Raw genomic sequence first — 122,561 nt, forward strand, 5'->3', positions numbered from 1 at the left:
GGCCGCACACCTTTTAATGAAAATCCTACATAATTTAGATCAAGAACTTCTCTTGAATCTTTTTTTTTTTTTTTTAAAGTGTATATACACTACTAGATTAGTTTTCATTAATTTTCAAAGGTAATTACTGGCCTTCGGACGATATATATTCATTAAGTTATTTTAATTTTCGCGCTCATCGAACTATCTTTGAAAATATTACATAATATTGGGGCCGGCCGGATTCTATCCTCAGGCCGGCCGCCAAGGCCCTCTGCACTTAAAAAATTAACATGATATATGAATATTAACAGTGGTCTCAATAAATTTTAATTAAAATTTAGTTAAAAAATTTATTTTTATAAATTTTGACTAGTCACATTTTACAATATCAAATAATAAATTCAACAAATATTTTACTATTTTATTAAAATATTGATTTTTACCTTCTTATTATTTTAATTCTAATTTTAAAGGGAAGTCATGTGAAACAAGAGGAGCCCAGAATAAATCACATATGACTATCTCTTCCAGCATCACCCTTGCATTTCCAATAAAAATCCATTCTCTTTTCTTCCTTCTCCATCCAAATTTTTACATTACAACACCCAAACATCACAAACCAACAATGCCCATGAACCAACAAAACAGATTTCCACATTCCAAAAAATAAAAATAAAAAATTTAAGACATCCACATTCCATTTTCTGGAAAAAAGAAGAAGAAGAAAAAAAACAGAGATGAAGATGAAATCAGCTTGGACGTGGGTTTACTTGTATTCGGTGATGAAGATGAAAATAAAGAAAATCGTGGATCACCTGTAAATGGGTTTATAAATAAATGAAATTGTGGGTCACCTATAAATAGGCTTATAAATAGATGAAATCGTGGGTCACCTGGTTTACAAGTGAATGGAAAATAATGCTACGGCTGCTAATATGGAAAATAATTTTTGAATACAAGCATCGTATGCGATGTTTTGAGAATATGATGAAAAATCGTATGAAGTAATCCCAGGAGTGAGGGAGAAGACCAGATTTACCTGCCGTATGCCTCAAGTGTCTTTGTAAAAATTGGTTGTGTAGCTCAAGTGTGAGGGAGAAGACCAAAGCGAATGAACAGCGCGAAATGAAATTGTGCTTCAAGTGAAATGCATGAAAGGAATAGCACGCGGGAGAAGAATTTTTTATGCCAAAATATTGTTTTGACATAGCTCAATAAATTTAACCAATAAAAATATTGAAAGCTAAAATTACTGTTCATTTATTGAGTCTACTGTAACTTTTATTTTTGTATAGTTTAGCTGAATTTTATCCAAATTTTAACTTTGTTGAGCTCACTACTACTTCTCTAACCAAGCTAGCGAAAAACTACACCATAGCAACTAATGATCAATCAGAGTATGATCAGTTTGAACAGACTTTGAATATATACATGTGCACATGATTCAAGTAAGGAATATCTCAAATCTTTTTATTTTTTCTAGGAAAAATTCTCTCTTTTATAATTCCTACTTTATATTTTTTGCTTTCTGCTTGAAATTAAAGGCTTTGTAGATTTATATTGGTGCAAGCTTGTTTGGCAATATTGCATGAGATTTTTTCAGAACTTTCTCACATCTAATTCATTCCAAATTACTGCAAACATGCAAATGTAATGACTTGTTTGGGATCATGGATAACGTGAATATTCAGTACTACTTCAACTTCAAGATTATACTAATTAATAGACAATTATAAGCTGGAAGACTCTTATTATATTATCTTAATTTAGGAAATACATTGATTACATATGCATACATGATCAAGCTAGCCCACGCCTGTGTCTCATGACTTACTTCATCATTCATGATCAAAGCATATCATTTCAGACATGATCCTCACTTATTTAAACTTCATAATTATTTAAAATCCCGTATATTAACTAAATTCAAACGCATTACTTTGAGTAAGATGCATGCCTGACACATTTACTCGGACTTATTTTAGATTTCAAGACAATGCAAACGACATGGTACGTTCGACGCAGGATGCAATACAAAAGCGCTACGTGAACTCCGACTTTATAATTATATATAATTTAAAGAGAAATATGTTGAATCAACCCAAGTATGAAGGGCTGCACATGCACCGTTTTCTTTCTTGGTTGTATTAGGCACCAACTGCAGCTACCAACCATCTACCCATCCACCGTATTCTGCAGCAAATATTGACAAAAGTTCATCTGCACCGAAAGAAGACTTGAAGTTGCATGCTTCTTGTCCCCCATGGTTCTCCTATAAAAGGAGATGAATTTTGAAGAGAAAACCATCCTCACTGAGGTGAGTGATCAGGCAGAGGGCAGAGGGCGAAATTTGGGTTCTGGGGAAACCCAGAACGGAGGCCATTTGAGAGAGATAGAGAGATGGTGTGAGTGTTTGTAAAATTGTACAAACATAGTGAAAAATTGAATTTCCGCTTCAGTGGACGTAGGCAGTTGCCGAACCACTTAAATATTGTCTCTATCTATTGTGGGTGTGATTTCTGGGTGGCCGGAGGCGCAACAAATGGTATCAGAGCTTCGGTTCGTACTACCCAAAAAATTACAGTTGATCAAAATCAACTTTTGATCACACCAAAATGTTCCTCTCATCAAGACGGATCCGTAGCCGCAAACGGCGTCGAAAACGGATGTCGGAGGAGCCCGTACGCGCCCCTGGAAGTCGGAGAGTGCGATGCACGCGCCTCAGTCGCACTGGAGGAAGAAGACGAAGTGGGATACACGCGCCACACGCCCCCACGCGCGGCTGGAGGAAGAAGACGCGTGGAACACATGGCCTCACGTGCCCCACGCGCGGCAGATGAAGAAGACGCGTGAGGGACACGCGTCCACGCGCCCTCACGCGTGGATGGGGTTGAAGACGCGTGCAGGGCACGCGCTCATGCGCCCCCACGCGCACTCGGAGTACTCTGGCGCGTGTTGGACACGCGCCAGACGCGCCTCAGACGCCCTACTGCGGCGCGTGTGATACACGCGCCAGAGAGATTTGGACCGTCCGATTTTCAGATCTTTGTTGGGCTAGATCTAAGCCATCCGGAGTCCGATTTCAATGATCAAATAGTGCTTTCCAACTATTTGGATCATTCCGGACTCATCCGTACGGTGGGAATGTCGAGATTCGCCATCGGTACTGTTGATCTGAACTGTCGATGTGTTGCAGATCATTTTGGGCTAGATCTATGCCAGTTGGAGTTCCATCGCGATGATCAAATAGTGATGTCAAACTATTTGGATTATTCCGGACTCATCCATACGGTGGGAATGTCGAGATTCGCCATCGGTATAGTCGATCTGAACTGTCGAGGTGTTGCAGATCATTTTGGGCTTGATCATAGCCAGTTGGAGTTCTATCGCGATGATCAAATAGTGGTGGCAAACTATTTGGATCATTCTAGACTCATCGGTACGGTGGGAATGTTGAGATTCGCCATCAGTACATTTGATCTGAACCGTCCACGTGTTGCAGATCAGTTGTGGGCTTGATCGTAGCCAATTGGAGTTATGATGGACTCATTGGTTTTGGGCTTAATTTAAGCCAGTTGGGATCGTGAAATTTGATGGAGCAAATTTCAGATCATTGGACGATGCTGATTAACTTGTTATATCAGCAGGTTTTGGCAGTCATACAACTCATGGAGCATATTGTTATTAAGAGGAGAACCGCATCGGATCTCGTTGTGGCTTTCTTTGAAAAGCCAGTTGCAAATAACAAAGTGCAGATGAAGCTTTGGTGTGGTAGTGTGGATACGTACAGTCTAAGGAGGTTCTGTCTAGGAGATTGGAAATTTTAAGTGTGTCCATTGTGACCCTCCAATCTTTCCTGGGAACTGACTTAGTGAGGTACTATTCATTTCTACGGTAAATTCATTAAAGCAATGTCATGAAGAAATTGTTCAACTTCAGAAAGGGCAGAAGGTACTATTGTTGCCCAATAGCATTTGACGTTGTGGTCAAAAGGTTGGGAGATCATGAGAATGGCTATGAGTAATTCTGCAAAGAGGTCGAAGTTGAAGTTTCTCAATGTAAGAGATCTTATCCTGGATGAGGAGGTGCGCAGAAGAGATTCTGGCAAGATTTCGAGTTGTTGGTCCTGAATGTTGATTGTAAGGACAGAGGCAAGTCAAGATCTGGACAACAGATGACTCGCTAGAAATTGTGGCAAGACAGGCCACAAGAGACTGCTAAAATCAGGAGAAAATTGAGAATGATGCTGTGAATATGGTGACTGAAGAAATACATGGCGTTGCATTTCTTGCAGTGCACAATGCTGTTAAAGACAGCTTGAAGATAGCAGTCATTCAGTAGTATTTTCTCAAAGGCGTTGAAGGGCAAATCAATTCCTGAAGTCAACAGTGATACTAGAGACTGGTGAAACGGCTAGTACAAGGAGCAGTTTCGGCAAGTGGCTCCAAGTCAGTAAATGGAGATACTGGTATTGATGCTAATGTTCTCTCTCCATGAAAAAAGAGACATGTATATCCTCATGGCATGAGTTGTCATGATAGAGGATGTGTTAATGTTAGCAGGTCCACAAGTTTACACACAGGCATTGGTTTGGCATTAATGCAGGGTGTGTGGTGGAAATTCATGTCGATAGCTGATGAACTTCCAGGAGAGCCAAACGTGGAAGTTACACCATAGTTTTCAGCAAGGTTATTTTCGACATGGGCCGAAGTGAAATGCTTGGAATTAGTTTATTCTGAGTGGATATGCTTTTATGGTGAAGCATGATAGCGGGAGCTATGAAGATCTTCATTGAGGTGGAGCTTGGCTATGGGACCAGTCAAAGTCACAAGGTGGAGATTGTTGCTATTGTTGCCAATAGCATTTGGTGTTGGAAGGTCACGAAGGATTAATTGGTCTTGGCTCGGGTTAATTGTCGTGTGAATTAGAGAAAGTAAAAGGAACCCAGTTTTACTTTTCTAAAGAAATCTCCCTAGACCACGACATGAAGTATAGGTGTGAGAGATGGGAACAAAACGTCAGATGTTCCAGGGATATCTACACCTAAAGAACTGCCAAGACGATCAGACCTCTATGGTGGTTACTACCTTAAAATGTATCCTGCTGAATGAAGGTAGTGAACTACGGTATGAAGAAAAATCTTGCAAGAAGGGAGATTATGCAAGTCGGAGACTGCACACAAGATGGACACATGCAACTGAAGATAGCAGCAGGATGAAGGGTCAATCACCCAGATCAGAGATGAGACCTCAGCAACAGGCTCTCTGATATGTATCAAGGTCTGTGCGAGACCATTGATTCCCAGTGCAATGGGAGATGTGTTGCCCTATTTAGATGTGTTGATTAAGGGCATTGTACATGATAAACTAAAGTTATGCATCACTTTAGTTAGTCTTCTAAGTTGAAGACATGAGCTGTAAAATTGTATAAGGGATCATGCTGGAGATAGAGCTCGGCATGTTGAGAACCAGTCTCCAAGTTGGAGATTGGTGTGATTGTAGGATTATGGAGCATGGTTTGAAAGCTGTAAAGGCACCAAGCAGATTGTTCGCTTGGATGAGCCTAGAGCGAAGCTCAGTTTACTCAGATTGTTTGCTCGGATGTGGCTAGAGCGAAGCAGATTGTTCGCTCGGATGAGCCTAGAGCGAGGCTCAGTTTGCTCAAGGTGTACATGAGTGCGGACTCATGGACTCGAGCAAAAGAAGAATCCTAGAGAGTTGAGATTGTGCAATTGAGCACTGGTAAATCTCCTCTGAAGAAAATCCCTTGCAAGCTCCGTGGATGTAGACGATGCTGATGCATTTGAAGATGCATTTGGAGAGGCATCTGGATATCCATTTGAAGACGTACCTAAAGATGCATGTGATAGCGGATCTCTCATGGCTGACAAGCATTCCAAGAAAGAGGTGAATTCATTTGAAGAATGAATCAGTTTGCAAGCAGCCTGGTATGGCACACTTGGGTGGAGGGGGTGATTGTTGACTCAACCCAAGTATGAAGGGCTACACATGCACCGTTTTCTTTCTTGGTTGTATTAGGCACCAACTGCAGCTACCAACCATCTACCCATCCACCGTATTCTGCAGCAAATATTGACAAAAGTTCATCTGCACCGAAAGAAGACTTGAAGTTGCATGCTTCTTGTCCCCCATAGTTCTCCTATAAAAGGAGATGAATTTTGAAGAGAAAACCATCCTCACTGAGGTGAGTGATCAGGCAGAGGGCAGAGGGCGAAATTTGGATTCTGGGGAAACCCAGAACGGAGGCCATTTGAGAGAGATAGAGAGATGGTGTGAGTGTTTGTAAAATTGTACAAACATAGTGAAAAATCGAATTTCCGCTTCAGTGGACGTAGGCAGTTGCCGAACCACTTAAATATTGTTTCTATCTATTGTGGGTGTGATTTCTGGGTGGCCGGAGGCGCAACAAAATAAATATAATTCGTAGATCTTGCATGTAGATTTAAATGATAAGATCTATCTATTATATTTATATCTCTCCAAATCATAAAAGTTGTATTATTCATGATGATGATGCATGCTGGGGAACTCGCGACTAGCGCCGAACTGGCCGGGGTCGGGAATTACCTCTGTCTTCTTTGAATGCGAACCAAGTCTGTATGAAAGTTAGGCCGAGTGCTATTATGGCAGCCGAAAAAGCCAGAACCGTCCAGGGGCTTCTGAAATGATCGTGGATGCCTTGAGCAATCCAAGTCTTCCACGGAGTATCATAGTGACTCTGAATGTCAGCGTCGACTGTGGCATATGCGTCGGCGTCAGGAACCAAGTCGGTGCCAATCTCATTGAAGAGTCGAGCCACTTCTTTGTCGCTGCCGAGGTGGTTCTGGAGAATGCCCGCAATCCTCAACTCCATTACGTCGTTGGTGTTATCAATGAGGGAATCCAGGAATGATATGTAAGAGGTGATCTCGAAGTCATTGTAGAAATCCGGACACATCTCGTAGGCTATCAAGTTCAAGAACTTGGGCCCCATTGAGTCATCAACCATTATTGGAGAAAGCCATAGGTGTCCCGCGTAGAGAAATTTATTAAAACGTATTTCTATCAAGGAATCAGCACCTTCCCAGCTCTTCACTTGGATTCCTGCTGCTCTAAGCTCCTCCACGTTGCGACACGACCGCAATGTTCCTTTCTTGTCGCCAGAAGTACTTCTTTTGGGTTTGGCGCCTATGATTCTCGTCCGGAGGAGATCGAGAAGGTGGTTCGGATCCCTTTCCGTAGTCCCTTCCTCGTCGACCAGCACCGCCTTACTCTTGATTTTGTCGTCCATTTTGTTTTGCTCGCCAGCGTCGGGGCCATGACTTTTGCGTTTGCCTAGGAATCCCGGCCACCGGAGAGGCATCCTCGTTTCCTTAGTCCCAGCTTTCGGTGTCGACGCCTGCATATTGATGAACTCGTTGATGCATTTCTCCAATTCATCTTTCTTTGTGCTAGAATTCATCAAATCCTCAAGGAGTTTATAAGGAAGTTGATTCTCCAACAAGAACAAATCCTGTGTCCCAAAGGCCATCAGATCGTATTTCATTTTCCAATCTTTGCATGTATTGCTAACAGCACAATGTATGGACTGTAATATTGCACAACCGTCCACAAACAGCATCCAGGCGAGGTCCTGATCACTATATTTCTCGGTCACCTTCTCGTCGAAACACTGCCTTAGTTGCTTGATGTTGTTCTCAACTACGTTGTACAAGGACACAGCATCTTTACCACTTTCCTTGACGAAGCAGTTTGTCATTCTAAGCTTGTACTCCTCTGCTGGCTGGTATTTTGGCGTATCATGATGGATAGGACCGAGTGCTACAATCCTTGGCTTAAAATACTTGTCGAAATGATTGTGATCTTGCAGCAACAGCGGAACCTTTTGTATTTTTGGTGTAGCCTTTTGACCTCCATTGGGATGATCTCCTGCTTGGCTCAGTTTCTCAAACCTCTTTTTTTTCAGCTCGCAGGCTTCCTCTCCGTGTTCAATAACTTCAACGACCCGCCTCTGCAGGCAGGAAATGTCACGGTCCCTGCTTGTTTCACCAGAAAGGCTAGCCTTTCTCGACAGCAACTCCTCCACGGATATCACATGCTCCCTGGTTCCTGCCATGGCTTACTTATGAGCGTAGGTGCACCCAAGCGTGATATTTGCTAGATATTTGGTACCATTAATGTTCGACTAATGAAGTACTCAAAGAGATCTATCATATAGTCACTTTAATATATTTATTATTATGCACTTCATTGATTTGATTGGTCATATAAATTATTTTATATTAAAAAAATAACACAACTAATTATATTAATAGAGTGTGTAAAAGTAACTGCATATAAAATTTTTGAATACTTTATATTAGGCTTATGGCAAAAAGTAAAATTGCACTTAATCCGTTTTTCAAAACTATCAATTTTAGAGGGATACAAATATTTTCAATTGTCTCAAATATTTTTAAACATTTACTTCCTAAACATTACTTAGTATATACATGCATGGCATCTAATTAGTTTGAGATATCGATTGCAATCCAGACTATCTACCTTTACAGCTAATTAAAGCTTAAAGCCTTAAATCCACCTTGATTTGTTTATTTATTGCTTGCTAGCCAGCATCCCTATCAATATGGACTAGTCTCCTTGATTAGAAAATAAATAGTAACACATCGTTTTGATCTCCGAAAGGAGTAGCATTGATTTGATCGAGGGATATAAAGTACTAAAATTTCCACCAAATCAGAGAAACATTTCCTAATTAATTTGGTGAATCATGTGTATATATATATATATATATGTATATATATATGTTTGAACTTTAATTATATATTAATGTGCCAAGTTAGGATTCAAGCGTTAGTAATTAACTTGTTTTATGGCAGCTCCAATTTGACGAGGTTACGATGATGCGTACGAGGAGTAGTATTAGTACTGATAGAGTTTTTATGTAATTTATCTATGAGGTTTATTACATATAAATAAAGTCGCGTACTAATCTATATATCAATACTGATTCTTTCATATTTAAAATTTAAATTAATATTATTTTTAATAAAATTTATTTTTTAATCAATTGCATTAAATTGATACACATATTAGTACGTAATTGTATTATATTTTTCCTTTACCTATCCGTGGATGTTACTAATTAATTAAGAATTAGCATGTTCCATGCATGCACCACCCGTATGTGATCGTGCATCCTTTCCTTAGGAAATTAGGAGAAAAACGTGTTACACGAGGTATCTAGGTATCGTGCTCTAAACGATATATAAGGCACTCTTGGAATTTTGCTTTTTTCTTTCATTGACAAGGATACCCAAAGCCATGCATTTGCCCCGGCAAGGACGAAAGCAGTCTTTATTACCACAGCAAGTTTAGTATTGAGCGCTAGCTTTATCATTAATTCATCAAGAAGTACCAGGCATACACCTCCTAGTACTTTTAAAGTGGCCCATCTCCTAGTACTTAAAGTGGCAGGGTGATATATTGAAGTTACATCGTAATAATATTGATCTTAGTCTGGGGTTTTCTTTACGCTGAAAAAAGTTGAGAGACATTAATTAATGATATATAGCAAAGTATTATTTATATATAACAGTGGGAATGTTTGTCTTTGGATGTTAGGTAATTATCTCAAATAATTTGTAAATAATAATAAAAATATAGTGAATAGCAATAAAAATATAGTAAATAATAATGATAAATTATTTTTAAATAATAATAGAGTAATCTCAAATTATTTTACTAATCAAACACAGCTTAAATTTGGTTTTGCTCGTTTTTAAAAATGATATAAGATGATATGAGATTAGTTAAAATAAAAGTTAAAAATTAAATAAAATATTAATAGAATATTTTCTTTTAATAATATTTTTATTTTAAAATTAAAAAAATTAAATTATTTTTTTATTTTATATAAAAATTTATAATAATAAAATAAATTTTTTTTATAAAAGTGGTAAGTAAGCCGACACTCACACGGGATTATAGCCTATATGGTCACGAAAAAGGAGTAAAATCCGAAACGGCGGACGTACGTCACATGTACCTTATAGATTCCTTAATATAAGTAGGGCTCAGGGCTATACAAAATATTGAAAAATTAAACCGATTCAGACCGATTGTTGGAGATCGAAATCGGCCAGAACTAGAGTAGAACCGGTTGATGCATAGTAAAATTTATTCAAAACCGATGTCCAGCAGTTCAGTTCAGGTTTAAACCTGGATTAGACCGCTGAACAGACTGATGGTTTAAATATTTTTTTTTTAAATTATACATATATGAAACGACGCCGTTTTCACTTAAACTGAAGTGAAACGGCGTCGTTTTAGAACATAATATTTGAAAAAAATATAAAAAGAATGGTGTTGTTTTAACTCTAGGGTTTACATGGCTTGTTCCTCTTCTTCCTCGTTTCTTCGTTTTCGCTTTCAGCTTTCAGGGTTTTGCCGCCTCCTCTCTCTCTCTCTCTCTCTCTCTCAAGGCGCATGCAGCCACGTAGGGCCACCTTCGTCGCCAGCTCCCTCTCTCTCTAATCTCACAGTACAGTTCGTCATCTCTCTCTCTCTCTCTCTCTCTCTCTCTCTCTCTCTCTCTCTCTCTCTCTCTCTCTCTCTCTCTCTCTCTCTCTCTCTGCGCACTCAGCCATCGAAAACGCCGACGAACCAATTGGAGTTACGCTGAAGCCGAGGACGACGGTTTCCTCTCCATCCACCAGCCAATTTCGATCGAGATGTGCATCGTTTAAGGATATCGGTGCAGTGTTAGTTTTGGAAAAAAAACTGCACCGATACATTAGTTTTCACCCCTAGTAGGGCTCACTATCATTAATGCTCTCAATTAATTAAGACAAAGGGCATTATTAATATAATAAAACCACTTTGTCTCACTAAATATACCACTCTTATTCATCGCACACTATTTTTTTATTTAATAATTAAAAAAATAATTTTAAGTGTATTGGACCATTGGTATATATATTTTTTTAAAATATTTAAAATTATTAAAAAAATATGAAAATAAGATTTAAAAATAAAAAGTCTAAGTGACACACCTGGCGATAATAACTAGGCGGGATGGTAGCCTGGCTCTTATTAATATTACAAAATGCAATTGGGAATTTATTTATTTATTTTATACATTTTGGGAGGGAGTTTGGAATCTAAAAATTTTCTAAAAATTTGATAGTTATGCCAACCAGCCACAAGCCTTTGGCACAATTGGGGATAGTTAAGACAAAGGGCATTATTAATACTACAACTGCTGTTGTGGATTTAAAATCTCGTTTGATTTTATAGATGAATTGAGATAAAAATTAAGATTAAATAAAATATTATTAAAATATATTTTTTAATATTATTTTTATTTTAATATAAAAAAATAATTTATTTATTTTATGTTACATGAAAATTTTAAAAAATTATAATATTTAATTTAGATGAAATAAGATTAGTTAAATTTTTTTTGTCCTAGATGTTTTTGATCGTCTGAATTTAAAATTGAAAAACTCCTCTTGCAAGCGCTCAGTGTACGGTGCGTACCCAATCATGGACTAATACTAACGTGAAAAAATGAAGGAAAACTCTACTTGCAGGCGCAGGGGGAACGAATCGCGCACCAATTCTGACGTCATCATTTAAATTAAACGGTGCGTTTTGTATTAAGTGAAAAGAGAAATGTCTCGTGCCTTATTATTTCGTTTTCCTCTTCCGTCCCATTCACTATTTCGTTTTCCTCTTTCAACAACCCTCCCCCCGTTAAGCTTTCCCCTCCCCCGGTGACTTTGGATTTAGGGTTTCTCCTCTATCAATCTCTCCTCTATCAATCTCTATTATTCTTCATTTTCGAAGTTGAAGAACGTGGAAGCCGCGGTGTAGATTTATAGAGTTTGAGAAAAAACCCTAAATCGAGATTGTAAGGCCTCTCTCTCTCTCTCTCTCTCTCTCTGGAACTGTTTTTGGGTATTTGATCTATTATGTATGATATATTGGGGGTTTTTGTTTTCATTATTATGGATATTGTTCCTGAACTCCACGGCGTAGATCCGAGGAGTTTGGAAACCCTAAATCGAGCCAAACAGGTTTGTCTCTCTCTCAGTCGTGCTTTTGGTTATTGGATCTATTTTTTTAGATGATGAATAAACTAGAAGCCCCTAATCTGTAAGAAGATTTTTTTTAGGGTTTTTGTTCGGAAATTAATAGTCTTGGGTTCTGTAGGGACAGTTTTTTTTTAGGGTTTTTGTGAGAAATTTAATGGTCTTGGTTTCTGTACGAAGATTGAGTTTTGTATAGTTATTTTAATGTTGACACCCAGAAAGCATTGGGTTTTGATGTCCTGTTTGGCTGCCGAGAAAGTGGAAGAGAATAGCTTCGAAAATTAGAATTTTTTTTATTTGTAAAAATAGAGTTTATCTTCAAGCATGTTACGTTGTTTAATTTTTGTTGAGAATATCTTTTGTTAAACCAGTTTGTGTGTTTAGATGGGGAAATTGTTCAAGACCTAAGTAACGAAGGTCTCCTAATATGAAACCATCAAAATCTAACAAGCCTAACCCTAACAAGCCCATCTGAAGTTTGTACAAAACTAACCCTAATAATGAACCCCCCCATCTGAAGTTTGTAAATCACTAACCCTAACCACCCCCCCCCCCCCAATCTGAAGTTTGTAAATCACTAACCCTAACCCTAACCCCCCCCCCCCCCTCAACATCTGAAGTTTATAAATCACTAACCCTAACCCCTCCCCCCATCTGAAGAGTGAAATCATTAACCTAACCCGTGGAATTTGTGGAATTAATTGGTCCTAGAATAATTATTTGTCCACTCATATTATAATATAAATTGATCAGCTAGAAAAGTCATAGAATTTGATCTTTTGAGCTAGAAAACTCATAGTTGTAGATCATGTAAGTGATTACTCTTTAACTTTTTTTTTTAAAAAGTAGCTAGGTAACTGCTAGCTAGCCCCTTTCTAGAACAGTTAGCTAATGTGGCCTAATTTTTATTATTATAACGTATTTTGTGCTGCTTTTATAATTTAATTTACACTGCATAAACATATATGTCTAACAAAATTGAAGATCTTACCAATAAATAAGCATGCTTTCATATTACAGTTAGATGATGTGGCCCATTATAAATTCTAAAATATTTTGTTCTGCTTTGATATCTAATTTTTAACTACATAAACATTTAGCTAGATTGTCTTGTGCAGTTTTATCTTGTGCACTTTTCATTCTGCAATTAATGTTATCACCATTGTGTCAACTTGGTTTAAGTTCATAATTTCTCTGTTTTCCACATAACACTCCCCTAACAGTAACTAAGTTGGTCCACCTCTCTTCTCTTAAAAAATACCTCTAAACCCGAGATTGAAGTACAAATTTTAAACACTTTTTTTTCCCAGCAACAGTAAACTCCATTACCTTACTCGGAAGACAATTGAAAATGTTGTCTAGAGAAAAGGTATCGAGTGAAGATTCTTCTTCTTCACTTGTTACTCATACTTTGTCAAACAATCCAATGTGCACTTGTGGGTCACCTGCTTCACTTAGAACATCGAATACGCCAAGAAATCCAGGTCGATCATTCTTTGGGTGTTCCAAGTACAATTCTCAAGTAAATTGTATTATTCATCTTTTGACTTACAATATCCGGGCTGCAGCCATAATTTTGAAAAATTTACAAAATTTCATTTATTTGTTTATACAGGGGTTACCACACTGCAACTTTTTCAAATGGGCAGATAGCGATAGCTGCCATGAAAGGGAAAAAGAACTTGTTAAATTAAAAATTGAGATATTAAGAAAGGAGGAAGAGCTTCACCTTGCACAAGCAGAGGCTCAACAAATAGTCAAAGAGGTTCGAAGAAGAGAGGAAGAGGTTCAAAGAAGAGAGGAAGATGTTCGAAGAAGAGAGGAAGATGTTCGAAGAAGAGAGGAAGAGGTTCGAAGTTGGATGGTCGAGGTTCGAAAAGTCTTGGAAGAGGTTCGAAAAATAGATGGGGAAATTGTCAAGAGTGACTTGGGAGTCCAGCGTCAATGCACAAATATAAAATTGTGGTGTATAATTTGTATATTACTTTATTTGTACTTCTCACTTTCGCAGTGAATACCCACTGATCGTTGTAACCTGTGTATAAAATTGAACACTTGTGTTTTTCTGCTTTAGACTAGTAGTTATGGAAATGTGTATAATATTTTAGCAACAAATCCATAGTCTGAATTGTGGAACACGTTGGTCAGTTCTGGAAACTGCATCTAACTTGTGGTTTTCAGTTTTAGGAAGAAGGCCTATTTGGAATGTATTTGGCATGTACCATGTAAAGTGCTGATTGTGTATTTGGAATGTATGAAGATGATGCTATTTGGAATGTATTTGGCATGTTTTGGGAAAGGGCTGATTGTGTAGTTGGAATGTATGTCTTGTATTTGGATTGTCTTTGGAATGATTGTGTATTTGGAATGATTGTGTATTTGGAATGTTTGAATTGAAGTGTATTTGGAATGTATGAAGGCATGTTTTGGGAAAGGGCTGTATGTCTTGTATTTGGAATGTATGAAGATAGTTTGTCTTCAGAATGTATGATAGTGTTGTGAACTTGGAAACTGCTCTTTATTACCAACTTGTTCAGGTGCTCAAATCTGTGTAATTCATTCATACAGCCTATGATGCCGACATTTTTTTACACATTCTTTCCCGATAGTCTATTTTCCACTAAGAATCTGATATATGCTCATTATTCAACATCCATACAGCCTATCTTGTTAAGTGCCACCACATAGTAGGAATTGGTCAAAGCTAAAAAGTAGCTTCATAAATTGTGTACGTGAACTCTCAGCATCCACGTGTTATCACTTGTATGAACAACTTATCACCACATTGCACCAATTACCTCCTATGTTGCCCAGAACATTATAACGTGGCAAGTAAAATCTGTGTACATTCCTCACAAGTTAACATATATTATTCAAAAATAAATAAATAAATATCAAGTCAAGCCATATACAAAGTTTTCCCAATCACGTGTATTGCATCAAAAAATAATATTTACACCATCTCATCTACTATCCAACCAACATACAAATATCCACATCATCTCCTATCAGGAGCACATCAAACCTTTACATTACACCTTGTTCCACCCATCAAAAAATAATATTCACATTGCAACTGTCCACCCATCAAAAAACCAGAGCAATCTGTTGCAACTGTCCACCCATCAAAAAAGCACCAAAACACCAACTGTCCAACATCTTGCCATCACCTTACTCGGCTACTTTTGTACAAATCTTGCCATCACCTTACTCGGCCACTTTTGTTAAAAACTGCAGGTAATCTATTGCAATTTGCTACTTGAACTGGAATCAGACCATCCCTGCAGTGGAGTGACAAGTATGTGCATACAAAACCCAGATTTTCTCAATGAGTGCAATAATAGACAAACATATTATGAAAAAACCAGAATTTTCAGATTTATGCACAATGCATGGAAACAATATTCCCCTGAAAAATATTTCAGGGGCATTCGAGATACAAACCCCATCAACTGACTTATTCCCACGGTTGTGTCTCAGGCAAGCTCGACGGCTGGGTTCCATCCGTCCCAAATTGCATCTGTGAGTTATAATATATTAGTTATAAATTTAAATAAGCAACATATCATTACAATATCCCTCATCTACACAATATTCACAAGTTAAAGAAGAATATTTACACTTTCTTGAGTCTCCTGAACGGCAACACCGAACTCGGTGGCTCTAAAGTCCAACACTTCTATCGTGTTTTGAGGCGGCTAACAAGAAATCTAAATTTGTTAGATATTATTTTTTTAAAAATAATATATATAACACCAAACTGAAAATTAACAATTGAATTAGTCCATCTGATTTATTCAAAAAGATACCAATATTTTTATACATTACCTGAACTGGGACATTTTGTTCAATGGGAACCTCTATTTGGCCAAATAAATTTCGACACGTTCTCACAACTTCGTCTTCTAGTCCATGCGGCTACGAGGTACAAAAAAAAAAAAAAAACCGTAATAAGCTGAGTGTATGATAAGAAATATGTATTTTAGGAAAACCTCATTTTGAAGTAATAGAAGCTGAAAGTCATTATGCATGGACTACTCAATGAACCTGTTTACGTTTAGCTTTATGACTAGCCTTCTTCGTCGCGGGTTTCACTCTCTCAATCATTGATTTTTTCCTAAGAGAAGGCGGTCTGCCTTTTCCTCGCACTACATGGGGACTAAGCACTTTGGTTGAACTCGCAGCTGTCAACTCATCGGGTGTATGAATTACAACCTTAGACGGTGGCTTATTCGTGCGGTAGCTATTGTTCAATGCATCTAAATTAGCTAGAATATCCTCAGTGTGCTCATCACATGATGCTGCATTTGTGGCTACTTCGTAGCATTTCTTGATGATACGTGAATATCTCCTCACTTCAGGCCTCTGATCAACAATGTCATAACTACTTCTAATAAGAGTGTATGTTCTTTTTATGTCTTTCCTCCATCGATCTAGTATGTACTTATCTGGAACTGTACGGACTTTGTTAACTATCATAATGCCCAAGACATGTCTACACAAAATCCCTCTCATCTCAAACAAGGCACATGAACACTGCACTTCACATTCGGCCTCATTAAAGTAGACTGTGTGGGTAACCTCTTTGATGAAATCGTCAACATTCACTTCATCTTCGACATGGTAAGTGGCAATTACCCCATCCTTGCGGTCAAGAGTTGGAAGAGTTGCAAGCATCCCTATTACCTCTTTCTGAACTTCTCTAAATTTATTGCAAGTGTATATGTCTTGGAAAATCTTCTCAAGTGGCGAGGGAGATACAACGGGAATTGTGACATTGAATGAGTGGAAGTCTGCAGCACTTTCATTCTCAATCTTCTTCCTCAAGGCATTATCGAACTGATCGACAAACTCTTTTAAGTTTGTCCTCGCATGAACATACCCATCAAAAAAAGCATTCATGCTCTCGCTTCGTTGGGTTGTACTCATTCCAGCCCAGAAAACGTCTTTCATGAACACTGGTGCCCAATATGTACGTTCATCGTATAAACTCTTCAACCATGCATTATCCTGCAAGTTGTACTTCGTAATTAACTCCTCCCAAGATCTCTCAAACTCCTGTATTGTGTGAGAGTCATATACACAATTTAGCAACTGAGTTTTCAACCCGGTTTTGTATGCACCATGTGAACCTAGTTTCTCGGGCAATTTTTTTAATATGTGCCATAGGCAAAATCTGTGCCGGGTATTTGGAAATACGAGACTTATTGCATTTTTCATGGCTCTATCTTGATCTGTGATAATCGCCTTGGGAGCTTCACCATCCATACAGTTCAACCAAGTATGAAACAACCATGTAAACGTTTCTGTATCCTCGCTAGAAATTAATGCTGCCCCCAACAAAATTGACTGGCCATGATGGTTTACACCAACAAACGGTGCAAACGGCATCCCATATCTATTTGTCAAGTATGTCGTGTCGAATGTGACGACATCACCAAAATATTTGTACGATGCCCTACTTCGTGCATCCGCCCAAAATACATTCCTCAACCGCCCATCATCATCCATATCCATTAGTGAAAAAAACCCGTCATTCTTGTATTGCATCCGGGCAAAGTACTCACGGAGGGCTCCAGCTCCACCTTTCCCAAGTCGAAGGTGACGTGCCTTGTCGATATAGTTACGACAGTCTTTTTCATTGAAAGGCAGGTTTTCAAACCCACCCGCTTCTTGCACAAGAGAGGCGAAACTCTTGTTCATTCTAATCCCAGCCTGATCATTTATATCTAACACCCTCTTCACAGACTCGCTGACTTCTCTGTTGCAACGAAAGAACCTCGACTTCTGTGGACTTAGACCGTGATTATGAGAATTGTTAACACTCGACAACTTCAACACCCCTTTCTTGAATAAGGCATTTATCCTTGCCTTACAGTCTGTCTTACACGTCGGACGTGGTCTAGCGACATTTGACGTACGGTTCCGTGCCTTGCCACCCCGAGCACAGCCCAATGTCACATATCTAACACTCCCATCCTCAAACCTATGACTCCTTTGTGTCATTATGGGAAAGCCGCTTTGTTGCCCATATCTTTTATAGTAACAAAGTAACTCCTCTTCAGATTCAAACACCATACCCAACTTCGGCTCCTCAACGATTTCGGCACCCTCAGTATGGACAATATTTTCTGCCCCAGTCCCAAATTGATCGGCTTGTTTCAATTCAACATGATCATGATACGAGGACGTAGGCATACTATTTCCCGTAGAGTCTAGATTATGTTTTTCAAGTTCAACGGCATGGCTTGAACTTGAACTTGTAGAGTCTTCTCCAATCGGAGGGTTATCTGATGACTGAAATGGAGGTAGCGGATTTGCCTGCAGTTTACACCCACAAAATGGAATAAATTTTATACACTCTGTCTATAAAAATATGCTGGCTATCTAACAAATGATTTTTTTACCTGACTTGTCCAAGTTATTGGGTTCGCATCTGGAAGCGCTACAAATGGCGGTAACCATGCATGTGGAATTGGTGGATTACAACCATGCATATAGTTTGACAAATCGGGAAACAATTGGCTCTCTATCGCCTAAACATTGAAAACTAAAATGATTATGAAACAAAGATCAAGTGAACATATTGCATAATAGTATTTCCTCCAGGAGGCATTCATCGAAGTGAATAGAATGGTCTTGTGCCAACTACGGAACAAGACCACTCATGATAAGCCCAAGAACTGAATTTTAACGTTCCAAAATTATTACCTGGGTTAATGGATTTGTTGGATGCTCTGCGGTAGGAGGTGTACTAGAAGATGCATGCTCCTTCCCTTTCTCCATCTAAAGAATATTGATGAACATTAAAATTAGTCTTATACAAAATTTATAAAATGCTCCTGCCCTTTCAAATGCTACTATCTTATTAATAATAATAATCATATATATTCAAAAATTATAAAAAAGAAAAGGTTTAAAAATGCGAAATCATTATATTTCGCATAAATATAATGTGCAACTTTTGTGTAAACAAAAAAAGAAACTGGCAATTGAAAACTCACATGGGTAAAAAACTCATGAAGTTGATGTATAATTAGACTGAGAAAATCTAGCCAATGATCAAGCAACTTGCAGCATTTACATTCTTCAGCTATTTTGCAGTAGTTAGAATAGAATGTATTTTGGCTATAGCCTTGAGAATAGTATGAGATGCATTGACTTAACCCTAATTTGGTATGTATCTAACCTGAAACATTTAAAGAAGTACTCTTCAATATCATAACGTTAATGAGAAAAATTGGATTTCATGAAACGACAAAAGTCATCAGCCGTATGCATTATGAGATGTATAAAATGTGTGAACCATTCCATAGACATACAAATAGTATTATATTCCATGGCTAAAAGAGGTCCATGCACTTTTCATAGCTAGTCTCTCAGTCTCACATTGCACGGTTGTTAGATAATTATTCGTACCCACATTAAAATCACCAGAAAATATAACTACATATAATTACACACGGTTGTTAGATAATTAATGAAACAAACTAACCATATGGCCAGACCTCAGACTATTTTTCCTACATCATAGCAACACTACTCTGTTTAAGCTACCATTTCACTAATAGTTTTTAAATGATTGCATGGGTAACTAAGGCAGCTGCTTTTCACCATGTTCTCTGAACTGCAATTATTTCCAGGCTTTAACTACAATTTCTAATATTAGAAATGCATATGCATGTACCTTCTACCTAAACCTATTTGTTCTTCATTTTTTTCGGTGCCCAACACTCACATATCATATATTTCAACTATTTTGCAGAAAAATTTATGGGAAATTTTTGTTTCTCTTTCGAAAATAAATAACACTTTCTCATGTAAAATAAAACACCATCTCGTTATGCAACAGAAAAAAAATACATCAAGGTTACCTGCTTGTTCTAAATAATATCACGAAAACTAAAAATGGAAAAAGCTTGTACTTTTCGAGAAGACGATGGTTTACATTTGAAATCGGAATGCTGGCTGGGATTCAGTTGCTGAGACCAAAATGTACTGTAATGATAGAAAATATAGCAAAACAGAGACTAATGAGATGAAAATACAGAAACTGGGAGATAAAAATACAGAATGAAAAGCTGAGTTGGTCGTCGGAGTGAAAATGATGGAGGAGATCAGTGGAACTCACCGAGGAGGAGGCTGTCGGAGAGGAACCGGTCGCAGAGGAGGCCGGTCGCAATCCTCGTCGACACTGTATGGAGCTGAAGCAATCTTCCGAAGCACGTTTCGTGCTTTCTAAACATTTCCCTCCTTTTGCCTGTTTTTGTTTTTTTTTTTTTTTTTTTTTTTCACTGCCACGTCACCATTGGTGCGCTATCCGCTCCGCTGCGCGCTTGCATGTAGAAGAACGCAAAAATGAAACTGCACGTTTCAGGTTATTTTGTTTTGTCTGGACCGGGAAGAGATTTTTTTTTTCCTGACTGGGTTGCTTAAAGACTCCTCCGCCATCGAAATCTCCTCCCACACTCACTCTCGCTAAAGACTGTGACGCTCAAAGACTCCTCCCCCTACCAGATATACAAGATTCGCATGCTTTGTCTATAAGGGAAAATAATCTCTGAGGAGGGACCAAAAAGTTTGAGTGAAGGGATGAAGTAGTCAAACGGGAAAAAGCTGCGATCCAAACTTGAAAATTATGTAACTTTTACTAGCCATTGGCAATCACCATTGGAGAGACTTTTGTTTCTTCATTTCCCTGAGTCACTGTTGTTGAATTTCTTATCGGACTGGGTAGTGTTACCCACAAAATAATGAGGCAAGGGATTTGCACAGCAACTTGTAGAGGAAAAAAGAAGGTGGCAGTAGCCCACCCATTTGAAGATGAACGCACAGAGAAAGAGGAACACTGTGCGATTGAGCTGGGCTGGTTGGAGTACAATGGCGATGGAACAAAGGGTGGTGCGGCGATAGCAAATTAGTGTGGCAGAAGACAGAGAGATAGAGAGTGAGATTTTAGAGCGAGAGACTGAGAGAGTTAACGAGAGAGCAGACCGAGAGAAGAGAAAAAAGACTGTTGAAGTGCTAACTTCAGGATGATAATGTGCGACGGCGAAAGGTGCTTCGAGGCTGGCTACGCTCGGAGTGAGGGAGATGTTGCAGAAAAAAAGTGGGTGGTGGATGCTTTGTTTCGGGAAGCTAAAAACAAAGGCTTAGGGTGCTATACAATGAGTAGGTAGTGATGAAACAAACCGTATTGCTTGAGGGTATAAGAGCTGCGAGATGAAAGCTGAGCATTTGTTAAGGTTGATTCCTTCGTGGCTGATCTGGGTTCTCAGTAACAATGGAAGAAAGGCTCATGTGAAGGGGGATTTGTGGTGGCAGATGTTAAGACCCACGGAATGTTTGGCTTGGCTTTGGAAATTTAGAGCACGTTCATGCTTGGTGATGGAGGTTTTACATCCAATTGCTGCGGCGTTGTCACTTGGTTGCGGAACTGAGAGTGAGGGATGCTTCAAGGTGAGACCATTGAGACGTGCGCTGAACATTTCTAAAAGAAAAAAAATAGACGAAAGAATAATATCTGATAAAATATTAAAAGGAAAAATATAGTTACAAATATAATTGTGTATTAATTTATACACTAATATGATGTAATTGGTTAAAAAGTAGATTTTATTAAAAACAGTGTTAATTTAAATTTTAAGTATGAATAAATCAGTATTGGTACACAGATTAGTGTGCGACTATATTTGTATATAGTCAAATTCATACTAAAATGACAATTGGTACGTGGGTTGGTGCGCAACCTGCTTGTCCCTAGTAGAACTGTTTAAAATTTTCATCTCACTCATTTCCCATAATTTGAACAAAAGAGAAGTACAAAAAATTATTTTCTTGTCGAGTTATAGAAAAGGATTACACCTCATTAATTCACCATAGCTAGCGTTGGCATATACTTTGTCTATACTTCTTGTTGTGCTAAGAGTTTTGAACCTCGTATGATGGTCACTGGTACTTATAGTACTACTTTGGCTAAATTATTATTTTTTCCTTTAAGCAAGTATATTATAGGTAATATAACGGTTACAGGATATGATAGTTAGTGGGTTGGGAGGCCTCAACATTCATCCCAAAATAACAAATACAATACAGCAAAAAGAAAAAGAAAAAGAAAAAAATAGAGATCTAAGACTAATGACTTGACCCCTACCCATGTCCTGCAAGGGGACGCCGCTTGAAACAATTTTAAAACATATTGAAAATGATTTGATTAGGTTGCAACTAAATGTCACAGCAAAGGGGCCTGTGCTGCATTATGCTGATCTAAACTGGTTGTTTGAGCCTTCTACTACCTCTTTCCAACAATCCTTAGTTAGGAAAAGTAAGAACATAGGAGAGTAGCAAACTTGAGAAGTACCAAATCGTTGGAAGAAGATCGCTTGCGACAATAGTGGCGGTGGGAGACACGCACCACACTAGATGAGAAGGAAAATGTCAGATCTAAGAGATCTGAGGTCGTTGGCCTTGGGGAAGTCGCATGTGGCGGCTGGAGACACCCCTCGGTACAGAGGCGTGTGGATCTCATGCGCTAGCTAGGCTATGCGTGTAGCTCACGTGCCACTCCGATTGACTTTTCTGCTACTGTAGCTTAGAAAATCGACGGCAAGAGAGGCCTTTGGTGGGGCGTGAGGCAGTCTTTGAGTTCCGGAAAGTAGAAGATTGACACTCCTCTTTATTATAGACTGAAAACTACGAAAAAAAAATAGAAATTAAAATGGACAGCTACTAGACAAACCAGAGAGTAGAAGGAGGGAGGAAGGTGTAGAGGCTCCAACCCCCCTTTGGAGTTAAGCGACTGGATGCTTGGGTTTTGGTGGGAGAGAGGGAAGGCTCTAGAGAGTACTTTGGCAAACTGAATTCAAATCATGATATATCTGTTGATATTGTTTTTTATGCATCCAATATTTAATACCAATTCCGAATGGCCAGTCAAATAAATTTCTATTATATAGATATATGACCTTTTGTTTTTAAAGTATTTCCGTTGACGCTAATATTCTATTTAATTTTTAATAAAAATATCTCATCTCATATAAACTGTGTAACTAATCAAAGTCTTAAATTTCAATTTAATCCCATTGTATTTTCTTCCGAAAGGAGAAAACCAGAATAGTTCACTATCATTTTGGATGTAGACATGAACCAACGGCTGCAACAACTCCCATTTTTGGAGTAGAATGATTTTCTGTATAGACTTGAGGCATAAACATGCGCAGAAAAAAAAAAAAAAATCTTTTCATTTTTCTTCAATTTATTATGCCTAGCCTTTTAACTAGAACAATGTCATATACTTCACAAGTATCCCACTCTGCTATTGTGACACGTTTCGGCAACTTGAATAATCTCTCATTTTTTCTGAAAAATAATCACGAATTGACCAGCATTGACACCTCATAACAGTATCTATAACAGTGAGATACGTAGAATTTTCCTTCTATGGCTGTGTATGGGATTCTTGTATGCAACATTTTTCCCCTTGAAAGGCTGAATCAACGATCATAGTCAACCGATCATAGTCAACCAAAGTTTTCATAAAGGACACATCACTACAAAAGTCCACGATCATATATGGTACCCCAAAGTGTCAACAAAAGCACTCATCAAATGATGCATCAAAAACGTTCAACTTCCACAGGATGACTAAAAAGTAGGCATCACCAACCGCAATGATAAATAAAATGCAACTAGGCGTTGTTTAGATTGGGAGGTAGTTTCACCTCATCTCAACTCATCTCATTTCATCACATTATTACAACTTTCTAAACAACATATAATAAATAATTCAACTTTTTTAAATCTTAAAATAATAATAACAATATTTTATTTAACTTTTATCTAAAATTATCTGATCTCATCCCATATCCCAATCCCTCAGTGATTTCACCACCACCATAGGTCACTTTCACCACCTGCCCCTTCTCAAGTCCGTAGTATCTCGCAATCGCATCCTTTCGTAAAATTCGAGGAAGCTGATGAAAGAAAAGCAAAACTGAAGTGAAAGACAGATTTAGATGAACAAAACATTATCAACAAAGCATCACCTTAATCACTAGGCAGCCTTGGCTACAAGGACTGTCATTATTTAGCAAAGCATTTACTGCAACGATTCAGAAGAAAATTAGCACCTATATTAACTGAATTGGCTCACCAACAACATTCAAAACCTGAAGACATAAGGTGAACCCCTTATCTTACACTTCATCATTACCATTGGAAGAAGCACAAGCAGAATTAGGGGACTGTAGCATCAGTATTTTGTCAGACTTGGAAGAAAGCTCAATGTTATCGCTTTTATCTCAAAACTGAGAAAAACCTTTTGGTAGAGTTAACAGGAACTAATTAATTACAGGCAAATTTTACATGAAAAAGAAGAGAACTAATATTAAAAGTAGCATTTTATATATTTTCCCTGTGGGGTGTCAGGCCAGTAGCATTTTTAACCTACTTCATCTCATTTGTTGTGACTTGCCATATAGCAACACTATCTGTCCTATCATCTATGCTTACCAAAAAGTGAAAACAAGTGAAAACATCTACGTACCAATCACTATGTACTTCTGCACCACGAGCCATAATACCACATTGCACGTGAAATATGCACTGCAGTTCAGTTTCATTATATGCTAAATTGTTGTTCTTGCTTGATCAAATTTCATTATAATAAACAATCTCATAATATTCAATTTGAAAAGAATAATGCCATCATTGTCTTGAGCTCCAAAAAAATTAATACAGTCATGATGACCACACTTCTTAATGTACACTTCTTGCTCTTATTTTCTCCTCGCTTACCCACTCAAGAACCAGAAAAATTTATAGACACACTGAACCCTATTATCCATTTATGGGAAGAGGCGCGTGTTATATTTTTATAGGTAGAAAGAGACATGAGTTATATTACATTATGAATCACGGCTTAGTTGAGTGGTATCCTCAAGAAGAAGCATTAAATGACATATTAGCACTTTCATTATTAAGAAGATATTTTTCACATTATAAACACAAGAAAAAATCATAATCTGACACTAATTTGAACCATTACCAAATCAGACAAGATCTGTATCCTGACATATCTCCTTCATAGCTTTTCTCTATTTTTATCAATATATACGTATATATGAAAACAAATATATAACTGACCTGCTTCTCTTCTATATTGTACTTTTTCAAGAGCCTCCGTTTCTCTTGGTCAGTCAGTATTCGATGCTTTGGCTTTAACACATGCTTCGTAATGTTCACAAGCAAGTCAGTAATCTGACAACAAAACAGAAATGGTGAGATTATTGGGGCATGACATGGGAACAAATGACACATTCACTGATTCCCATCTACGTACAGTTTCTGGAAAATGATAATTCTTCATGTTCAAAGACCAGTGAAGAGGTTTCATACAAGTTATAAGATTCAAAGTGTGCACCCACATGCACCCATCAGCTCTTCCAACTTTAAAGGTACTTTCATTGTGGAAGAAGGATGAAAATGAATACAGACAATTAACATTATTATCCAGCATGCATGCAAAGCCTAATAATGCAGGTTCTTTACGTTAAACATAAAAAAAGATATATAATAGGTTCTTATGCATAAAAGAGGCACATCCATAAGAGGACAATCTGATTTTCTGACTTGAGGTGCCCCAAAGTAAGTTAGGAAATCTAAGTTGCTTCGAAGAATAGAAAAACCCATTCACGACAAATTATCCATCTCCGTAGTTAAAAGCACCAAAGTCATATGAGTCTTTAGAGCAGACTAGTCTGCATGGATAAAAGCGTTCTTCCACATTAAGTGTTTATAACCTAAAGTTTCTGCAACCAAACAATGGTAAAAGCACAAGTGGAATGAGACACTGGGTAGAATATGACCTGGAAAATATTAAACTTAACTTTTACTAACCTGAAATATGTCAGCTTTAAATGGGAAAAGATCCACTGCTTTCATCGCTTGGGATGTTACATGGTTTTGCACTATTAATAGAAATCCACTTAAAGTGTCTTTGTTTACAATTTGGGATGCAATGCTGCGGATCACATTTACTTTTACGACACCAGGTCCACAAAAAATTACTAAAATCTGCAAATAAAAAAGAAATATAAAAATAAGAACAAAAAATATTTGTGTTCTGCATAACATCAAATATCGAAATCAGGTTAATATAAAAATTAAGCAATGCTTGCTTACTGCAAGGAAATAAATAACACAACCCCTCCTATCTCCACCTTTGTTTTCTGACACTAGAGCACGTCAATATCACATTACAGTTCAATTAAAGTTTTCATGTCAAGTCAAACTAACATCACATATTTTCATCAAACACCAATATTCATGCCAAAATAAAAAGGAGAAAAATGAAAAGAAAATAAACCACGGCACACTATAAAAGGCTTAAACAGTTTATTGTTTTGGGATTTGAAAATTTTGAACTGTTTATTGTATTTTATTTGAAAGTTTGGAAAAGTTGTAATGATTAGATGAGATGAGTTGAGATGATTTCTGAAAACAAATGAGGCCTTAATGTTTCTGGCAATATTTAAAGTAGCTGTATAACCATCATGCCATCATACCATCAATGAGAAACAAAATGAACGAATGCTAACTAAGAATTTGTGTTGAGGGGAAAAAAAAAAAACCAAAAAACAAAAACAACCAATAGCAACAGAGGGCATATGATGCAGGTTGGCAAGAACGGTGATATTTTTTTTTCCTTTTGGTCCAGCGACCGATTTGTCAACCATTAAAGCCTAGAATGGAGAGGGCTACCATACCCCACCCCCAAAAAATCGTAAAGAGGTGATACTGTTGAAATTAGTTTTCAGAAAGATACAAGGTAGCACACATTACTCTCAAAATGAGAGGAAAAGATTGGTATGATCAGAGAAAGTACAGGCCTATATGATAGTGGATCAGAATAACCATAACACCTGACCTCAACCCTCGAGAAGTACAAGAACTAGTAGTTGAGACTTGCTCAGTGTGTGTTTTCAATACCTTTTGTAGCTTAATTTCACCCACAAACTCTCACAATTAAGACCTAATGTACATTCAGTTTTAAGTTCACCTAATGAAGATTAAATACCTATAAAGAAACTAAACAATCAGAAACGCAAATACGTAAAGCTAAATTTTCTGTATTTCGCACCCAAGAAAACAAGAGTACCTTAATTGAACGAAATCAACCACCACTAGAACTGTATCAACAGTCCAAGCACGTTTCCAAATCAAGACACAAGAAACAAAGGATTTAAACTTTTCTTTTTTTTGCCTTTCCTTCAATAATTTCTCCGGAACAAACTGAAGAGGAAGCTTCCAAGGAAAAATAAAAACAAGACAAAACCATAAATCCGTACCCTTTTCAAAGGGTCAGAGCGAAACGTCATGGAGATTCGGAGGCGCTCAAGGTCTGGGTTTTGGCCCTGAATGGCCCGGAAGCCTTGTAGAGAGAGCTCGATTTCAGAGTTGGGCATGGCATAGCCTCTGTCCCTGAGCATCTCCAGCACAGTTCTGCCTGCCAGATAGTATCTCCAGCACAGTTCATCAAAAACAACTTAACTGTATAACCAACCAACCAGGATGAAAAAAAGGTTGCTACAAGTAAAGTCAGGGTCAATATTATAGAAAACTAGAAGTGGGAGTACTTCACTCGCTTTCAAGAATGTCCCAAAAAGACAAATAAATCAAAAGAAGTGACATTCACTAATGGGTCATATTTTGTAGGAAAACTCTTCTTGCAAGCCATTTGCGAACCGGAAGGCGCACCAATGCTGACATGTCAAATGAAACGACGCGTTTCAAGACATTGAGAAAGTGATTTTGTGCGACAGAAGCGGGAAGACGATTTCATCTTCATCAAACAGCTGCGTCTGGAGCGGGAAGAGAAAAACTCAAAATCTCCTCTCCATTGAAATCTCCACTCCCTCTCGGTGAGCCACGATGCCATTGTGAACAACCTCCGTAACCAACAGCGTCCGCAGCCCACGCAACATCAGTGGCCACGTCAAGCACAACCAAAGGGAAGCAAGACCCCAACCCACGGTAAAGCCACCCAACGCCGCCCAGCATCGTCGTGCCCAATCCCATATTTTTCTCTGTTTTTGCTCCTTGAAAACAGAGTAACCCATTTGTTTTTCCCCCGTAGCTCCCCATGTCGAGCACTGCAAAACAAGATGACGTCGCCAGCTGCAAGACACGGCCACCAAGTTTGCCAACGTTAAGGAGCTAAGACTTGACGTTGGAGAGCTCAGACTCGACCTTGTGCCTGTACTCCTTGGTGCGCTTCACGTTCCAATCATTCCCTTTGGCTTCCTCCTTCAGCTCTATTGAGGGATAGGATCCTCCAAGAGGCTCTGCAAGCTCCTACCACGTTCTTGTACCTGACGGAGAGTAGGTTCCGCTGATCTTCCACGCTAAGTTCCACATCAAGATTTGCCACTTTCTTCATTGCATCCACCATTTCTGCCAAATTTGAAAGGTGTACTAGATTGAAAAATACGGCAAAAAATGCATGGGAAAAAAAAGAAGAAGAAAAAAACCAAACCCAAGAAGCCACACATTGACACAGATTGTTCAGTAAATCAAACAAATTTCTGTTGAAGTATCATACTAGCTCGAGCCAAGGACTTTTTCATTTCCAAGCAACCACGGATAAAATACATTATGTCCAAAAGAGAATACTTGGTATGAAAGACTTTAACTTTTTATTTTTTATACCGTACTGATTTTCTCAGTGTCCAAACAGAGAACTATGGTTTACCGGGTAAAAAAATAGAAGAAGAAGAGAGAGGGAGCTATTAGAGAGATAGAGAGAGGGTGCTTGGCTTGTTTAGCAAGCTTAACGATGTATACAAAGTTCTCTTTTTCTTTGGCGAAAGCCATGGCCGATCTCTCTCTGTGGATGTGTATGTCCGAAAGTCTCAAGAGTAGAGATGGGTGCCAAGATGTGCAGTGTTGTTTTAGTTTTTTAATGAAAAAAGCTGCTGCCATGTCATTTTCGTGCCCAGATTGGTCCGCAAAATGCCTGTACCTAGACGGACTCTATTTTGTAATAAAAAAAAAAATGGAAAAGTCTGAATGCATGAGGGACGAATTGCGCACCAAACTGCTGACGTGGATTAATAAATAAAACGGGGCGTTTTATGTTAAGCGGGAAAAGCAAAAGCAAATATCTTCTTGGGATTCCTTCTGACAGATTTCGTAATTAAAGTGAAATTCTTTCATTATCTTTTGCCCTCCCCCGTTCATCCTTCCCCTTCGTTCAGCTTTTCCCTCCCCCTATATGAAACTCTTCTCATCTATCAATCTCTCTCCTGTATGATGCTGTAACTTCGCAGCTTAATCTTGACTGAAAATGGTTATATTTCTTCTACTGGTTGGCGTAGATTTGTAGAGATGGCACTTGAGAAACCTGTCAAAAAAATATGAAAAATGCTGTGTGTAACCGCCCTGGGGAACTCTTGGGGAATCGGCACTCAAGTGGATAAAAAACTCATCTTTTCATTTGACTATTTCCTCTCAACCTCTTCCTTCTTTTCCTTCTCGTGTAACTTTATTCCCATTCCCATGAAAGCCACTTCTCACGAAGCCAACCCCTGCTAGAAATTTCCAAATGAGTTTTGTAACCTTGGAGCAAAGTAAACTGATCCACTAAAGTAAAAGCCCCACAAGGCCAAGCAGTAGGAATAATCTAATGGAAGTAATTCTTCTAGAAAGCAGGCTTTTCACTCCCTCGAATTCATGGAATTGCATAAAAGAAAGACAAAATTGCTTTCAATGCTGGAAGAGGTACTTATATGTGTATTGCAGATCTTGTTATACTCCATTAAGAATCCTTTCTTTTTGCCATTTTCTTGGCGGATTTTCATTCATTCCTTAAAAATTGGAAATAAAACAAAAGAAATATCTGTTTTTCTTGAAGTTAGTATCAAATGAAGTTCTAACTTTTCTTGGTGGATGATGGATTGGGGTCTCTAAGACTTGATTCTTAAACTTATTAAGCGACTGCGGGCCCTTTCATTAATGGCCACACCATGACAATTCTGGCTCTTCCCTCATAAATACACCTTCAGCCAGCAATGACTCATTGGTCAAGGAAATGAGAAAATAATTTTATGCATATAATTGTATTGGACACTCTGCAGTGGAAATGAGTTTGGACGTTTTCCTTCTTAGATGGTGATCTTCCTGAAATGGGTTCCATCTGATGTATTCTTCCCAAATTTCACTCGAAAAATGAAAAATGAAAAATGGATTCACATCACGGTATGAGCAAAACTGTCTTGGACCTGATCTTTAGAGTCTGAAGATCAGAGAACCTAAGCAAGTAGGTGAACAGCTCCAGCAGATTATTGTCTGTGACCATATACAAGGCGATCTTGCCCGCGTCGTTCTACAAAGCCAGTAGATCGGAGAGTGCGGACCCATCGGATGATTTACCTCCCATAAGCTTATCAAAAAGCTATTTGAGAGAGTCGATCTTATAAGAGAGAAGCACTAAAGTTCCCAAGTTTTTCATTGACTTACGGAAAAATGGTGGAGAAGATTCACCGAAAAATGTACGTGCGTGGTCGGGGAAGCTCTCGCAGGAACTACGTGCGGGACGAATGAAAAGATGAAAGCTTCTGAAGGAAGCCACTTTTCCATTTCCCTCTTTTTCTTGTTTTCCGTCCTCCTTTTCTTTTTTCTTTATTTTAAGTTGTCACGTCATCTTTCGTCTGCATATTGGTGCGCCGTGTGCTTGCATATAGAAGTACTCAAAAAAAATTGCATTAATTATCATAAAAGCAAATGCAAGTTAATTCCTAGATGAACAAGAAAACACGAGTTATTCCTAAGGGGACAGAAACTGTACGTAGTACTCCACGAATCCTTCTAGGCTAACAAAGCCGGGGTTTGGTTCGAAATACTACTTGAACTGGTCGATCTGTGAGGTGGGGAGGCCGGAGAGCCGCTTCTCAGAAAGCTACCGCTTCTATTCGCAGAGAGTAAAAAGCAGGAACCCTTGGAATTGGATAGCTTCTTCGAAATATTGAGCCTACGGCTGGACGAAGAAGCCATAGGAGGGCGTGATTATCTGTGACTCTTGCTCTCCCCTAATCCCACATAGCTTTTGCAAGACTTCAACTTCTTGTTGTAAGGGTGCTCGACCTTGACAAGATCCTCCATGCATTTCACGTTTGATAGCGAAGCAAATGACCTCGACTTCACTTCGTAATGCTTTGAAAGCCCCCTCATACAAACCCAACATGACATAAGATTCAGGAAAAAAGCTTCAAGACAGAACAGAAAACAGAAAACATGCAACCTTATATGACCCAATTAACTTGAAAGATTTAATGCAGGGCTCTTACTTGATGGGAAGTTGCTGAAGGAGCGAAGACAAGTCATTCAAAGACCCAGTTTCAAGCTGATCCGAAGAAGATGACTCAAAATGATGATGATATCTTGAGCTCCCTGCTCAGGTATGTTCATTTCGTGCTTGCTCTGTTGCTTGATGATAGCACTTAGCAGAACAATCCATCCACGAAAAGGAAACGGTAATGTGATTTTCTCCAAAACATAAACATAATTGGTAAAGAGAGTTTAGCCGGAAGATAAGACTATAAATATAGCCATGATATTTTCGATAATTTCTAACAAACGAAATAAAAAAAAAGATTCGGCATTATCCACTATCCAGTCAGTGCTTTTCTGTGTCCCCTCGCCTACACACTGGAAAGTGGGACTTTCAGTTGCCATATTGCCAATCGCAGCCAAACGAGTTGAGCGCGTGATCTCACCTTCATTTATCATAGGGCTTCTTTGAACGAGGATTGGATTGGGTTGTGCAACAAACATGAACAAATGAGCGTGGGAGTTGAGGGTGTCAAGACTCAAGGCATAAGCGCTTTTGGATAAGGACGCAGTCCAACTCCATCAATGTAAGTTGTATGCAAACCTCTGACAAAATCCAGGCAAATTGTTTGCTTTTCGCTCACACTTCGCGCCTGAACGCCCATTGCCTCCGCACCCACGGTTTTGTTTTCGGGGCATTCTTGTGGGAACGGAGTTTCTTCGTTCCTTCATTGTTTAATCAGTATTTATTACAAAACAAAACATGTCGAGTTGATAAGTTGTCAATACTCATTGTCAGGAAAAAATGACGTAATTACCAACAAATAATAAAACATAATTCAAAACTTTTGAAATATTAATCAATATTTACAGGCATAAAATTTATAAATCTTAAATATTTTTTTTAAAATAGATAAATATAAGTTTTTATTAATTTTTTTTTTAACAATATGTCTCATCCTTTTTTAAAGAGATAGTGTTACATATATTTATAATTTTATTTACAATTTTAAGTATAAGATCTATTTTATTAATTTTTTTAAACGTAAATTGTTTTATTTTAAATTTTATAATGTTCAACATTTATTATCATGCAAATAAAAATAAAAATAAAAATGTACAAAATTTACACATTTTAAAACTTTATCAATAACTAGGTGGGAGTAACGTGCAAAGCACGTTTATCTAATTTTATGAAATGATTATTTGTAAAAAATAATATATATTTTATAAAAATTATTGATGTCACTTAATAATTTAAGGCATATTGGAGAAAATAAAAAAAATTAGTTCAAAGTATCATATAATCCAATACATGTTTATAACATCTATAATTTTAGCAAAGATGTATACGAAAAATTTAATAAAAGTCTAACACAAATGATAGTTCAAAATATGTGTCGTTTGATGTTTGTATTATAATTCATCAATTTATGTCATCCTGTAGACAATCAATAGAGACAACATTGAAATTCTTATTTTGCTGTTGGTTGAGTTGATCAGAGACAACATAAAGTTAAAACATAATCTTTTTATAAAATTTGTGGTATAATATTTTCTATATATAGCATATATATAAATCATAAAATATATTTTGAAATTGTTGGCCGAATTTACTCTTTCTTGATTAGCTCAAGGATCACGGCCTTTGTCACGTGCCTATTATAGCAAGCCCACGTATGGAATATGACTTAGCGGAAGTTACGTCCTACAACCATGGGGAAAAAAAATACTTTGATTAAACACACTTGTATTATATATTATATGAGATTTTTAAATTTGGAATACTCAGTAATCAGAGTTAATGAAACGTATAATACACGTATATTATATTTAGGGATTCACGTCTTATGCACCTAATACACGTGTATATGTTAAGGAGAAAGAGAAAAATATAATAACTAATCTTTAATTACTTATTATTATATAAACTATTAAGTATTATAATTATTGAGATTAATAAATCATATAACAACATTGAATGCTATCTCTCTCAATATTTATGTCTTCATTTTATGTGCCAAACCGTTAAAACAAACGGTGTTAACTTTAACGGAAAAACAAGAAAAACCGTTAAAACAAGATTTTCCGTTTCATACACACTTTTTATATATAGAAGATATTATGTTCATTACTCAATTTTAAAATAAAATTTAGGGTTAAAAATCATATATTCTTGCATGGCTATGGTCTTCGTTGTAATGTGTTTATTCAAGCTTTCGATGTAAAGTTACTTCACTGAGCAATTATTAAAAAAAATAAAAAATCTAAACAGGTGACGATGCTGCATATGAAGTGCGAGTGGGGAACTCCATATCTGAGCATGATTTCATTCTCTGTCTGCCTTGACTTTATGCTTGAGCAATTTGAAAACCCTAAAAGTAGATGAAATTCAATTAACTTCAAATGAAAAAGAAAGAGTTCAGAAGTGTTCCGTTCTGATCTGTAAGATTCGAATTCGGTACCGACGAAAAAATTAGTAAATTTTTTTTCGAATCAATTCAACGCCGTTATTTCGGCAGCGATCGCATTCTCCGACGACATATCGGCAGAGAGGGTACGTGCGTATAGGGGCGTCCGGCGAGTTTCGCTGGAAAGGGTTAAAACAGAATTTGGGTTTACCGTTTCTTTACACTCTCGGGTGGTTAGAGAGGGCTCGAATCCGATGACTTGTGGGCCATCTACCAAATAACCTAACGCGTCGGATCATGGGCTTTCTTAATTCTATCATTGGGTGTATTTCATATTTTAGGGATTTCAGGGTTTGAATCTCCTTTTATTTTTTATCTTTACTTTATTTTTTTTTAAATAAAAATAAAATTGTTGAATTTCGTGGGTTGGTTGAAGCAGTCACTCTCTGTTACCTTTGGTTGATTAACCAGACAAGACGGCCACACCACACCTAAGCTTCCCATTAGAGTAGTCTGTTGAGATGATCCTCCTTTGTCTCTTCCCTTTTGACGAGGAGGGTTTCGTATTACTCCGATACTGATAGAAACGAGAGAGACAGAGAGGGAGGGAGAGAGATGGAGTTGCAAATGAAGGTGGCAGAGGCGGTGCACGTCCTGAATCACGACAGCCAATCGGGCAACCGCGTGGCCGCGAATCAATGGCTGGTTCAGTTTCAGCAAAGCGACGCCGCTTGGGAGGTGGCCACCTCCATCCTGACTGCCTCCTCCCTCTTCTCCTCCTCCCACTCTTTTGTATCCGATTTCGAGGTCGAGTTTTTCGCCGCCCAGATTCTCAAACGCAAGGTTTCCTTTTCCACTCCCTAGCCATTACTTCAAATTTATCCTCTCTCACTCTCATTTAGTATCTTATTCGCCTTCCTCGTATCTGTGTCTGAAACGCGATACATATTCGCCATTTCTTGATATATATCCTATCGCATTGCAGATCCAAAAGGAAGGATATTATCTGCAATTAGGAGCTAAAGATGCTTTGCTTAATGCACTTCTTGTGGCTGCCAAAAGATTTAGCTCTGGCCCTCCTCAGGTGTTTTTCTTTTTCCCAGCCTAACGGTAGGACGCTCTAGGTGTTTATTGGCTGGAACTGATGATATATGCTGGCTATATTGTTGATTACCTGTAATTATGTGAGAATTTGATGCCATGTTGGTTCTTTGGTCCTGGGTTATAATCTGAATCTGTTTTTTTTTGATGAGTTTGTGTTATTTTAATGACAGCTTTTAACACAAATCTGTCTTGCACTCTCTGCGCTTATACTTCGTTCTGTTGAGAATGGGAAACCCATTGAGCAGCTCTTTTACAGCCTTCAGAATCTGCAGAGCCACGATGATGGTAATGTTGCTGTCTTGGAGATGCTTACGGTTCTTCCAGAAGAAGTTTTTGACAGCCAAAATGCTGATAACAAAATAAGTTCAGCCTGCCGAAGCCAGTATTGCCAAGAGGTTTACGAACTCCCTTCTCCTCATTTGCTTTTGGCCCTTCTCCGTGCTAGGCCTTAATTCTCTTTTACACAGCTTCTCTCGCGCACTCCGACAGTTCTTGAGTTCCTGCTACAGCAATCTGAGAAAAGTTTTGGGGCAGGTGCACAACTACATGAAAGCAACAGAAAAATTCTGCGCTGCTTACTGAGTTGGGTATGCTAATTGTTCAAACTATGCTAAGAGCTTGTGCTGATTAAACTGCTTAAGTATGTTTTTTCCTGCAATCTAATAAGGAAACGAGCACTGGCTTGTGCTTCAGTAGTCTTAACTTTTGGAATTGTTTTCATTTTATATTATATTATTGTTTTTACTGAAAATGCAAGTGCATTATGTTGAGCTTTTCTTTCATATATGGTATTCTTTTAATATCAACCTCCTGGCACTCAGATTCGAGCAGGGTGCTTTTCAGAGATTCCCCCAGGCTCATTGCCAGCACATCCGCTTCTTAATTTTGTATTTAGTTCTCTGCAGGTAATCTTTCTAACTACACTGGCGGTTGAAATAGGTAGAGTATTAATATTTATAGTTGTCGCAGCTGTAATTAATATCTACACCGTTGGTTATAGGTTTTATCTTCATTTGATCTGGCCATTGAAGTTCTCATCGAACTTGTTAGCCGACATGAGGTATGTCCTACCTTTTCATGTGAACACTGCAATCATTTTCCTAGTGTATGTATTGTAGTAGGGTTGCTCATGGGGTGAGCTGGGCCTGCACCATGTGCTTAAGTGAAAACTGCTGACCTAATCGGTTCTTGGGCCCTATTTTTTTAGCCCAAGCATGGTCAAAGAGAGCTTCTTGTGGTCTTGGTTTCTGTCCAGCCTGAATGGTTTAAGAGTTTGTAGCTCAAATGGTCAAAGGTTGAATTATAGTCATCCAAGGTCAAGGGTTCAAATCACATCAAAGGTAAATAGATGAAAAATTAATATTAGAATCAAGAATCGGGGATATACTGGAATGTACTTGGCCAATGATCATGAAACTCAAGCCAGGCCTGAAATCTTATTAGGAAAGGCAAACAGCCTTACAATTTTGGGCTAAAACATATGGCCTGGGCTTTTAGAATCTCAGTTTGCACTAGCCGAGTGGCCTAGCCAATGGCTACCCTATTGGATGGGATATGAGTTGCCCCTGCTGTATGATATGCACTCCTGGCTCAATAGAATTGAATAACAAAGTTTGTTTGATCCATAAGATGCCCCAATTCAGTCCCTTGTAGTTTCGTTTCTTTCATGTGTGTATTAAAACCTAAGCTGACTCCACTCCACTAGATGCTGAAATGGTGCGTTGTGCGAGAGAACTGGTGAATTCTTATGATTATATGTCATATTGGTGGCTAAGTTACCTATTTCTGTCTTTAGTTTCTGGTTCCTAGAATGTATTTAGGTGTTCTTTTGTATACTTCCTGTGTACACAGGCTTCACCTACTTCATTCGTATCAATAAAACTTTCATTTTACTTATATAAAAAAGAAGTTACGTATTTTATTTTCTAATAAATATTGACGTTGTGCCAGATCCTTTGGAATCCATAACTAAACTATTGGCATACCCAATTTGAGTTAAATCTTTTTAACCTAATGTTTTTGAAGCAAAATTGAAATTAATGTTGGGACCGTCATGCTAAGATTAAACTATTTTCAAAGTTTGTATTGCCTTTGGCTTGAATATCTTATATACTCTCAGCTATGCTTTCCTTTGTAGGGGCTGCCCCAAGCTTTGTTATGCAGAGTACACTTTCTTAAAGAAGTGCTCCTTCTACCAGCTCTTAGTAAGGGAGATGAGAAAGTTATTGGTGGTCTTGCATGCTTGTTGTCAGAAATTGGGCAGGCCGTACGTACTGACTACTCCTTCCATTTCAAAATAGATAATGATTTCCCCTTTTGGATTGTTTCAAAATATGCAAAACTTCCCCTTTTGGAAGTTTTACTTATTCAGTTTATTATATTATTCTTACATTTTTTCCCAGAATCATATGAGATTCCTATCACACGCAGGTGTCATGCCACTTCTAATACAAAGTAGATGACATTTTAGGAAGCTGGAAGCTGTCTTTATTTTTACATTTTCATTAATAATTGTAAAAATATATTTTGAGATGGAGATAGCATTGGTTTTTTAGTTGTAAATTATAATTGACTTAACACGTGTGAGCAGTTCTAACTTGTCTACATTATTACTGTTAATTACAGTGACATACTTAACAGAATTTGATGTGTATAATCACTACTTGATATATCTTTCTCCTTCTCATTAACTTTTTTGGCTTGTGAATGTTCACTAGGCACCATCTCTGATTGTAGAAGCAAGTGCTGAAGCAATTGCTCTGGCAGATGCACTTTTGAGGTAATAGGTCAATCCAGTGGTGTTTTCTTTGAGATTTTGACATGCGAGAAACTATGAGTATAAAAAGTTCTCTTGATAATTAACCAATTATTCAGATACATATACGCTGTGCTCCTGGGTGTGCCTAATGTGCTGACAGCTCTATGCTTGAGGGTTATTTATAAGTTAATTTATATGGAATTAAGATTGATAATAATTAAGCATGAGAAAAAAATCCTTTAAAATGGATGGACAAGTTTAGGAAATTGTTTGGTTATAAAGTGCTTGCTTATTTTTTATTTTTATATAAGTACAGTGTTTGTTTGGATCTATATCCACACGTCTTCTATTTTTATGATGTATTTGCTTTGGGGTCAGTCTACATACAGTCCCCATTTGGGGATTGCTCGTGCAAGCCCATGCAATTATGTTTAAAAAAATTTAAAATTACAATAATATTCTTTTTAAAATGATATTTTTTTTCCCTTTTTAGCCTCATTTATCAATGGGACTGCACACGTAGTCCTCCACTCAGGACTGCAAATAGAATTTTTCGATGTGTCTAATCTGTTCGATATATTGGCAGCTGTGTGGCATTTCCAAGTGAAGACTGGGAGATTGCAGACTCAACTTTGCAATTCTGGTACTACTGTCATTGATTTAGTTATTGTTTTTTTGGTGTATTGTTTCCACGATAAAGTTGAGTTTAACTTTGAAATAATTGGAGGTCTCATTGCATTTTTTTTTTATAATTGATTAAGCACTTCATTTTATTTTGATTTATTCATTTTATACTATTTTTTGAATTTAGTAAAAAGATGCTACTGCTGATTGTAGTTTGGAGGATTCTGCATTTTGGACTTCCATAAAGAGCTTCTCTGTCTCTCATCAGGGGTCGAATTTGGTTTTGTATCTTTTGGTCACCTTGTGCAGATTGTAGATGCATTTATTATATCATGAGTCTTCCCTTACCTGGAACCTGTGTGTTAGTTTTGGAGGCTTAGATTAGGCAACAGCCCGTGAACCTATTTTGTGGAAGTTTTCGGCCCAATTTTTGGGTGTATATTTTAAGTTTACTCTTGTATATGTCTCGTATACTTGGGGCTTTTGCCTATTCTTTTGATCAATAAAATCTTGCTTACCGATAAAAACAAAGTCTGCTATTTTTCTGTCTTTTTGTATCAAAGTGCAATAGATAATTTTAAAGTTCTATGTCCTTGGTAAACTCAAGTCATATATTCGCTTATTGTGCTTTTCTTGTGAGATATGATATAGATGAATGAAATATTAATTGACTGTTGTGTGTGATGCGATTGTGATATTGACGCAGCCATGGAATAAGGTTCAAGATGCTGCCTTTAGAATATATATATATATATATATTGTTTTGGCAAGTTAGAACTTTTCATGTTATGGCACCAACATGCAAAGTCTAATAGAAGCACGAGTTTTGTGGTTTTAAAGACCTTAGCAAAGTATTTTAGATTTACAATATTTTTTCCTATTGTGTAATAGTCAATTTTGAAACGGGGCAAATCTGTTGATCTCTTAAGAATCTTTTTTTTATTTTTTTTTGATACGCAAGAAGTAAATTATATTGATATGAATGAAATAGGCATAGCTCATGTACACAGGAAGTATACAGAAGAACACCTAAATACATTCTAAATTAAAGGCAAAAAGTCATGAACATTGTTTCCATCAAGTACAATGGCTGAAAACCGAAGCGTTAAAGTGTGCATAAAAAAGTTCTGAAATTCTGCCATATTGCGTTCCCTATCTTCAAAGCATTGCTCATTTCTTTCCAACCAAGTACACCACATGGGATCATCTTCCACACTTTTGCCACTTGAGGACAGCCTTGAATTTCCTTCCAGCAGGCCAATAAATCCACTACTCTCAATGGCATCACCCAGGCAACGTGACCCTTTTCAAAATCTTGTTCCATAGCCCCCTTGTCACCTCACAATGCAAGAGTAGATGATCCACGGATTCTCCCTGCTTTTTACACAAATACACCAATCCATCACGGTGAGTCCCATTTTTCTTAGATTGTCCGTGTCAAAATCTTCCCAAGTGCAGCAGTCCATACAAAGAAAGCTACCTTGGAAGGCACACGAGACCTCCAAATCCTCTTCCAAGGGAATGAAACATGGTCTTGTGCTGTCAAGATCTTGTAGTATCCTCTAACTGTCATTTCTTGCTACCATTGGCCCTTTACTATATCGTATCCTCTTGCGGCGTGGTGTTCCCCAAGGAGTATGGTAACCTGAAAAATTCTGATACAATGTGCAATTCCCAGTCGTGAATGTCCCTGTTGAAGAGAACATTCCATTGGTAAGAGCCATGGGAAAAAACCCGCGTCTCTGCCACTGAAGCCTCACGGTTAGTTGCAATACGATACAAAGCTTGAAATGCCCTGTGAAGAGCGCAATCACCACACCAAACATCATGCCAAAACCTGACTCGGGTCCCCTCACCCACAAACCAGATTTGATCCTTGAAACTCTGCCATCCCTTCCGAATAAATTTCCAAAGACCCACACCATTCCCCCATTCACTACATTAGAACACCCCCCGACACTTCCATATCTAGCATTAATAATCTCATTCCATAGCGAGTCTTCCTCTAAATGATACCTCCATAACCATTTTCCCAACAAAGCTTTATTGAAAGTCCTCAAATTGCAAACACCCAAGCCCCCATAAGGTATTGGGGAACAAACTTTGCTCCAATTAACAAGGTGAAATTTTGTTTCCTCCCCTGTTCCTCCCCACAAGAAAGTTCGATATAATTTTTCAATCCTATTCGCCATCCCTGTAGGCAATGGAAATAGAGAGAGAAAATAGGTGGGAAGATTAGTTAAAGTACTCTTAATCAAAGTGAGTCTCCCCCCTTTCGATAAATACAACTGTTTCTAGCCTGTAAGCCTTTTCTCTACTTTTTACACATCCCCGTCCCAAATAGCTTGAGCCTTAAAAGTCGCCCCCAAAGGAAGTCCCAAATAGTTCATAGGCAAAGAAGACACTTTGCAATCCAGGAGGCATGCCAAGCTAGTGATATTAGGCACCACACCCACTGCCACCATCTCGGATTTTTCAAGGTTCACCTTAAGCCCCGACACTGTTTTAAAACATAATAGCATTGCACTCAACACTTGAATTTGCCCATGATCCACTTTGCAGAAGAGGAGAGTGTCATATGCAAATAAGAGGTGTGAAAGCGAAATAGATCCATTAGTGCCATTACCGACCGAGAAACCAGACATGAACCCTCCTCCAACAGCCGCCTTTACCAACCGCCCAAGTGCTTCCATAACAATAACAAAGAGAAGCGGAGACAGAAGGTGGCCTTGTCTCAAACCGCGTGAGCTGTTAAAAAAACCAGCTGGAGTACCATTTACTGACACCGAAAAGCATGCGGTAGAGACACGATCTCTTAAGAATAGGTATTTTGGTAATAGGTGGGGTCTCGTATTAGATTCCACTCTATTACTGGACTATACTCCACTTGTTAAAAAACATAGAGTGGAGTCTAGTATTGTTGAAATTTCTAGTGTGTTGATTCTATTTTCTTGAGACCTAGTTTCTCTTTTATTGGGTTCTATTTAGTCTTTTATTTAGTAGTTAAAATCAGAGTTGTAACCGTGAAAAGTTAGGAGACAATGAATCTATATCAATATGCTTCATTGCACTCAAAGAACTTAGACTAAGGCATTGTTTGCATACTGAGATATTCTCTGATATTTTCAAAATTTCTCATAAGCTCCTTCCCAAACATCACTCAAACACAAAACACTTTTTTAATTTCAAATTTTCAACTTTTGCATCTAATCATTACCTAATCATTATCTAAACACAAAATCCAATACAAATTTCCCAAACTTTCAAACAAAACATAAAAAACAACATAACTTTTTTTTATTTTTTTATTTTCAATAGTTAACAACACAACTTTTTTCTAGTTTCAAAACATCTTAATTCAAACCATTTCACTACTATTTGCATAATTCTAAGATATTCAAGTGTCCAAATGAGCGCGTAGTGTAATATTGAGTGGCATGAGTTTTCAGGTAAGAGTGCTTATAATGCTGTCTTTTTTCTCTCGCTCTCTTCTTCGGTGCTCTGCTACTTTTCACTGTTCAAAAAGTAGTTTCTCTCTCCCTCCTTCCCACCCCAAAAATAAGCGTATCATTTATGTTATTCCAAAACATGCACCTTTTTAAATGTACACACTTCTATTTATGTGTGTGTAACCCAAGATGATGGTCAGTTTTATCTGAAGCTCTTGTGCCCTATATTTGCAGATATAAGTTCGCTATGTTAACAGTTGCTTGATGTGCATTTAAGTTGTTCCCCTCCCTATTTTTTTTTTTTTTTAAATTTCTGGTTGAGTCGTTAATTATAAATAAATTACAGTTCCCTATAGACATATTTGATTTGAAGCTTCTTGTTTTTTGTTATGTGAATTATGTGAAAAAGCTTCTCTTGTTTCTTGCTGCAAATTTAAAGCATGATAACTGACTAGAAGTTTTCTTTCCCAGGTCTAGTTTTGCAAGCTATATTCTTGGCCTTGAAGAAGATGGTGCAAAAAATAGGAAACACGTGGAAGACATGTTTTTTTCTGTATTTTCAGCTTTGCTTGATGCGCTTTTATTGCGTGCACAGGTTTACCCTTGTCTATTTCCCTTGTATTGTAATTGTACGTTAATGATTTTGTGTTGTATGATTTTTTTTTGATAAGTAAAAGAAGATATATTAGAACAAGAAAAGGGCAAGGCCCGAGTACACAGGGGGTATACAAGGAGCCTTGCTAAAGGCTAAGAGCTGCGAAGGGCAGCATAAAGTTCAGTAAAAGAAGTGCCATTTAGTACAATAGAGGAAGCCCACAAAACTAAAGTATGGTAAAAGAAATCCCTAAGGCCTTCCGGTGAACGCTCCTTATCCTCGAAACAGTGACTATTCCTTTCGTTCCAGGTGCACCACATTAGGCAAAGAGGCACCATTTTCCAAATATCTGCAACCTGCCCTTTGCCCCGGACTCCTCTCCAACAAGCCAACAGATCAATCACCTTTCGAGGCATTACCCATGCCAAGCCCAGTCTTGCGAATATGTCATCCCATAAAACTGTAACTACTTCGTAGTGAAGGAGTAGATGATCCGCTGTCTCACCGTTATGTTTGCACATATAGCACCAATTCGTTAGGTAGAGGCCACGGCTTCTCAGTTTATCAATAGTCAAAATACTCTCATGAGATGCTAGCCATACGAAGAATGCCACTTTTAAGGGGGCCTTAGTCTTCCAAATACACTTCCAGGGGAAAGCAGTGTAGGGGTGTGCCGAGAGTGCCTTGTTAAAGGAATGTACTGAGAAACGCTTATTTCCTGTGAGTGACCAAAGCATGTGATCTTCACCATCAGCACGTAAATTCGACGCTTGTAGTGCACTGTAAAAATCAGTAAAGTCTCCCAATTCCCAGTCTTGTGCATCTCGGGTGAATCTGACTGACCAATGAGTGAAGGTTGAGTTGTTGTCCAAATTGTCAGCAACTGTGGCCTCTTTATCAGACGCGATTTTGTATAGGGATGGAAAAGTGAGCTTCAAAGCAAGCTCGCCGCACCAAGTGTCATGCCAGAAGCTAACTTGGTTGCCCCTTCCTACCACCATTCTACAGTTAACAAAAAAGGCTTCCCAACCGTTGCGTATGAACTTCCACAAACCTACTCCATAGGCCCCTCTTACTGCGTTGGAACACCAACCTCCCCGCAGGCTTCCATATTTGCTGTCGATAACTTCCCTCCAGAGAGCGTTTTGTTCCCTGTGGTATCTCCACAGCCATTTACCGAGAAGAGCCTTGTTGAGAATTCTCAAACTGCGGAGCCCCAAACCTCCATTAGCCAAGGGTGTGCATACTTTTTCCCATTTGATCAAGTGGAATTTTTTGACGTCCTCTGAGCTACCCCATAGGAAGTCGCGAAAGATCTTCTCCAATTTGTGCGCCACACTTGCAGGCAAGGGGAATAGGGAGAGAAAATATGTGGGGAGATTAGATAGAGTGCTCTTAATAAGAGTGACTCTGCCCCCTTTGGATAGGTAGAGTCGCTTCCAACCCGCAAGTTTACGTTCAATTTTCTCGACCACCCCATCCCACATAGTCTTGGATTTATAAGAGGCCCCCAGAGGGAGACCAAGATATTTCATGGGCAAGGATGACACCTTGCAGCCCAGAAGGTCCGCCAAAGCACTTAGATTATCAACCTCTCCAACTTGTACCATTTCTGATTTTGCAAGATTGACCTTGAGTCCCGAGACGGCTTCGAAACAAAGCAAAATGGCCCTTAGGGAGCGAATCTGATCCGGAACTGGCTGGTTGCTTTAAGTCCTCCTATTTTGGTAGGTGACCAAATGGATGTTGCTTTCTGTTGGTTTATGCATCTTGATACTATGATGTGAAGTATGCCTGGTTGATTTCAGGCATCCTCATTACATCTTTAAATTTTTTTTTTATAAGTACGGAGATATTTTATTAATATTTTTTTTGATAGGTAATAGAGAGCTTTATTAAGATAAAGATGGGCATAGCCCAGGTACACTGGAGGTATACATGAGCATACACCTATTTAGGAACTAGAGACACAAGCAAGAAAATCATGGAAGCTTAGGCCATTAAAGTCTAAAGCCATGGCCCACAGAAATAAAGTCTTCCATAAGAAACTCCGAAACTCTTCTGAGGAACGTTCATGATCCTCGAAAAGTCTCTCATTTCTTTCATTCCAAATACACCAAAAAATACAAATTGGAGCCATCCTCCACAAAGATGCAATTTGCGGAGGAAGTATACAAGAGATTACATCTTGTTAGGAACTAGAAACAAATACAAGGAAATCATGAAAGTTGAGACCATTTAACTCTATAATCATAGCCCACATAATTAAAGTCTTCTGGATGTACATGTGTGGTCCCTTTTAGTGGTTGAAGTTTAGTGTTGTAGCATTCAAGTGTGAATTTTTGGAAGAAATTGATTTTTTTGAATCGATTTATGATATCCTAAATAAAAATTTGTTAAATATTTTCTTTTATTCATTTGACTTTTATCTACCTCTTGCACTATAAATTATCATTAATTACAATTTTATCTTAATAGTACTGATGATAAATAGACCGTGATGCTCAAAATTTAAGTCCTTTTGGCTCTGACAAGGACTAGCTCTTCTGCTTTTTCAGTGAACTATTGCAATATTTTCGATAGTTTGTTTTAATATGTTTAATGTGCTAGAAGTTTAACTAGTTGTCAGAGATGATTTATCTATTTCACATGTTCACAGTGCGTCTGTTTGTTGAACTTTATGGTCTGTGCGTGCACTGTAATTTTTTATTTCTTTGCTATGTCAGTTTGGTCAGTAATAAGCACAGATATATGATATGAATAACATCTTCTCTTTAACAGGTGGATGAATCTACGTTTGATGATGACAGAGGAAATCCTGATCTGCCTGATGGCCTTGTTCATTTTAGGATGAATCTTGTTGAACTTTTGGTTGATATTTGTCAGCTTTTAAGATCAGCTACATTTATACAGAAGGTACTTTTTTTCCTTATGGAAAGGTATTTGTTTATATCTTCTTTTTAATTACATAAGGTACATTTAGGGCTAGTTTGGACACTCAGGTATTCTCAGATATTTCTTTCCCAAACATTACTCAATCACAAAACATTTTTCAATTTCAAATTTTCAACTTTTTCATCTAATCATTATCCAAACACAAAACCCAATACAACTTTTCCAAACTTCCAAACAAAACACAAAAAACAAAACAAAAATAATATTCAAACAAAATTTTAACTTTATAATATTTTATTCAACTTTTTCTCTATCCTTTCCTAAAACCCAATAAAATATCTTAACTCAAACCTTTTCACAACTATTCACAGATATTATGAGATATTCAATTGTCCAAATGAGCGCTTAGTGTTTACTTCCGGTTTCAAGTTCCTTTTTGACAAATTTCTGATGTTTGTAATTTTTACTTTAAATGTCATTGTAGCTTTTCATTGGTGGTTGGGCCTCAACAAATGTACCAATACCTTGGACGGAGGTGGAGAGCAAATTATTTGCTCTTAACGTGGTAAGGAACAACTTGGTTGATTTTTATTTTGGGGTGCTGTTATTAGTTTTAGTTACATGATGTTCTAGGTTATTGTTTGCTTTATGGATCCTTTTTCTTAATTCTTTGCACGTTTATATTTATATATTATACATATCAATATGTTGTTACTGATAAAAAAAATTATCTGATATGTTGTTTCCATCTGTAACAGGTTTGATCCATTTTGTGTTTTAAAATTTGAAATGAGATATGTTTTGCCTCCATTAATGATATTGAACTTGTGTTTCTTCTTCCATGTGAAAAACATGTGAAAAGGCACAAATTATTGAAGTCTTCAAAATGTTGCTTCTGTGCAATATATTCCTAAAGGTTCCCAGAAATGGCAGCAATTATACTTGTAAGTTACTGGATGTCAGTATCGATAGTGTTTGCAATTGTACTAGAAGGAATGCTGTTCATAACTTAAGTACGCATGTTGTATACGAGGGACTCTGATCTTCGAATGAAATATAAATTACTGCCCTCTCCTTCTCTGAAAGGAGGAGCATTTCTGGGTTTGTTAGTGCTTGAAATAGTTGTATTTACCTCTCCAATGAAGAAGAGCTTCATAAACCATTAACTACGCATGCAACGCCATTCCATTGTGTTGATTTTCTTCCTGAGAGGACTGTCTATCAATATGAAGACAAGTTGCTATATGTGGTACCTCAGTTCACCAACCACTCTTTCATTGTAAAATTTTCTTAGTAGACTTCTGTGAGCTCTTAAAGAGGAAAGTTTTAAAGGAAATGCTTGGGTATTTATAAAGGGGCAAATGGTCTTCAAATCCAAAGGCTTCTCTTTTTATTAAGGCAGAGAACTGAATTCTTTCATTTGGTCAATTATGTTGGGCATCTTGGCAAAAGAAGAAGACAGGACGATCCTATGGATGCTTCTAGGGAGGAAAACGAGTTTGGTGCCTTCCCTGCCACTTTAGTAGCTGGCATACTGTCCATCTCCTGAGTGTCATAATGTCGTCTTCTTCAGTGCACTTTTTAAGCCTTGTCTGTCTCTTGTTTTGGTTTTTTTTTTTTGTGTGCACTTTCTGCTATAATATGCCTTGCTATTTTGCAATTAGGTAACTTGACCTAAAGTTCATTTTATTCTAATATTCAGCAAAGTACATAGTTTTGTAGGCGCATATGCATGTGCACATAGATCTCTTTCTCTCTCTCTCTCTCTCTCTCTCTCTCTCTCTCTCTCACCCATATATACGTGTATGTTGGTATATATAACTATGGCCTTCTCCTTGTCTCCTACTTTTCTGGATTGTTGTATTGGACCCTCATTCAATGTCAGCACTTGATGTTTGTCTTTATTTCCTACAAATCATTGGATGTCTGCCATGAGGTTAGAGTTAATAGATCATTTACAGAGAGAACTTCTCTTGCATTCTTTCTGGCTTTATCCTTGTGCGGAATGTTCGTCAGGGGTTGTAGTATCTTCTGCAACTATCAATTTCTCTGACTTCTTGTTGTATTTGGAGGGAGAGGAACGAAAGAGGCTTCAAAGATCGAGAACTGTCGATGGATGAGCTTGGAAATTTCTTTTTTCAATACTTAACTCCATTGATTGGTTGTAATTGATTTTAATGGCATGAACTTTCAGGAATTTCTTGTATCACTAAACAACATGCATAGGCAATGCTCTATTATATGTTCTGTATATTGAAAGTCTTTTCTATTCTTATGATCAATAAAATTTCGTGTACTGATAAAAAAAGGGGGTCAACCTGGGCTTGCATGTTTTCTGAACTTGAGAGTTTTCAGCTATTCAGAACAATCGATTTCCACTCCACTGAATTCGAAGCATGCCAATTCACATGTATGGCCACTATTATTTATATACTTTTTACAGTAGTAATGTATAATTTTTACATTTCAGGTTGCTGAAGTAGTCCTTCAGGAGGGCCAAACTTTTGATTTCTCTGTGATTATGCAGTTGATAACAATTTTGTCTGCGAGGCCTTCTGATGAGCTTAAGGGCTTCATGTGCATTGTATGTTACTCATTCTCGCCCTCTTATTTTCTACAGTGCAGATTAGTTGCTAAAAGCAGTTTATTTTACTGGGAAAAACTGTTGGCCTTGAATCTGGAGAATGCATTTTTTGATCTGGTTCTATCTATTTATCTAATATGCTTATTTCTGTTCTAGGTATACAGATCTCTTGCTGATGTTGTTGGTTCCTATTCCAAGTGGATGACTGCCTTTCAAACAAATGCTAGGCCCTTACTGTAACTACTCTCTTCTCAAGCAGTGCCTATTCATTTACTTTGAGTATACATCCTAAGCATGATCTGCCAGGATGTCTTAGGGCTGAATGCTGAATAATGATTCCTGTAGCCAAGCCTATATAGTTGGAATGTGGGCCTAGTGGGTTATCAACCAATTGATTGTATCAATGAATTTGTTCTGATGATGTTTTCAGCTTCTTCATTTTCTTTTGCTTGGAACATATATGCAAAATTTCATATATTCATCATATAGGATCACCATAGATCAGGCGTTGACCTTTTCCTTTTTGGTACTGTTTCCTATTTTCAGATTATTTCTTGCTTCAGGGATCTCAGAACCTCTGTCCTCAAATGCATGCGCCTCTGCCCTGCGTAAAGTATGTGAAGATGCTTCTGCAGTAATTTTTGAACCAGCAAACTTGGAAATTTTGATGTGGATAGGAGAGGTAAACTACTTTCCATAACTAGTATGAGTGTTGAATCAATGCTTCACTCAATTGTTTGATCTACAAGGGATTTCAGCATGGTCAATTGTTCATGTATGTCAATTGTGTTGACATAAGATTCCTACTTAATTTGTTTTACAGATTTCACTGTTTGGGAAGTTTTTTGTGTTACAGCCTTTTGATTTATATATGGATTTTTCAAGCTAGTGTTTGATCAAAGTCAATGCATCCTTGTTTGTTATAGTTATCAATGTGTCAACTGAACTTGCTGGATAATGTGGTCCTTCTCAATTGATGATAAATATCGTTTCCCATTTTTTAAATGCAAAAATTCACATTACTTTCAGAATACTTGCTCTAAGATTTAAAGCTTGCTAATTCATATATATTCATTCTCATGGTCTTCTCTTCATATATTTCATGGGAATACATATTTTGTGGTTCCTTGCCTTATAGATTGTGTTTGGTTTCCCAGAGTTTGATGAGGCATTTACCTTTGGAATATGAGGAAGAAGTTGTCAGTGCAATAAGTCTCATACTTGGTTCTGTACCCAACAAAGAACTAAAGAGCAATTTGTTGGCTAGATTGCTTTCGTCAAGCTATGAAGCTATTGGAAAACTTGTAAGCCTTAACTTCTATCTTGTATATGTTATTTATTTATTTATTTTGAGCTCGTGTGTATATGTATATATATTTTCTGTATTTACTTCTTACTTATAATATATATGTATATATATTTTGATCAGTAAAGAACTTTATTAATGAGAAAAGTAGGCATAACCTAAGTACACGGGACATATACAAGAGCAAGACCTATGCATGATTGTCTAAAGATACAAGGAAATTATACATGTTCATGCCATTAAAATCTATTACAATCGACCAATGGAATAAGGTATTAATAAAAAAAATGTTCTAAGCTCACCCATTGTCCGTTCATGATCCTTAAACCTCTGTCCATTCCTCTCCATCCATATGCACCACCATAAATAGATTGGGACCATCTTCCACATAGCTGCTATTTGAGAGTTACCTTGGATGCCTCTCCAACTTGCCCGTGTATATATTCTCCCTAGCAAATTATGATGCCTGCTTGTTATGGGGTTGTGCTTTTTTTTATTTTTTATTTTTATACTTTTTATCGCTAAACAAGATTTTATTGATCAAAAGAATAGGTAAAGGCGAATTTGGGTAAGTTGGAGATCGTTCCAGTGGGGGAGGGTGCAGACAAGGGGGATAAATGCACTAGTTTCTTTCATAAAATGGCTAATTCTCATAGACGTAACAATATGCCATTGAGTTGCTCAAAGCTGATAACACTGTTCTGTCTTCTCCTGATGAGATTCATGAGCATGCTGTACAGTTTTATAGTTCTCTTTTAACTGAGACGATGGATTGGAGACCTAAACTTGATGGGCTGTTTTTTGATTCATTGGATTCTGTTTCAGAAAACTGGATTGAGAGGCCGTTTGAAGAGGATGAGGTGTATTGGGTGGTTTGTGGGATGAGAAGAGACAAAGCTCCGGGCCCTAATGGTTATACTATCACTTCTTTTCAAGATTGTTGGGAGATAGTGAGGGCGGAGGTGATGCAGGTTTGCCATGAATTTTATGATTATCACAAGTATGAGAAGTTGTTGAATGCAACTTTTATTTCTCTTATCCCTAAGAGAGTAGGTGCTTCGGAGTTAAAAGATTTCCTACCTATTAGTTTGGTGAGTGGAATTTATAAGATAATTTCGAAGGTTATGGCTAATCGTATGAGCACAGTGATGGAGAAGATTATTTCAAAATCCCAAAATGCTTTTGTTAGAGGTCGACAAATTATTGATTCTGTGTTGATTGCAAATGAGTGTTTAGATAGTCGGCTTCGGGAAGGTGTTCCGGGAGTTCTTTGTAAGCTGGACTTGGAGAAGGCTTTTGACCATGTTAGCTGGGATTTTCTGTTATACATGCTTAGAAGATGTGGCTTCGGTGTCAAATGGTGTGGTTGGGTTAGACAATGTATTTCGACTGCTATGTTTTCAGTTTTAGTTAATGGTCAGCCTTGTGGTTTTTTTGAGAGTTCAAGAGGCTTGAGACAAGGAGATCTGTTATCTCCTTTCTTATTTATTCTTGTTATGGAGGCTTTTAGTCGTATGGTGGAGGCTACTGTAGGGGGTGAATTTATTTCAGGTTTTTCAGTGGGTTCTTCTTCTAATGGCTTTACTTCCGTATCGCACTTACTTTTTGCTGATGATACTTTAATTTTATGTGATGCTGTTGAGGATCGGGTTAAAGCATTGAGGGCTGTGCTGTTGTGTTTTCAAGCCATATCTGGGGTAAAAGTGAACTTGGATAAATTGGAGTTGGTCCCGGTAGGAGTTGTTCATAATATTAATGATTTAGCATCGTTTTTGGGTTGTAGAGTTTCTTCTCTGCCCATGAAATATCTCGGCCTCCCGTTGGGGGCATCATTCAAGGCAAAGTATATTTGGGACGGGGTGGTTGAGAAGATTGAGAAAAGGTTGGTGGCTTGGAAAAGGATATATTTATCTAAAGGGGGTAGAATCACCCTTATTAAGAGTACCCTTTCGAATATTCCGACGTATTTTCTTTCTTTATTCCCTTTACCAGTTGGTGTGGCTAATCGTATCAAAAAATGGTATAGAGCTTTTTTGTGGGGAGGTTTGGGGGAGGAGAAAAAAGTGCCCTTAGTTAATTGGAAAAAAGTATGCTGTCCTATTGATGTTGGTGGATTGGGTATTCGTAACTTGTGTAGTTTCAATAAGGCGTTATTGGGGAAGTGGTTGTGGAGATTTAATAAGAGGGTGCGATGTGGAGAGGGGTGATTGTCCGGAAGTATGGTAGTGATTGGGGGGGTTGGTGTACTAAGGAGAGCTGGGCGACTTATGGGGTAAGCTTATGGAAATTCATTAGAAAAGGTTGGGATAATTTTGTGAAACAAGTTTATTTTGGGGTAGGTGATGGCTCAAGAATTCGTTTCTGGTTTGATGTATGGTGTGGTGAGTCTGCTTTGTTTAGAGCTTTTCCGAAAATGTCTTCAGATTGGCTGTTAATCAGCAGGCTTCCATGTCTGAGATGTTGAGTTTTTCTAATGAAGAGGTGCATTGGAATGTCTGTTTTTTCAGATCTTTCTGGATTGGGAAATTGAGGAGGTTACTGATTTTTTCAAGTTGCTGTATTCAGTGGCTATTAGAAGACATGAAAGGGATCATATTCTCTGGAAAAGTACAGAGACCAATAAATTTTCTGTTAGATCTTTTTATAAAACGATGAATGGTCAGCAAAATTTTTCTTTTCCTTGGAAGAATATTTGGAAGGTTTGTGTTCCTTCTAAAGTTGCTTTCTTTGTTTGGACTGCAGCAATTGGAAACATTCAGACTATTGACAATTTGAGAAAGCATGGAATGATGGTTATGAAGTGGTGTTTCATGTGTAAGAAAGCTGGAGAATCAGTGGATCATCTGCTTATTCACTGTGATGCGGCAAAAGGGGGAAAGGTTGTTTAGAAGAATTGGACTATCCTGGGTTATGCCAAAATCAGTGACACAAATTCTTGCAAGCTGGCCTAGAATTCATTCTTGTTCTCAAGTTGCAGCGGCATGGAAGATGATTCCTTTGTGTATTATGTGGTGCATCTGGATGGAAAGGAATGAGAGGTGTTTTAATGATAGGGAACATTCTGTAGATGATCTCTGGAAATTTTTTATGTTTTCCCTGTTTTCTTGGTTTTCAGCCATTGTTCTTAATGGTGGGGCAGGTCATGAGTTTTTGTTTTTGCTGTTTTAGTTCTTGAATGTTCTTAGGTGTTTCTTTTGTATACTTCCTGTGTACATGGGCTTCGCCTATTTCATTCGTGTAATGAAATTTTTACTTATAAAAAAAAAAAAAAAATTTGTTTGGCGAGAATTTTTTGGGCTGTAAAGTTGCTTCTCGACCAATGATTCAATGGATTATTTAGGTCTTCCATTGGGGGCGTCTTTCAAGTCTAAGGCTATTTGGGATGGGGGTGGTTGAGAAAATTGAGAAAGGGTTGGCTGGTTGGAAGCGACTGTATTTATCAAAAGGGGGCAAAATCACCTTAATCAAAAGTACACTTTCCAATCTTCCTACTTACTTTCTGTCTTTATTCCCATTGCCTGCAGGGTTGGCAAACTGGATTGAGAAGTTATTTCATGCATTTTTGTGGAGGTGGAATGGGTGAGGAAACTAAATTCCATCTTGTTAGTTAGAATAAAGTTTGTGCTCCTATTTCGAATGGAGGTCTCGGAGTTCGCAATTTGAGAGTTTTCAATAAGGTTTTCTTAGGGAAATGGTTATGGAGATATCAATTGGAAGGGGAGCTGTTATGGAGGGAGGTTATTGATCGGAAACTTGGGAGTATTTTTTTTTTTTTTGGGGGGGGGGGGGGGGTGTGTTGGTGTTCTAAGGAGGTTAGGGGGGCTTAGGGTGTGAGTCTTTGGAAGTTCATTAGAAGGGGTTGGGAAAGTTTTGTGAAACATGTTAGCTATGAAATTGGAGAGGGTTCTAGAATCCTTTTTTGGTTTGGTGCTTGGTGAGGTGATAGGGCCCTTAATAGGGTGTTTCCAGCTATTTTCCGTATGGTTTCTGATCGGCACACATCTGTTTCTGATTTGTTAGTCCATTCTAACGGATCCTTGCAGTGGGATGTTTGTTTTACGAGAGCTGTACAGGATTGGGAACTTGATGATGTTTCAGACTTTTTCTGCTTTTTATATTCCTTGGGACTTGGGGGCAATGAGAGGAATAGGATGTTGTGGAAGCGCAAGGGAAGTAAAAATTTTACGGTTCGTTCCTATTATAAGGTGTTGACTGTTCAGCATGCTCCTTTTCCTTGGAAGCGCATTTGGAGGTCTTATGTGCCTTCCAAAGTCTCTTTTTTTACATGGACAGCCTCGCTTGGGAACATTTTGACAATGGATAATTTGAGGAAGTGTGGCCTTATTGTTATGGAGTGTTGTTTCATGTGCAAGAAGCATGGAGAATCTGTGGATCATTTACTTTTGCATTGTGAGGTGGCAAAGGTGTTGTAATTGGGTTGGCTTGGGTGATGCCTTTGAGAGTGGTGGATCTTCTTGCATGTTGGAACGGGCTTTGTGGTTGCTCTTAAGTGGCTGCAGTATGGGAAGATGGTTCCTTTGTGTCTTATGTGGTGCATTTGGTTGGAAAGGAACGAGCGGTATTTTAATGATAAGGAGCACACCTTGGAGGAAATTTGGAATTTTTTTGTGTACTCTTATTGCAATGGTTTTCTGCTTTAGTGATTAATGGAGCTTCAGCTCATGATTTTTTGTTGTCGTTTTCTGCTTCCCAGAATATATTTATGCGTTTTCTTTTATATACGTCTTGTGTACATGGGCTTTGCCTATTTCATTCGTTTTAATAAAATTCTCTCTTATATATATAAAAAAAGAATAGGCAAAAGCTCAAGTATACGAGACATATACAAGAGCAACGCCTAAGCTTGTGTTATGGGGTTGTGCTATGAGTTAATGATATATAAATATTAACCAAATCAATTTTGCAGTGCACTTAAGATCTGAGAGTACCTTGGGTTGTAAGGTTTCTTTTTTGCCTATGAAGCACTTTGGTCTTCCCTTGGGGGCTCCTCATAATTCCAAGGTAATATGGAATGGTGCTATTGAAAAAATTGAGAATAGATTGGCTGGTTGGAAAAGGATGTATCCATCTAAAGAGGTAAGAATCACTCTTATTAAGAGTACGCTATCTAACCTCCCTACGTACTATCTTTCATTATTCCCGATTCCAGCTGGTGTGGCTAATAGGATGGAAAGATTATTCCGTGCTTTCTTGTGGGGTGGATTGGGGGACGAGAAAAAGTTTCATATGATTAAATGGGACAAGATTTGTACCCCCCATCTTATGGTGGCTTGGGGATTAGAAAGTTGAGCATTTTCAATATGACCTTACTTGGGAAATGGTTGTGACAATACCATCAAGAAAGTGACGCGTTATGGAGGACCGTGGTTGAAGCTAAATTTGGCAGCATTAGGGGAGGCTGGATTTCTAATGAAGTGCTTGGATCTTATGGTGTAGGTGTATGGAAATCTATTGGGAAGGGCTGGGAGGATTTTATTTGTAATTGCAGATTCATGGCGGGGTGTGGAACAGGGGTCAGATTCTGGGTTGATGTTTGGTGTGGTGATGTTGCTCTCAAGGAGGCCTTTCCTTATCTTTTCAGAATTGCACTGCATAAGGAAGCCTCTGTTGCTGATTACATGGACTCTTTTAATGGCCTGCTGCAGTGGAATGTATTGTTTATCAGATCAGTTCAAGTTTGGGAAGTGGGAGACATTTCTGACTTCTACAGCACCTTGTATCATTGAATTTGGAATGTGGTGTGGAGGACAAACTGCTGTGGATACACCCTGGGAACAAGAATTTCTCAGTTAGATCTTTGTACAATGCTTTGTCTACCCATCTGTCTACTGCTTTCTCTTGGAAGCGCATTTGGAAGTGCAAAGTGCTCCTAAAAGTTGCTTTTCTTTGGTTGGCTGGCTTCTTACGGGAAACTTCTGACCATAGATAAGCTAAGGAAGTGTCGTAATGGATTGGTGCTTCATGTGCAAAAGGAATGGTGAATTGATGGACCATCTATTTCTCCATTGTGATGTGGCAAAGGCTCTATGGGATGAAATCTTTGTAAGGCTGGACGTTGCTTGGGTGATGCCAAAGAGGGTGGTGGATCTTTTGGCTTATTGGTAATTGCCAAGTACCAAAGGTTTAGAAGATGGTACCCCTATGTCTTATGTGGTCTATATGGAATGAGCGGAATGGAAGATGTTTTGAAAATAGAGAACACTCATTGGGGGGGATTAGAGACCTATTTTTCCAATCTTTGTTAATTTGGGCTAAGGCTATTGTATTATAGGGGGTTAATTTTAATGATGTGTATGCTTCTTTCTTTGTTCGTAGGCTGTAATTAGGTATCTCTGTTGCACCACCTGTGTACTTGGGGTATGCCTATTTATGAGGATCAATAAAGTTTCTTACTTATAAAAAAAGATCTGAGCGTTTAATGTTGTTTCAGGTTGATGAAGATAACAAACATTCTTTGAGGCAGAATCCGGCTACTTATACACAAATTTTGAACTCTGCCGCAAGAGGGCTCTACAGGTACTGTTATTATTGAGTACTAAGTTGGATATCTTGTGGAAACTAGCAATTTAATAACGATCCTAGTTTGCTTTTTCTTGGTAGGTAAGATGTCAGGTGTGGAGTAAATTCTGAGCCTTGTTGGAATAATATATTTTTCCCTTCAACTTAGGTTTTCAGGATATGTGGTAACTTAACTCTATCAGACCAGCTCATCCCGAGTCTGAAGCTTGTTTCTATTGCATGCTTCCCTTTTAAAGTATAAGCTTATTACATGGTGAAGATTAGAATAGTAAAAGGACTAAATTCATCCTTTCACTCCACACCTTTGGTTTATGAGACAAGTGGCGACATATCGTGGTATTGAAGTCAGGTGGTTTGAGTTCGAATCATGTCTCCACTATACCTCATTTATAAGATGAAATTGCACGTGTTTGAGCAGTCATGGGGAATTTTGAAATAATGTAATTTATTTAATTCACTCTTGCCATCCATATAGGCTAGGCTTTTGTGATGTCTAATTTATCATTACCGATTTGTGCTCATGCTCATTCCTCCACATTATAGAATTGCTGGACTAGAAAATTGTATATATATATATATATATTTTTTTTTTACCTATAAAAAAAGTCTGCTATGTCAAATTAAAAGGTAGACTATCTCATACAACAGTTTTAGTGAAAGCTATATTTTGATTAAAGGGTTGATTCTTTTCCCCCCATCCGGTGCATTTGTTCATAACTAATGTGGGAACCTTCCATGCTTGGATATTGGTTACCTTTTCATCAAAATTATATCACATGTTCTTGTACTCTGTAGTCGATAAAACAAGAGAGAGAGAGAATACTAAGTTCTGTTTTTATTAATGAATATTCAACTATACATATACAAGTAGTGACCATTATACCCTCACACTATACATTTAATTACAATATTTATTCCAACACTTCCCCTCAAGCTGGGGCATATATATCATATAAACCTAGATTGGAACAAATAAACTTTAGCTGACTATGACAAAGTGGTTTGGTAAACACATCTGCAAGTTGATCAGCAGACTTCACAAAGGGTGTAGAGATGTCACCACTGAATATCTTATCTCGAATGAAGTGACAATCAATCTCAATGTGTTTAGTCCTCTCATGGAATACATGATTAGACGCAATATGTACTGCAGCTTGATTATCACAAAATAACTGAAGGGGGACTGGAGCTGGAAACCCAATCTCATGAAGAAAGTGTTGCAACCATGTCAACTCACTAGCAGTGTGAGCCATTGCTCTGTATTCGGCCTCTGCACTAGATCGAGCTACTACTGTTTGCTTCTTACTTTTCCATATAACCAAATTACCTCCTACAAAGGTACAATATCCAGTAGTCGATCTTCTATCTGAAGGAGACCCTGCCCAATCAGCATCTGAAAAAGCTTCAATTCTAAGATACCCATTTGGTCTATACAACAACCCAAGGCCAGGAGCTTGCTTAAGATACCGAAGAATATGGATTACAGCATCCCAATGTGAGATCCTAGGCGTTTGTAGAAATTGGCTCAGTACACTTACTGCATAAGAAATATCAGGTCTAGTGATAGTTAGATAATTTAATTTTCCAACAAGTCTTTGATACCGACTTGAATCTCCAAACAACTCACCTTCCTCTTTCAAGAGTTTACGATTTGGATCCATAGGAGTGTCAATAGGCCGTGCACCCAACATGCTAGTTTCTTCCAAAAGATCAAGCACATATTTTCTCTGAGATAGGTTGATACCCTTTTTAGATCTACTAACTTCGATTCCAAGAAAGTATCTAAGTTTACCCAAGTCTTTTGTCTGAAACTGATCATGTAAAAATTGTTTCAGTTTGGCGATTCCAGCTGAATCACTTCCAGTAATTACAATATCATCTACATATACAATCAATAAGATATGACCTACATCACCATGCAGATGAAATACCGAGTGGTCTGTTTGGCATCTATGAAGACCAAATGCCAATACACTATCAGAGAACCTCCCAAACCATGCTCGAGGAGATTGTTTCAAACCATATAATGCATTTTTTAACTTGCAAACTGTACCTCAACACTCCCCCTGAGCAACAAAACTAGGTGGTTGCTCCATATACACTTCCTCATTTAAGTCACCATGTAGGAATGCATTTTTAACATTCAACTGAAATAAGGGCCAATCCAAATTAGTAGCAAGAGAGATCAATACCCGAACAGATGAAATTTTGGCAACGGGAGAAAAAGTCTCGTCGTAATCAATGCCATAAATTTGAGTGTAACCCTTAGCTACCAAGCGAGCTTTCATATGTTCCACAGCGCCAGTAGGATGGAATTTGACTGTGTATACCCATCTACAGCCAACAGATTGTTTTCCCGGCGGCAGAGGAACAAGATCCCATGTCCCATTATGGTGAAGAGCATCCATTTCATTTTCCATGGCTGTCCTCGATCCCGGATCAGATAAAGCATCCTGAACTGTCTTAGGAACAGAAACTTTTGACAGTTGAGAAGTAAAAGATGAAAAAGATGGAGACAATGCATGACAGGAGACATATTGGCTAATCGGATGTTGAGTAACACAAGAACGAGTACATTTTCGGAGAGCAATAGGTGGAGATTCTGAAGCACTGAGTAACTCAGGGTCTGAAGACGGAGACAAAGTTGGTGGAGGCAGGGGAGTTGGGGTCCGTGAGCGATGCGAGTACACCTATAGAGGGACAAGAGAAGGCACTGAAGGAGGTTGGGTAATAGTGGGTGATTGTGGAGGAGAAAGGGTTAAAGTAGGTAATGGTAAGAGGATCACACTCAACAACCGAAGACGTGTCTGAAAAATAGGGTATGGACTCAAAAAATGTGACATCAGCACTTGTGAAGTAGCGTCGAAGAGCAGGACTATAACAGCGATATCCTTTTTGTGTTCGAGAATAACCAACAAAGAAACACTTGGTAGCACGTGGATCAAGCTTATCAAAGCCTGGGCCAAGATTATGAACATAGTAAACACACCCAAAGATTTTGGGTGGAAGAGCAAAGGTTGGCAATGAGGGAAACAAAATGGAGAAGGGAGAGGAGCCATCAAGGACAGATGAAGGCATACGATTGATAAGGTGACACGCAGTAAGAATATCATCACTCCAAAAACGTTTAGGAACATGCATGTGCAGTAAAAGTGCTCGAGTTACATCTAACAAATGACGATTTTTACATTCAGCCACCCCATTTTGTTGGGGTGTGTAGGAACATGAAGTTTGATGAACAATTCCCTTATTGATTAAGTAAGCAGCAAAGACATTAGATTGATATTCTTTAGCATTGTCAGAACGCAAAACTTGAACTTTTTGTCCAAATTGAGTTTTAATTTCTTTTCGAAAGACTTTGAATATGGAAAGAAGTTCAGATCTTGCTTTCATCAGAAATAACCATGTCATACGAGAATAGTCATCAACAAATGTAACAAAATATTGAAACTTGTTTGATACAATGTTGAATGGTCCCCATATATCAGAATGAACCAATGCAAAAGAAGAAGATTATCAACTCGAGGTACAAAAGACACACGGTGATGTTTATTAAGTTGACATGCTTCACAAGGAAAGGGAGACACATTTCCAAGGTCCCTAACTTGACGTTTCAAAAGAGAAAGGGATGGGTGTCCAAGACAGCAATGCCATTCAAAAGCGGAGGAGGAAGTGAGGGCTCGAGTGGGTGACTGCTCGACGTCGAGGTAATACAGACCACTAGTTTCATGCCCCGTACCAATCTTCTTCCCCGTCTTGAGATCCTGAAAGATACATACAGAAGGAAAAAATGTCACAGAACATTGAAGGTTTTGAGTGATTTTACTAATGGACAGCAAGCTGAAGGGAAAACTAGGAGCATATAGAACGGATGACAAGGATATAGACTCAGTGAGCTTGGTGGATCCAATGCCTGTAACTTTAGCAAGAGAACCATTAGCAAGAGTAACACTCTTGGGAAATGACATAGTACCTAACTCAGATAAGGAATGAGACAAATCAGTTAGATGTTCATTAGCTCCTGAATTGATGATCCATGGATTTTGGGTAGACGAGACAAGACATGTGGATGCTGTACCTGGTTGGGTAAGAGTAGCTCTGGAAGATGAAGCCGTTCGTGTAACTAAAAACTGATCATACTCATCCTTCGATATGCTGATCATCCCTAGAGGCAAGTTGGAACTCGTTGCCTGTGATGTAGAGTCTTGGCAAATGGCCTGATTAGCGAACCCAGATGGTCTCCCATGTATATCCCAACAATAGTCCACCGAGTGGTTAGTGCGACCACAATGGGTGCACTTACGAGATCCACGACCTCGAGTACGGTTACCTCTGGCATCACATTCCCCACGTGCACCTCTACCACCCCGGCCTCCATGCCCACTAGGAGCAACATAAGAGGCAACTAAAGCAGATCTCTCATTACTCTGGTCAGAATATAACTGAGATCCAGGTCCAGATAATGTGGCTCGCTGGAGTCGGGAGAACACATCAGGAAATGAGGGGAGCTGTGGGCTTGCCAGAATTTGAGAGCGAACCGACTCATACTCAGGTTTTAGGCCAACTAGAAACCGAACAACGTTGAACTCTTCACGTTGTTTTAGCATAATTGAAACACCAGAAGTGATAGGTTGATAAATTTTGAGTTCTTCACATATACCCATCACTTTAGAGTAATACTCTTCTAGACCCAAAGCACCCTGTTCCAATCCAAAAAATTGTTGACACAACTCATAAATACGAGTTGTGTTTCCAACACCCGAGTACATCTGTTTGAGATGCCTCCATATCTCTTGAGTAGTGTCAAAGTGTACTAAACTAGCACAAATATTAGGCTCAATACTAGTCAACATCAAGGAGCAGATTTGAGCATCTTCTTGCTCCCATTGAGCAAAGGTAGAACTAGTTGACTCAGGCATTGAATCAACCAAGTGGGTACGACGAAGACCCTTACCTTTCAAGAACATTTCAACAGATTTTGACCATAGTATGTAATTCTTTCCATTCAATTTCACCGTAGTCATAGGCATGTTAACGTTTGGTGCAATAGATAATGACTCAAACTTAGCTTCCATGGAGAAAAATACGAGAATATGGATCAAAAACAAACAAATACACGCTGGAAAAATAGAAACCAGCTTAACAACCCAAATCTCGGATCTGTACGGGTCAAAAACAGTCCATACCGGTCAGAACAGCCAATTTTAGGACCTGAACCGGCCTGTATCGGCCCTGTTTCAGTCTGTTTCGGCCTGAACCGGCATGTATCGGCCCTGTTTCGGTCTGTTTCGGCCTGTATCGGTCTGAACCGATTCTGTTTCGCCGCAACCGGCTTGTATCGGGTCTGAACCGGCCTGTTTCGGCCTGTATCGGCCGGTACCGGATTTGGGCGTATCGGATTCAAGAATAAATTAGAAAACCCGGAATAAGTTATTCCTAACCCGGAATAAGTTATTCCTAACCCTGATGCCAAACAAGTGCTATTCCAGATAGGAATAGGTTCTTATTTCAGATTGGGGGCATGCACAACCACGGAGAGGATAGCAGAACACACCAGGAATAGCCAAAAACTTGCAGCCAAACATACCTGGACTCTTCCTTCGGCCGGCGATACACAGTCCTTCCGATAGCCGATGGAGACGAAAACTCACCGGAGTGGATAGAGGACGCCGGCGACCTCGATTCCGGTGTCCATTACCGGATATAACCCCTTATGTCACCGGAAAAGCACTTCGGAAGGAGCTGCCGGCCGAAACTTCAGCCAAAACTTCACAGCACCACCAACAACCAATGACAACCACCAGCACCCGCCGGAAAAACACCACTAACCCGTCGTACAACCACAACCGACCACTCACTGCTCTGATACCATGTAGTCGATAAAACAAGAGAGAGAAAGAATACTAAGTTCTGTTTTTATTAATGAATATTCAACTATACATATACAAGTAGTGACCATTATACCCTCACACTATACATTTAATTACAATATGTATTCCAACATACTCCATCTCTCATGTCTGAACATATCATTTCAGAATTGGAACTGTATTGGGTCATCTTGCGCCTTTGCCAAATGGGCCTTCGGCTGATGATCCTATACTTGCACTTCTCACGGTTTTTTGGCCCATGCTGGAGAAACTTTTTATGTCCGGACACATGGAAAATGGTAATTTATCTACAGCAGCTTGCCGGGCTCTTTCACAAGCAATTCAATCTTCAGGTATGAGTAAAGATCTGTAACTAAGGTGTTCTTGACAGGTCATGATACCTTCTCACCACAAAATATATAAATAACGCTTCATTTTGTTTGATTTGCAGGCCAGCACTTTGTGACAGTACTGCCCAAAGTACTCGATTGCCTATCAACAAATTTTTTGTTATTCCAAAGTCATGAATGCTATGTCAGAACAGGTAGGGTGCTTGATTTATGATGACATGCAGTCCACTGTTGGAATTAAAATGATTCATCTGCTTTGACACAAATATCTGGCCATAAATGATATGCCACTAGGTTAATTTATAGTTCAGGGGACCATGGGAACTGCAGTGTCAGTCTGTTTGAAGAAGCAACTTGAATCCTGACAAATTTCATAATGGTTTGCCTGAGAACCATATTCACTAGAGTTCCACACTGGTCAGAAATTGATCTATAGAAGCATGATTCCCTAACTCCCATTAGGCGCTGCCAATAATTATGATCCTTCTGTGTCTCCTGGTTTTTTGGGCTCTAATTAAACCCTTGAATAAAACTAGCCCAGATTTTACTAAAATGTCAAAACCTGGAATTATAAATCTAAAAATCAGACTAATAAAGATTCTTTTTCTTCGTTGCGCATGCATCAACAACCCATGCAAGATGATTCAAATGATGCTTTTATTTGTCATGCAAAGAATATGGCAGAAATGTTAGATTATAGAATTAAAAACTATCAATTATAGAGGTTCTAGTATATCATTGCATTTGTTTTGCTTATTTTTAGCACAAAATTGAGAGGATGCATTTAAAGATGGAAGAATGTTAATGATGTGCATTTAGAATTGGTACTTGATATTTGTTTAGAAGCAAGGTACCAAAAAACTAAACATATTGGATTTTGACAATATCAGTTGATGTCTTGTACTTATCAAGTTGCCAATAAATTCTTGTTGCCTTAGTTCAAACTATTTTTAGAATTCATTGTCAGCTGTAATATCAATATGGTCGAGTGTATTTCAGTTATGAAAACTGGACTTCTTGTGCATGGATGCTAGTAAATTGGGATAGACTTTTGCACTTGTGCTTTTTTAATAATAAACTTTTATATTACTTGGAAAAATATTGGGATACATCATGGAAATTTTGAGATATCATGATTTTGAAAAATTCAACAAATTGGATCATGCAACATGAAAAGAAAATGTTATGATGCCCAAATTTCTATCCTATACTATCATATGCTTTTTTATAAGTAAAATTTTGGTATAATTAATAGGCGTAGCCAAGTGCATTGGGTGTATACAAGAGAAAACATGTAGATCCTATGCTTTTTTTGATAGGTAATAAAAAATTTCATTCCCAAGAAATTGGCATAAGCCCAAGTACAAATGACGTATACAAAGGAAATATCTACTACTTTCCAAGAACGAAAGGAAAACTAAAACAGATTCTGGAAAATATCTTCCCTTGACAAAACTTCAGCCCACAAACTCAAAGCACTAAGAAAAAATCCCTAAGTTCTCCCAATGATCGTTCTTTGTCTTTGAAACATCTCCCATTCCTTTCAAGCCATAGACACCACATGAGACAAGAAGGAATCATCTTCCAAACATGAGTAGCATTCTATTACCCTTCAAACCCTTCCACCCTACCAATAAATCCACCACTTCCTTGGGCATTACCCAAAATAAACCAATCCGATTCAAAACCTCATTCCACAAGAACTTGATCACTTCACAATGAAGAAAGAGTTGTTTTACAGATTCCCCATCCTTCTTGTACGTGACACACCAATTAGCGATGTACATACCTCTCCTTCTAAGATTTTCAGTTGTCAACAACTTTGCCCAAGGATAACACCCAATAGAAAAAAAAGCAACATTGGAAGGAACTTTCACTTTCCATATGTTTTTCCAGGGAAATTCACCGCTCCTGTGATAGGTTAAAATTCTGCAAAAAGAGGAGACTAAGAACTTAGAATTTCCTGCAGGTATCCACAGCATGCTGTCCTCCCTACCTAGCATCAACTTTGAACTGTAAAGTCTTTCCAGAAATCCTGAACATCATCCACTTTCCAGTCATTAACATCCCTGATAAAGATAACATTCCATTGCTATTATTGTCAATGCAACAGAAGACTTTCCTACAGCTGCATTTTGATCCTTTGCAATTCTGAAAAGAGAGGGAGAGTCCAGCTTAAAACGATAGTATTAATACGAATAGACATAGCCCAAGTAAACAAGAAGTTATACAAGAGATAAGACCTATCTAAGTCGCTAAAGAAGACATAAGAAAATCGTGCATATTTTGGCCATTAAAATCTACAGCAATGGCCCAAAGGACTAGAGAGGTGAAAAAAAGAGAGCGAAGCTCCACTAGTGTCTACTTCTTATCTTCAAAAGTCTGCTCGTTATGCTCTCGCCATATGCACCACATAACGCAGATAGGAACCATTTTCCGCTTTGATCTGTGGAAGTCCACCCGACATTCCCCAACTGGCCAATAACTTGGTCACCATAGTAGGCATCACCCAGTTTAATCCGATTTTGTTGAACACTTCACACCACAAGGCTCTAGCTGTCTCACAATGTAACAACAGATGATCCACTGTCTCTCTGGCTTTCTTACACATACAACACCAGTTTGCAATAATTACCCGGTGCTTTCGCAGATTATCTGTAGTCAGAATCTTACCCAAGGCCGCTGTCCAGACGAAAAAAAGTGCTTTGGGAGGTGCCTTATTCCTCCACAATCTTTTCCAAAAAAAGTCCAGCTTAAGTGAAGAATCCCCACACCACAAGTCATGCCAGAAAAGTGTCCTCTTCCCATCTCCCACCTTCAATCTAATATGATTTGAAACCCCCCACAAACAAAATCATTTTCTAATGAACTTCTAGAAACTTACCCCATACGCACCACTAGTATCTTTAGAACACCAACCTCCCCACAAACTACCATGTTTTACATCAATAACATTTTTCCAAAAGGCATTACTTTCCAAGTGGCATCTCCAAAGCCATTTCCCAAGTAATGCTCTATTAAACAATCTTAAATTTTTTTATCCCCAACCCACCACAATCAATCGGTTGACAAACCTTCTTCCAACGAACCAAATGGACCTTTATTTCATCCCCTTTATCACCCCATAAAAAAATTCCGAAATAAACTATCAATTCTTCTTTCAACCCTTGCCGGCAATGGAAAAAGAGATAAGAAATAAGTGGGAAGGTTAGACAAAGTACTTTTTATTAGAGTTAATCTTCCCCCCTCAAACAAGTAGATCATTTTCCAACCAGCTAACCTCCTTTCCATTTTCTCGATCAACCCCTCCCAAATATTAACAGATTTAAAAGAAGCCTCCAAAGGAAGCCCAAGGTACCTCATAGGAAGTGAAGAAATTCTGCACCCCAGATTATTTGCCAAGTCTGAATATTCTGAACAGAACCCATAGAAACGACTTCAGATTTCGATAAATTAACTCTTAACCGGTAAACAGCTTCAAAACACAGCAAAAGTGCTCTCAAAACACGTAGATTGTCACAATCAGGCTCACTAACGATCAAAATATCATCAGCAAATATTAAGTGTGATACCTTTAAACTAATCCGAACCTCATTACCCACCACAAAACTGGACAGAAAATTGCCATCCACGGCCTTCTCAATCATTCTACTCAAGGCATCCATAATCATAACAAAAAGAAAGGGGGAGATGGGATCACCTTGCCTCAAACCATGTGAGCTACTAAAGAAGCCACCGGTTCTCCATTCACCAAAATAGAAAATTTCGAAGTTGACACACAATGCTTCATTCATGAACGCCATTTATCGCCAAATCCATATCTCCTCAGCAAATAATTACGGAAATCCCATAACACATGGTCATAAGCCTTTTCCATGTCCAATTTGATTAAAATACCAGTTTTCTCCGTTTTAATTCTACTTTCCAAGCATTCATTAGCAATTAAGATCCTGTGGTATCATATCTCCTTAGAACTCGCTGTCATCCTCGGGGTAGGTACAGATTAGGGCAATGGTGGAAGTTCTGCCCCACGGTGAGCCAACAAAGGCAGTTCTAGATGACACTCTTGCTGTTTTGGAGTGTGAGAGTGAGATGGAAATGGGGGGAGATAGAAGGGGAAGGATCTTTGATCCTGTTTGAGCCCTGTAGATACTCAACAAAGGGAGAGGAGTTTGCAGGAGAGGATCCTTCACCAATAAGTATGATTCCTCCTACCCTCTCCTCTGATTGGGTAATGAAAAAAGTGGAGGAACTTGAGAGTTTTATGGGGATTTCGTGCGAGGGCTATGAAGATCAATTTAAGGTATTGATAATAGCCATAGAGGCAAGCCAACATGGAGTAGGGTCAAAAAGAGATAGGGAGTTGAAGAGGCTGACTTGGTCTATTAATTATGATAGAAAGGAGGGGAGTGCTAGTTGTGGAAGAAATAAAGGGAGGGCTGGAATGATTAATAAATGAAGCCCAAAATCTTGATTTGGAATGTTAATGGGTTGAACGAGATCAATAAAGGCCTCCGAATAAGATCCTTATTAAGACAATGGAAGATAGACTTCATTTGTTTACAGGAAACAAAAGTGAAGCTTATCACTATAAGTACCATTCGAAGCATATGGAGCTGCCAATATGTAGGCTGGTCATACTTACCCTCGAAAGGGGCTTCAGGTGGAGTTTTGGTTATGTTGTGGGATAAAATGGTGGTGGAGAACATTGAGGAGTTTGTGGGAGAATACTTGGTGGGGTGTTCATTTAAAAATTCTGAAGATGGCTTTTTATGGGCCTTTGCTGGGGTGTATGGTCCTAACTTGGATTGTGAGTGGCGGTTGCTTTGGGATGAGCTTGTTGGCTTATATACTAGGTGGGAGGTCCCATGGTGTATTGGTGGAGATTTTAACGTGACAAGGTTTCTTAGGGAAAGATCAGGGGAGGGACAACAAAACCATGCTATGGTGGAATTCTTGGATCTCATATTTTATTTGGGACTTATGGACATTCCTTTAATGGGAGGTGAATATATTTGATCTAATAATCAAGCCTGGTTAAGACTGGACAGATTTCTCATATCCCTCTTGGGAGCTACAATTTCCAGATTCATGTAAGAAAAGACTTCCTAGGATATGCTCTAATCAGTTCCCTGTAATGCTAGATTGTGGAGGTATTCAAGGGGGTAGAAGGCCGTTCAAGTTTGAGAATATGTGGCTAAAAACTGATGGGTTTGTGGATTTGATTAGACAATGGTGGAACTCATATCAACTACAGGGCACTCCGAGCAATGTATCGGCTGGAAAATTGAGAGCTTTGAAGAAGGATTTGAAGACATGGAATGAACAGGTATTTGGTGATGTAACTTTACAGAAGAAGGGCTTACTCCAAGAGTTACAAAGCTTGAAGGGTGTAGGAGACGAGAACAACTGCAAAGGCCAAGTAGTTTTTGAATTAGAAAGGTTGATTCTAATGGAGGAGATCTCGTGGAAGCAAAAGTCAAGGGCATTGTGGCTTAGGGAGGGGGACAAATGTACAAAATTTTTTCATGGAGTTGTAAATTCACATAGGAGGTTTAATGCTATTGAGTCCATGAACATAGATGGAGGTGCATCTTCAGATCAAGTAGTGATAAAGGATCATGTGGCTAGACATTTTGAACATTTGCTGTCAGAACCTTGCATGGAGGCCTACTGTAGCTGGACTAGCTTTTGAGTCCATTGATCAAAGTAGTATGGCTTGGTTGGAGAGACCATTTGAAGAGGAAGAGGAAGAGGGACAAGAAGTAATCAGAAAAATGAATAAAGATAAAGCTTCAGGCCTGGATGGTTTTACTATGGCATTTTTTCAAACTTGTTGGGAGGTGGCGAGAGAGGATGTCATGCAGGTTTTCCAGGAATTCTTCGTTTTTGGTAAATTTGAGAAAAACTTAAATGCTACTTTTATTGCACTTGTCCCTAAAAAGGCTGGTGCAATAGTGGCCAAGATTTCAGGCCTATTAGACTTGTGAGCAGCGTGTATAAGATTCTCTCAAAAGTCCTTGCTAATAGGATGAGCATAGTCATGGTTAAGATCATCTCTAAGTCTCAAAACGCCTTTGTGAGAGGGAGACAAATATTGGATTTAGTCCTTATAGCCAACGAATGCTTGGGCAGCATGATCAAATCAGGAGTACCGGGTATTTTATGCAAACTGGACTTGGAGAAGGCTTATGATCATGTTAATTGGGATTTTTTGATCTATATGTTGAGCAGATGTGGTTTTGGGGAAAGATGGAGGAAGTGGATGAGGCATTGTATGTCAACGGCTCGCTTTTCGGTATTGTAAGTTTCTTTAATAGTTTGCGGGGATTACGACAATGTGATCCATTTTCACCCCTCTTATTTGTCCTTATAATGGAGGCTCTAAGTAGAATGGTGTTGGCTGCAGTAGAGAATGGATTTTTTTTTTCAGGATTTTCAGCGGGAGACATTCATCACAACTCCACCATTATTTCACACCTTTTGTTTGCAAATGACACATTGTTGTTTTGTGAGGCAATTGCAGGACACATTCAACTTTGAAGGCTATCTTACTTTGTTTTGAAGCGGTATCTAGGTTAAAGATTAATCTCGGTAAGACGGAGATGGTTGCGGTTGGTGATGTAAGCAATATTAGGGTGTGGGCTAACATATTGTGATGTGTGGTTTCTTCGCTGCCGTTGAAGTACCTTGGTCTTCCGTTGGGGGCTTCTTTTAAAGCTAAGTCAATTTGGAAGGAGGTGTTGGAGAAATTAGAGTGTAGGTTGGCCGGGTGGAAAAAGGTTGTATTTATCTAGAGGAGCGGTGGCGGAACCATCAATTTTCTTGAGAGGGGGCCAAATTTTCTAATGTGTGACACATTAAAATTCAAAATTCATAAAAACATATGTATAAAATTAGATCTCGATAATTTGCAATTGACATGTAGAAATAAAATTCTAAAAATACAACATCTTAATATATGTTTCAGATTTTTGACGATAATGTTTCATGAAATAATATTCATCCATTATTATTTTTATAATTAAATATTTAGAATTTATTTGATTTATATAAACTATCAAGTGATATTTGAAAATGTCATCTTTCATTTTAGTATGTAAGCTAGTTTATTAAGTTTCATGTAAACTCTAGATATTTTCGTGTCACATTAAGTATATAATTATACTATAATTAAATAAGTTTTTTCTTGCTCAAAGAAGTCTAGGACTCTAGAGAATAAAACCTCTCAACTATTTTTCATATAGATCGCTAACCTTAAATGATTTTGATTGTATTTTTACAAGCCTAATATTGTATAACAGTTTTTTGGGATCCATATTAATAAGTTTATTATTTTTCCTAAACTTAGTTTTGATTTAATTTTAGTGAGTCCACAATCTTGAAAATAAATAATATATAGAAATTATACAAAATTCCGATATTATAGGAAACAAATTGGAGAGATATTTATAAGTATATTGAAATTTTATAAAATTTTGTAGAGTATATGGAGATTATAAATTTTTTTGGGGGGCCATTTTCTATATTTATAAAATTATGATTAAAAATTAGGGTATATTTTGATTTTTCAAAATACTTTTTTGGGGGGGGGGGGGGGCATGAGATACATGTAGGTCCACCATTGCAAATGAGGGTGGATCACACTTATTAAGAGTATTTTATCCAACATTCCCACTTACTTCTTGTCTTTATTTCCCCTCCCCGCTAGCATTACTTCTAGAATAGAGAAACTTCAACGAGATTTTTTGTGGAGTGGACTAGGAGATGAGTTTAAATTTCACCTAGTGGGGTGGGATAAGGTGTGTACTCCTTTGAGAGATGGTGGCTTGGGGGTTTGTAATGTGAGGCCATTGAATATGGCTTTATTAGGAAAATGGTTGTGGCGTTATAATTATGAGACGGGAGCCTTATGGAAAGGGGTGATTGACACAAAGTATGGAAGTGCAAGGGGAGTTGGTGTTCTAATGAGGGTAGGGAATGGTGTGGGGTTATGGAAGTATATACAGAAAGGCTGGTGCTCTTTTGCTAGTAATACTCGGCTGTGTTTAAGGGATGGCAGAAGGATCAGCTTTTGGCATGATGTGTGGATGGGAGACATGACTTTGAAGGCTGCTTATCCCACTCTTTTCATAATTGCACAGGAAAAAGAAGCTAGGGTGGCTGACCTGCGGGTAATCACTCATGGCTCACAAGAGTGGAACATCAGCCTTACTCGGGATGCACATGATTGGGAAGTGACTGTTCTGGTGAAATTTTTCAACCTGTTTTATAACACTTCTCCTACTGCCACAAATGAAGATAAGATGGAATGAAGACCTTCTAGGAAGGGGAAATTTTCGGTATGCTCTTTCCATGACTCAATTACTATGCAACATAGGCACAATTTTCCTTGGAAGAACATGTGGAGGAGTAAAGCACCAACCAAAGCCGCTTTCTTTGTTTGGACAGTAGCCTTAGGGAAGACTCTGACCATTGATAATCTTAGAAGAAGTGGCCTTATAATTATGGAATGCTGCTGTATGTGCAGAAATAGTGGTGAAACGGCAGACCATCTACTCTTACATTGTGAGTTTGCTTGGGATATCTGGAATTACTTCTTCAGCAGAATGGGAATAGCATGGGTAATGCTAAGAAGGGTGGTAGAAATACTAGCAAGCTGGAGAGGGATCACCGGGACATCACAGGTTGCAGCCATATGGAAGATGGCTCCTTTATGTATTATTTAGTGTATTTGGAGTTAAAGAAACGTAGACTTTTTGAGGATCATGAACACTCCTTGGAAGAGTTTAGGAGTTTTTTTTGGAAGACTTTATTTATGTGGGCCATTACTTTAGATTTGAATGGTCTTAGCTTCCATTATTTCCTTGTAACTGTTTCTAATTCCTAAATAGGCATATTCACATGTATACTTCCAGTGTACTGGGCTATGCCTATCTTTATATCAATAAAATATCTTATAAAAAAAAATAATAATATACGAGCTTCATAATTTGCATAAATATTATTTGTTTATGTTGCCTGGTTTTGTTGGTTTCCATGGACAACGTGATTACTGATTTTCCTTTCTTTTTGGTATACCATTCATTTTCAGCTTCTGTTGTCATTGAAGAATTTGGTCACATAGAGGACTATGGTCCGTTATTTGTCACCACCTTTGAACGGTTTACGTATGCAGCATCAGTAATGGCTCTTAATTCTTCATACATATGCGATCAAGAACCTGATCTAGTGGAAGCCTACACAAATTTCGCATCCACGTTTGTTCGGGGATCTTCTAAGGTTATGTACACCATTCTTTTCATTCATTTCCTTCTTCAGGAAAAAATAAATCCTTCCACAGAAGCGTCGAAATTGAAAGGATTGTGTTTGCAATCACGTTGTTGAAAATTTTGGTTATTTGATGGATTTCAGGAAGTACTCGCTGCATCTGGTTCCCTTCTTGAAGTTTCCTTCCAAAAGGTGGCCATATGTTGCACAGCAATGCATCGTGGGGCAGCACTAGCAGCAATGTCATATTTGTCTTGTAAGCATAACAAACGGCTTTTAAAAACAATATAAGAACAGCTTTTTTTACACCTTTTTTTTTTTTTTTTCATTTACTATCACCCTTCTAGTTATCATATCTTGGAAAAACCAAAAGTGAAATTAATTTACATTTAATGTTTTCAAAGCCATATTTTCAATTTTCTTTCAAGCTAATTATATCTCAGTTCTCTTGGTTTTCTCTGCACTTCCTCACCTCAAGTACTAGCTCAACTTATATGAAACCCTAGTTGTATGTGATCCACATGCTTAAGTGTTGAAGCTGATGGATTAATATTTCAAAATTAAGAGATATCTTGTCTATCATTACTGAAAAATATCTTGTTCAATTTTTGGTAAGATTCACACTTAAGACCTAGCACGAGTTCACTCCAGACCAAGGCAAACTAACTACTTTTAGTTCATCCATAAAACTGCTCTGAGAACACATCCAAGTTTTGTTACAGGAGGGTGCTATACTTGCTTCTTGGTAAGATTTATCCAAAAGTAGAAACCTTTTTTTAATGGAAAGTAAAAGATAGGTGCTTTCTGTTGTGTATTTGTGTATGTTAAAATCCTAGCAGTTTAAAGCACAGAAGAAAGTTCACAACTGCAGACAACTGCCGGTTTTTTATATGTATATATATGTCTAAAACTTAAGCCCTCTACTAAACTTGGAAAACATATCATAGGTTGCTGCTATTTTTGCGATTCTCCTTGAATTTGGCGTTCCTTCTGTTATACAGTTGACCTTTTCAAGACATTAAACCATTTTCTATTATTTTTGCTTTTACCTAGAAGAAGTGTGGCCAAAAAGTTTCTTGAATAAGTTTGCATCTTTTGAATTTTATCCTTTTGGACTGGAGTTTATTCAACTTTTCTCAAGACATGGTGTTTCTGCTCTAATGTTGAGAATTTTAGGTTTCTTGGATGTGGGCTTGGCCTCTTTGTTGGAGTGCATGACTTGCATTCCTGAAGGATCGTTCAGTTCCATGGCAATTCAGGTCATATCTCATAGTGGCGAGGGACTTGTATCAAACGTGGTGTATGCTTTACTTGGTGTTTCAGCTATGTCTCGGGTAAATACAATGCTAATTCCTTTATATACATGTGGATGGAGTAAAAGTTATCAAAGGTGGGGGTTTGAAGGGGGGCATGGCTCTTCCAAAATTTGGAGAAACCCCCCTTTACCCTTAAAAAAAAGATCCAACCTCTTGTTTCACTTGCCGCTCACGGGTGTGCTGGGACGTGTGTATGAATTGGGTCTTAACATTCAGTTTACCACTTGCTACCTTTTATTTTCTTGGCACCACTTCTACTGTATACTTGAACGATAATGATTAGGAAGCAACTCGTGAGATGCCTTCTATTACTTATTTTAACTGCTAGTCTGCTACACACTGATAACAAAAAAAATACTTATTTTATTTTAGCTGCTACACAGCATTATCGCCAAATAATTTTTTTTATTTATTATTTATTTGAACCTCAATTTGGATGAACTTGAAATTGGAGAGCACTGGTTCTTATAACTGTTACACAAGTTGCTGCATTGGTGGGGTACCTTCATGTGATTTCAATTCAATGACATTGCTCTTAGGCATTTTAAGGAAACAGTTTGAACAATGTAGTGGCTCATCAGTATGTATTCCCTCAAACTCCCAAGATAATCAGCAAGACGCCCATTTGATTTATTGATCAATTATGGCTTTACAATTTTATGGAATTCGGTTTAGAAGTTATTTGCTGCTCCCTCTTTATAGGTTCACAAATGTGCGACAATCTTGCAACAATTGGCAGCAATGTGCAGTTTGAGTGAGAGAACAACCTGGAAGACTAACCTTTGTTGGGAATCTTTGCATGGATGGCTACACTCAGCGGTCTGTATCTCTCTTGCACTGTGTGTGTTGTGACCATAGATGCATATATGTGTGAGTGAATTTGTGTATCTGAACTAGAAAAGAGTGAACTTGGCCTACAAGAAAAAAATTAGTTGGGGTTGTGTTTTCTGCCAAATGGGATGTCTTTAAGTAACTTAGATCCAGCTAAATGGTGGCAGGTTCACTTTTGAACTCATGCCGCTGAACATTATCATCTAGAATCACTTTGGCTATCACTTTTAAACTGCTGCTCAAATCTTTAATGGTAATAAGATTTAGTCGTAAGATTTATTACCAGAAGGGATTATTTGGTTCTGTTCCTGCCATATAGGTCATGTTCACATCCAGGTTCACGTTCAGAATAGGCTATTTTGAACCCAACCTGAAGCTGGTCCTTTTTCAACTACGTTTTGTATACAAGTGTCAGGGGCTATGGCACCGTTCCTTCAGAGGAGGTCTTGTTACCCGTTAGTTTTTCCAAAGAAAAATGTAAGCAAGCAAACACAAACCATTTAGAGAATACTCAATTGGGCTGCCTGTGTGAGCTTGGCAGGAAATTAGTGGTCTTTGAAGAGTGTATAACAAACCAGCCTCCACAAATTGGCGGTTGAAATTTTATTATGTTCCATTGATTTGTTGCCTTTTGAGATTGGCGTTTTGTACGAGTGTATAATATTCAAGGAGATGCTTTTTGTAATAAAGGTTCGTATAGACCACATGATTATTGTTGGGAACTTACACGTGCACTGTTATGTAAACTGTCAACAAGTAGCCAAACGCACGGTGACTCCTTATTTCAAAATCTCGTAAGGAAGCAGAGACCTTCTAGGATTTTTAGCGTGTAATCAGCAGCTGCTTGCTTTGCTTTTATGATGAATCTCCTGCATTTTGATCTGGAATCTCTGTTTCTTCTCTTTAGTTTCAGATTATGTGACTGCTTGAGTTATACAGGTCCATGCACTTCCTGTTGAATATCTAAACCAGGGGGAAGCCGAATCCCTAGTGCCGGTTTGGCTAAAAGCTCTTGCTGGAGCGGCCTCAGACTATCTTGAGAGCAAGAGCTGTGATGGTGGAAAAAGTAATTATGGGCATATGCAAGGTAAAGGGGGAAGAGTTCTAAAGCGACTGGTCCGTGAATTTGCCGATAATCACCGGAATGTCCCAAATTTGACATGACTGTCGCAAGAAATTCTGTTAGGTTGTGTACAGCTGATACAGTTTGCAGCTTCAAGAGCCGCCGGGGCCTCCTTCCAGTAGGTTGACAGCACCTCTAACATTTGTTGTAAAAGGATGGCTTGCTTAAAAGGTTGGTCAATCTTGGGGCCCATTATTTGAGCAATGTCCCCACATATGTTTTGATTCTTCTTCCATAGTTTTGTACAGTATCATGTCCCCAATTTTGTTATATTCCTCAATCAATTTAGAATTTAGTCTTATTATTTATTAACCATTTTTTTTTTTTTTAATGCTCTGGGCTCCAGAATCTGTTGTTGTTGGATGCCTTGGCTCGTGTAACTCCAAAGTGATGCATTACAATCTCTAGGGGCTATTGGATTGGAGTATTTTTCTCTAGACTTGTAGGAAACTTCTTACCGAGAGTATGTGCACTCCCAGCATTAGGGGCGTAAAGTGGTCCATCATCCCTTCGGACCGGACCGGACCAAACATCTATAGGTATCGGATTGAACTGGTAGATGTAGGTCCGGTTCGATTAATTTTTTTTTTCTTCCTTTTTTTTTTCTCAAATAAATTAATTAAAAATTTTATTTAAATTAATAAATTAAGATTAAGTGAATTATTAATGTAGATTATGTAACTAACTCATTAAAAAATATTTTATTTTGGTCAATAATAATAAATTAGATGGAAATTATATTATTAACTTATATAATTGTTATATAAAAATAATATATTAAATTATTAAAAATATATATAAGAGTTCGATCCGGTCAATTTTTCGGTCTGGACCGATCGGCTTACACCCATATCCAGGATTAGTTGGGACATTGTTCTGAGACACCAAGTGCCAATAAAAAGAATAGTACTAGTAGTAGCAGTAGTAATAATATTAATGATAATAAAATAGTAACAATAATACCAACAATTTTAGGAGTTATATTAATTTGTTTAATAAATGAACTGAAAATTAAAAAAGGTGGAACTATTGTCTCTAATTAGGCTTGCAAACAAGGTTGTCATGGCTCATAAAATTTGCAAAAAGGTTCTTAAAAATACTTTAAAATCTGAGGTAGAGGGTTTTCTTGAGTGTAAATTCAGTTTAAAGCTGAGTCTGACCTCATCCAAGCATATCTCAACGGACGCAGATTCCCCAGTCTGCTAATTCGAATGGAGCTAAAGAGGTACACTAGCCACTAAATGATTGCCATGTTTAACCATAAACCAATACTGCATATTGTCTACAACTGCCACATTGCAACACTTCATACTATTCAATACAGATGTTCTAGAAAATAAATAAATAAATACGCAAAGCCGCCAGCTATAAATGGTTGACTTCTACTGTCCATAGCATTTCTACCTGATGGTTGCATCTGTCAAACTATAGTTACTGAGATGGCTCGAAAATGCATGCAAAATCCAAATTCATTCTCAACGATATTACCTCCTCTGTCCCTGTGCCGAACTAACCACTTTTTCTTCGAACCAGCATCTTCAGATTTGAGGCTTGGAAAATGATCTGACATTCATTTGCTTCACACTCAGTCTTTTGAAGGATCCATAACGAATCAAGGCAAAGAAATAGATTATAATTAAAAATTCATTCATTTTTCCTATATTTTACGAATTTCCTCGGTCACTGAATTGAGCAAAGTGTCAGAAAAGATCTATGCATGAAACAATGCCAGCCAGAGACTTGAAACTTCTGTAGCTGTGTTTCACTCACCTGAAAGTTGCAGAAGATGTTTCTGGCTCATCCCTTATGCTGAGTGCCGATAATGGTTTTGAGAGGTAGCACAAAGCATCAGTTTCATCATCACAAGTACTACTTGGGTCAACTGGCCATTTCATTGGAACAACCAAACTCCTGTAGAAGTGATGAAGGGTGGGATCTGATTCAGAACAAGTATTTGCTTGATTCGAGTTCTATGTTTAACTAACAAATTAATTAAAAGAAATTAGAATAAAAAAAATAGTTCATATTGTTAGAAGAAATTACAGATACATTCATACCCCTCAACAGATCTGTGTTTGCACTTTTGCATCTTGTCCACCGTGTAAGTTTCAAATAAGATGTCAAGATGCTTTGCAAGTTTTGTTACATCAGAAAGTGGCACAACATCCCAAACCTTCATAACCTGAATGTAGTTTTCATCCTCCTTGAGTCTACAGTCCAGACCAGATAGTTTTCGTCGCCCTTGACGTTGTAAATTTCCAATAGTTGAGAAGAAATCCCACCGAGGACAATGAGGTCTCTCTCCTCTTGAGGCTGAAGCCAACCACTTGCAAGCTTTGCCAACATAGATAACACATCCTGACGTATCTCTGCATCGTTTATTCTTTCTATAGATCTTCCAAAATCATTGTTGAAGGAAATCTGTATTTCAATTAAGGTAATAGTTAGCTGCAATAACTTTTGAGGAACTAGAAACCTCATCATATTGTGTTGAGATTTCAAGAACTATTAGAAAAGTCATAAATCCAGTGTATAATGTTAAGAGGCATTAGAACAGCTTAAGACATTTTATGTACCTTCCATCTAGCTTCTCTGAAGAGCAGAGAGTCGTTACTGAGTAAAACATCAGGCTGGTGCTCCACCAAGGCAGCTATAATAGCCTGAGACAAGCTCTTGTCCTCGTCTGCATTGTGGAAACACTCCCGTTCCTTGGCATCAAGGACCAGTTTCTTCCAGATAGAGTTACTGTTGAGTAAAGTAACCCCATTTCCCAGTATCCAAAGGCAATGCCTACAGAATGAAATCATTTCTTTTGGTTTGTTTACATACCCAAAAATTTTGAGTTGCAACAGAGTCTGGTATATACAAGTAGTACGTACCTCGCACGAGTCAGTGACACGTTTGATCTTTGTCGGTTGGAAAGAAAACCTATAGCTCCATTCCCATTACTTCTTACAGTAGAGATAATCACCACATCTCGCTCACCTCCTTGGAATCCATCGACAGAGCGAACATCGACAGAGAAGCCCTCATCAGAATATGTTGAGTATTTGTTGAGTTTCTCTTCAATCGCATGAACTTGAGCCTTATATGGTGATATGACTCCTATGCTAACCTCGTTCTTTGTGTGAACATATTCTGTGGAGGAAAAGAAAGGAAAAGATGAAGGAATTCATATACATTTGTCTATGAACTTTTCTACGAGCGATAAAATTCTTATTATTTTTTTGGGGGATACGAACCGATTAATAAGAACAAAAACATACGTTTAAAAAGATTGGAAACGATCTCGGAGACAACGGCAGCCTCAACCATATTCTTGGAGCTGAAACCGCCACCTAGCTCCTCCTTTCCTTGAGCTATACTTATAAAAGCGTAGGAGCCGTACATGTTGCCCCGAAGGAAGCGTTTTTCTTAGCAACTTTGTTGAACAGTTGGACCATCTGAAATCTGGTTGTCATAGAACTCCCTGTTTGGAAATAAGCTGATTGATGGATGCATCCTGTACTGGACATCAAGAAGGTGCCTATGCTGACCCAACAGGACCAGTCTTTCGAACAAACTCCTTCCAAACTCAGCCTTCTCGGATATCTGAAGTGTGCACGTTCAAACTATGCTAAGCAAAGTGCATGGTAGATGTTCATAGGTTGCAGAGATGAAGGAACTAAGGACCAAAAAGAAAGAAAGAAAGAAATAAAAACCTTGCTTTTAACCAGGGCAGGGAGTTGCCTCTCATCCCCTATGAGAATTGCATGGCGCATACCAGATAGTTGTAAAGGAATAGCTGATTCACATTCCTTAACTTGGGCAGCTTCATCGATGACTAAATATTCAAATGGTGCCATTCCTTCTGTGCATAATTTAGCAGAGCTTGATGCAGTACAGAACACAAGACACGCATTTTCCGAGCACATGTTTTTTATGCCATAATTTTCTGTTAAATTTGGAAGAGAAAATGTCAGAGAAAGAGATCTCAGTGAGCACAGGCACTGTTTGCTTTCGTAACAATTGAGAACTCGTGTTAACCCTTCATTGGCCACATCGACTCTGCCTAGCGAAACTTCAAGAGATTCCGGCAATTTCAGAGCTCTAACCATGCTCTTCACTACCTCAAACTGTATCATAGAAGTGGGCAAGTGAGTATACAAATCCACCATAAAAGACATCAGTGGCTCACAAATGGAACTAAATTTCTTCCTAAAGAACTCCTTAAATGTCATAGGAGCAGCAGCATCATCATCCTCATCTGTTTCCTCCTTTGTTTTTGCCATGTATATATTATACTCAAATTCAGGGTTGTTGAGCAAAGATATCATTGATTCTAAGCAAGATTTCCATCCAGTCAATGGAGCAAAGCACTTCCCAAGCACATAAGCACGATTGTCAAGAAACACGTCCAGTAGATCGTTGTGATCGTCAATCTTCATTCGCTTACGATTCCCAAGCAAAACTATATCCCCAAGCCCATAGGTGTCATTCTCCAGCGTCTCCCCAACCAAACTCCGAAGCCGTGTCGTCACTTCCACGACTGCAATGTTTGTTGGAGCACATGTCAATGTCCTGCACTTCATTTTAAGGAGGGCAAGAAGTAAAAAAGCAACGGTCTTTGTTTTCCCGGTCCCTGGAGGGCCCCATATCAGTTTGACAGTGTGCTGATGATTGCAGTCCCTCATATGAACAGTACTTAGAACGGCTGCTTTTTGAGAGTCATTTAGATTATAAGAACAGATTAGGTCCCCTATACAAGAAGGAATAGAACTGCGTTTTCCCATAGAAAAGCAAGTAGTGCAATTTTCATCCTGTAAGGAATAAACAATGGACAATCTTAAAAGAGAAGCTCATTAATTTTTCCAAAAGGGTCAAGATGCAAGATGTGTATGACATTGAAGAACAAAAAGATGTATATTTCTTACAGCTGAATTGGCTGCTTGTAGCACCTGCTTAATAATATTTGTGTTTCCTCTTTCCAGCTCCCGGTGCAGTGCTTTCCATATTCGAACATTTGTAACCATGTTCATAAGATAAACTGCAAAAAGTGTTTCTCTCTTGTTCTTTCGAAAGTCTAGTTCAGTAAAGATGATGGACTTCGATGCCAGTATCAAAATCTTATCAGAATTCTCATCTCTTGCTCCAAGAACATAAGCAATAAGATAGAATCGTCTGGGCCTGTTCAAATCATCAATGCGCTTTGGTCTAACATCTGTCAAGGCAATTAGGTCACCAACCTCAGGTTCATATTTTCCAACATCATTCCCAGTATTGGCAGCCCTCTTCAATGAAATCTCATAAAACAAGTCCTTGGGAGATTTGAATTCTTTTGCCATTTCAACAGAACCTATTTCACGAATAGGTGCTCGCGACAGTGCTGTCATGTTGGAAAACAAATCAGCATGCGTTTCCTCAAGTAATGGAGGAATGAATGACTTCATGTAATCAGCCACGGACGAGAATGTCTCTGGGATCTTTGTGACCTGTCAGGGAATGATATCACAGTTGTGAGTGAAAATGTTATGAATATTCATTGGACAGGATCTACAAATGCTTGTGCGCAACATGCAGAACATTGGAAGCAAGGTAACAACGCACATGTGAATACATAATTTAATTGATAAATAGCTAAAGCACTTAAATTCCTAGTTAATTTCTTGCCAAGCTTATGTCAAATCTCAAGAATGCAGGAGAAAAATCACAATAAGAAAACCATCTGCCGTGGCAAAACAGGGAAGCAGTACTTCAACTGAACAATAGATTCCAATGAATCAACTAATATTTGTAAAAGAGAAAAATGTTCCTCGTTGGAAAAATCATCTTTTCTGTGAGCATCATTCATTTCTAAGGTACCATGGTAAATCATGAAAAATTTGATGGACGACTGACAATTCTACGATGATGCTCAAGTGGTATAAAATATGAGTAATTTTATATATAATTATAAAGTGTGTAAATACCGTGTAATCGCTTTGTAAAAGAGTGAAGTCTATTATTAAAAAATTAATTTTTTTTCATGTGGATCTCATGTTTTATTCATTTTTAATAAATAGCTCTTATTTTGCACTAAATACAGGTAAAATGAAGAAAAATATTTTTAGCTGCTTTCCAACAGGTACTGCTGCTTAATTAAATCTAGAATGTACAGGAAATCATCCTATTCTCGATCTAATTTTAAAGAGCAAAGCTAAGCCTAGCTAGCTAGAACCCCCTTCTGATGCTTGTGAATGGGTTATACGATCACCTTTAGTCCTTAATTACCATCCTTTGCCATAACTTCGATTAATAATATCGCCACACTTAAAAATTATACGAACTCCATTAAGATGATAACTATTTATATTCACGAAAAACAAAAACTATATACCTTGTTTGTGTAAAGATCTTTATTGAGAACATCCCTGAGAGACCATGAGAACACCATGTCTATTAAGCTCTTGCCAGCAAGTTCTTCCTTCTTGGCATTCGTCCTCTCCATTTCTTAATTCTTGGTGACTTCTGTATCTATAGCCGGCAAAGCTGATAAAACACACTACTTCTCCTTAGCAGATGTTTATATTAATTATATGCATGCATGCCCATATATTAAAGACTTCTTTTTTATATAGGCGAAAGACAGAGACAGATCTCACCTCTGAAGGAAATAGGTAGGCTGAAAAAAGTTACACAGTCGACGTGTTCGTTTGATGCTCAACTGTCAAAAAACCAATGTATCCTTCATAAATATCATCAAAATTAGCAGGACGACGTTGACACTACTAAACGAATTAATACTAGACCATGACAGCGTATGTATGTGTGTGTGTATATAAATATATATATATATATATCACTGCATGCACCGTTTAACACCCTTTCCATCCGTACGACTGACATTCACAGCTGGTTATAACCTGGTTATTATAGACTGTTACCTTCCAAATAATCTATATTTCCTTTCTATTTATACATGTGACGATGAATATTAATGGAATCAAATGACGAAAAGAAAAAGAAAGGGAAAGGAATATACCAGTCATGAAAAGCCTCAGGATGTCACTAAAACTACAAAGATATATAAACTTGGTAATTTAAGTAAGAAGAAGATGGATGAACAAACAGGAGATTCTTAAACCTGGGTTTTGGCTTTCCAGAGTTTGGGGTTTAATTTGGCGGAACCTTTACTACTTTTACTTTGAGACTTGCACTTTATCTTGGAAATGGAAAGGACAGCCCGTACATGAAAGCATGCATTTGGGTGAGACCAACAGACGCCTGTTGAACTTCTCTCTCTCTGATCTCTTCGTCTGAAATCTGAATAATAAACGCCCGTTAAGCTAGTCTTTTATAAATTGTATACATCTTGTACCCTTATTTTTATATATAATGTAATATTAATTGATTTTGCTTAATTCCCAGCTTCTATTTAATTTTCATCAAAAGTAATTAACTAACTAAAGGATGTGTCACTGTTTACATTGAGCGAGTCAATATAAGTGGTTGTTTTGAAAAAGAGTAATACTATTATTAAAAAATTAATTAATTAATTTTTATTTTTTTATATAAATCTCACATTTATTTATTTTTTTAAAATGATTACGTGGCATTTATATACTCACAATTATAAATACCATCTCTCGTATATATAATTATATATATATATATATGCAAAAGAAGTACTGCATGCAAAAGCATTCGCAAAAAGAAGCATCAAGTACGTACGTGTATGTGTGTGTGTATATATATATATACACTACAAGAAAACATAGCTGTTGCGGTGATATTATTTTCGCTGCAATAGAAATCGCTGCAACAAAGGCGTTATTGCAGCGACTTTGTATTCGCTGGAGTCATTTAACAGCAACTCCTGCTCTTATTATTTTACAGGTTGTATGATGGGTTTTGCAGCGAGTTTTTTTCCTACTACGTCGAAACTACACGCCGTAATTAAAATCATCCTTTTACGTCGTTAAATATAGATGGTAATTTGTGTTCTAATGGCAGATATCCAACTCGGCGCCATACCGCACCAACATAATTTCTGATTCATGCCCTCGAAAGCCAAAACACAAAAAAATTAAAACTTTTCCCTTTTTGACGAAATCACAGAACCCACACAAAATCCCCCTTAATTTATCTCCATCTTCCATTCGATCTCTATACGATTTTCGCAATTCAACAGTGCAGCCATTCAACAGCCATTTTTTCCGTCAGAACCACTAAAATCGCAGCAACTCTACATGTGCAGCGAAATAAAGTGCAGGTGAGAAAGTTATAGAAAATAATTTTTTCCTCCTTGCAACGAACATCACACGGCTGGGAAAAATTATTTGCGGCAATTTTCCATATGACGCAAGCTGTATCTACTAGGTAGGAAACAGAGTAGCATCGATTTAAAGAGCAGTTGCAAAACACCTATCTCGGTGAAACGCCAGCGACGGGATAACCAAACAGAGTGTAGATGTCAACTTTTTTGCGTCAGTCTGATGGAGCGGTGCAACAACCCATTACCAGTGAAATTTCATTCTTTAGCAAGGATATATATACGCTGGGAAAAGGAAGAGTTACGGCGATGCTGGGAAAACGTCGAGAAGGGGCTCTCTGATTTGCAGCGATGATTCATCTACCAGCGACGATAACTTTAGTTGCAAAAATCATTTTCCAACGATTTTAGATGAGATCGGAACCTGCAATTGCAGTGATTAAATCTATTATTGCGTCGAAAAAAATTGGCTGGAAGAGGTTAATATTTACGGCTATTTATGCACTTCGCTGAGGAAACATAAAAATAAGCAAACTTTTCCAACCAAACTGCAACGATGAAATAACGCTGAGAATGTATATTTGCGGTGATTTTCGTGAGTAATAGCGACAAAAATTAGTGTTGAGAAAACTCTGTTTTCTTGTAGTGATATATATATATGCAAAAGAAGTACTGCATGCAAAAGCATTCGCAAAAAGGAGCATCAAGTACGTGTGTATGCGTGTGTGTATATATATATATATATATATGTATATATATGGCACGATGGTCTTCAAGTTTTGCATGAATATATACGTCTTAGATCCCTCGTGCTTGCACCAAACGAAACATAACATACAAAGGCATATTTTATCTTAGGTCAGCAATTAGTAATTTTGACCTCAGACCTCTCAATTTATATATATAGTGTTTTTTTTTTTTTTGAAATAAACTTCAATTCATTACTGAATGAAGGAAGTTACAGCTGTGACCAATAATCACGGGTAACAAGTCCCGATTACAAGCCAACTACACATCGGTTGTACGCTCCCCCGTACACAATTTTCATTGCGCCGGACTATGTATAAAACTTCTAAGCTCTCCAATGACGACACCATACTGAGATGCGAGGCTCTGATAAAACAGAAATGTCCATCTCAGCTCGTCTGCGAGAAAAAAACAACACTAACCATCCTCATCCTCTAAAAGAGAAGAGGAACTATCCCACCATCACCCTCTATAAGAGGAGAGGACTCACAATCCCCATCCTCAAAAAAGGAGAGGTACTTGCCTATTTCAAAAAAATAAAAACTAAAATAAAAGTAACCATAACATAACAGACACTGACAAAACAAAATTATTAAGACACTGTGCCGTATGCCGTCCGCCCTTTTCTGCACACATAACTGTCAGTTACATCACGCACAGATAGCCTGCACCACGCCATTTCTGCACAAAGAATCCTGACAACTAGCGAACCGAAACCGAGCCTCCACCTGCACAAGGGTTTCTCAAACCGACCCAGCTTCATCCCCGTCACCGTCGCCAACCTTACACCACCAAAATCATCCTTAAACCACTTCAGCTAGATTAAACGACAATAGAGACGAAACCAATCAAGCCGCCGAGAAACTTATTCCGGAAACCCAAACTAAAACCAAATCTAACAGATCTAAGCAACCAAAACAAAAAACAAAGATATCTGTTGCAGATCTAACCAACTAAAATGAAAACGATTTCCGGCCATCATCCTAAGGAATGCCCGCCGTGAGTTACATCCGGATTCCACCCCACAAACCCCTTTAAACCTCCATGCAGCTCGAATGCAATCCGAAAACAATCTCTGTTTTCCATGGTTAAAATAGAGATCCTATACCCCGCGGGAAACACCCAAACCAACATGCAAAAATTATCCCCAGGAGCAAAAACACCCGAATCTACTCACACAGACATCCAAAGAGAGATCTCCCAAAAACCAGAAAAGAAACAACCGAAAGCAAAGAGAAGAAAAAACAACAACCATTTGACTGCGTGAAGCCATCCGCCGTGAGCTGCGCCATAGATCCACCACGGAGAAGCGTTATCCCCTTCATGCATATCGACATGCGTCCTAAAAAATCCTCTGTTTTCCTTGGAAAAACAGAGTTCTATACCCCGTAGACAAGCACCCCATCCCGCATGTTAAATCCCTCACCATGAGCAAGCTCTGTGACCAGCCCACGCCTTAAACCTCAAAGCTGTCCCCTCAGAAGACCAGAAACAAACCGGTCAAGAACACCTGCCTTTCGGAGCCGAGAACCTTCCCCTCCACCATGGAATGTATCTCCACCCAGCCGGGTGATTTGTTGAGGAAAAAGGCCTCGGCAGCAAACGGCTTCCCTGAAACGGTTTTTATTCTCCACACAGCCAAACATCTTTTATTCTCAAAAGAAAAAAACGAAAACGATGGAGGAGGGAGGGAGGAGCCGAAGCTCCACCTCCCTCAAACGGCTTCCCTGAACCTTTTTTCTTTTAGCTTTTAGAGAGAGTTGTACACTATACTGCTAATTTATATATATAGTGTTGGTCTGAAAAATAAACGATTATTACTAGAATTAAAAAACATATGGGTAACAATTTTCTAAAAACTTATTCACTTATATATATAAATATGGAATTGAAGATCAAGTAATTAATTAAAACTTTATACACTTTTGAGAAGCGGACATATATCTCATTATGCATGTCGATCCCAAAATAAGATAATGATCAGTATGTCACTTCAACACACACATATATAAATATATATATATATATATATATTTTATTTCACACGTGCTTTGTTGTCGATAACCCGTTGTCTTTGTAAGACTTTGAGTACATATATTATTTGCTTAACTTTTAATCCCTAATAACCCTCTAATTAATGTTTCATTATTATTGCTGACTTTTCTTGGTGAAATAGTTTCTTTCTTTTTTTCGACCCTCAAATTAAATATTAATTAATGGTGCTTCCAAACATTATTTTCCTTTTAATCTCAAATATATTTACAGAAGGAGTAACGTTTTAGAGCTCTGAGAAACACGATAAGTTTCTATTCATCTCTAGCTAATTCAATTGTCTAAACATATGCTTAATTGGTTTGCATGCTTTGGATCATGCAACTGCTCCTAGCTTTTGACATTGACTCTGATTTTTCTTCTTCTTCTTCTTCTTTTTTTATTTTTATTTTATTTTTTATTTTTTATTTTTTTTACACTCTTATAATTTGAAATCTTTTATTATTAATTTTTTTTCTTTTCATTTTCTTTAAGAGTTTGGTTTTGGGATTTTAGTAGTACCACTCTTAGGACTAATTTGTGTACTAAAAGATTATGAGAATACTCTAATATTATTTATTATTTTATTCTTATGTTTTATATATATATTTTTTTATTATTTAATAGTATTCACAAAATATATGAGATTACCTCACTATTTAAACATAATTTTAACTATATTTATTAAAAAGTGTCTAATCATGATATATTTTCTTTTATTTTTTTAATAATTAAGAAAGTGGTTAATATGTCGTTACTTTGACTAACATTCTTGGATGGAAGAACGACGTACGCATGCGGAGGGAACAAGTCTTTCTGCCTTTTCTCCGTCTATCTTTCGTCACTCGATCGGCTTCTCAGCTTTAGCAAAGTGAATCTCAGCATAGCAATACTTTCACCTTGCTAAAGCTATAAAGTGAAAGGCTTTAATTAGTACCAGCCCACTAGTTGAAAAAATAAACATATGAAATGCTTTATTAAGGAGCCCGCAAAACCGACCACTTCATTTAGGTCTGGTTTCGTTACATAAATTAAATTATTTTATTTCATCTTATTTATGTAATTAAATGAAATCTTAAGTATACTCCAAGCATTTTGATCAGGTAATTAAATTCGCCGTTGTGATTTCTTTTCTATATGTATATATAAAGAAAAATTTTCTATGTCGCTTCAGTTATACTGCGTAATTTGTCTCATTGTGCCACATTGTTCATTTAAAAAATAAAAAAATTGTGTTCAAAATAAAATGACTTCAAAAAATACAAATAGAGGAAGGCTGAAACCTTAAGTCCCATTTACCTCTTTTATATTTATATTTTTAGTTTTCTTAATAAACCACATGGCACCACATGATATTGCCACGTCAATAGGACAAAATGAGCAGTATAACTGAGACAACATAATAGTATTTCACATAGATAATTTATGGACACTTTGCAATCTTCTATTATTAATTTTCTCATGATTTCGTTTTCTTTAGAAGCTTGGTTTTGGGGTTTTAATTATAATCTCATGCTCCGGCATTTGTCCGTTATCAGTGAGGGCTATAAATAAAATCAGATTATCATCCTAGCTTCCATTCAAATTGTTTCTTCTTGACAGTTATGAATAATAAAATCTAATTTGCATAGCTCAATGATGGATCAGATGTGTCAATCAGAACTTTATATATATCTAGTGTGATTTAATGCAATTTAGCTCTTTCAATACTTTCACTATTGAATGCGGATGTCAAATAGCATTTGTTCACTTGTTAATTTGAAATGAATTTTGTTTTTAATGCTGGCTTGAGATTTGAAATATAATGGCTAGAGGTAGGGGTGGGCTCCGACTCCGACGGAGTTGAAATGGCCACCTCCGATCTCCACCTCTATCTAGGGTCAAAGATAAAAATCATCTCCGACTCCAACTCCAATTGGAGTCGGAGTTCGAGGCTTGGAGTTGGAGCTCCGATTGGAGTGCATGTAGGCTTGCCCTACTCATATTGGGCCTGGCCCCATGGCCAAATATCTAAAGCCCAATTATTGGCCTATCATTGTTTAAAAATATTTTAAAAAATAAAATAATGTAAAAAAATTATTAAAAAAACTAAAATACTGTAAAAAATAAGTTAAAAAGCTAAAATACTGTAAAAAATAAGTTAAAAAGTTTAAATTTAAATACAATAACTAAATCATGTACAATACAAAAATAGGTGATTTAATGTGTGCAAATGATAAATTTAAATTTAAAACTTCAAATTCACAATAAATTTAAACTTACAACACAAAAATATAAATAATGTCATAGTCCCCCGCATTAGTTTTGACAATCCATGCATTTGAGTTGATGACTCGTCAACTCAATACTCAATAGTGATTTCTTGTATGAAGTTATATGGATCAAATGTGCTATTTTTTCTTTAGTCATTTAACTATTGACTTCTAAACCATTAGCCAAGTGGTACATGATAAAATATGACACATTATGAACTCATCTCCACCTTGAACTCTGACAAGTTATGAAAATAATCTGAAATAATTAACAAACAATCGTCATTTAACATGTTATGAAAATTATCTACACATTAGAAACACATTGAAAATGACAAACATTTGTCTAGTCGTGTTTTTTTTTTTTAGGCAAATTGAGATCAACCTCATTTTTATATGTCATGCAATACCAGCCAGATAAAAAAAAAATGCAATTTCTAAATAAATGTGAACCGAATAGCCAGCTGAATCTATGCTTACAGTCTGCTTCGAGGGCATTGATTGAAACAAAAATAAAAACAAAAAAGATACTCCATTTTTGTTTAGTTTAAACATCTCTCAAGAACTACATTTTGATTGATAATGTCAAAATTAAAGACAAAAACTTGTGAATGCAGTTTCAGCTCTCAGTCTGCTCCCTCAGCTTCCTAATGGTGCTCCTAACCGTCATAGCACTGGCAGTATTCAATGTGTATGCACTTCCTGCTTTCACTTTTCCACAATCCTTGCAACCCCAGATTCCCATAGCCTTCCTCTTCACTGCAAACTTCCCACAAAATTCGTAGAAGTATTTGCTATGTTGGCTAACTTCCATCTTCTTATTCTGCTTCCTCAGACTAGCACCATATTGAGTGCCATACTTCCCAACGATATTGGCCTTCTTGGTTCTCTTAGTCATTTTTGGAGAAGCAGAAAACCCTAGGAAACCCACTGAGACTCGAGCGTTCCTCGGTTCCTGAGCGAGTGGCCAATTGTCTAGTCGTGTTTGTGGTTTTAAAAATAAATAAAACATTAAAATTGAATGTCACTCGAGCCACACTCGAGCAAAGGCTTGAGTGAACAATCTGTGTGAAGATAGCTTGAGCCATACTCGAGTAAAGGCTCGAGTGAAGGTTCGAGCAAACAATCTGTGTGATGTTCGCTCGAGCCACAAGTGGACATTGTCTAAAGGTCCCAATTTGATTTTTCTCAAATAAAATCCCAAAAATCTCATGACTAAAATCTTGAAAATAGAAATCCACCAATTCAAACAACAAATCACAACAAAAACCACAAAAACAAATTTCACAAAGAACTTCAACAATTTTTGAACCCTAAATCATTCGATTAACAAACAATTTTTGAACCCTTATAACAAAATATAAGATATAAGGCTTTCAAGAAAGAATGGTAGATGGAGTTCCCTTTACGGTGATTGGTGGCAGTACAGGCAATGAGGAGAGAAGAGAGACGGGGAGAGAAGAGTTGGATAAGGAGAACCAGAGATGAGAGTGAGAGAGAGTTCATGTGCGAGAATAAGTGAGAACGAAATAAAGGGGACCTGCGTTTTGGATCCCCTTATGAATAAAATGATGTCGTTTCGTTTAAATGGAACGATGTTGTTTTAGTTAGACCACATTTGTTTTAAATAGTGTCGGAGTTTGGAGTCGTAGTAGCGACTCTGACTAAAGGAGCTGGAGTAACTCCGGCTCCGACTTCAATTTGAAAACTCTGACTCTGTCTGAGTTGGGACGGAGTCGGAATGGTTAGAGCTTTTGCCCACCCCTAGCTAGAGGCAACTTTTCAAGTCTTTTGTGATACTTGAATCATGGTTTTGGTTCAAATTTGTTGATGTTGTGATTATGAATCTAGTGTATTTAATGTATTTAGGAGCTGATGTTGTGTATTTGTATTCTTTTTATCTAGCTATGAGTTAGGGAGAATCTGGTTGAGTTTGAGGCCATTCATTTTCTATAAATTGATTTATACTTGCTCGGATGACTGTTTTGGGTAAAATAAATTTTTTGTTGTGAATCTGGACTGATGTTTTAGGGTCTGATGTTGTTAATCTGGTTGAGAGAGAGAGAATAACAATTTTCTTTGTTTTGCTTGAGAGAGGGAGAGAGATACAGGTACGGGATGAATATTTTGAGTGAGGCTGGTTCTATTTTCTTCTTCTTAACACGATGATGTGCCGACAAGTTATTGGAAGGTGAAAATCTCCTCTTTACACCTCAACCGGCTCCTAGCCTCTCTATTGGTATTTACCATTCGACCCTAATTAATTTTGTTTCCCGTGACTAAAGTTAAGATACATCACAGAAGGAGTTTTTAAGAGTAATCCTAATCCTAATTACAGTTACAGTCATTTTAAAATAGAGTATGATTTATTAATTAAAAAATTATAATTAATTTTTTTATGTAAATTTTATATTTATTCATTTTTTTAAAAGTGATTACATGTCACTTACATATTTACAATTATAAATATCATTTATTTTTTAATAAAAAATACTCTAAACACAAAGAAATTATACAAAAATAAACTCATAAACTAATATAATTTAATATAATTCGTCAAATTATAAAATTATTTTTATTATAAAATAAATCTAACATATCAATATAATTACATCAATTTATAAGATTCTTTTGTCTTTTTTTTTTTTTAGATATAGCGGTATTTATTTTTAATATTAATAGTGATCTCTCCTCATTAATTTTGTTTGCCTAATTTTGCAGGCCGGCCGAAGACGGAAGACCTCCCAAAAATGCAGGCCAGACATCGTCGCATCAATGGCAGATATACTGTATTATTTTTATTAGCTGTGAAGTTACTGCCATATGACTAACGAGACTGCTGGACTTGCTAATACTTTTCTTTTGTAAAATTTGGTACTTTGAATCTGATGCTAATCTGTTTACATTACTTTCCTAAATGACTTTATCGTTGGTGACTTTGCATCCTCTTTCTACAGTGATTTATGGGTTTTATTCTTTCAATTGATTGTTACACAACTTGGTTTCGGAGAACAATTGCATTCAAGCACTTCGGTAAATTATAGTTTTGAATTCAGAAATTTGAGCCCAATTCGCTTTTTGAGCAAACAATTTAGCCCAAATTGGTTTGGACCAAAGCAAAGCCTCAGTTACCGAGTTCTTGGGATTATTTTTTAAGTAATGTTATTTACATTTATTTTTATGGTTTTTACTAATATAATTAATTATATTAATTTTTTTAATACACAATCAATCATATCGATAAAATGCATAAAAAAATATACTACATAAAATTTTTATTATTTTTTCTGATGCAATCTGTATTTATAGTGATTTCTGTCAATGTGGATTGTGATAGAGCTCGTGTTTTCGGGAATTGCTATTCATAGAATTATTAAGATGAGTTATTTTTTGGTTGGTTCCTGGCCATGTCTATCTAGATTTTAGGTCGTTTCTTAGGCAAGACATTAGGTACCAATGCAGTGTCATAGCTTTAAGACGTTTTCAAAGTTTGAAGTTTGAACTTCATATTTTATATCCTCATCCCGACAATGAAAAGTGGATAAATATATGGAAGATGTGTATACACTTTTTGTTATTCCAAAGTCATGAAGGCTATGTCAGAACAGGTAGGGTGCTTGATTTATGATGACATGCATTCCACTGTTGGAATTAAAATGACTCATCTGCTTCGACACAAATATCTCATGACCATAAATGATGTGCCACTAGGTTATCATTAATTTATGAAAAGATCTACACAATTCTTACTATTTACACAATCTTTACACATCACATTTTTTTAATTATTATTATTATTATTATTTTATTTTATCAAATATTTAATATATGAATAATAAATAGAAAAATTGAATTAATTTAATAAGAATAAACTCAAAAAAATTTAAAAAATTAAAAACAAAAGTAGTGTGTAGAGATTGAGAAGTTGTGTAGGAACCATATTCACTAGAGTTCCACTTTGCTCAGAAATCGATCCATAGAAGCATGATTCCCTAACTCCCATTAGGCGCTACCGATAATTATGACCCTTCTGTGTCTCCTGGTTTTTTGGGCTCTAATTAAACCCTTGACTAAAACTAGCCCAGATTTTACTAAAATGTCAAAACCTGGAATTATAAATCTAAAAATCAGACTAAAAAAGATTCTTTTTCTTTGCTGCGCTCATGCATCAAAAACCCATGCAAGATGATTCAAATGATGCTTTTATTTGTTATGCAAAGAATATGGTAGAAATGTTAGATTATAGATTTAAAAACTGTCAATTATAGAGTTTCTAGTATATCATTGCATTCGTTTTGCTTATTTTTAGCACAAAATAGAGATGGTGCATTTAAAGATGAAGAATGTTAATGACGTGCATTTAGAATTGGTACTTAATATTTGTTTAGAAGCAAGGTACAAGAAAACTAAACATATTGGATTTTGATAATATCAGTTGATGTCTTGTACTTATCAAGTTGCCAATAAATTCTTGTTGCCTTAGTTCAAACTATATTTAGAATTCATTGTCAGCTGTTATATCAACATGGTCGAGTGTACTTCAGTTATGAAAACAGGACTTCTTGTGCATGGATGCTAGAAAATTGGGATAGACTTTTGCACTTGTGTCTTTTTAATAATAAGCTTTTATATTACTTGGAAAAATATTGGGATACATCATGGAAATATTGAGATATCATGATTTTCAATAATTCAACAAATTGAATCATGCAACATGAAAAGAAAATGTTATGATGCCCAAATTTCTATCCTATGCTATCATATGCTTTTTTTATAATTAAAATTTTGGTATAATTAATAGGTGTTGCCAAGTGCACTGGGTGTATAAAAGAGAAAACATGTAGCTAGGAAGAAGATCCTATGCTTTTTTTTTATAAGTAATAAAAAATCTCATTCCCAAGAAATTGGCATAAACCCAAGTACACATGACGTATACAAAGGAAATACTTACTAGTAAAACAGACTGTGGAAAATATCTACCATTACAAAAACTTTAGCCCACAAACTCAAAGTACTAAGAAAAAATCCCTAAGTTCTCCCAATGATCATTCTTTGTTTTCGAAGCATCTCTCATTCCTTTCAAGCCATAGACACCACATGAGATAAGAATGAATCATCTTCCAAACATGAGCAGCATTCTTACTACCCTTCCACCCTACCAAAATCACTTCACAATGAAGAAAGATGTGATTTACATATTCTCCATCTTTCTTGCACATAACACACCAATTAACAATGTACATACCTCTCCTTCTAAGATTTTCAGTTGTCAACAACTTTTCCCAAGGATACCACCCAACAGAAAAAAGCAACATTAGAAGGAACTTTCACTTTTCATATGTTTTCCTAGGGAAATTCAACACTCCTGTGACAAGTTGAAATTCTGTAAAAAGAGGAGTCTAAGAACTTAGAATTTCCTGTAGGAATCCATAGCATGTTGTCCTCCCTACCTAGCATCAACTTTGAACTGTAAAGTCTTTCCAGAAATCCTGAACATCATCAACTTTCCAATCCTTAACATCCCTGATAAAGATAACATTCCACTGCATATTATTGTCAATGCAACATAAAGACTTTCCTATAGCTGCATTTTGATCCTTTGCAATTTTGAAAAGAGAGGGAAAGTCCAGGTTTAGTGAAGAATCCCCACACCACAAGTCATGCCAAAAACGTGTCCTCTTCCCCTCTCCCACCTTCAATCTAATATGATTTGAAACCCCTCCATCATTTTCTAATGAACTTCTATAAACTCACTCCATACACACCACTAGGGCTGTGCAAATTTCCGAGATTTCCGACTCCGCTCCGAATTCCGCTCCGAATTCGACTCCGACGGAGTCGGAGTTCTCGGAATTCGGAGTCGGAGTCGGAGTTACTCCGACTCTCATAGTCGGAGTCGGAATCGGAGTCCGGAGGCCTTGTTGACTCCGAACTCCGACTATTTATACTTTATATATTATATATTGTATTATGAATATTATGTAGTCAGGTAGCTCAATGGTTGAGGCTCGGTTTTGTTTCTCCGGATCCTGTGTTCGAATCCCCTCATGCACCATTACACATTTTGCAACTATTTTTTTTAGGAAAACCTTAAAGTTTAAACGACGCCGTTTTTAATAGGAGAACGTCACCCCTACTTCGATCTCGTCCTCCCAAATTCCCAATCAACCCTCGCTGGAGATCTCGCTTCCGAGCAAAAGCAATGCCAAACACCAGCCGGATGCAAGAAGGAGAGGTCGACGGAAGGAGAGAAAACGACGGAAGGAGAGGTCGACGGAAGGAGAGGTCGACGGAAGGAGAGAAAACGACGTCGTGAGGAAGAGGAAGTGAAGGTAGCGGTCGTCAAGAAGGAGAGGTCGACGGAATCGAAGGATACGACCGGTGATCTTCAAGGGATTTTTGGGACGGTGATCTTCAAGGGATTTTTGGGACGGTGATCTTCGGAAGCCATCGGAATTCCGATCGGAGTTCCTAACTCCGAACTCCGATCGGAGTCGAACTCCGACTCCTCGTCGGAGTCGGAGTCGGAGTGAACTTCCGGTTCCGACTCCAGTCGGAGTCGGAGGTCGGAAATGGCAATTCCGACTCCGTCGGAGTCGGAGCCCAGGCCTACACACCACTAGTATCTTTAGAACACCAACCTCCCCACAAATTACCATATTTTACATCAATAATATTTTTCCAAAAGGCATTAGTGTCCAAGTGGCATCTCTAAAACCATTTTCCAAGTAATGCTCTATTAAACAATCTTAAATTTTTTATCCCCAACCCACCAAAATCAATTGGTTGACAAACTTTCGTCTAGCTAACCAAATGGACCTTTTTTAATCTCCTTTATCACCCCATAAAAAATTTCAAAATAAACTCTCAATTCTTCTTTCAACTCTTGCCGGCAATGGATAAAAAAATAAGAAATAAGCGGGAATGTTAGACAAAGTACTTTTGATTAGAGTTAATCTTCAACCTTTAGATAATTAGATCATTTTCCAACCATCTAACCTCCTTTTCATTTTCTCGATCACCCTATCCCAAATATTAACAGATTTAAAAGACGCCCCTAAACGAAGCCCAAGGTACCTCATAGGAAGTGAGGAAATTCTGCACCCCAGAATATTTGCCAAGTCTAAAATATTCTGAATAGAACCCACAGGAATGACTTCAGATTTCGATAAATTAACTCTTAATGCCGAAATAGCTTCAAAACACAGCAAAAGTGCTCTCAAAACACATAGATTGTCAAAATTAGGCCGACTAAAGATAAAAGTATCATCAATAAATAATAAGTGTGATACATTTAAACTACTTTGAACCTTATTACCCACCGCAAAACTGGATAGAAAATTGTCATCCACGGCCTTCTCAATCGTTCTACTCAAGGCATCCGTAATCACAACAAGAAGAAAGGGGGAGATGAGATCACCATGCCTCAAACCACGTAAGCTACTAAAGAAGCCAACTGGTTCTCCATTCACCAAAATAAAAAATTTTGAAGTCAACACACAATGCTTCATCCATGAATGCCATTTATAGCCAAATCCATATCTCCTCAGCAAATAATTAAGGAAATCCCATCACAAATGATCATAAGCCTTTTCCATGTCTAATTTGATTAAAATACCAGCTTTCTCCATTTTAATTCTACTTTCCAAGCATTTATTAGCAATTAAGATCCTATGCTATCATATGTTAAAAATATTTTATAATATACGAGCTTAGATAATATTTGACTGAAAGAGTTTTACTCTCTCTTCTATACACCCAAGCATTTTCTCTCCGTACACCTATCACTCTGATGATGAAAAGTCATAATTTTTCTTCCTGGTGATATTATGGTGCTTGTAACAGTGAACTTGTGATTAAGTTTAGTGTGTAATGGATCATTCAAAACTGGTGGTTATTGAATCTAAGGCATTTGAGGTATGAAGGGATGGTAGATGAAATAGTGTAAAAGGATATGTTCCATCCGTTTGTTCTCTCTCTTAAACTTTTTCTCTCCGTACATGTGTGAAAAAGTTATCGTTTTTTTTTTTTTTGTTTCGCCGTTGAGGATAGTGGTGGTTAGTTAGTTGTTGTGTCTACATCAATAGTGATTTAGATGGGCCTCGAAAGAGAGCTTGTTATTGAATCAAAACTCTTTGTAGTCGTGAGAGAAGGGGGACTGATATGTATCATTGAAAGAGGTAGGAGATTCAAGCAGGAGCTTTTATTGGGGCTGGGCACTGTAAAATGGCTTGGAAGAACTCTGGAGGATTGTGTGAAAGGTGAAAGGAAGGACTTTTATACGTCAATAAGAGAGGGTTGCCGAAGTATCATAGCTCAACGATATTCAAATAACCACGGTAGATTCTTAGAAGTGGTAGTTTAATGTGATGGTGGCCATCAAAACATTATTCTTATTCTTGAATAGGATGGGGGTAGGGTTGGAGAAGAATGAAGGAGGTGCTATTGGAGGTTATCCAGATGGAAAAAAAACCACGTGGGGTTTGTTGGTGTCGAGCAGAGGAAGCCGTGGAAATAAACAAAGGGGGGTTGGAAATCGTACAAGGAAGCTCTAGCTCTGACAGGAGGTGAAGGAAGGACTGGTAAGGGGTACTCTGACGGTGATGTGCATCGAGCCCCTAGCGGCCACTCTCGGGAGAGAGATTATGGTAGAGATGTGTACTGCATATTGAGGGAGATGCAAGAGCAATTAGGGTACTTGCAGAGGGCAATGGTGAAGGTGGTGAAAAGTGTTGGGGCTAATAATGAAAGGGATGAAACGGTGCGTCCTGGGGGAGGAAACGGTGTGAATAAGGGGCCTTTAAAGGTTTCAAATAGTGGGCTTGGCCAACAAGCTTGTGGGGTCTCAAATGGGTATAAAACAGGTGGGTTGGGCCAATTGACTCATGTGGCCTCGTAACCAAAGGGCCGTTTCTTTAGGCCAAAGATTAAGCCCGACCCGCATATGGCCAAGCAAGAGTGGATGGCTCAGGCAAGCTCAAATTCGAGGCCTTCTCAGCCGTAGATGTCACCACGGTGCTACTTGAGGGTGGTGGACATGCCAGAGACTTCGTCGTGTCAGCATTAGAAGACGCCGACAAAGATGGTGGTTGCGACAGAGGTAGGAGAAGTCATGTACGTCGATAGAGATTGTAGAGGTTCTTCCACTACCACTGCCATGCGTCAGTCTACCTCTGGGGAGAGGACAGAAACCGTTGATGGTTTATGGGGGGAGATGATGGTCCAGCAAGTCTCTCTGAGATGCACAGTGAAGTTGAGGTAGTGGGAATCAGCGAGGAGAACCCTGTTTTGGGTGTTGAAGACTCGGTTAGTGATAATCTCTTCCTCTCAGACGAGGAGAACCCTGTAAGGGAAGTAGGTTTTGTGCTTAGGGATGAGAACTTGGAGGAACAACTAGAGTTCATAATACAGAACTTGATATCTTTGAACTGTTTGTTTCTAGATCAGTTAAGTGTCTCAGATTGGGTGTTTAACATGGTGAAGGATATCTAGGAAATTGTGGGTTTGAAGTGTGAAGGATACGAGGAGCAATTCATGGCATTACTCACTGTCATTGAAGCAGGTCACCAACAACATAAGAAAACTGACTCAAAGAAACAGCGTGAACTCAGGAGATTAACCTGGTCCATGAACTTTGAAGGTAGTACTAGCAAGAAAAGGTTTAAGGGGAAGGGTTTGGCCTATCCCAAATGAAACAAAAAATTGTCTCGTGGAATGTACTTGGATTAAATGAGGCCAGTAAGCGTCTTCAAATAAGAAACTTGCTATAAGGGTGGAAGGTGGACATATGCTGAAAGTAATTACTATAAAAATTGTACGAAGCATATGGAGTTGTGTACATGTGGATTGGGTATATTTGGTAGCTGATGGGGCCTCAGGAGGTGTATTGGTGATGTGGGATCAAAGAGTAGTGGAGAAACGAGAGGAGTTCATTGGGTTATTTACGGTAGCATGCTCTTTTAGGAGTGTGTCAGATGGTTATTTATGGGCCTTTGCAAGCGTTTATGGTCCTAATTCAGATATCGATCATAGATTATTGTAGGATGAACTAGTTGGAGTACATAGTTGGTGGGATTTTCCTTGGTGCATTGGTGGAGATTTTAACATAACAAGATTTCCCAGTGAGTGCTTTGGCAATAGATGAATACGACCAGTAATGTCAGATTTCTCGGAATGCATTTTCGAGTTGAATTTAATGGATTTACCAATGGCAGGGGGTACATGCACGTGGGCGAATAATCAAACATGGTCTCGATTAGATAGATTCTTACTATCCCCAAAGTGGGAAATTCACTGTTCAGAGGTTTGACAGAAGAGATTGCCTCGGCTGTGTTCAGACCATTGGCCTATCATATTGGATTGTGGGAGGATTCAAAGAAGAAGTCGATATTTTGAGTTCGAAAACATGTGGCTGAAATTGAGAGATTTTGTGGATAGGGTCAGACATTGGTGGTCATCCTACCAGATACTCCTAGCTTCACTTTTGCAGGTAAATTGAAAGCTTTAAAACAATATTTGAAGCTTTGGAATCGGTAGTCTTTTGGCGGCATTGAGGAACACAAGGGAAGTAAGTTAAGGGAGATTCATGAGCTAAAAAGGTTGCAAGAGTCCAGGGCTTTAACACAGGAGGAATTAGCCCAAAAGCTAGTGCTGATTGCAGATCTTGAGAGGATCATTCTACTAGAAGAGATTTCATGGCGGCAAAAGTCTAGAGCATGATAGTTGAAGGAAGGAGACCAAAGCACTAAGTTTTTTCATAGGGTAGCCAACTCTCACAGGAGATCCAATAATATTGAGATGCTGAAAATTGATGGGGCTAATTATATGGATGAGCATGTGATTAATAATTATGTAGTTGGTTTTTTCGAACAGTTACTAATTGAGCAAGAGGGTTGGCAGCCTAAGCCTAATGGTTTGATTTTTGATTCTATTGGGCCTATGGATGGTATCCATTTGGAGCGGCCTTTTAAGGAGGCTGAGGTTTTCAATGTGGTGAGGAAAATGGTTAAAGATAAGGCTCCGTGTCTTAATGAGTTTTCTATATGTTTCTTTCAAACATGCTGGGTTGTTTTAAAGGTTGACCTCATGAAGGTGTTCCAGGAATTTCATTCGGTTGGAAAATTTGAGAAAAGCCTAAACGCTACTTTTCTTGCTTTGATATCGAAAAAGGTTGGGGTTGCGGAGGTCAGGGAATTCCAATCCATTAGTCTGGTAAATGGGGTATACAAGATTATTTCTAATGTACTTGCGAATCGCCTTAGTGAGGTTGTGGGAAAGATAATCTCAAAGCCCCAAAATACTTTTGTAAAAGAGAGACAGATTGTAGACACAGTTCTCATTGCAATAAATGTCTGGATAGTAGATTGAAAGCTATCATGATAGGGGTTATTTGTAAGTTAGACATGGAGAATGCGTATGACCATATTAATTGGGATTTCCTTCTCGACCTTCTTGAGAGATGTGGCTTTGGAGAGAAATGACAATCTTGGATCTGTTAGTGTATATGTACGGTGAAATTCTCAATTCCGATAAATGGAAGTCCAACAGGTTTTTTCAATAGCACACGAGGTCTAAGACAAAGAGATCTGTTGTCCCCTTTACTCTTTGTTATTATGATAGAGGCTTTGAGCAACATGACCTTAGCCCTAGTCGCCAATAGGCAAGTGATTGGTTACTCGATTGGAATCCTGAGAGGGGGATTAACTAATATTTCTAATTTATTATTTGCAAATGACACTCTAATCTTTTGTGAGGATGACCATAATCAGGTTCGAGTATTGAAGGCTCTCCTACTTTGTTTTGAAGCAACTTTAGGGTTGAAAGTGAATTTGGACAAATCAAAGATGGTGCCTATTGGAGGGGTACAACATCTCAGACAGTTGGCTAATACTCTGGGGTGTAAGATTGCCACACTCCCTATGACATATATTGGCCTTCCGTTGGGAGCTGCCTCAAGAGTGGCTTCTATGTGAGATACAATGATTGAGAAAGTAGAGCCTCATTTAGCAGGCTAGAAAAGAATGTACTTTGTCAAAAGGAGGTAGGATTACCCTGATAAGGAATACATTATCTAACCTACCGACATATTTATTGTCTTTGTTCCCTATTTCAGCAAGCGTGGAGCTCTGTATTGAGAAACTATAGCGAGATTTCTTGTGGGGTAGAATAGGCGAGGAATTTAAAGTACACCTAGTCATGTGTGAGAAGGTTTGTAGTCCTTTCTCTAATGGTTTGGCATTAGAAATATGAGAATTTTTAATTGAGCGTTACTTGGAAAATGGCTATGGAGATTTCATAAAGAATCAGAAGCTCTATAGAAGTGAGTGATTGAGAGCAAATATGGTGGTTTATGGGGGTTTGGTGTACGAGCGATGTGGGAGGGGTTTATGGAGTGGAATTGTAGAAATATATAAGAAGAGGTTGGGGGGTCTTCTATTGGCACTTGAGATTTTTCTTAGGAGATGGGGCTAGGATCAAATTCTAGCATGATTCTTGGTGTGGTAATGATGCTCTAAAGGAATTATTTCATGAACTCTTCAGGGTCGCAGATGCTAAGGATGCTTCAGTGGCGGATGTCATGCTGATAGCAGGGGAACACATCTAGTGGAACATCAATTTTAGCTAGGCGGCAAACAATTGGGAAATGGATAGCTTTACAACCTTTTTCAGTCTTTTGTCCTCTCTCAAATCGAACGACTAGTATGTCGATTTATTGTGGTGGATACCTACAGGTAAAGATGTGTTCTCTGTTCGCTCATTCTATAAGTTCCTTTCACATGAGCTCCCTATTCAGTTTGCTTGGAAAAGAATTTGGAGACATAAGGCGCCCCACAAATCAGCTTTTTTTGTATGGACTGCTTCCTTGGGTAAGATCCTCACAACGGATAATTTGAGGAAATGAAGGGTGATCATCGCTAATTGGTGTTGCAAGTGTTTGAATGGGGGTGAATCGGTGGACCATCTTCTACTACATTGCGACGTGGCTAGAGGGTTATAGAATGAGGTATTTAGTAGACTAGACTTAGAATGAGTTATGCCTGAGACAGTAGTGACGGTTTTGGCTATCTGGACAGATCTAAGAGGCAATCAACAGATCAAAGCTATATGGAGGATGATTCCTATATGCATCATGTGGTGTGTATGGTAGGAGCGCAATGATCAGACATTCGAGGACAAAGAGAGATCGAATGAGGAACTTATAACTTTCTTTTTTATAACTCTTTGTACTTGGGCCACTGCCGTTACTTTTAATGGCCAAGATTTTCATGATTTCCTTGTATCTATGTTCCCCACGTAGTTAGGGCATTCTTTGTACTTCACATGCCTTTGCCTATTCTTTTATTAATACACTTTGATTACTTATCATAAAAAAAAGGTCTGAAGGGATGGTAGATATGGTGCTCATAACCGAGAGAGGTTGGAAAGTGGTGAAAGAGATGAGATTGGGGTTAGGCATGGCAGGCTGGTTCAGTAAAGCCCTGGAGGACTGCTTGAAGGCTAGGAGGAAGGAGTTTTATATTGCTCATAGGGAAGGAGATAGGGGCTACATTGTGCAGTGACATTCTAACTCTCGAGACTGTTTTTAATTTTTGGCGTTAATGGAATATGGTGGGGTTGGTTATCAGAAATTTATATTTATACCAGAGGATAGAGATGGAAGGGGATGGAGGAAGTTGGTAGAGGTTTTGAGGGAAGTTGGTATCGCAGCTGTGCAAGTGGTCCTGCGTTTCTGCCACCACAAACGACAACTCCTACTCAATATCAACCACTCTCTCTTAAACTAGCCTCTGAAAATTGGCTATTGAAATTTTATCATGTTCCATTGATTTGTTGCCTTTTGAGATTGGCGTTTTGTACGAGTGTATAATATTCAAGGAGATGCTTTTTGTAATAAAGGTTCGTATAGACCCCATGATTATTGTTGGGAACTTACACGTGCACTGTTATGTAAACTGTCAACAAGTAGTCAAACGCACGGCGACTCCTTATTTCAAATACTTTTATAACATATATAGAAGTTCGATTCGGTCGTTTTTTCAGTTCGTATCGACTGGCTTAAACCCATACCCAGGATTAGTTGGAACATTGTTTCGAGAGACCAGGTGCCAATAAAAAGAATAGTACTAGTAGTAGTAATAATATTAATAATAATATTAATGATGATAAAATAGTAACAATAATACCAACAAAAATTTTAGGAATAATAATAGTTTGTTTAATAAATGAGTTCAAAATTAAGAAAGGTGGAACTATTGTCTCTAATTAGGCTTGCAAACAAGGTTGTCATGGCTCATAAAATTTGCAAAAAGGTTCTTAAAAATACTTCAAAATCTGAGGTAGAGGGTTTTCTTGTCTGTAAATTCAGTTTAAAGCTGAGTCTGACCTCATTCAAATATATCTCAACGGCTGCAGATTCCTCAGTCTGCTAATTCGAATGGAGCTAAAGAGGTACACTAGCCACTAAATGATTGCCTTGTTTAAACATAAACCAGCACTCCATATTGTCTACAACAGCCACATTACAACACTTCATACTATTCAATACAGATGTTGTAGAAAATAAATAAATAAATAAATACACACAACTGCCTGCTATAAATGGTTGACTTCTACTGTCCATAGCATTTCTCCCTGATGGTTGCATCTGTCAAACTATAGTTACTGAGATGGCTCGAAAATACATGCAAAATCCAAATTCATTCTCTACAATCTTACCTCCTCTGTCCCTGTGCCGACCTTAGCACTTATTCTTCGAATCAGCATCTTCAGATTTGAGGCTTGGAAGATGATCTGACATTCATTTGCTTCACAGTCAATCTTTTGAAGGATCCATAACGAATCAAAGCAAAGAAACAGATTATAATTAAAAATTCATTCATTTTTCCTATATTTTACAAATTTCCTCGGTCACTGAATTGAGCAAAGTGCCAGAAAAGATCTATGCATGAAACAATGCCAGCCAGAGACTTGAAACTTCTGTAGCTGTGTTTCACTCACCTGAAAGTTGCAGATGATGTTTCTGGCTCATCCCTTATGCTGAGTGCCGATAATGGTTTTGAGAGGTAGCACAAAGCATCAGTTTCATCATCACAAGTACTACTTGGGTCAACTGGCCATTTCATTGGAACAACCAAACTCCTGTAGAAGTGATGAAGGGTGGGATCAGATTCAGCACAAGTAATTGCTTGATTCGAGTTCTATGTTTAACTAACAAATTAATTAAAAGAAATTAGGATTAAAAAAATTAGTTCATATTGTTAGAAGAAATTACAGATACATTCATACCCCTCAACAGATCTGTGTTTGCACTTTTGCATCTTGTCCACTGTGTAACTTTCAAATAAGATGTCAAGATGCTTTGCAAGTTTTGTTACATCAGAAAGTGGCACAACATCCCAAACCTTCATAACCTGAATGTAGTTTTCATCCTCCTTGAGTATATCTACAGTCCAGACCAGATAGTTTTTTTCGTCCTTGACGTTGTAAATTTCCAATAGTTGAGAAGAAATCCCATCGAGGACAATGAGGCCTCTCTCCTCTTGAGGCCGACGCCAACCACTTGCAAGCTTTGCCAACATAGAAAACACATCCTGACGTATCTCTGCATCGCTTATTCTTTCTATGGATCTTCCAAAATCATTGTTGAAGGAAATCTGTATTTCAATTAAGGTAATAGTTAGCTGCAATATCTTTTGAGGAACTAGAAACCTCATCATATTGTGTTTAGATTTCAGGAACTATTAAAAAGTCATAAATCTAGTTCACAATGTTAAGAGGCATTAGAACAGCTTAAGACATTGTATGTACCTTCCATCTGGCTTCTCTGAAGAGCAGAGAGTCGTTACTGAGTAAAACATCAGGCTGGTGCTCCACCAAGGCAGCTATAATAGCCTGAGACAAGCTCTTGTCCTCGTCTGCATTGTGGAAACACTCCCGTTCCTTGGCATCAAGGACCAGTTTCTTCCAGATAGAGTTACTGTTGAGTAAAGTAACCCCATTTCCCAGTATCCAAAGGCAATACCTACAGAATGAAATCATTTCTTTTGGTTTGCTTAAATACCCAAAAAATTTTAGTTTCAACAGAGTCTGGTATATACAAGTAGTACGTACCTTGCACGAGTCAGTGCCACGTTTGCTCTTTTTCGGTTGGAAAGAAAACCTATAGCTCCATTCCCATTACATCTTACAGTAGAGATAATCACCAAATCTCGCTCACCTCCTTGGAATCCATCGACAGAGCGAACATCGACAGAGAAGCCCTCATCAGAATATGTTGAGTATTTGTTGAGTTTCTCTTCAATCGCATGAACTTGAGCCTTATATGGTGATATGACTCCTATACTAACCTCGTTCTTTGTGTGAACATATTCTGTGGAGGAAAAGAAAGGAAAAGATGAAGGAATTCATATACATTTGTCTATGAACTTTTCTACGAGCGATAAAATTCTTATTATTTTTTTGGGGATAAGAATCGATTAATAAGAACAAAAACATACGTTTAAAAAGATTGGAAACGATCTCGGAGACAACGGCAGCCTCAACCATATTCTTGTAGCTGAAACCACCACCATGCTCCTCCTTTCCTTGAGCTATACTTATAAAAGCGTAGGAGCCGTACATGTTGCCCTGAAAGAAGCGTTTTTCGTAGCAACTTTGTTGAACAGTTGGACCATCTGAAATCTGGTTGTCATAGAACTCCCTGTTTGGAAATAAGCTGATTGATGGATGCATCCTGTACTGGACATCAATAAGGTGCCTATGCTGACCCAACATGGACAGTCTTTCGAATAAACTCCTTCCAAATTCAGCCTTCTCGGATATCTAAAGTGTGCACGTTCAAACTATGCTAAGCAAAGTGCATGGTAGATTTTCATAGGTTGCAGAGATGCAGGAACTAAGGACCAAAAAGAAAGAAAGAAAGAAATAAAAACCTTGCTTTTAACCATGGCAGTGAGTTGGCTCGCATCCCCTATGAGAATTGCATGGCGCAGACCAGATAGTTGTAAAGGAATAGCTGATTCACATTCCTTAAGTTGGGCAGCTTCATCGATGACTAAATATTCAAATGGTGACATTCCTTCTGTGTGTAATTTAGCAGAGCTTGATGCGGTACAGAACACTAGACACGCATTTTTTAAGCACATGTTTTTTATGTCATAATTTTCTGTTAAATTTGGAGGAGAAAACGTCAGAGAAAGAGATCTCAGTAAGCACAGACACTGCTTGCTTTTGTCAGAATTGAGAACTTGTGTTAACGCTTCATTGGCCACATCGACTCTGCCTAGCGAAACTTCAAGAGATTCCAGCAGTTTCAGAGCTTTAATCATGTTCTTCACTACCTGTAACTGTATCATAGAAGTGGGCAAGTGAGTATACAAATCCTCCATAAAAGACATCAGTGGCTTGCAAATGGAACTAAATTTCTTCCTAAAGAACTCCTTAAATGTCATAGGAGCAGCAGCATCATCATCCTCATCTGTTTCCTCCTTTATTTTTGCCTTGTATATATTATACTCAAATTCAGGGTTGTTGAGCAAAGATATCATTGATTCTAAGCAATATTTCCATCCAGTCGATGGAACAAAGCACTTCCCAAGCACATATGCACGATGGTCAAGAAACACGTCAAGAAGATCATCGTTGTGATCGTCAATCTTCATTCGCTTACGATTCCCAAACAAAACTATATCCCCAAGCCCATACGTGTCATACTCCAGCGTCTCCCCAACCGAACTCCGAAGCCGTGTTGTCACTTCCACAACAGCAATGTTTGTTGGAGCACATGTCAATGTCCTGCACTTCATTTTAAGGAGGGCAAGAAGTAAACAAACAGCAGACTTTGTTTTCCCGGTACCTGGAGGGCCCCATATCAGTTTGACAGTGTTCTGATGACAGCAGTCCCTCATATGAACACTACTTAGAACGGCTGCTTTTTGAGAATCATTTAGATTATAAGAATAGATTAGGTCCCCTATGCAAGAAGGAACAGAAATGCGTTTTCCCATAGAAAAGCATGTAGTGCAATTTTCATCCTGTAAGGAATAAACAACGGACAATCTTAACGGAGAAGCTCATTAATTTTTCCAAAAGGGTCAAGATGTAAGATGTGTATGACATTGAAGAACAAAAAGATTTATATTTCTTACAGCTGAATTGGCAGCTTGTAGCACTTGCTTAATAATGTTTGTGTTTCCTCCTTCCAGCTCCAGGTGCAGTGCTTTCCATGTACGAACATTTGTAACCATGTTCGTAAGATAAACTGCAAAAAGTTTGTCTCTCTTCTTCTTTCGAAAGTCTACTTTAGTAAAGATGATGGTCTTTGATGCCAGTATCGAAATCTTATGATCTCTTGCGCCATGAACATAAGCAATAAGATAGAATGATCTGGGCCTGTTCAAATCATCAGTGCGCTCTGGTCTAACATCTGTCAAGGCAATAAGGTCACCAAACTCAGGTTCATATTTTCCAACATCATTCTCAGTATCGGCTGCCCTCTTCAATGAAATCTTATAAAAAAAGTCCTTGGGAGATTTGAATTCTTTTGCCATTTCAACAGAATCTATTTCACGAATAGGTGCTTGAGACAGTGCTGTCATGTTGGAAAACAAATCAGCATGCGTTTCCTCAAGTAATGGAGGAATGAATGACTTCATGTAATCAGCCACGGACGAGAATGTCTCTGGGATCCTAGTGACCTGTCAGGGAATGATATCACAGAGTGAAAATGTCACGAATATTCATGGGACAGGATCTACAAATGCTTGTGAGCAACATGCAGAACATTGGAAGGAAGGTAACAACGCACATGTGAATACATAATTTGATTGATAAATAGCTAAAGCACTTAAATTCCTAGTTAATTTCTTGCCAATCTTATGTCAAATCTCAAGAATGCAGGAGGAAAATCACAATAAGGAAACCCTCTGCCGTGGCAAAACAGGGACACAGTACTTCAACCGAACAATAGAATCAACTAATTAATATTTGAAAAAGAGAAAAAAGATACTCGTGGAAAAATCATCTTTTCTATGAGCATCATTCATTTCTAACAGTACCATGGTAAATCAAGAAATATTTGATGGAGGACTGACAAATCCATGATGATGCTCTAGTGGTTCTATAAAATATTAACTTCGAGGAGTTCTGGTCATTTCACATATTAATCTGATTTTTAAATAAATGGCTCATATTTTGCACTAAATACAGATAAGATGAAGAAGATCTTTACATGCAATTCGGAGAATATGATACGTATACATGGAATATTTTTACCTGCTTTCCAACAGGTATTGCTTAAATCTAGAATGTGCAGGAAATCATCCTATTCCCCATCTAATTTTAAAGAGCAAAGCTAAGCCTAGCTAGAACCCCCTTCTGATGCTTGTGAATGGGTTATACGATCGATCACCTTTAGTCCTTAATTACTATCCTTTGCCATAACTTCGATTAATAATATGGCCACACTTATAAATTATACAAACTCCATTAAGATGTATGATAACTACTTATATTCATGAAAAACAAAAACCACAAACCTTGTTTGTGTAAAGATCTTTATTGAGAACATCGCTGAGAGACCATGAGAACACCATGTCTATGAAGCTCCTGCCAGCAAGTTCTTCCTTCTTGGCATTCGTTCTCTCCATTTCTTAATTCTTGGAGACTTCTGTATTTATAGCCGGCAAAGTTGCTAGTTCTCATTAGCAGATATTTATATGCATGCATGCCCATATATATATTAAAGCTTTCTTTTTTATATAGGCGAGAGACAGAGAGAACTTACGTACCTCTGAAGGAAATAGGTAGGCTGAAAAGAGTTACACAGTCGACTTGTTCGTTCGATGCTCAACTATCAAAAAACCAATGTATCCTTCATAAATATCGTCAAAATTAGCAGCATGTACAATCAAATGCGTTTTTAAAATTCAATCCTCGGATCGATCGATAGACCGAAAGAAGACGTTGACTGCAAGAAAACTACTAAACGAATTAATACTAGACCATGATATATATACATATCACAGTATGCACCGTTTAACAGCCTTTTCCATCCGTACGACTGACATTCACAACTGGTAATAATTACCTGGTTATTGTAGACAGTTACCTTCCAAACAATCAATATTTCCTTTCTACTTATACATGGGACGATGAGCATTAATGGAATCAAATGACGACAAGTCTAAAAGAACAAGAAAGGGAAAGCCGGTACCAGTCATGAAAACCCTCAAGGATGTCACTAAAAAGACAAAGATATATAGATCGAGTAAACTTAGTGTTTAAGTAAGAAGAAGATGGATGAACAAACAGTAGAGATTCTTAAACCTGGGTTTAAGTTTTTCAAGGTTTGGGGATTAATTCGGCGGACTCTTACCGGCCACTTTCTACTTTGAGTTTTATACTTTATCTTGGAAATGGAAAGGACACAGCCCGTACATGAAAGCATGCATTTGGGTGAGACCAACAGCCGCCTGTTGATCTTCTCTCTCTCTGATCTCTTCCTCTGAATAATATCTTGTACCCATATTATTATATATAATGTAATATTACTTGATTTTGCTTAACTCCCAGCGCTTCTATTTAATTTTCATCAAAAGTAATTAACTAACTAAAGGATGTGTCACTGTTCACATTGAGCGCGAGCGAATATAATTATATCAGATCTAGGGACAGAGCAGAGATCAGCTAGTGTTGGGTACGAACTAGCTACTGCATGCAAAAGCATTCGCAAAAAGAAGCATCAACTACGTATAAATACGTACTGCATCTAAAAGCATTCGCAAAGAGAAACATCAACTACGCAAAAAGAAGCATCGACGAATGAACGTGTGGTTGTTTTACACTCTTCAAGTTTTGCATGAATATGTACGCGAACGTCTTGGATCCCCCGTGCATGCAGCACCAAACGAAACATAAAATACAAAGGCATATTTTATCTTAGGTCAGCAATTAGTAATTTTGACGTCAGACCTCTCAATTTATTTATTATTGGTCTGAAAAATATATGATTATTTCTAGAATTAAAAAACATATGTGACAATTTTCTAAAAACTTATACATATGGAATTGAAGAACAAGTAATTAATTAAAACTTTATACACTTTTGAGAAGCGGACATATATAAATCATAACAAAAATTCTATTTACAGTTATTTTTATATATTTTTTTGCATACTCAAATAGTAATGTGATTGACTGTATCATTTTTTTAATATAAAATAATTATTTTGTTCAATCACATCAATAAAATAGATAAAAAAATATACAAAAATAACTATATATAAAAAAATTCATCTCATACTGCATGTCGATCCCAAAATAAGATAATAAGTATCTAATATTATAAATATTAAACTTCAAGTAATTCCGAGCATCGAGTGATCTTTACCTACACACTCAAACACACACATATTAACATATATATATATATATATATATATATATTAATTTACATGCTTTGTTTTGTCGATAACCCGTCGCCTTTGTAAGACTTTGAGTACATATACATCCGGCCGATTCACAGTATTATTTGCTTAACTTTTAATTCCTAATAACCCTCTAATTAATGTTTCATTATTATTGCTGATCACTTTTCTTGGTGAAATAGTTTCTTTCCTTTTTTCGACCCTCAAATTAAATATTAATTAATGGTGCTTCCAAATATCATTTTCCTTTTAATCTCAAATATATTTACAGCTGCAGGAAGGAGTAATGTTTTAGTGGATAACCTAGCTAGCTAGCTTGTCTCCTTTTTTGCCTGACCAACACGATTATAAGTTTCTCTCCATCTCTAATTCAATTGTCTAAATTAAACATGATATACTTGGTTAATTTGCATGCTTTGGATCATGCAACTGATCTTAGATTTTAACGTTGACTCTATTTTTTTTTTTTTTTTAACGGACTCCAATTTGAAATCTTTTATTATTAATTTTCTCTTTTCATGATTTTTTTTTAAGAGCTTGGTTTTGAAATTTTAGTTGTAGAAAAATACGAGCACGACTCTTAAATAAATCTATTAAATGTGTCAACTCATATGTTTTATTTTATTTTTTTTAATAATTAAGAAAGTGATTAATATCTCGTTAATTACTTTGCTTAACAATCTTGGATGGAAGACCGACGCATGCAGAACGTACCGAACAAGTCTTATTTTCCTTTGTCACCTTTTCTTTTGTTTCGGCCTTTTCTCTGTCTATGATTCTTTATCTTTCGATGTTCGATTGGCTTCTCAGCTTTAACCGTAACTTTCACTTTTCTAAAGCTATAAAGTGAAAGGCGTTTAGTGCCAGCCCATTAGTTGAAAAAATATACACATGAAATGCTCTATTAAGGAGCCCGCAAAACCAACCACTTCAATTACGCCTCGTACGTTTACTTATATAAATTAAATTATTTTATTTCATCTCATCTTATATAATTATTATAATTTTTTTAAATTAATATATAAAATATAATATATAATTTAATTTTATCAAATTTTAAAATAAAAATTATATTATAATAATATTTAATTTAATTTTTAACTTTTATTTCACCTTATTTATGTAACTAAATGAAACTTTAAATATACTCCATGCATTTTGGTCAGGTTATTAAATTCGTTGTATGTGATTTCTTTTATATATATATAGAAATGCTTCTATGTCGCTTCAGTAATATTGCGTAGTTTGTCTCATTGTGCCATATTGCTTATTTAAAAAATAAAAAATACATTTAAAATAGGAAAATTCTATTTATTATATTACTATCCTACTTTCATCTTATTAAATAAAATGTAACATATTTATTATTATTAAATGATAATTTATTGCATATTTATTTATTATTTAATAGTGATGAATGTACCATATCTTATTTAATAAAATAAAAATAAAATAAAAATATGGTTTATAGTATTACTTTTTAAAATACAATAATTTCTAAAAATACAAATAGAGGAATACTGAAACCTTAAGTTCCCTTTATCTCTTTTATACTTATATTTTTAATTTTTTGATAAATCTCATGGCATCACGTGATGGTGATAGTGATACTTCCACATCAATGGGGCAAAATGACTAATGTAACTGAGACGACGTAGTAGTATTTCACATATATAATTTTCGCCCTTTGTAATCTTCTATTATTAATTTTCTTATTTCATTTTCTTTAAAACTTTGGTTTTGGAATTTTAATTATAATCTCATCCTTCCTTCATATATGGCATTTTTTAGTTAATTATAAGTGAGAGTTATCAATAAAATTGGATTACCGTCCTAACTTCCTTATAAAAAATAAAGAATTACACACGGTAGGGCCCACACTAAGTTTTATTTTAAATGAAATAAATTTAATTATTTTTACTCTTTACTTTTGATGTTTATCTTTATTTTATTTATATGAAATGGTACTCTTTTACACATGGACATAGCCAAACATAACTTATAACTAAAATTTTTACAAGCAATGCTAGATACAGATGTTTTAGGTATGCAAGTTTTGTACACTTTATTTATAAAAAATCAAATCTATCATGAAAAAGTTAATTTTTTTATATGAGTGCCAAAATTTTCATATGTTTTCTCAGAAAGAGACACATGCGAACACACTTTAAAATTCTATAAATCATTTTCAATTTTTATATGGGTATGAATATAAACAATATTCTATGATGCAATTTTTAGAACTAAAAGTCATTGAAAAATGCATAAATTCAAAGCACTATCTCAGTATGAGACTAACTTCAAACCGATTGTGGCGTAAATAGGAGATAATTTACACCCTCCAATAACTGGTTGACACATCATTGTTATAAGGAGGAGAAAATAGAACCAGCCTCACTCAAACAATCACTCATGTACGTGCAATCCTTTTTCTCCCATCTCTCCTTTCAAGCTGAACAAAGAAAATTGGTCCTCTCTCTTTCCACAAGCCGTATCACTCAGTCTCTCTCTCCTTAAACCCATCTAAAACTCTCGTGTTCCTTCAAATTGTTTCTTCTCGACAGTTATGGATAATAAAATCTAATTTGCATAGCTCAATGATGGATCAAATGTGTCAATTAGAACTTTATATATCTAGTCTGATTTAATGCAATTTAGTTCTTCCATTACTTTCACTATCGGATGGGGATGTAAAACAGCTAGTCTCTGTTCACTTGTTAATTTGAAATGAATTTTGTTTCTTTTTTATCGTGGTTTCAGATTTGAAATATAATGGCTAGAGATAGGGGTGGGCTCCGACTCCAACGAAGTCGAAATGACCACCTTTGACCTCCAACTTCGACTAAGGTCGAAGGTAAAAAATAATCTCCTACTCCAACTTTGATTGGAGTCAGAGCTGCGTTTGGAGTGCATGTGGGCTTGCCCTGCTCAGATTGGACTTGGGCCAATGGCCCAGTATCCAACTCCCAATTATTGGTCCATCCTTCTTTAAAAATATATTTAAAAAAAAAACAAAATAATATAAAAAAATTATTAAAAAATCTAAAATACTGTAAAAAATAAGTTAAAAAGCTAAAATTTAAATACAATGATTAAATCATGTACAATACAAAAATAGATAATCTATTTGTGTGCAAATGATAAATTTAAATTTAAAACTATAAATTTGCAATAAATTTAAACTTACAACACCAAAATATAAATAATGTCATAGATTTGATTCAAATAGCCATAGTCCCCCGCATCAGTCCTGACAATTCATGCATTTGAGTCGATGACTCGTCGACTCGATACTCGATAGTGATTTCCTGCATGAAGTTATATTGATCAGATGCACTATTTTTTCTTTAGTCATTTAACTATAGACTTCTAAACAATCAACCAAGTGTTACATGACATAAAATAGGACACATTATGAACTCACCTCCAAATATAACTTTGACAAGTTATGAAAAATAGTATGAAACAATTAAGAAACAACCATCTTTTAACATGTTATGAAAATTATTTACACATTAGAAACACATTGAAAATAACAAAAACATGTGTCTAGTCGTGGCTGTGGTTTTAAAAATAAATAAAACATTAAAATTGAATGTCCACATGAGCTACACTCGAGCAGAGGCTCAAACAAACAATTTGTGTGAAGATCGCTCGAGCCACACTAGAGCAAACAAACTATTTAATGTTTGCTCGAGCCACACTCGAGTGAATATCAAGCAGACATTATCTAAAGGGCACTATCTAATTTTTCTCAAATAAAATCCCACAAATCTCATGACTAAAACCCTAAAAATAGAAATCCCCCATTCAAACAATAAATCAACAACAAAAACAACAAATTTCATAAACAACTTTAATAATTTTCGAACCCTAAATCATTCAATTAACAAAAAATTAAAACCCTTCTAACAAAATATATGTTGCCCAAATGACTAACAAAGGAGGGGAGTGAATTGAGTTGTATTAAAAAAATAACAATTATAAATCAAATATAAAATATAAAATATAAACAAAATATGAAATAACAATAAATATAAAGAGTAAGGGTAAGATAGAAGCAAACTCAGTAGTTAACGAGGTTCGGCCCCACTGCCTACGTCCTCGCCTCAAGCTACCCCTTGAAGATTCCCAAATTCACAATTCAACCTCCTTCAGGTGGAGATAGAAACCTATTACACCTTTGAACAACACTGCTACAAAGGATTCGTGTAGAACACCCTCTACACTTACAATCACCTTACACGTGGTGATTCAACTATTCCCCGTGTAGAATACTTTCTACACGCACAAGGGTTATACATACCCTTTTTCTGATATAAAAGCTGATAGTGGGTAGGTTATCAGAAAACACTCCTCAATGAGTGAAATAAGAACAATACAGCGCAAACTATATCTCTCAAAATGAACAAGGATTAAGACTCAATGCTTAGAGAAGAGAGAATGAAAGTTTTGAATGAATGTTGTATGCTCTTGGTGTTGTTAATGTGAAGCTCTCAAATGATCTATTTATAGGCATATGAGACTTCATATTCAAATTTAAAAAGATTCACATGTCAAAGACAACATTATTCATTTTTTCAAAAAATTCAAATAAAAGGTTCTTCTTTTTCAATTGTCAAAGACAACATCATTCATTTTTTTAAAAAAATCAAACCTAATCTTTTACTTTTGGTATATGACAAAATGAGCACACTTTCATTTTCAAAAAATTCAAACTTAATCTTTTACTTTTTGCATATGACAAAAGGAGCACACTTTCCTTTTCAAAAAATTCAAACCTAATCTTTTACTTTTTGTATATGACAAAATGAGCACACTTTACTTTTCAAAATTATCAAACAAAATCATCTACCTTTTATATATGTCTAAAAAAGCATCAATTACTTTTGAAAATATTCAAATAAAACATGCACATGTGAAAGATGACAATCAATTATCTTTAATATTTTCAAAGTTCAACCCTTTAATCAAGGCATGCACATGTAAAAGATGACAATCAATCATCTTTCAAAATTTTCAAATTTAATTTTCAAAAATATTCATGCACATGTGGAAAATGTATTTTAATGCTTTATGATAAAATATTAATTTTGAGCATTAATCCTAATTTCGAATTTTAAGAGATTTACAACATTACTCTATGACTTTAATGTGAACTTATTTCCTTCTTGCTCATGCTTGGTTCTTTGATGTGCTTGATTCCATTGTGTGAACAATTTGAGTTTGAAACTCCTTTATTCTTTGAATTCATTTGTTATCATCAAAATCCATGTGTAGATTTATAATCACATGAAACTTGAAACATTGGGTTCAACAATCTCCCACTTTTTGATAATGACAAATACTTGATAGAACTTGAAACCTGTATTAATACTTAAGCTCCCCCTGAAAATATGCGTTAGTTTTTCAAGCAAAAGTATAAATATAATTCCAAGCATATATAACAAGTTTAGCAATTTAAACAATGTTAATGTTCTAGTCTAAAACTTCTTCCCCTTTTGACATCATTAAAAAGGATCGGCAACAAATAAATGGACTGAAGAAAATGATGCGTTTAATAGTCACTGTAGATAGTTGAAAAAGGAGCCGTCCATGACCCGACAAATGCTGCAAAGTCTCGATGCCTAACTCTATGAATTTAGTGCGGCTGGAGATTTAAACAATCGCCTGATGTTGTTGACAAACGTGATTGAAGGCTCTGAGTTGCTATAAAAAAATGATCATTTTCATCTATCGGATGCCAAAAATATAATCGCTTCTTGACCTGAGTTCTGTTTTTCCACAACGATAGAATGGCTGAGCAATTCTCTTCCACTAATGTTCCAAACTTGAATCAGGAACCCTTGACGCATCAATCATCAATCTTCTCTCCTGAGGCCGTCAATACCATGATAGGAGCAGTGAACCGTTTTTCTAGTAAGGCTGATTCTGAGATTATTGCAGAATCAAGAATGCTCAGTAGTCAATATGCTGCCTCTGTTACGATCATCTCTCGGAGGTTAATGGCGAGGGTGAGTGAGATTGATCATATTAACATGCAAATATTTGAGTTACGACAGAAGCTTGCTAATAAGGATAGTGAGAATAAAAGGCTAAAGTAAGAAAACCAATAGTTGAAAAAATTTACAGATTGGTATGCTCATGATCTGCAACCATGAATAGAGGAGCTGGAACGAGAAAGAGTTCAGATACAAGGTCAACATCGGCAGATAACAGCAGAGGTTCATCATTTACTAGAAAAATAGGGACAATCTACTGTTAATCTCGTTGGCTTAGTAAGAAAACTTTTGACAATGTGTGTCCAGCATATCTTGTATTTCTTTTGACTAAATAAGATTTGAAGAGACAATAGTTTGTCTTATTCTTTATGCTATCACTATAAAATCAGTCCTGAAGTTCATCCAATCCGCATCAAGTTTTCATCTCATCTCTATAACTCATCTGCATTCCTTCAGCATTCTCGTTTTAAGCCTTCTATTCTTTTCTCAATGGCTCATTTTTCTAACATTTCTCTAGATCCATCCATGAGGCATTCTGCATCTCAACCTCCTGTCCTTTCTGCAGCTGCCATTGGTGCCATGTTGCAGCAAGAAAATAATAATCTGACTAATAAGTCAGATTCTGATGCTATTTATAACTTGGTGAGTCTTGGGACTCGCTACTCTTCCTCTATTGTTGTTTTTTCTCAGCAGCTACAAGCCAAAAAACACGAAGTTGAAAAGCTCAAAGAACAAATTGTTGTACTTCAACAAATTGTTCAAGAGTCTCACACAAGGGAATGAATCATTCGGCAGAAGAATAAACAGTTGAAATTTTTATTAGATTATTCATTTCGCTTGCCGGTTTCCATGGATAAGAATGACATGATATTGTATGAAGAGAATAAGCGTCTCAAACACGAGGCTAAGAATCTCAAGTTTATGTAAAAGTATTTAAAAAATCTATCTCTATTTTTATTGACTCTGGTCTATCTTTTAAGATATATTCATAGCATGCATCATACATATTTCTCTTCTGATCATACATAATCTATCTTCTGGTAAAGGTTTTGTGAAAATATCTGCTAACTGATCGTGTGTGTTTGTGAACTCTAATATTATATCGTCTTTCTGCACATGATCTCGAAAAAAATGATACCTTATTTCAATATGCTTAGTTCTAGAATGTTGTATTGGGTTCTTTGAAAGATTTATAGCACTTGTATTATCACATTTGATTAGAATGTGATTATACATGAGTTTAAAATCTTCAAGTTGTTGCTTTATGTAGAGAACTTGAGCACAACAACTACCCGCAGCAACATATTCTGCCTCAGCAGTAGATAGTGTAACAAAATTTTATTTTTTACTAAACCAGGAAACTAGTGCATGACCTAAGAAATGACATGCTCTACTAGTGCTTTTTCGATCTATTTTACAGCCAGCATAATCTGCATCTGTGTAGCTGATTAGATCGAAAGATGTATGCTTAGGGTACCATAACCCTAGGTTAATTGTACCACTAAAATATCTAAGAATACGCTTAACTGCAATTAAATGTGATTCTTTTGGAGATGATTGAAAGCGTGCACATAAGCACACACTAAACACAATATCTGGTCTACTGGCTGTTAAATATAATAAGCTACCAATCATACCTCGATATATCTTCGAGTCAACTGCTTTACCGGATTCATCTTTATCAAGTTTAGTTGATAGGCTCATTGATGTTCCAATTTCCTTAGCATTTTCCATCCCAAATTTCTTCAGTAATTCCTTAATATATTTTGATTGATTGATGAATGTCCCACTTTTTGCTTGCTTAATTTGCAATTCGAGAAAAAATGTAAGTTCTCCCATCATGCTCATCTCAAATTCTTCCTGCATAGTCTTAGCAAAAACTTGACACATATTTTCATTAGTAGCACCGAATATTATATCATCAACATAAATCTGAATCAAAAGAATATCATCATTTTCATATTTAATGAAAAGAGTTGTGTCGATTTTTCCTCTTGAAAAAGCTTTTTCAATCAAGAAACCACTTAGTTTTTCGTACCAAACTCTAGGAGCTTGTTTAAGTCCATATAGTGCTTTTGTGAATTTGAAAACATGATTTGAAAAAATATGATTTTCAAAACCTGGAAGTTGCTCAACATATACCTCTTCATTTATAAAACCATTTAAGACAGCACTTTTAACATCCATTTGAAAAAGTTTGAAATCTTTATAACAAGTATATGCAAGAAGCATTCGAATAGCTTTTAATCTTGCGACAGGTGCATATGTCTCATCATAATCGATTCCTTCTTCTTGATTAAAACCTTGGGCTGCAAGTCGAGCCTTATTTCTAGAAATGACTCCGGACTCATCTTTCTTGTTTCTAAAAACCCATTTTGTTCCAATAATAGTATGATTTTTGGGTCTAGAAACAAATGTCCAAACATCATTTCTTTCAAATTGATTCAACTCTTCTTGTATAACTAGAATCCAAGATTCATCAAGAAGTGCGTCATCAATATTTTTGGTTTCAATTTGAGATAGAAAAACAGTATGATTGCAAATATTTCTAAGAGATGATCGAGTACTTACACCTTGTGAAGGTTCTCCCAAAATTTGTTCAACTAGATGATCTTTCACAAATTTCCACTGTTTGGTTGCATCTTGTATTAAATTTTGATGATCTTTCCTAATGGCTCCCTGTTGAACTTCCTCTATTGTTTTCTCTTTGTTGAGATTAAGACTTTCCGTATTATTTATACCTCTTGTTTCTTTATCAATAGATTTCTTGGAAAGTGAAGAATTAGATTCATCAAATACTACATGCATAGATTCTTGTATAGTCAAAGTTTTTTTATTGAATACTCTATAAGCTTTACTATTAGTAGAATACCCGAGAAAGATACATTCATCAGATTTTGCATCAAATTTACCTAAATTATCCCTGTCATTCAAAATAAAACATTTGCATCCAAATACATGAAAGTAACTAATGTTGGACTTTTTCTCATTCCAAAGCTCATAGGGGGTTTTATCTAACTTAGACCTTAGCATAACTCTATTTATAACATAACATGCAGTACTTACCGCTTCAGCCCAAAAATAACTAGGCAAGTTGTTCTCATTGAGCATTGTTCTTGCCATCTCTTGAAGAGATCTATTTTTCCTCTCTACTACCCCATTTTGTTGAGGAGTTCGAGGAGCAGAAAAATTATGCACAAAACCGTTTTCATTACAAAATGTTTCAATATTTTTATTAACAAACTCTTTTCCCCTATCACTTCGGATACTTGAAATAGTATAGCTCTTTTCATTTTGAATTCTCTTGCATAACTTGGTAAAGGCATTATGTGCCTCATCTTTATGAGCAAGAAAGATGACCCAAGTATATCTAGAGAAATCATCAACAATAACAAATGCATAATATTTTCCTCGTAGACTTGCAACTCTATTTGGTCCAAAAAGATCCATGTGTATCAGTTGCAATGGTCTAATAGTGGAAATATGTTTCTTAGTTTTAAAAGAAGTTTTTGTTTGTTTACCAAATTGACATGCATCACAAATTTTGTCTTTAAGAAAATATGTTTTTGGTAAACCTCTCACAAGATCATTTTTTGAAAGTTTGGAAATAAGTTCCATGTTTGCATGACTTAGTCTTCTATGCCATAACCAACTAGTTTCATTTTGAGCTGAAAAACAAATTGCATCTTGTGGGGTAATTTCTTCAAAATCGATTGTATAAACATTGTTACTTCTAAAAGCAATAAAACAAATATTACAATCATGATTATTCAAAATAATGCATTTATCCATTTTGAAAGTAACTGTAAATCCTTTATCAAATAATTGACTTGTGCTTAAAAGATTATATTTTAGACTTTCAACAAGTAGAACATTTTTAATTATGAGAGAAGATTCATTACTAATTTTATCTATTCTCACGATCTTCTTGTTCGAGTTGTCTCCAAATGTCACGTGTCCTTCTTCTTTAGATTTAAGATCAAAGAACTTAATCTTGTCTCCCTTCATGTGTCTTGAACATCCACTATCTAAAAACCATTTGTTTTTGCTTGTGGAAGACTTGATGCATACCTATAAAAACAATTAAAATGATTTTTCTTGGTACCCAAGTTCTTTGGGTCCTTTATTTATTAGTATTAGAAGAAACAAGATTTTTAGGTACCCATATGGCCCTAATAGTCATTGTATGATTTCTTCTAATAGGACAAGTATGATAATTATGACCATTTCTATTACAAAAATTACAAATAGCATGTGACATATATGAAAAACTTGAATGATTATAATAATATCATTTTTTGACAAAATTATTTTTATGAAAAGAATTTTGAATATTAGTTTTTGATGTAGAATGATTATCAAAGAAATTTTTATAAGGTTTGTATTTTTGTTTTGGCATATATCCCAAACCTGCCTTGTCAAAAACACATATTTGACTACCAAAAAGTTTTTCAAAATTTCTTTTTCCATTCGTAAAGTTTTCAATAATATTTTCTAAATCGATTTTCTTCTTATTCAATTCAAGATTTTCATCTTTCAAAATTATACTTTTTTTTCTTAAAATTTCAATTTCATTTGTTAAAGAAAAATTTTTCTTTTTCAAAACAGTATATTTGATACTCAATTTTTCAAATTCCTCATAAACCTCTTCTAAAACATTTTGCAATTCTTCATATGAAAGATTTTCAATATTATCAAGATTTGTTACTTCAATGTCATCTTTAGCCATAAGACAAAGATTTGCTGATTTTTCATTGCTTGCTTCACTATCTGAGTTACTTGAATCATCATCCCATGTAGCTTTCATTGCTTTCTTGCCCTTGTTTCGATCTTTCTTTAGTAGAGGACAATCTGGCTTGATATGATCAGGTTTATTGCATTTATAACAAATTAAAGTGTCATTTTTACCTGAATCTTTCTTGGAAAACTTTTTGAAGGATTTCCTCGGAGGAGTTCTATTTTTCTTCAAGAATCTCTGAATTCTTCTTGTTATCATCGCAACTTCTTCATCTTTATCGTCATTTTCCTCATCTTCATCACTTTCACTTTCATGAGGAACAGCTTTAAGTGCTAAGCTCTTCTTTGGCTTTCCTTCTTCTTCTCCTCTTTTCAATGTGTACTCATGGGTGATAAGTGACCCGATGAGTTCATTGACTTCGAGTTTCTTGAGGTCTCTATCTTCAAGAATCGCTATAACTTTTGATTCCCAACGTTTTGGTAAAGAGTTGAGAATTTTTCTTACTATCTCCACCTTGGAATAAACTTTGCCAAGAGCTGTCAAGCTGTTTATGATGTTAGTAAAACGAGAGTGCATACTAGAAATAGATTCATCATCATTCATCTTAAATATTTCATATTCATGAGTAAGAATATAAATTTTTGATTCCTTGACTTACGAAATTCTTTCATAAGTTACTTCCAATTTATCCCAAATTTCCTTTGTCGTAGCGCAATTCATTATTCTATTAAATTCATTTCCATTAAGAGCATTATATAATAAATTCATAACAGTTAAATTTAAAGTATAAAGTTTATCGTCTTCACGATCAAACTCTTCTTCTTTCTTTTTGACCTTTACTCCATCAACCACTTTTGTTGAAATATAAGGTCCATTTACAATACATTTCCAGATTTATCTACCTTGAGCTTGAAGAAATATTCTCATTCTAACTTTCCAGAATGAATAATTATCTCCACAAAAGAGTGGAGGTCGACTGCTAGATTGACATTCACCAAATGAAGCTGCAATGTTAGCCATAAGATCTTAACTCAAAAGATAGTCAATCTTATAATAGAACTCTTAGCTCTGATACCAATTGTTGCCCAGATGACTAACACAAGAGGGGGGTGAATTGAGTTGTATTAAAAAAATAACAATTATAAATCAAATATATAATATAAAATATAAACAAAATATGAAATAACAATAAATATAAAGAGTAAGGGTAAGAGAGAAGCAAACTCAGTATATTAACGAGGTTCGGCCCCACTGCCTACGTCCTCGCCTCAAGCTACCCCTTGAGGATTTCTAAATTCACTATTCAACCTCCTTTAGGTGGATATAGAAACCTATTACACCTTTGAACAACACCGCTACAAAGGATCCGTGTAGAACACCCTCTACACTTGCAATCACCTTACACGTGGTAATTCAACTATTCCCCGTGTAGAATACTTTCTACACGCACAAGGGTTATACACACCATTTTTCTGATACAAAAGCTGATAGTGGGTAGGTTATCAGAAAACACTCCTCAATGAGTGAAATAAGAACAATACAGCGCAAACTATATCTCTCAAAATGAACAAGGATTAAGGCTCAATGCTTAGAGAAGAGAAAATGAAAGTTTTGAATGAATGTTGTATGCTCTTGGTGTTGTTAATGTGAAGCTCTCAAATGATCTATTTATAGGCATATGAGACTTCATATTCAAATTTAAAAAGATTCACATGTCAAAGACAATATCATTCACTTTTTCAAAAAATTCAAATAAAAGGTTCTTCTTTTTCAATTGTCAAAGACAACATCATTCATTTTTTTCAAAAAAATCAAACCTAATCTTTTACTTTTGGCATATGACAAAATGAGCACACTTTCCTTTTCAAAAAATTCAAACCTAATCTTTTACTTTTTGCATATGACAAAAGGAGCACACTTTTCTTTTCAAAAAATTCAAACCTAATCTTTTACTTTTTGTATATGACAAAATGAGCACACTTTACTTTTCAAAATTTTCAAACAAAATCATCTACCTTTTGTATAAGTTTAAAAAAGCATCAATTACTTTTGAAAATATTCAAATAAAACATGCACATGTGAAAGATGACAATCAATCATCTTTAATATTTTCAAAGTTCAACCCTTTAATCAAGGCATGCAAATGTAAAAGATGACAATCAATCATCTTTCAAAATTTTCAAATTTAATTTTTAAAAATATTCATGCACATGTGGAAAATGTATTTTAATGCTTTATGATAAAATATTAATTTTGAGCATTAATCCTAATTTCGAATTTTAAGAGATTTACAACATTACTCTATGACTTTAATGTGAACTTATTTCCTTCTTGCTCATGCTTGGTTCTTTGATGTGCTTGATTCCATTGTGTGAACAACTTGAGTTTGAAACTCATTTATTCTTTGAATTCATTTGTTATCATCAAAATCTATGTGTAGATTTATAATCACATGAAACTTGAAACCTTAGGTTCAACAATATAAGATGTAAGGCTTACAAGAAAGAATGGCGGATGGAGTTTCCTCTATGGTAGCTAGCAATAGTGCAGGCGATGAGGAGAGAAGAGAGACAGGAATAGAAGAGTTGGAGAAGGAGAACCAGAAAGGAGAGAGAGAGTTCTTGTGCGAGAATAAGTGAGAACGAAATGAAGGGGTCTTGCGTTTTGGATCCCCTTATAAATAAAACGACGTCGTTTAAACCACACTT

At 37.0% G+C, this 122,561-nt stretch overlaps 6 protein-coding genes, 1 long non-coding RNA gene and 1 pseudogene across 22 annotated transcripts; 1 reads left to right on the forward strand and 7 right to left on the reverse strand.

The window, feature by feature from the left end:
• Nucleotides 1–6,537: 6,537 nt before the first annotated feature.
• On the reverse strand, nucleotides 6,538–8,097 carry LOC122302922 (UPF0481 protein At3g47200-like). The gene has a single exon (XM_043114391.1). The coding sequence runs from the start codon at nucleotides 8,095–8,097 to the stop codon at nucleotides 6,538–6,540; it is 1,560 nt and encodes a 519-aa protein (XP_042970325.1).
• Nucleotides 8,098–14,924: 6,827 nt separating this feature from the next.
• On the reverse strand, nucleotides 14,925–18,427 carry LOC122305574 (protein FAR1-RELATED SEQUENCE 5-like). Its single transcript, XM_043118169.1, has 5 exons — nucleotides 16,124–18,427; nucleotides 15,905–15,994; nucleotides 15,697–15,774; nucleotides 15,521–15,596; nucleotides 14,925–15,357 (listed from the first exon to the last, which is right to left on the reverse strand). The coding sequence occupies exons 1-4, from the start codon at nucleotides 18,272–18,274 to the stop codon at nucleotides 15,534–15,536; spliced, it is 2,382 nt and encodes a 793-aa protein (XP_042974103.1). The 5' UTR covers nucleotides 18,275–18,427; the 3' UTR covers nucleotides 14,925–15,357; nucleotides 15,521–15,533.
• A 72-nt stretch (nucleotides 18,428–18,499) lies between these two features.
• On the reverse strand, nucleotides 18,500–20,386 carry LOC122302192. Its single transcript, XR_006240395.1, has 4 exons — nucleotides 20,208–20,386; nucleotides 20,025–20,074; nucleotides 18,788–18,862; nucleotides 18,500–18,612 (listed from the first exon to the last, which is right to left on the reverse strand). It is a non-coding gene; the product is annotated as an uncharacterized LOC122302192 (long non-coding RNA).
• Nucleotides 20,387–23,727: 3,341 nt separating this feature from the next.
• LOC122302976 (DNA-directed RNA polymerase V subunit 5A-like) lies at nucleotides 23,728–31,810 on the reverse strand. 4 transcript variants are annotated; one of them, XM_043114475.1, is made up of 6 exons: nucleotides 31,420–31,796; nucleotides 30,921–31,285; nucleotides 27,424–27,581; nucleotides 25,973–26,149; nucleotides 25,220–25,333; nucleotides 23,728–24,048 (listed from the first exon to the last, which is right to left on the reverse strand). In XM_043114475.1, exons 3-6 carry the CDS (start codon nucleotides 27,562–27,564, stop codon nucleotides 23,911–23,913), a joined length of 570 nt encoding a protein of 189 aa, XP_042970409.1. In that variant the 5' UTR covers nucleotides 27,565–27,581; nucleotides 30,921–31,285; nucleotides 31,420–31,796; the 3' UTR covers nucleotides 23,728–23,910. The 4 variants fall into 4 exon arrangements, with proteins under 4 accessions (XP_042970409.1, XP_042970407.1, XP_042970408.1 ...); XM_043114473.1 differs by having other exon boundaries at nucleotides 27,424–28,528; nucleotides 30,593–31,285; nucleotides 31,420–31,785; XM_043114474.1 differs by having other exon boundaries at nucleotides 27,424–28,528; nucleotides 30,593–31,298; nucleotides 31,420–31,785.
• A 1,866-nt stretch (nucleotides 31,811–33,676) lies between these two features.
• LOC122302977 (transportin MOS14) lies at nucleotides 33,677–74,865 on the forward strand. 4 transcript variants are annotated; one of them, XM_043114477.1, is made up of 25 exons: nucleotides 33,677–34,164; nucleotides 34,285–34,656; nucleotides 34,799–34,897; nucleotides 35,088–35,312; nucleotides 35,385–35,504; nucleotides 35,739–35,822; nucleotides 35,918–35,977; nucleotides 37,055–37,183; nucleotides 37,635–37,696; nucleotides 38,262–38,318; nucleotides 42,220–42,343; nucleotides 45,125–45,259; nucleotides 45,723–45,803; nucleotides 47,709–47,822; nucleotides 47,979–48,058; nucleotides 48,369–48,504; nucleotides 48,980–49,126; nucleotides 55,580–55,665; nucleotides 61,707–61,891; nucleotides 61,990–62,082; nucleotides 70,983–71,170; nucleotides 71,303–71,414; nucleotides 72,335–72,492; nucleotides 73,177–73,293; nucleotides 74,245–74,865. In XM_043114477.1, the coding sequence occupies exons 2-25, from the start codon at nucleotides 34,429–34,431 to the stop codon at nucleotides 74,467–74,469; spliced, it is 3,045 nt and encodes a 1,014-aa protein (XP_042970411.1). In that variant the 5' UTR covers nucleotides 33,677–34,164; nucleotides 34,285–34,428; the 3' UTR covers nucleotides 74,470–74,865. The 4 variants fall into 4 exon arrangements, with proteins under 4 accessions (XP_042970411.1, XP_042970413.1, XP_042970412.1 ...); XM_043114479.1 differs by having other exon boundaries at nucleotides 33,677–33,959; nucleotides 34,253–34,656; XM_043114478.1 differs by having other exon boundaries at nucleotides 33,677–33,959.
• Nucleotides 74,866–75,682: 817 nt separating this feature from the next.
• On the reverse strand, nucleotides 75,683–80,894 carry LOC122302928 (annotated as a pseudogene).
• A 7,275-nt stretch (nucleotides 80,895–88,169) lies between these two features.
• On the reverse strand, nucleotides 88,170–88,654 carry LOC122302979 (60S ribosomal protein L37a-1-like). The gene has a single exon (XM_043114486.1). The coding sequence runs from the start codon at nucleotides 88,584–88,586 to the stop codon at nucleotides 88,308–88,310; it is 279 nt and encodes a 92-aa protein (XP_042970420.1). The 5' UTR covers nucleotides 88,587–88,654; the 3' UTR covers nucleotides 88,170–88,307.
• Nucleotides 88,655–102,142: 13,488 nt separating this feature from the next.
• On the reverse strand, nucleotides 102,143–108,173 carry LOC122302978 (uncharacterized ATP-dependent helicase C29A10.10c-like). Of its 10 annotated transcripts, none has more exons than XR_006240572.1 (12): nucleotides 107,775–108,025; nucleotides 107,476–107,537; nucleotides 107,224–107,354; nucleotides 105,835–106,383; nucleotides 104,620–105,720; nucleotides 104,185–104,509; nucleotides 103,799–104,057; nucleotides 103,496–103,709; nucleotides 102,974–103,341; nucleotides 102,686–102,826; nucleotides 102,404–102,505; nucleotides 102,143–102,319 (listed from the first exon to the last, which is right to left on the reverse strand). XR_006240572.1 is itself a non-coding variant. In XM_043114484.1 (11 exons), the coding sequence occupies exons 3-11, from the start codon at nucleotides 107,332–107,334 to the stop codon at nucleotides 102,454–102,456; spliced, it is 3,120 nt and encodes a 1,039-aa protein (XP_042970418.1). In that variant the 5' UTR covers nucleotides 107,335–107,354; nucleotides 107,476–107,537; nucleotides 108,063–108,173; the 3' UTR covers nucleotides 102,143–102,453. The 10 variants fall into 10 exon arrangements, 6 of the variants coding, with proteins under 6 accessions (XP_042970418.1, XP_042970414.1, XP_042970417.1 ...); XR_006240571.1 differs by having other exon boundaries at nucleotides 102,143–102,332; XR_006240574.1 differs by having other exon boundaries at nucleotides 102,404–102,478; nucleotides 107,775–108,024.
• Between the last annotated feature and the right edge of the window lie 14,388 nt (nucleotides 108,174–122,561).

This window comes from Carya illinoinensis, chromosome 3 (genome assembly GCF_018687715.1).
Source record: "Carya illinoinensis cultivar Pawnee chromosome 3, C.illinoinensisPawnee_v1, whole genome shotgun sequence".
NCBI classification, from domain to species: Eukaryota; Viridiplantae; Streptophyta; class Magnoliopsida; order Fagales; family Juglandaceae; genus Carya; species Carya illinoinensis.

What these genes read in the sequence shown, in the direction of transcription:
- LOC122302922 (XM_043114391.1), bottom strand. Translation starts at nt 8,097, where the DNA reads ATGGCAGGAACCAGGGAGCATGTGATATCCGTGGAGGAGTTGCTGTCG.
- LOC122305574 (XM_043118169.1), bottom strand. Translation starts at nt 18,274, where the DNA reads ATGCCTACGTCCTCGTATCATGATCATGTTGAATTGAAACAAGCCGAT. An exon ending in AACAAAATGTCCCAGTTCAG is followed by an intron (nt 15,775 to 15,904) that starts GTAATGTATAAA and finishes ATTTCTTGTTAG; the next exon opens with CCGCCTCAAAACACGATAGA. An exon ending in TTCAGGAGACTCAAGAAAGT is followed by an intron (nt 15,597 to 15,696) that starts GTAAATATTCTT and finishes TATAACTCACAG; the next exon opens with ATGCAATTTGGGACGGATGG.
- LOC122302976 (XM_043114471.1), bottom strand. Translation starts at nt 31,456, where the DNA reads ATGACTTGTCTTCGCTCCTTCAGCAACTTCCCATCAA. An exon ending in CTTCAGCAACTTCCCATCAA is followed by an intron (nt 27,582 to 31,419) that starts GTAAGAGCCCTG and finishes ACTATCTGGCAG; the next exon opens with GCAGAACTGTGCTGGAGATG. An exon ending in GCTCTGACCCTTTGAAAAGG is followed by an intron (nt 26,150 to 27,423) that starts GTACGGATTTAT and finishes TTTTATTTGCAG; the next exon opens with ATTTTAGTAATTTTTTGTGG.
- LOC122302977 (XM_043114476.1), top strand. Translation starts at nt 34,429, where the DNA reads ATGGAGTTGCAAATGAAGGTGGCAGAGGCGGTGCACGTCCTGAATCAC. An exon ending in CTGGCAGATGCACTTTTGAG is followed by an intron (nt 37,697 to 38,261) that starts GTAATAGGTCAA and finishes ATATATTGGCAG; the next exon opens with CTGTGTGGCATTTCCAAGTG. An exon ending in CGCTTTTATTGCGTGCACAG is followed by an intron (nt 42,344 to 45,124) that starts GTTTACCCTTGT and finishes TCTCTTTAACAG; the next exon opens with GTGGATGAATCTACGTTTGA.
- LOC122302979 (XM_043114486.1), bottom strand. Translation starts at nt 88,586, where the DNA reads ATGACTAAGAGAACCAAGAAGGCCAATATCGTTGGGAAGTATGGCACT.
- LOC122302978 (XM_043114484.1), bottom strand. Translation starts at nt 107,334, where the DNA reads ATGGAGAGAACGAATGCCAAGAAGGAAGAACTTGCTGGCAGGAGCTTC. An exon ending in AAGATCTTTACACAAACAAG is followed by an intron (nt 106,384 to 107,223) that starts GTTTGTGGTTTT and finishes ATTCCCTGACAG; the next exon opens with GTCACTAGGATCCCAGAGAC. An exon ending in CGTTTCCAATCTTTTTAAAC is followed by an intron (nt 104,058 to 104,184) that starts GTATGTTTTTGT and finishes TTTCCTCCACAG; the next exon opens with AATATGTTCACACAAAGAAC.